Genomic DNA, 144,179 nt, shown 5'->3' on the forward strand with positions numbered 1-144,179 from the left:
AATATTAACACCGTTAATTATTGTCCTTAATTGTACCATTTTTAAAAGTACAGAGAACTAATTGAACAAATTAAAATAAAGATATAAGAATTAAATTGAACAAAATGATATAGTACATGCACCTCGTAGGTAATTTTACCCATTAGAGAGGTGGATAGTTTCATCGTGATTAAAAATTGTTATCAATTAATCTATCAATTTTATAAGAATAAATTTGACCCAAAAATGAAGTACAAAAATTGAAATTGAACAAAATATGTAGGTAAGGATCTCCTTAGTATTCTGATCATAAACAAACCAATATGTTCTTAATATAATGCACTTTATTATAATTTATTATCCAAATTCTTCACGAATTGATCAAATTACAATAACATGAATACCATTCAAAACACCATAGTAAGGAATTATGTGAATTTAATTAATATAGCACATATATATATAGTATCTTGGTCATATGTATTGGCTAATGCAGACTAATATATATAATAACATTTTGTAAAGGGATTTTTTTTTCTTTTTTTACAAATGAAAGGCCAAAAGTGAAAGCAACGTGCGGAAGCAATAAATTCTTGTACGGATTATTTTGTCCATTATTGGTTTTTGTTGATATCTAGCTAGAGTGAGCCTTATTTAATTTAAACTTTTGTAAACTTACCATTAGGATAAATTGCTTACCACTTAGCCAAAAGCTATAACTAGTAATCAAAGATGTAACTTTATTTTCTTATAGACCGTCATCACATTTTCAAGACATTAAGTGCTGGACTTGGCCTTTAACGTTTACCAGCTTCCGCCCAACAATCCCTCCGTCATCGAGTGCTAGACTTGGCTTTTACTGCATCCACCCAATACTTTCTTTGACTTACGAGAAAGCTTGTAGTAACTACCCAAAAGTGTGTGCAAACTTGTTTTGTGGGCCTACTCAGCAAAGGACCACAATGAAAGATAAATCAGCCTACGTTGTCTATAACCGACCGACTCAAATCAAGAAGTACATACAATAAACAACTCTTAGGAAGAGTCGGTCAAAGTACATATGAGGTCCCTGTACTATAGTCTTTTGTTCAATTTAGTCCTTCTACCTTAATTTTGTTTAATTTAGTCCCTGTACTTTAAAAAGTGAAACAATTAAGGACAATAGCTGATATGGCGTTGACATCTTATCTGTCACGTTATCATACTTACATGCCAACTCATATATTATTTTATAAATATTTAAAATTACTTATTTTTACCACCAATATATTACATAATATGTCCAAAATAAATACATAAATATCAATTATTGTCCTTAATTGTTTCACTTTTTAAAGTACAAGGACTAAATTGAACAAAATTAAGGTAAAAGGACTAAATTGAACAAAATTAAGGTAAAATGATTAAATTGAACAAAACGCTATAGTACAGGGATCTCATAGGTACTTTGACCGGAAAAGTCAAATTACAAATTCTGTATTACCAAGTCAATTGTTTGATAAACATGGATGAGGGTTGCCCCAAACTTTCATCTTCTTGTTTGTTTTGTTTCTTGCATTAAAAAAGAAGTGAAAGAAATAAGCAGTAAAAAGGTAAGCACGAACATATATACAGGTTCACAATTATTTACCATTTAGCCCCCAAATTATAGGCTTTTTAAACTAGCTAGGGCCATAGAATATACTTGATGGCTTCGCAAAATCCTCTTTTCAGTTTTCACCCAATCTGTTCTATGGAGTTTTGGCCTATATATGAATGGCATATATGAATTCACATGATACATTAATACCAAAGTGTACTTATTAACACTGAGTTTTGGCCATACAATATACTCGTTGATGGCCTAAAATGGTTCAGTTCATACGTAAAAAGAAAGTTTAGAATAATCATCTTTCTTTTAAATATTTCAATTTAAAGGTTCCCACATCTCAATAATTAACTTACTCTATTAGCCAGTTTTGTTCCAATGACTTTTTTGAATTCACATACAAGCCAAATGGGACTAGAAAATGTGCAATAGTAACATGTGTGGTATGATAACACATCATACGCGACTAGATTTTCATTATCAATAATATTTAAATGATACTTTACGACTTGAAGTGTTAGTGTTTTCATAAGCAATGCCTTCCAAAATTTTAAAACACAAAATGAAGTCAAAAGTAGTGTTAAGTTAGAGACATAAGAGCCCACTTCTTGTGATTTCTAAATAGAACCGCACCATATATAATGACTTTTAGGGTAGCCTTCCTTTTCTAGGGTAGCCTTCCTAGTTCCGACTAAATAGTGTAAAGTGGCCAACTATTCTCTTGCGATAAGAAGGGTAAACAAATGAGGTCTATTACTACATTCTAAACAAGTGTATATATATAGGAGCATTGAGAATTTTAAAAGAATAGGGAATGCATATGCATGGTGTATTCTTTAACTTACAATTTTTGTTTATAAGTAGTAAACCGGCCTATAATTAACTATATTAATTAATTATTTGGTTTAAGTAATGTAAATTATTAGTTATTCTCATCTTACCTTATTAAAATAGCATGCAATTCTATTATTATTATAGCATGTTTTATTCTATTGGTTCATACAAATCATAAAGGAATTTATTTAGGGGGTGTATTCAATCATGACTTTTGTAGAGTTTCAAAAACTTTTAAAATGATATATTTTAATAAACTTTGATTGACTTTCATAGAGTCGTTCAAAACTTTTTAAAATTTTATAAGACTCTATAAAAGTCTATATAAAAAACATTCATAGACTTTTATCAATTAACTTTTTATTTTAAAAAGTCTACAAAAGTCATTGAAATTCTAATTGAATACATTATTACAAACTTTCAAATAATTTTGATTCTTATCATTTACAATTTTCTTACAAAACATTTATAATATATCATAAAATTCTTCTTATTATATAGTTCTTCACCCAATCAACATTCTCAACATTATTATTTTTATCCATAGTATGCTGAGACTTATATGCTGATTACTTATATATATTATTAATAAACATCAACAAAAAAAAAAAAAAAAAAAAACTATTTCATTAGAAATTCATAACAATATTGAACAATAAAAGTTATAATAAAAGACTTGATCAAATAAAATATTTAAAAATATAATTACAAGTTGCATAAAATAAAAAAATAAAAATCTAATATTAATAATATATATAAAATTATCCTTGATATATTGCTAGGCATCACGCAAAGAACTATTATTTGCAATAGCAATTTGAGACTGCAAACAACAACAAGGTGCTACTGTTTGCACCTCCAAATTGTTGTTACGAACAGTAATTCGCTATTCGTAGTAACCTGTTGTTTAAAAAAAAAATATATATATATATTACGAATATAAACATAAAAATAATAAAAATCAAAATATATAAGTATTCATATGAATATTATGAAACATATACTAAAATTTGACGATAAAAAATTTGCTTTATTCATGTATTTAGGGAGAATTAGAGAAGGTTAGGGATAAAAAAAATTCATAGAAAAAAAAATAAAAACCAATATAAACAAACAATAATGAAGTAAAAATAATATTATTTCGAATTTTTAGATGAAGATTCTAAAGTTTATGAGAGAGAAAATTGGTAGAGTTTAGGTATGAGGAAAATATAGGATAATGAAGAAAAAAATAATTTTATTGAATTTATGTAGGTTTATAGAGTTTAAATAGGGAGAAAAATAGAGTTTAAATAGAGAGAGAAAACATTCAAAGTTGTTATAAAGAAAATTTGAAATCTTGGGGTTGATGGTTGGATTTCAACTATTTATATTTGAGAAGGAAAAGTCTACAAAAGTCTTAAAATTAAAAAGTCTACAAAAGTTCATAACTTTTTGAATAACACATGACTTTTAAAGACTCTTTAAAAGTCTTAATCGAATACCACATGACTTTTAAAGACTTTTTAAAAATCTTGATTGAATACCGCTTGACTTTTAAAGACTCTCTAAAAGTTTGAATTGAATACCTCCAAAATTTTAAAGTTCATAAAAGTTTTTAAAACTCTACAAAAGTCATGATTGAATACACCCCCTTTAATTTGGACTCAATTAACTTTTGATTTATGAAAAAGTTCGTAGTCACTACCCATTAATCTAAAGTATATACTTCATTAACATAAAATACAAAATCAGTTAATATAGTGCGCTCATATGTAAAGTATTTAAGAATGCCTAAAATGGTTCATATGTAAATGCATGAATGCGTTATTTAAGCCTGGTTTGAAATCTTTTTGAGGACTTTTGAACCCTTGACATCAAGAAACGTTTTAAGACACTTTTGGGGGTTTCAACTACTCTTGGAAGACAACTTTACATCTTTGGGGAAGCATAGAATCGGGATTTCTTCACCGATTAAAGGGGTTTTCCTATGTTCTTCGTTTCTTTAATTTCGTTTGTGTTTGCCTCCATGTTTAGATGCTAAATGCTTTAGTACGTACTTGGATTTATGATAAACCCTAGATTAAGAGCATGTTCTTAATTGTTCTTGATAATTTATGATTGTTTATCCTTAGATTCAATTGTGTTTCTTGATTGTTGTTGAATCAATAAATGCATGCTTATTAGATTCTTGATGGGTAAATGATATTTGAGATAGAGATATCCTTAGGTCATCATGTAGATCCCACACAATTGGAATGAGTGAAATGCAACCCTAGAGATAAGATGACATCAATCTTCTATGTTCGAGTCAAATTGTTCAGTAGAACTCACAAATCTTGAATGTAATCCTTAGAAAGGTTTTGATCAAAAGGGACTCTGTTAACCTGCAACCTACGATAAGTTGTTAATACTCTTGTGAAAGATATTAACATAAATTAGGAGCTCTCGTTGTCTCAGGTATAAACAATTGTTATTAGCATGTTTATTTATGGTCAATGATATCCTAGGGAATCCATAGATCCAAGTACCCCTTTTCTCGATTGATTTTCTCAAACCTGCTTGACTTTGTTTCCCTATACTAGGTTTTCATATATGACTTTATTTATTTATTTTTTCATTTTCCCAAGCTTTATTACACATTTTATCAAAGGCTACATAAAAAAACAACATTTGTAGTACTAGTACTTATAATCCTTGTGGGATAGGACACTCGTTACTCAATCCTCTATACTAAAAAACGATAGGTGCATTTCCCTAATTGAATTTATATAGTTGCAATTCAAGTATCAATCGCGGACAGTCCTCGGCCATCACCCCACAGCATGCACTCTTCCTTTTTCTAAAATAATAATAATAATAATAATAATAATAATAATAATAATAATAATAATAATAATAATAATAATAATAATAATAATAATAATATTATTATTATTATTATTATTATTATTATTATTATTATTATTATTATTATTATTATTATTATTATTATTATTATTATTAGAATTAATTCTATTTATTTTCTATTATTTTTTTATTGTAATATAGATCAAGATTCGAGTAGACCGAGCCCATGACTTGGACAAATTTCCAACCCCGCTCTCCTTCCTTACTCACTGTTTCTTTTTTATAACCCGCTCCTTCCTTATTGTTTTTTTTTATAACCCGCTCCATGGTTCACGCCAAGACAAATCATACAATTCTAACTCAAATTGTCATGATTTTGGACTTGGATACATGTACGCCAAGGATGTCATTGAGCAAATCTCAAAGTATTTCTCAATGAAATCCACTACTCGCTGGGTGCCGTAGAGGTCGATCAGACCACATGGTCCCGTTAGAGTTGTGCGCAATAGTGAGCCCCTAACCGATACTTTCAGTGCTTTCATAGATAAGGGAGCACTACATCCATTTGAATGGGTGAGGTCTGACCTCCCACACCTTTTAGGGCATGATGATTTTTTGTTTGTTTCATTTTTTGTCATGGATGAGAATGGTCGAGACAAAGAATCGGTCATTGTAAATTGTTAAAGACTTGAAAATTGGCTCAAAATGAGCCCCAACCATGAATTAAAATAGAAATGGCGTATTTTATTTCTAGATGAAAAGATTAATCTGGGTGGGCCATGATGAATAGTGTTGGTCCTGATTGGTGGTGAAAATTCTAGATGGGGGAGGGTGAATATTTTGTTTTTTTGAAAACCAAGCAAATTAAAATTTATTACACTTTAACAAAAATAACTCCAAGTAAAGTACATTAATGAAAATCTAACTTAGAGTACACAAAGGAATAAATGTACGTAAAGTGCTAATTTAAAAAATGAAGTATTAGTAAAGTATTCAACACATGCAATAGGATAGAAATGTATTTAAGATGCTTGTGAGAACATATATCATGCATGCAAAGCGAAGTGTATGTAAAAGTAGTAAGTAAATAAGAGAGGAAGTATTTTATAGTGGTTCGAAGGTGGTGTAATCTTTCTAGTACACTCTACTCCTATCTCTAGGAGGAATTCACTATTTTCAATCACCCCGATACAATAGTGAAAAAACAAGTGCTAGTTCACCAACTCAGCACTTCTACAACACGAGTTATTCTTACAAAGCCTGCACTCATCGGGGTTTTCATAAGCTTCTCTTGTTACTCTTCCCTCTATCTACACCAGTAGAGAATTTGTTTACAAGAAAATACAATTTTATTTTCTCTCCAACTCTTAGAGACTTTGAGATTAGTCTCTTTTTCTAGATATATTCTATGAAGAATTTTGAACCTGAAGATTTCTTGCTATGTTGCTCTCGTAAATATTGCATCGTGTATTTTCACCCGTGTTTTATTTTAAAAAATCTTCATGCCTTTTATAGATGATAAAATGTATCATTGGAGTAGGATAATTTGATTTTTGAAATCTTGGAAGTTATAGCCTAATATGATAAGTTGACAAATTAATTTCTCTTTTGACTTGATTTGCAACTTGATTCCAATAGATTGATCTTCTCCTTGCAATTTAGTCTATGTACTCAGGCTTTGTTGCCTTTGTAATCCTTTCCACATTTGGCATGTAGTCTTCTTGGAAACTTGCATGGAAATATTTTATTGCAATAGAGAATAATTTCGAATTATACCTCTTTACAATTTTCTTCAAATTAAAGTTGATTACTTTTTATCTTTGATGTGTTTTGATCCTTGAGTCCTTCTGTTGATCTTCAAGGCTTGTGACTCCATGCATGTGGTTAGATGTTAATTGATACTCATGTGTGTTTAATTTTGAATTTAAACATCACTTTGTTCCATGGGTGAGATTCAAACACTTGACCTTAAATTTTCCATGGAGGCTTCTATGCATAATGCATCCTTTGCTATAATAATCTCTTCTATTTGGAATTATTTGTTGGTTCTAGGTTTCGAACACCAAACCTCCACTTGTGCTACTCTTCTACCATCAAATCTTCTACTTGATTTAAATTTCTTTGGTGAGTTTCGAACATATATACAGGTTCACAATTATTTACCATTTAACCCCCAAATTATAGGCTTTTTAAACTAGCTAGGGCCATAGAATATACTTGTTGGCTTCGCAAAATCCTCTTTTCACCCAATCTGTTCTATGGAGTTTTGGCCTATGAATGGCATATATGAATTCACATGATACATTAATACCAAAGTGGACTTATTAACACTGAGTTTTGCCCATAAAATATACTCGTTGATAGCCTAAAATGGTTCAATTCATATGTAAAAAAAGAAAGTTTAGAACAATCATCTTTCTTTTAAATATTTCAATTCAAAAGATTCTCGACCACATCTTCAATAATTAACTTACTCTATTAGCCAATTTTGTTCCAATAGCCTTTCGGAATTCACATACAAGCCAAAGGGGATTAGAAAATGTGCAATAATAACATGTGTGATACAATAACACATCATACGCGACTAGATTTTCATTATCAATAATATTAAAATGATACTTTACGACTTGAAATGTTAGTGTTTTCACAAAGAATGCCTTTCAAAATTTTAAAACACAAAATGAAGCCAAAAGTAGTGTTAAGTTAGAGACATAAGAGCCCACTTCTTGTACGTGATTTCTAATTAGAACCGCACCATATATAATGACTTAGGGTACCCTTCATAGCTCCTACTAAATAGTGCAAAGTGGCCAACTATTCTTGCGATAAAAAGGGTAGACAAATGAGGTCCATTACTACCTTCTAAACAAGTGTATATAGGACCATTGAGAATTTTAAAAGACTAGGGAATGCATATACATGGTATATTCTTTAACTTACAATTTTTGTTTATAAGTAGTAAACCTATAATTAACTATATAAGAGAAATGAAAATTTTTACTAGAAATGAAAACTTGGGGTCAATTAGATATTGAAATTTGCTGAAGTCTTCATGCAACTGAGGGCGGTTTGATGTAAGAACAGAAAATTCCCCAAACTCATACGTTTCATAACAAAAAAGCCAAAAATACACAATTCTCGCTTTTCCGGCCAAATGGCCGATGGATAAGAGGGAGGTGCAGTCTGCACCACTGGCGGAGCTGCTGTCGGCTCCGCCGTCTGGCGGTGGTCCGGCGACGGTCACATCGCCGGAGACTGAAGAAAATGGGCGATCTACTCGCCCAAGCGAGGACTCCTCGAATCTGAAAGCTGGGCCTCAATCTGAAGATAGGTTGGAGAGAAATCAGATCTCCAAAAATCTGGAAACTGGCGAATCGTCGGGGAAGCTCAACGAAGACTCTCTGGATCCAAAATTGAAAGGGGATACTGGAGGCGAATCTTCACCAAACGCCAGAACTCTGAGTACTTGGAAGAAATTAATGGAGTGCTATGGTCTAAATTTAGATGTCGACACCAATCGGAAATCCCTCATGGCTCTCAATCGCCAAATGGAGGATATAATGCGCAGAGTTAATGCCGAAGGTCTTCCAAGTGAAAGCGAGAGCTCGGATGAATCAGTGAGCAAATCATCACAATCGGACAAAATTCTGATTAGAATTGGAAAAGTGGAGATGCAAATCAAAGAGAAAGAGATGGAGACACTACGGAAAAAATCTGGAAATGATCCACTTAAATTGGTGGAGGTGGTAGCAGATTATTTGGTGCAAGATGTAACTGAGGCCTTTGGTTTGGAAGGAAGGGTCGTAGATGTGGGAGAAAACCTCTGCTCGTTGGAGACTGTATTTTGTCAAAAGTTGAAGGGCAAATTAATGAACTGTGCTCCCATTCTAGGGAAATCGGTCTCGTTTGCAGAATCTCCAGAAGTCTTGATTGATAAGCCGGGGAGAAGGGAGGAGAGAACACGAAAGGAAGCTCAGATTCCGGTTATGGAGGCAGCTCAAAGGAGGACTGATGTCTCACCGGGCATTGAGGAATTCCCTGAGCTGGCTAAGAAGAAGAACAAAGAAGGGGACAGTAAGCAGAGCTTATCACAATCAGGTATGGAAGGTGTTTGTGAAAATGTCACAATGGCTGCCTTAAGGGATAGAGGTGTAGGATGCCTAAAACCTATTTGTGAAAATGCCCCAGTGGTATTGCAAAAAGGTTCAAAGGCACCCTATATCTCATCCCTTAATGGCCCAGAACCTGCTTGTCAAAATGCCACAAAGATGGCTCTGTTGCATAATCAGGAAAAGAAAGCAGCTGGGAACACTGCCTGGGTGGGAAATGCTAAAAACATCAACCAACCAAGCAGTGTTCCTGGCCCTAGTGCTGGGGATCAAGTGCAAAGTTATGCCTCCCTATTTGCCAAGGACATGAGCAAAGCAGGAGGCAACATTTTTCACAACTTGCCTCAGCCAAAGATAGGTGACTGGGAGGCAGAATCTCATAGAGGCCTTCCAGCCATAAGACTGGATGAAACTGAGGTTAATCAACTGAATGAAATTGAGAAACACCTCCTGATTGGAAAAAGCTCAAAGGGCAGGCCCCCTCTGGAAGAAATTAGAAGGTATTTTGCCTCTAAATTCATTCTAAAAGGGACCCTTATGGTGGGATGGATGGATTCTAGGCATGTGACTTTAGCTTTTTCACAAGAGGAGGATTGCATCAAAATTTTAATGCTGGATCAAATCTTCTTTAATGGGAAATTCCCAATGAGGTTATTTAGATGGGCTCTTGGATTTTCAACTGAAAAAGAAACAAGTTTAGCTCCAGTTTGGGTCAAGTTGCCTATGTTGAGTGCTAACTTGTTTAATGTAGATGTGCTTAGAAAAATTTGCAAACCAGTGGGGAAATTTCTGGCTGCAGATTATGCAACCTTAAACTTCACTAGACCAAGCTATGCAAGAGTCAAACTTGAAATAGATTTGTTAGAACCACTGGTTAGTGAATTTTTCATAGGCTTCTCCAGGAGCCCAGGGAAGAAGGATGTGGGGTATGTACAAAAGGTGGAATATGAAAGAGTACCACATTATTGCACTAACTGCTTCAAGCAGGGTCATCCTGCTGAAGTGTGTAGACTAGGGAAATCTTCTGTGAATGCAGGTCTTGCAGGGAATGATTCTAGGCTTTGGCCTAAGGAAAGGGGAAGAAGCATAACAAGAAAGGGCTCAGACATGGCTAGAAAAAGATCCTTCAGTAAGGATGAGAAGAGACAGCCTCCTCAAGCAAGGGGGAAAAGTGCAGATGCAGAAGCAAAACAGAAACAAAAGCAGGCAGAAAGGCCTGAGCAACCAGTAGAACAAGGCTCTAAAATTGATCAGCCGGAGTCAAGTATGCAAGCTGAAGAGAGGGGGTGGAGGAGGGATCGTGATAGGCAGAGGGAGGAAAGGCAAAAGCAAAAGTTAGAAGAGAAAGAAAGGCAGAAACAGAAACAAGATGAGAAGGAAAAAGCCTTAGAAAAAAAAGACAAAAGGCAGGAACAAGGGGAAAATGGAAAAAAAAAAGGATCTTTGAGAGGTGGGATGGGAAAACAAGGGTTAAAAGAGGGGGTGGAAACACACAATTCATTCCACACCCTCAGAAACAAAAATGGGAATAGTGACTTTGGTGAGGAGGAAGATAACCCAGGGCCAGAGAAAGACCCTGACTATGTGGCCTCTGAAGAGATAAGTGAGGAGCTAGAAACAGAGGAGGGGGAAATAAGGATGGAAGAAATTGAAATGGAAAATCAGAAAAGATTTAAAGAGATAAACTGGTCACCTGGAAGGAAATTGACCAAATCTGAGAAGAAAGCCTTGGCTAAGGGGCTGTTCGTCCCCAATATGACTGGGAAGAGTGACTGCTCCTCCCTCAAAAAAACACCATGAAGATCATTTGCTGGAATGTGAGGGGAGTGGCCTCCCAAGGCTCCCTTCACAGACTGAAAAACTTGGTGAGAATGCATAAGCCTAAGGTGGTTTGCATTTTGGAACCATTCAGAGAGGCTGGAAAAATAAAAGAGTTGGCCTTTAAGCTGGGGTGGGGAGGGAAAAACTTCATAGGAAATGAGAAAATTTGGATTTTGTGGGAAACCGGAACAGATGTGCAGGTGATAGATGTTTCTGAACAGATAATAACAATCAGAATGGAAATGAATGAAATTGGCGCAAAGGCCATGATATCCTTTGTCTATGCCAGTTGCAATAGGAGAATAAGGCAGGAGCTATGGAGAAAAATTGAAACCATTGCTGAAGATCATGAGGGAAACATGTGGGCAGTCATGGGAGATTTCAATTACATTTTAAAACCAGAAGAGAAAAGGGGTGGGAATGAATATGACATTAACAAGAGCAGAGAGTTTCAAAGCTGTCTGGACCAAGCTGAATTAAGAGAGGTGACCTTCTATGGCAACATCTTCACTTGGTGGAATGGAAGGGCTGCAGACCAAGCCATCTGGATGAGATTGGATAGATGTATAGTAAATGAGAAATGGGAGTCTGCCATACAAACACATGTGCACCACCTGTCGAAGACTACATCTGATCATTCTCCCTTATTGATCACCACTGAGCCACACATAAGGATAGGGAGAAAACCTTTCACTTTCTTGAATGTGTGGTGTGAGCATGAGCAATTTCTGGGCATTGTTAAAAAGGCTTGGGAGGAAGAGGTAGCTGGCAACTCCATGTACAGATTTGTAACAAAGTTGAAAAATGTGAGAAGAACTTTGAAAAGCTGGAATTGGGAGATCTTTGGCAACATATTTGAGAAGGTGAAAGCCTTGGAGGACAAGGTCAAAGATTGTGAGATTGAGTTGCAGAATTGCCCAAACAATGACACCTTAACTGCCTATAAGAAGGCACATGCTGAACTTCAAAAACAAACAAGAATGGAGGAAAGATTTTGGCAACAGAAGGCCCACTCTCACTGGGTGGTGGAAGGGGAAAAAAACTCTAAATACTTTCATGGCATTGTAAGGGAAAGGAGAAGGAGACAATTCATACACAAGATAAAAGGGGAGGGGGGGCAGTGGGTGATCAACCAGAATGAGATTGCTGAAATGGCAGTCCAATATTTTCAGAAACTGTACACTGAGGAGGAGATTCAAACTGACCCTCGAGTCTTTGAAGGGTTACAGAGCTTAGTGACTGATCAGGAGAATGCTAATCTCACTGCCATACCTTCAGAAGAAGAAATAAGGGGCAGTGTTTTTAGCATGAAAATCACAAGTGCAGCTGGGCCAGATGGGTTTGGTGGGGGATTCTATCAACATTGCTGGGACATCATCAAGGCAGACCTCTGTAAGTTGATCCAAGACTTTTTTAATGGCAAAACCTTGACTAAGGCTATAACTCACACTGCAATAATTCTCATCCCTAAGGTCTCTAATCCAGCATTCTTTGCAGAATTTAGACCAATTAGTTTGAGTAATTATTGCAGTAAGATCATCACAAAAATAATGGTGGTAAAAATGGCCAATGTGCTTGCAAAAGTCATATCTCCTTGGCAGGCAGGATTTGTAAAGGATAGAAGTATCACTGACAACATCCTACTTGCACAGGAGATATGCCATGGAATCTCAGCTAAAAACAATGATGTGGTGTTGAAACTTGACATGACAAAGGCCTATGACAGAATGTCATGGGCCTGTGTCATGTCTGTTCTTAGAAAGCTGGGATTCTGTGAGGCTTGGGTTAATTTGATTGAAAAAACCATCAACAACATTTGGTATTCTGTGGTAATTAATGGTGAGCAAAGAGGCTTTTTCCATGCCACAAGGGGGCTGAGGCAGGGTGACCCTTTGTCACCCAGCTTATTCATCATTGCAGCTGAGCTGCTATCTAAGCTTCTGGCTGCAAATGGGGTATCCTTTACTCAGCCAAAGGAGGGCCCTCAAATTCATCACTTGGCTTTTGCTGATGACATGGTTATTTTCACCAATGGAAGGAAAAATGTGTTAGAAAAAACCATGGAAGCAATTAAGACATATGAGGATCATTCTGGGCAGTTAGTTAGCAAGGAAAAAAGTGCTTTTTTTATGCACCCTAAGGCTACAATTGAAGCTGTGAATAGAGTGAGTGGGGTAACCAGTTTTCAAAAGAAGGAATTCCCCTTTATTTACCTTGGCTGCCCCATTTACATAGGAAGGAAGAGAGTTGACCTCTTTAACACCCTGATTTCTAAATTTTCTGCCAAATGTAAAGGGTGGCTAAACAGGCATTTGTCCCAAGGGGGCAAAGCTGTGCTAATCAAAACTGTCTTGCAGGCCATGCCTTCTCATGTGTTTTTTGCAGTAAATCCTCCAAAGACTGTGATTGCAAAGCTGGAATGGATCTTGGCTGACTTTTTTTGGGGAAGAATTGATGGAAAGGCAAAGTACCATTGGAGCTCCTGGGCTAAGCTAGCAAGACCAATAGAGGAAGGGGGAGTGGGGTTCACCAGTCTGGGGGAAATTGTAGAGGCTGCAGGGTTCAAACTCTGGTGGAGATTCAGATCCACCAAAACAATATGGGGGGATTTCTTGAAAGCCAAATACTGTGCAAAAGCACATCCAGTAGCCAAGGCCTGGCACTATGGGGACTCTCACCCATGGAGAAGAATGTTGGAGGCCAGGGACAAAGTGGAAAAAGAAATTGGTTGGCAGATTGGGAAAGGGTGTGTGAATCTATGGTGGGATAACTGGAGTGGGAAGGGGGCCATGGCAACCTTGTACAATATAAGGGGAAAGACTCAATCAAGGGATAAACTCAGTGATTTCTGGGAGAATGGAGCTTGGAACTTGGGAAACCTGGAGGTGCATGTGCAAAGAGAGCTGAGAAATCTGTCTTTAAGACCAGGAGAGAAGGATGTAGCAGTCTGGAATCCTGGGAGGGATAAGGTATTTTCCTTGGCCTCAGCAAAAAAACTCATCAGAGAGCAAAATGTAGGAGGGGATGGCAGGCAGTTCTGGCACAAAAAGATTTGGCTGAAGCATGTGCCATGGAAGGCTTCATTCCTGGCCTGGAGGGTGTTCAAGGGAAAGGTCCCAACAGATGATAGATTAGCCATTTTTGGATTCCAATTTGCATCTAGGTGCTCTTGTTGCATACAGCCTGGCAGAGGTGACTTGCAGCATGTGTTCTGTAAGGGAAACACTGCAAGCAGAATTTGGGCATACTTTGCTAAGTCCTTAGGCCTAGGGATCCAAATCAGAGGGGTGAGACAAGTTTGCTTTGACTGGTGGGGAAGAGGGCCTAGAAATAGGTTGTTGAAATTTATGGCTGATAGGCTCCCAGTCATTATCCTTTGGGAGCTATGGGTGCATATGAATCAGTGTAAGTATGGAGGTGAACAAGTGTCTGAGGCCAGAATAAGGTTTAGGGTGGCAAAGGGCATAGCTGATTGCATCATGAGAAGATGGCCAAATTGGGAGGCCTTCCCTCCAAATTGGGAATTCATGTTGAAAAGAGTAAAAGGGTTTGGCTGTACTAGAATAATAAGAAAGCTATGCTGGAACAAGCCCCCTTTGGGGTGGATTAAGATCAATTTTGCAGAAGATAGTGAGGGATGTGCCTTTTTTGTGAGGAATTCACAAGGTGAATTTATGCGTGCAGGAGTTTACTCAGGGCCTGAGTTGAAGGGCCAGATGCTAGAAGACTGCTGGGAATGGTGCAGAAGAGGGAGGATAACTCAGGTCCAAGTGGAGACTGATCAAAGCCTAGAGGGAAGAAGGCAGCCTGACCTGATAAAAGTGATGTGGTTGAAATGTAATAGAAAAGTGAACTGCATTGCCCATAGCCTATTGTACTGCTGCAGGGGACAGAATGTGGTCTTTATGAGGGCTAATGGTCTCCCAAGGGGTTTTGTGAGAATTTTGGCCTTAGAAGGCTTGCCCCACTTTATCATCCTCCCAGGTTTGGACATCATTGGGCCTCCAGCCAGAAGGATATGGGACCCTGGGATTGGGTAGGGATCCAGTATTGGATGGCTTGGCTAAGGAAATCTAAGGATGCTTTGGCTTGCAGAGGCTCAAGGATGCATAACATAAATCATAGTCCTTCTGACCTGTCAAGGGAAAGGGTTGGGAGGAAGAACAATGAAGCTAATCATCAGATTCACAAGGTCCACAACCTGATAGAGCTTGCAGAGGGCAAACCAGAAGAGCACATCAGAGCTGATGCTGGAGCTAAGGGCTGGATCTGTTCTGATCTACTGGGTAAGAATAACTTATCCTCTTTAGGATGTTTGGTTGTTTTACTTGGCTTGCAGGTTGATCACTTGGCTTATCTTGATATCTATTGCATAGTCTTGAAGACAAAATAGTCTCCTTATGCATGTACTCGTACTAGTAAGGGGTTCTATCTTCAAGGCTGTGAATAGTTCCTGGGAGGGTTGCTGGTGGGAAGATTGCGAACTGGAAATTCTTCAATGCCTTGGGATGTGATCTATGGAGGGAGACTGCCTGTCTAGGAAGAAAGGAAAACAGATAGAAAAGAAAGAGCAAAAACAAAAAATGAGAAAAAAGCAAAGTAGAAAAAGAGAAGATGAAGATGGTTTGAGGCCAAAGTGGCCCTGGCAGTAATAGAATATGAGGTTGGGGCTGGTTGGGCTCTTTTGTTGCTTGCCTCATGAGAGGAAATGGTCTCCCTATGCATGTACGTGGTACTAGTAGGGGGTACCATCTTGTGGGGCAAGAACAAAGACTCTAAGTTACCATTGCTTGACACATGAGGTACAATGATCTTTTTGTGCAAGTACTATGTACCAACAAGGAGTATCATCTTGTGTGTCCAAGGGTGGGTCTCATTGCCTTGAGTGGGGGCATATGTGGCTTCCCCGGTTAAAACACAGGGCTCTGTGCGGGGAAGTTGACCTCGCGCTCTAGGGGTGAGGGCTTAGGGTTCCTCCGTAGTGAACCATTCAAGGGCATTGGTGGGTTTTCGGTGAACATGAGGGCTTGATGGCAGAACGGGGGTTGGATTGTGATAAGCCAAGTGTGCGGCCATGCGAGCAAGTAGATGGCTTGAGGCAAGAAAGGGGAGTAAGGGGATGGCTATTCCTAAATGGTGGCTCAAGATAGATCAAATCCTTAGCTTGGGTACAGGTTTGGTGTGCTAGTCTGGTTTTGCAGCTGATTTGGCATCAAAGGGGTGTAGGCCGAGTGGTTTGATTTTCTTCTTTGTATAATGACTTCTGATTCTTTGTAAGGCCTTGTTGGCCCCTAGTTAGGTAGGCTTTCTGCCTTTATTGTGTAGGGCTTCTTTGGAGGACTTTAGTTGGTCCCTTGTGTTTAGATTGGTCACTTTTGGGCCAAGTGATTCTTTGTAAGACCGTTTGGGTTCTTTTGATGATATAAAGCATTCTCTTTTGAAAAAAAAAAAAAAAAAACTATATTAATGAATTATTTGGTTTAAGTAATGTAAATTACTTGTTAGTATTATTATTATTGCTATTATTATTTCCTTTATTATTCTAGTGGTTGTGGCTTAGTCTTGTGCCACTAGTCTATTAGTTAGGAGTCGTTTACGGGAGTTCTATCTCTTTGTATTGTAATCCTCTTCTGATGTAATTCGAATTGCTGAATCATAATCTCATCTGGTATCAGCTAGCCATCCGATCCTACCTCCTTCCTCGCCAAACCTTCCCGACAACATTGTCGACGAATTCTTCTGAACGGACGGTCACTGCCGCTCCTGTCACCACCGCATCTTCCACCCAAAATTCCCTTTCCTCAGCCCACCATTTCATCTCCATAAAATTAACCTCACGCAATTTCCTGTTTTGGCGCACTCAATTAATCCCGTTTCTCCGTGGACAAGGACAATTGGGTTATGTCGATGGTGCCACCCCATGTCTGCCCGCCACCGTCGAAACCGTGATCTCCGGTGAGTCTGCTTCCGCGACAACGACGGTGTCCGCTGCCAATCCTGCTCATGCTGCATGGGTGCAGCAAGATCAAAGTATTCTCTCACTACTCATCTCTTCTCTGTCGGACGAAGTGATGTACCTTGCAGTGGGGAGAACGATGTCCGGCAAGGTGTGGCAGTCGATCACGGCGGCTCTTGGTTCGTCTACCCGAGCGCGCTGTTTGAACCTCCTAGGACAGTTTCAGAATATTCGCCAAGGGAACAGCACGCCGGCGGAATTCCTCGGCCGTGCTCAGCTTCTTGTCGAAGCACTTGCGCTCGCCGGCCGACCTCTCTCATTGGACGAGCAGAACATGTATGTGTTCAGGGGGCTACGTCCAGAATTCTGAGCCCTCGCTGCTTCGCTCACCGTCACCGGCACACCCGTTTCCCTGCCGCAACTCTCTGATTATCTCCAAGCGCAAGAATTCATTCTTGCGGATGATTTTCCAGCGTCCGATGACAAAATTGCGCCCACTGCTATGTATGTGGGGCGTGGGCAGAATCGGAACCAGCAGAATGGCAACCAGCAGAATAGCGGCCGTGGTGGCTCTGGACGGGGACGCCATGGTCGCGGGCGAAATGGCGGAGGTTCTGGCCAGGGTGGTTCTGGTCGCGGAGGTGTTCCCCGTTGCCAGATTTGTCGCGCACAAGGCCATACGGCGGTGTAGTGCTTCAAGAGGTACACAACGCAGCCACCAGCGCAGGCTCAGGCGAATGTTGCGATGGCAGGTGATGAAACAGCTTCCTCAGCAGCTTCTGCGCAATCTGGGTTCCCGGATACGGGAGCATCGGCGCATGCAACACCAGACGCGTCTATGGTTCACCAAGCCGATGAGTATTCGGGTTCTGATGTCTTAAGAGTTGTTAATGGCTCAGGTTTGGCGATTTCACATGTTGGACATGCATCAATTCCATCCCAGTCAAAAACACTGTCTCTGTCTAATATTTTAATTGTCCCTAAACTCTCTGTTCCGTTGTTATCTGTACATCGTTTTACTAACGAAAACAACGTTTTTTTTTAATTTCACAAAAGTTGCTTTTTTGTGAAGGATTCCCTCACCAAGGCGACATTGCTTAAAGGGCCCGCCTCGGGTGGTCTTTACAAGCTCCCGGTGTCTGACTCGCATTTTGCCTTTCTTAGTTCTCGGGCTAGTCCAGGAGTGTGACATCGCAGGTTTGGTCACTCGCATCATCATGTCCAAAATCGTGTCCTCAAAAATGTTCCGGTCACAAGTAATAAGTCACAGGCGTCGGGCTCGTGTACGACGTGCCATCTCGGAAAATCTTCACGTTTTGCATTAGATAGGGTAGATTCATCTAGTCATAATGTGTTAGATTTGCTGTACACCGATATTTGGGGCCCGGCCCCCGTTATTTCGGTTTCTGGTTTTCGTTACTTTATATTGTTTGTTGATGACTATTCACGGTTCACCTGGTTTTATCCATTAAGGCTAAAATCAGATATGTATAAAATTTGGGAGTCTTTTCGTGTCATGGTAGAACGCCAATTTTCGCGATCTATCAAGTCGGTACAATCTGATTTAGGTGCTGAGTTTCAAAAATTACATAAAATATTCCAAACACTGGGCATTAACCACAGGCAGTCATGTGCCTATACACATGAACAAAATGGCAGAGTTGAACGCCGAAATCGGCACATCGTTGAAACTGGACTAGCCCTACTTGCAGAAGGCTTGGTTCCTATGCAATACTGGGACTACGTCTTTGAAACTGCCGTCTGTCTCATAAATTATTTACCCACACCCATATTACAATTTGAAAGTCCGTACTCACACCTATACAAAACTACTCCCCCATACACCTTTCTGCGTGTCTTTGGGTGTCGATGTTACCCCCATCTTCGGCCATACAATCGGCACAAGATGGAGTTCCGATCGGCCCCATGTGTCTTCTTAGGTTACCCACCGTCCTTTAGGGGATATAGGTGCATGGACCCAACTAGTGGAAAAGTCTTTATCTGCCGTCATGTCCAATTTGACGAGACTACTTTCCCTTTTGCAGACTTGTCTTTACAGGATAAGACACAAGATGATATAACACCGGCACCTTGGGCTTCTGGACCTATTGTGCCACATTCACACCTACCACCTCTGGACCATGTTCCAGTTCCGGCTCCCACTGCCCCGGCTCCACCTCCGAGTCCTGTGCCATTGGCTCAGGAACCTGCTCCGCTGGCTATTAAGGGACCCACACGACGCCGAGCGCGTGTGCGCCAACAACCTCAAGAAAGGGCTCATGTCATGCGCCTCCGACGCATGACCCATGGCACAGGCGAACCATTCCAGGCTCTCAGTGTTACCACAGACCCGACCTGCTACTCACAGGCTGTGGGCCATCCAGAGTGGCGAGAGGCCATGGATCAGGAGTTTAATGCACTCCTCCAAAACAGCACGTGGCGGTTAGTCCCAGCTGAACCGCGCATGGATGTTATTGGGTGCAAATGGGTCTTTCGCACCAAGCGCACTACAGATGGTAAGGTTGAGCGCTATAAGGCCAGGCTGGTTGCCAAGGGGTTTAACCAGGTAGCTGGTGAAGATTTTTTTGACAGGTTCAGTCCGGTGGTCAAACCCACGACTGTACGTCTACTGTTGTCTATTGTTGTTTCCCGGGGCTGGGTGTTACGACAGTTGGACGTTCACAATGCCTTTATCAATGGGCATTTGTCTGAAACTGTTTACATGAAACAACCACCAGGGTACGAGGACCCAACTCATCCCGAGCATGTATGTCATCTCCAGCGTTCGCTCTATGGGCTCAAACAAGCTCCACGAGCCTGGTTCAAAAGGTTGCATGACTATCTACTTAGTGTAGGTTTTGCGTCTTCCAAAACCGATGTCTCACTTTTTCACTACTCAGCTGGACAGGCATGGGTCTTTTTACTCGTGTATGTGGATGACATCATTATGATGGGCAATGACGCAGCACTGATCGACACTCTTCTTCATCAACTATCAGCTACTTTCAAAATTCGTGATCTAGGTTCCCCCAGCTTCTTCATTGGCATTGAGACGCTCAAAGATGATAACGGGATCCTACTCTCGCAACGCCGGTACATGAGGGATCTGTTGAATAGGGCTGGAATGTCTGATTGTAAGTCTCTAGCCACTCCAGCTGCCGTCAGTCAACCAGTTACGGCCTCCGACCAACCATATGACAACCCCACGCAGTACAGACGCCTAGTTGGGGCACTGCAGTATCTCACCATCACACGCCCGGATCTCTCTATTCCGTTAATCGGCTATGCCAGTTTATGCACTCTCCGACGGTTGATCACTGGGCATTATTGAAGCATGTGTTGCGGTATATCAAGGGCACGTTGGACTTTGGGCTCCATCTGACTGCCTCCGACTCTACTACGGTCCATGCCTTTTCAGACTCTGACTGGGCTGGTTGTCACGTCGACAGGAAGAGCACCAGTGGATACGCCGTCTTTTTGGGTTCCAACCTCATTTCTTGGCTCTCCAGGAAACAACGAATGGTGGCTCGCTCCTCTACTGAAGCAGAGTATAAGGCCTTAGCCGATGTCTCAGCTGAGGTTACTTGGGTTGTTTCTCTTCTGCGTGAACTGGGCTTACATTCTGGTGAACCAGCGACTCTATGGTGTGATAACTTGGGAGCTACCTATCTCTATGCCAATCCGGTTTTTCATGCCAGGACTAAGCACATTGAAATTGATTTTCAAATTGATTTTCACTTCGTTCGTGACAAGGTTGCCTTCGGCGAGTTCCGAGTTAACTTTGTGTCAACCAAGGATCAGGTTGCAAACATCCTCACTAAACCGTTGTCGGGCCCGAGGTTTGCTGCTCTTCGTGACAAGCTTAATGTTTTTTCGCACCCACCTTAAGCTTGAGGGGGTGTGTTAGTATTATTATTATTATTGCTATTATTATTTCCTTTATTATTCTAGTGGTTGTGGCTTAGTCTTGTGCCACTAGTCTATTAGTTAGGAGTTGTTTACGGGAGTTCTATCTCTTTGTATTGTAATCCTCTTCTGATGTAATTCGAATTGCTGAATCATAATCTCATCTTACTTACTTTGTCTCATTTTATCTGTCCTACTTATTATTTATTGGTCAAACCAACACTTTCTTCTTTGTTTATTTTCTTAGTATTTTTTTACATATTTTTAAATTTGATTTTTTGTTGTGTTTAATAGTACTTTTAGTGTAATTTTTAAATATATAAATTTTGTATATTAATACTAAACTTAATATTATAAAAAATTATATTAACTATATTTCAGTCAAACATCGTTAATCGAACCAGACACATAAAATGAGACGGAGGGAGTATTAGTTATTCTCATCTCACCTTATTAAAATAGCATGCAATTCTATTATTATTATTATTATTATTATTATTATTATTATTATTATTATTATTATAGCATGTTTTATTTTATTGGTTAATACAAATCATAAAGGAATTTATTTAATTTGGACTCGATTAACTTTTGATTTATGAAAAAGTTTGTAGCCACTATCGAACTGGATTAATCTAAATTAAAGTATATACTTTATTAACATAAAATACAAAATCAGTTAATAGTGTGCCCATAACTTGCAAGCTTTTCTATTGGCTTGTATATACAAGCTATACGGAGATATTGTACAAATTCGATTAATAGAGCATGTGCAGTATAATTTTCATGCTGCTGAAAATAATTATGTAAAAGCATATCTACATACTATATATCATATATATAACTTAATAAGAGCCAATAAAGTTAGGCCCTAACGAGAACTAAAAAATGTTATTATAATTATTTGTTGAAATGAATAATTCATATTATTTTGATTTTAGTATTTTTTTTATTATTATTATCTTTATTACTTTACCTTCTATTATATCATTTACTTTTTTAAATACCATTGTATTCCATCCGGGTAACTTTAGTAACGGAATATTTCATTAACTATTTATTATTCGCTTACTCACTGATTTTCATAAGGAATGTCTTAGGTTTGAACCTCATCCCGATCAAAATTGACATAATTGTTAAACATATACTATGAATATGTTTTTTCACCAAAAATAAATATACTATGAATATGTTAGAGTGTATTACAAAAAATACAATATAACAGTCAATGTGATTGTTCACTCTCTCGACAGAGCTTCTTGCTCGTATACTGATCGGGAGGTGTGAGACGTAGATGTTCCTCATTATATTCGTGATTATTTAATTTCGCAATAATAGTTCGCTTTGATGCTTGTTTTCAAAAAAAAAATATATATATATATATAATATAAAATGTAAAATAAACTTTGGTCAATTAATTAGAATCACGCATTCGACATGCATTGATGAAACGGTACACCTAATTTACAATACATATTCAACACATATGAGAAACTATGTCTATTATCATTGCCTTTTGGGGGAAGGAGATTTTGGTTCTGTTTTTGAAGGTACACTATGCTAAGGCACTAAAATTGTAGTAAGACACACCATAGGACTAGATTAAATCAATAATTCATTTTTGGCAGAAGTGACAACAAGAAGAAACATGAATCACGCCAATTTATAGGGCCTTGTGTTGCAAAAATTATGTTTGAATACTATCTAGTGAGGGTGTTTCCCTCTAAAACTGCTATTGCACCAATTAATTTAATTTATGAAAAATTATGCATGTCACATGTCATAGTGTTATGCATTCTTGAAATATTTACTTTTAAAAAAAAATTGATATCCTTGCATTGATATACGTCAAGATACCAAATGATACTTGGATAAATTATGAAACACTATTTTAAAAATACATATTAGACATTGGACTATTCGCACAATACGCGTATGGTAACTAGTTAATACAATATACTCGTAACTTAAATTATATAAGTATTTTCTTATTACTAGTTCCTGTACGACACTAAGACCAGATATAAACTCAGAGCATTGCATTCAAACAATCAAACCCCTAGGGAGGTTGTTAGCTAGGGGTATAGTTTAATTTGTACCCCTTCCCCAAGTACCCAACATTGTAGCTACAAAACATAATGATTACAACAACAACAACAATAACAACAACAACAACAACAACAATAAAGCTAGCCTCCTAATAAGTGTGGCGCTCTACTCCATAAGTGTGTTGGCCCTCAATAACTCGTGTTCTTTGATGAGGCAGTATACTAACAAGTACATTGGACTCTGCGTTAAGTGCATCGTTCCACCTACTCTCTGCTTTACTTCTGACTGTTACTATTTGACTATGTTAATTGCTTTGACTCCTTCATGCTAAACCAAAAGCGTTCCTAGTCGGGTCCAGTACCTTGTCCAATTATCCTGTCACCAGCGCCCTACTCCCGAGCTACGAACACAGCAGAGTCAGTTAGGAAATAATAATAGTGGTAGACTCATCTAGTTATCCAATCACCAGCCCCTCTACTCCCTAGCCGCGAGTACAATGAAGTCAGCTAGGGAGTAATAACAGCCTAGATCACCCTTCAGAGTTAATTTTTTTTAACCTCCTGCGATAATACCAACACCTCAAAATCAAAGGACTCGCGATTGGAGTAACCAAGAACAAACATTGAGACGGTCAAAGCCATGGGTAGACAAGGACATTGCCCGGCCGAGTGATCGTCCCCAGATAGTTACAAAAAAAAAAAAAAAAAAAAAAAAAAACAAAACAAAAAACAAAACAAAAAAAAAAACAAAACAAAACAAAACAAAAAAAAAAAACAAAACAAAACAAAACAAAACAAAAATTGTTTATATCATTCTCTAGGATGACTTTTTTAGACATAATCCTTGAAAATAACTAGGGACAGGAAATCGGTGGAAACTAAGCAATAACGAAAGAGTGAGGAAATAAGAGCAAACAAAATAATTACATGATCAAATAACTAAAATAGCGCTTGGAATGAGGAAACATTCGATTCAATGCTAACACTAAGAGTTAAGGGGAGCCAAACTCAATTTCGAGTTCCAAGATTGTCAACACCATTTCGGTGGACTAACACACCACTTTCGTTATCCAATGTTAGGTCAAATTGAAAGGCAGGGATTGTACCACTTTCATGACGCTACCAATCTCCTTGATAAAGTTCTAGCAATCTAGACCCCTAAAGTTCTCCACTTTCGTACAGAATCTAAGGGTAGTGAGATAAGTCTAGTGGAATCTTGACGGTTGTGAGACGGGTCAAGAAGAATATTGACCCCTTATCCATCCGTTGTCAAATCTCAAACTAAGAGTGTGTTGGCAATGTTATGCCTCACATCTCAACACAAGAACACAAGATAATCTCACAACAAAAAGAACCCTAGATTGGGTTTTACCCCTCTTATGCAATAGATATCAAATAGGCATTAAGAATCTCATGAAAACCTCAATCTAAACCCTAAACAAAACTACTCACACATAGGAAACATAAATAAATATAAGATAAGCACAAACAAATAGTATAAACATTGCACAATAAAGAGATAAAGAGAAATAAAGTTTATCTATTGAAATGGACGATAAAGTCTTGAATCCAAGTGTAGAACCATCAAAATACAAGCTTCAAATATGTTAAAAAAAAAAAAAAAAAAAAAAAAAAAAAAAAAAAAAAAAAAAAAAAAAAACTAACTAACTAAATCTAAGCCTAATCTAACCTAAAAAATATGAAATAAATGAAGGATAGCGGCAAGGGATCGTCTAGGGGTCATAATCGAATAGAAACTATAAAGGAGCTTAAATAGATGAGCAGGGGGTAGCGCATGGGTGTGTCGGTGCCAGTGCGTAAAATAGTGCGAATAATGCCTTTGGAGAACATTGGCGCACGGGCATGGAGGCCCCCATGCAGCGTTGACAAAACCGCTTCCTTGCTACTTTTGACCATTTTAACGTCAAAATTAGGCTTGATGATCTTCATGAAAGTTGTGCGAGCGATCTCTACTAATTGTCTATTTTTACGCTCAGCCACCCCATTTTACTATAACATACCACGGGATGCCATATAGGACTGAAAAGGATTAGAGAGATATTCCTTAGCATTGTCACTACGCAAAACACGAATGGGTTTACGAAATTGGGTTTGTATTTCATCACAAGAATTTTGAAAAATCTGAAATAATTGAGAACGATCTTTCATAAGGAAAAACCCAAGTGCACCTTGAATAATCATCAATAAAAGTTACAAAATAACGAAACCTAAAGTAGAGTTCACACAACATGGGCCCCAGGTATGAACTAAGTCAAAGAGGGACATAGCCCGGTTATTAACTCTTCTTGGAAAAGACTTACATGATTGCTTTCTAAGGTGACATGACTCACACTTAAACAACTCAATAGTAAGACCTAGGACCATTCGTCGAAGTTTGGAGAGACTAGGATGGCCCAAACGACTATGAATAAGCATAGGAGAATCTGTAGATGCACAGGCAAGATCGCCACCATGCATATAATAGTGGCTTTGTGACTCAAGCCCGGCGCCAATCACCCTCCCCATACTGGGATCCTGCACAACAACCGAATCAGCACAAAAGGTTATGGAACAATTGAGGGTACGGGTAATTTTAATCACAGAAATAATATTGAAAGGACTATTAGGGACATAAAAACATACTCTAAGGAAAAAGATAACATAGGAGAAGCCTAACCAACACCAATTGCTGGTGTTTGATGACCATTAGCTAAAGTAACCATGAGTAAAGTCTTAAACTTAGATACATTATTTATAAGGGATATATTACCATAAATATGATCTGAGGCACCTGAGTCCAATATCCAAGTACTTGGAGTACTGGTTTTGGAGAGACAAACCAAAGAAGATGTACCAGCATTTGGAGAATGTGTAGAAGGGTCAAGACATGATGCTTTAAACTGGAGGTACTCTTCATACTCGGTATGGGTCATCTCAACTGGAGTAGAACTCTAACCATGAGTCTGAATCTCAGATCCAGTAACCTGTACCACATTAACAGAGCATGGAGGTCTACCATGTAACTTGAAGCAACGATCTTTGGTATGGCCTACCTTGTGGCAGTAGTCACAACGAGGACGATTCGATGAGTTCCACCAACACCGGATGGTCCAGAAGAGCCTCTATTTGTAGCCCGAGATGCTAGTACTGATAAATCTCCAATAGGTTCAATTGAGGGAGGATAGGCAACTCGAAGCAATCTGGTAGCAGCTTCAGTCAAGGTGGGCACAGTAAGACTAGCTAGAATCTAATCTCGAACATAAACCAGATCAGGAAGAAAGGTAATCAAGGTGAACACTAAAAAAACTTATTACATTGCTTTACATGACCTTTTGCAGTCTTCAGCATCAGGTTATTATACTCATGTTGTAAAGCTTTGATTCGGCCCAAGAATTTTGGTATACCCATATCAACAATCCCACGAAAGTTAAGCATATTAGAGATTAGAGAATAAAGCCTTTAGACATCATTAGTGTAAAGGGACTTGGCTTTATTCCAGATGTCATAACACGTCTCATATGCCTTGTTGATGTTGTGGAGTTTAGGATCAATTAAATGTCACAACATATTGCATAATAATCCATCTACCTTTTCCAATTATCCTTTCTTTGTTTCTTGAACGTCCTCAACTTTTGTGTCTAGATGATCAAACATACCTTGGCCTTTGAACCAAAGTTTCATAGACGTAGCCTAAGATCCATAATTTTCACTCCCAACTAATTTGTCCATGGTAATAGCCGAAAAAGAGGTAAAAGTTGTTGAAGACGATTCCATAACAATAAACAACAAAAGAAATCACACTAACTGGTTAGCGGCAACAGCCAGCGACGATGGAGAAATTGAAAACACAATCAAATGCGTCTCCTCAGGATGAATCCAAAGATGGCAACGACGTCTAGATCGAGATTTGATCAGAAAACAATGGAAAATCTGGCAACGACTATGCGCGTGGCGACGCATGCAACGGCAAAAGGCACCCAAATTTAAGCCTTAGGCTCGCGACGAGGTTCCGAGTAGGTCTATGGTGTTGGTTTGGGAGAATAACCAAAAGGCAGAAGTTGGAACGAAAGAAACAATAACAGCATAGTGCGACACTCCAGTAGCGACGACGAGGAAAGAAAAAGTTATTTAAGGTAGGCTCTGATACCATGTTAAATCATGTAGAAAAATGAAAAGATTCATTAAATTGTGTGTAAAGAGTTGTACATGTATCAACTATTTATACAGGAATAAGCTATAACCTAATAAGCTTATTCCTAACAGGCTTAGGATTTCAACAAGGAGTGGAAGGGGGAGAGAGTAGAACAATTACATCACCTTCAAACCACTATAAAATTCTCTCTACTTTACTTATTAGTTTCACATATACTCTGCTTTGCATGCATAACACTTGCTCTCACACACAACTCAAATACATTTCAACAGTAATTCTCAATTTTTCATTATAGCACTTTACATACATTTATTCCGTTGTGTACTCTAAATTATATTTTCAAAAGTCTTAAATCTTTCTCCTTATTTTTCTAATACGAGTGGTTTCTTCCAATAAACTCACTTACACCCTATAGCCTTTTTGTTTTAAGAAAGCTGAACTAGCTACCAACTACAATTCTTATGTAAAGACCCCAATTTGACCTCATTTATCTTTCTCTTGACTAGAAACAACCTCTTGAAAGATAACGGGATCATTATTAATAACAAGAAGTGCAAAAAGAGACTATATCCTCAAACTCATACTTGCTAGGTGGTTTGACATTGGCGCATATCATGATCTATCTTTGACCAAACAATAATCTTGTAAATTCTCTGAAATCAAACTTGTTGCATGTGAAATCTACAACTTCTTAAGTCTCAACCGTAAGTGGATTATCTGTTCTTTAATTCAAAAGAACCCGACCTATATCCACTTCTATTGTGACTTTTATTGTGATAGAACCATCAACTAGTGAATCTCCTTTCTTCGATTGAAGCATGGAATATTCATCAAACATTACATCTTCGCTAACCACCACGCATTATTCCAAATTTTGTATAATTTTACACCTTTTTTTAAACTCAAAAAGATGCACTTATTTAACTCAAGTACGTGATTTTTCTGCTAATTTGGTTCTCAGCCTCAGCCTACCACAACTTGAATTTCTCAAAAACTTCATATGTCTACTTCAAGAATTACCATGGTTGAAAAAATCGCTAGCGCCTAGGTGACAATTAATTGTCACCTAATTGTCACCTAGGCTCCCGTGTATTTTTTATTTTATTTTACAATTTTTTTAGAGTTTAAACAATTTAAGGTTATTCAATTAAAACGATGTCGTTTTGAGTGAAATAATCTATTTAAAAAAGAATATAACAATAGTTAATCGGTTGACTAGGCGACCTAGTAGCCAAAGTGGCCTAGTTGGCGCCTAGGAAGCCTAGGCAGTCAACGATTAGGCGGCTTAATCGACCCCGTCTAGCCGGCCAGCAGCTAGACCACCGATTATGATGATACACTAGGAGTCCGGCCAGTGCCTAGGCGGGATTTTTACAACACTGAGAAACACACCTAAATTTTCCTAAAAAAATTATCAATAAATGTAACCTAATACCAAGAGCCACATATGATCCCAGATAAGTCCCTAAACATTAGAATGCACATGATCCAAAATTCTTTTAGTTTTATGCTTCCCAGTAGAAAAGCTAATGGAATGTTTCACAAATACACAGAACTCACATAAATCCATCCTTTAACATTCCTTTTGTATAACTCAGACAAATCACGTTCACCAAGCCAACCCGTTTTTAAATGTCACAACTTAATAATATAATCATTAGACACAATAGAATGTGATCCAACTACAACAGTACTACCGAACAACATATACATATTTCCCGTGGTCTTTTTCCCTTCCATCACAATCAGAGCACCCTTATTGGTTTTAATAATTCTTAATCACTTTCAAATCTATAAATAAAACCATTGGCATGCAAACTAACAAGAGAAGTCATGTTCTTCGTTAACTTTGATATATGTCTAATATCATGCAAAGTTCTAACAATACTATCATACATCTAGATGTGTTAATGTTGATTGGGTTAACCGAGTTCAGCCTCTGCTCAATTCGAGACATGACATGTTGGCTTACCATGGAAAGATGTGGTTAAATGAATGTCTACCTACTTATCACCAATTGTAACTTACAGCAACCACAAAATAGGTAACCCACTGGAAAGTAAGCATAGTCCAACATTGAGATCCATCAATTGGTAATAAAGAGGCAAAAGTATGTCCAATCTAGATGGGATGTAGGAGTAGGTCGGGCCAATTATGACTTACAACAGTTACAAGATGGGTGACCTACTGAGAAGTAAACATAATGCAGCGTTGAGATCCATCAAGATATTAACATCACCAATATCCACAATATTATGACACGTATCATTGTCTACAAAAATCTGACAACTAAAAATCGATGAAACTATTAGAACATCATCTTCACTATAATTCAAGTCATCAGTCTATACCACATTCGTAGCCTCTTACTGCTTATTCAACTTTGAATAGTCTCTTTTCAAGTGCCCAAACTCCTTACACTTGTAACATGGAACTTTCTTTTTGTTGATAGATTTAAATCCAGAGTATCTTACTATCCTAACTCCCTTAGCATACAAATTGTCTCCAATAGATTACAAGTCAACAGGGCTACAAAGATCCATTGAATATAATCGTGACTTTTCCATAGTAAGAATTGTTAGTGTTATTAATATTTATGTTTAATAATGTTTTATTATATGCTTTGTAATAGTGGTTCTCTTTCCTTTGGTTTAGTCTTACCTAGAGTTTAAGAGACTATAGTGGAAGTCTCTCTATAGATCTCTATCTGATGTATCTTGGTAAGATTAGATTTTGAAATTCAAAACTTCTGTTCTCATCTGGTATCAGATTGCGTAAGGTTCCTTACGATTCCCAAACACCCAACACCCACCCTCATCCAACGCGAAACGTTCCCGGCTATGTCGTCCAATTCCTCTGAACGGACGATCACCACCACCTCCCCAACCTCGCCGGCGACCAACTCCCTAACCTCAGCGCACCATTTCGTCTCGATGAAGCTCACCACCCACAACTTTTTGTTCTGGCGTACCCAGCTCGTACCGTTTCTACGAGGTCAGGGTTTACTCGGCTACATCGACGGAGAAATCCCCTGTCCACCGGCGATGCTCACCACTGCGCAGCAGTCCGGCGACTCCACGGCAGTTGCCACTGCCTCCGCCCCAGTTCCGAATCCGGCGTATGGCTCTTGGATTCAGCAAGATCAGACAATACTCTCACTGATCATCTCCTCCCTCTCCGACGAGGTAATGCACCTCGCCGTCGGCCGGAACACTTCGAGGGAGGTATGGCTGTCCATTACATCGGCGTTAGCTTCGTCAACCCGCGCACGATGTCTTAGCCTCTTAGGGCAGTTTCAAACCCTCAGACAAGGGAATGGAACGCCGGCCGAATACCTGGGGAAGGCACAGCTGCTCGTGGAAGCCCCGTCTCTCAACAGTCGCCCGTTGTCACTGGATGAGTAGATCCTTTATGTTCTCAGAGGACTCCGACCGAAGTACAGGGCGTTGGCCAGCAGCCTCACCGTGACTGGTACGCCGATCACACTGCCTCAGTTAGCCGATCTGCTCCAGGCGCAAGAGTTCATCATATCTGATGAATTTTCGGTGGCCGGTCACTCAGAACTCACTGGATCCCCAGCGGCCTTCTACGCAGGTCGCGGTCAACATCACGACGGGCATCCGAACTCCGGTGGGCGGCAGAATTCCGGTGGCCGTAAGGGCGGTCGAGGCGGCGGTCGCGGCAGAAATGGCAGAGGAGGTCGCGGAAATGGTCCAAAGTGTCAGATCTGCAAAGCCTTTGGTGATACTGCTTATTATTGTTACCAGCGATATAATGAACGTGCACCACCGAATGTCAATGTTGCCGTAGAAAATCAAAGCAGTACTCTCTTGGGTGATGCTTGGTTTCCAGATACAGGAGCGTCTACACACGCTACTCCTGATGAACAGATGATGAGCCATTCGGATCCGTACACCGGTGGAGATGTTTTGAAGGTCGGCAACGGCGCAGGTTTGGGGATTTCCCGTGTAGGACATGCCGTTATTCCTTCCGTGTCTAATAATTTACATATGTCTCGTATATTACACGTACCCAAATTATCAGTACCCCTTTTATCCGTTCACCAGTTTACTAATGAAAATAATGTATATTTCGAGTTTCATAAAAATCTTTTCTTTGTGAAGGACTGCACCACCAAGGCGGTTCTTCTTAAGGGTTTCACCTCGGGCGGCTTATACAAATTGTTGGTGCCACGGTCCCATTTTGCGTACATCTCCGCACGGGCTTCCTCCACAGTGTGGCATCAGCGGTTAGGTCACCCGCATCATCGAGTCCTACAGCGTGTCCTGAAAGATTGTCCAGTCACAACAAATAATACCAGTTCGTCTGAAGTGTGTACGGCGTGTCAACTCGACAAATCGGCACGTTTCAATTTAGATAGAGTACCCACTTCTAGTTTCAATGTATTAGATAGAGTACCCACTTCTAGTTTCAATGTATTAGATAGAGTACCCACTTCTAGTTTCAATGTATTAGATTTAATCTATACGGACATATGGGGTCCGTCACCTGTTATTTCTGATTCTGGTAGTCGCTACTTTGTGGTATTTGTAGACGATCACTCTCGCTTTACCTGGTTTTATCCCTTACGGATTAAAACCGATATATATAAAATTTTTGAGTTGTTCAGGGCAATGGTAGAACGACGATTTTCGCGTTCTATCAAAGCCATTCAGTCTGATCTGGGGGGCGAATATCGCCGCCTCCACAAAGTGTTTAAGTCTCTTGGTATTTCACACCGACAATCGTGTGCATATACTCATGAGCAAAACGGTCGAGTCGAACGCCGAAACCGGCACATAGTCGAAACTGGCCTAGCTTTAATGGCCGAGAGTTCAACCCCACTAAAATATTGGGACTATGCCTTCGAAACAGCCACATACCTAATAAATTGCCTCCCGTCTTCAGCTATACAATTCCAAAGCCCACACTATATGATATACAAAACCCAGCCTACATATATGTTTCTCCGTGTCTTCGGGTGCCGATGTTATCCTTATCTAAGGCCTTATAATCAGCACAAGATAGAATATCGCTCGGCACCCTGTATCTTCCTAGGTTACCCTGTTTCCTTTAGGGGATATCGGTGCATGGACCCCCGCACGGGGAAAATCTTTATCTGCCGTCACGTCCGACTTGACGAAACTGTTTTTCCGTTTGCTATGCAGTCTACGCAGGTTAACGCCCGCTCAACACCGCCTGTGCCATGGGGGGTTGGGCCAATAGTGGTGCACAATGACTATCAACCCATAAGTCATGCACCGCCGCTACCACAGGAACCGGAGCCCATCGCTCTACCTGCTCCCACCAGGCCGAAACCACGTGGCCGCAAGCCTCGGGCCACAACGGGTCCACCTCCGGACCCATCGCATACAATGCAGACTCGGCGCAAGACTCGGGGGTCGAATGAAGAGTTTCACGCTTTAACTGTTACTGCGGATCCCACTTGCTACTCCCAAGCCGTGGGTCACCCACATTGACGTGACGCCATGGATCAGGAGTTTAATGCCCTTTTACATAACAATACCTGGCAGTTAATTCCAGCTACTCCGACTATGAACATCATCGGCTGCAAGTGGGTATTTCGCACAAAGCGAAAAGTTGACGGTACAATTGAAAGATACAAGGCACGCTTAGCTGCAAAAGGGTTCAACCAAGTAGCGGGGGAGGACTTTTTTGACACGTTCAGTCCCGTAGTTAAACCAACTACGGTTCGTCTATTGTTCTCGCTGGCTGTCTCGAACCAATGGACACTACGACAGTTAGATGTTCACAACGCTTTTCTTAATGGGCACCTAGTCGAGACAGTCTATATGAAGCAGCCTCCGGGTTATGACGACCTAGCACATCCGGGTCACGTATGTCATCTGCAGCGCTCCCTATACGGTCTCAAACAAGCACCGCGGGCCTGGTTCAAGCGACTACACGAGTATCTTACATCAGCAGGGTTTTTGGCGTCCAAGACTGATGTCTCACTGTTCCATTACACTACTGGTGACTCACGGGTTTTCTTGTTGGTATACGATGACGACATTATCTGAATGGGCAATGACTCACCACTCATTGACACTGTGCTACAACGTCTGTCAACAGTCTTTAAAATTCGGGATTTGGGAACACCGAGTTTTTTCTTGGGCATTGAAACGCTTCCGGTTGACAATGGTCTTCTCTTATCTCAGCGCAGGTATATGAAGGACATTCTAGTCCGAGCCGGCATGTCAGAGTGTAAACCCTTGGCTACTCCCGCTGCTGTCACATAGTCTGCTACACCGTCAACGGATGAGTTTGAAAATCCAACGCAGTACCATCGACTAGTAAGGGCCCTGCAGTACCTGACTATCACCCGACCAGACCTGTCGTATGCGGTCAATAGGCTGTGTCAGTTCATGCACACGCCAACGGATGAACACTGGGGTTTGCTTAAGAGGGTTCTACGCTACGTCAAGGGGACACAAGGTTATGGCCTACGCATCACACCGTCATCTAGCACCGACATACATGCTTATTCAGATTCAGACTGGGCTGGGTGTCCGATCAACAGGAAGTCTACTAGTGACTATGCGGTCTATCTTGGCACCAATTTGGTGTCCTGGCTATCACGGAAGCAGCGCACCGTGGCACGGTCATCGACAGAGGCAGAGTACAAGGGCCTAGCAGATGTTTCGGCAGAGGTCACCTGGATCGTATCTCTTCTCCGGGAACTTGGGTTGCATTCCGGGAAGTCGGCTACTCTATGGTGTGATAACCTTGGCGCGACTTATCTGGGAGCCAACCCGGTTTTCCACGCAAGGACAAAGCACGTGGAAATCGACTATCACTTAGTTCGGGACAAGGTAGCTTCCGGAGATTTTGTTGTCAGTTTTGTGTGTACGAAAGATCAGATAGCAGACGTCTTCACCAAACCTTTACCTGCTCCACGGTTCCAGGCTCTTCGGGACAAGCTCAACGTCGTTTCACAACCCCCTTAAGCTTGAAGGGGTGTGTTAGTGTTATTAATATTTATGTTTAATAATGTTTTATTATATGCTTTGTAATAGTGGTTCTCTTTCCTTTGGCAAATTATGCCCTGGACCCGTGTCCACATTGAATTGTGGACACCGGCCCAAAACGACGTCGTTTTTTAAAAAAAACGCGTCATTTAGTTAAAAAAAAAAAAAAAAAAAAATCGCGCGCGTTTTGCCGTTAACGGCGTTATTTTTTTTTTTTGGATTATGAACGTACAGTTATGCCGTTATGAATGTACAGTTATTCCGTTATGAATATACAGTTATGCAATTATGAAATTATGAACACAGAGCTCTAACGTTATGAACTTACAATTATGAACATATATAGTGATAAAATTATGACCATGGAGCTTTAAAATTGTGAATATAGAGCTTCGAAGATTATGAATGTACAGTTATGGAGTTATGAATGTACAATTATAGAGTTATGAATCTACAGTTATGGAGTTATGAATCTACAGTTATGAGATTATGAATCTACAGTATGGAATTATGAATGTACAGTTATTGATCAAATTATGAACAAAGAGCTCTAACATTATAACTTACAATTATGAACATATAGTGATAAAATTATGAACATAGAGCTCTAAAATTGTGAACATAGAGCTTCGAAAATTATGAATGTACAATTATGGAGTTATGAATGTACAGTTATGGAGTTATGAATGTACAATTATAGAGTTATGAACGTACAGTTATAGAGTTATGAACGTATAGTTATTAACATATAGTAATAAAATTATGAACATATACTCTTACAATAAAGCGGTCTGAAATTTAAAAAAAAAAAAAAAAAAAAAAAAAAAAAAAAAAAAAAAAAGGAGATAACAGTGCCGTTGGCACTGTTACCCGTGTCCAGCAAGCATGCTGGACACGGGTCCAACGCATAACGATTGCTTTCCTTTGGTTTAGTCTTACCTAGAGTTTAGGAGACTATAGTGGAAGTCTCTCTATAGATCTCTATCTGATGTATCTTGGTAAGATTAGATTTTGAAATTCAAAACTTCTGTTCTCATCAGAATAACAAACAGATGTTGAAAGAAAAAAGACAGTGAACATAACAAGATCATCGTCTTGCCTTCTTCAATCTTTGACATCATGTCTAGTAAAACTTGTGATTATTTTACTAAAGACATTAATATGATATACCAAGTCTGAACCCTCCTACATCATAAGCCTAAAGCCTTAGATAGAGTTTGGTCATCAAAAATTTTTCATGAACTAACACTTCAATTTATCCAATTTTCTTTTGGGATTGCCAAGGTCAAAATACGATACATGATTTCATTTGCAACACATAAACCAAAGGATTCATGCGGCACGATCCTTCAGCTGATTGTTCTACCTACAAGTTTTTCAAAAAAAAAAACTTATTGTGCCACTCGAACTGACCATCTTACCCGTGCTTTAATACCAATTCGTTAAAATTAACTAGAACAAGAAACAATAACAATGACAAAAATTAAAGTATGTAAGATTTACATGGTTCGACAATGTATCCACGACTCTACGTCAACACTAGTTAATCTGTTCTTTAATAAATTGTGATGATGATAATCAATTATCCAAGGTTTCAAGCATCACATTATATGTAACCCTAAACATATACAAGTACAAATACAAATATACCTCTATACTATATGTTCAACCTAAATATGTGTTCCATTTATCCTTATATGACATATACTCAACACACCCCTTAGAGTTTATGATTTTGTTCCTTTAAAATAATTCGCTTTAAGTGAACAATTTTTTATTGTTTACGAATTAGTATTTATGATTTAAATATTATATTTAATATTTTCTATTTATGTTTAAGAAGTGGTAGAACTGAGTGAGGTGAAGAAAATATTATACTCGGAAGGAAAATATAAACAGCATATAATTATATAAAATATAGAATTTATATGTTAATAAAAAATGTTTTTATATAAATTCTGTATTAAAGAAATAAAATAAAATAAAATAAAATAAAAAATTAATATTATAAAGAATATATTAAGACAGAATTTACACAATACATACCCTCGAGTAGTAGCTATGAGTTTTCCTCATCACTCAAAGAACAAAAAATGCTAACACTCTTGGCTCATTTTTTGGTCCCGCATCATTATTGTTTAACGGACGGATTAATGACAAAGGGACAAATGTTGAGTAACTTTGTAAGGAATGAGAACATTGACCGGACAATTTTAATTATATTCAAAGCGGATAAAAAAAAATGACAAGAGTGAGGTGGATCATAATCAATTTATACTGCATTTGGGGATAGAAAATATAAAGAAAAGACATAGTAGTTCATGTCATTCTAATACCTGTTGATTGTACGCTTTGCAATCCCTCATGTTGAAATTGACTGTTCTGTACCCTTAACAATTCTTTCAGAGCTTTATGACATCTGGAAGTAAAGATAGTGTTAGATCCAGTATAGCTAAGTACTTTAGGGGAATACTAGCGTGTTCACATACCTCCAAGGTAGATGATCAAGAAAAATAGATGGAGATACTATAAAATCTCTGAAGGATTCTCGATTGGCAATATATGCCTTAAACGTGCAATTTGTCTCCCAACTTCTCCATCGCTTCCAGAAAGGCGTATCATGGCCATCGTTTTGTGGTATGATATGGACGAGAAGACCTGGTAGAAACATCTCCGGGAGATTCAAAGATGATCTGCTACCCGGACAAGGGACAGCTTCCATAAATTGAGTGAAAGCATCATCATACAGTATACCAGTGGATGGTGTAGCATAACTAGCCGATGCGTTGGTTGAGCATTCTGCTCTACCAACTTCTTGCCAAGTGGAATTCCGCCTGCTCTCTGGAGAGACAGATAAACCTTGTTAGAGAACACTTCTGTATCAATAGTGCTAGAACTGTTAGGGATGATGCCCAGTTTTGAGCAGCATCATAGTGCACACACCCAATGCAAATCAAAGTGTTAAACAATACGAGTACCATGGAGAGAGTCTGGAAGATTTGGGTCATCCTTGTTCTTTTGGCAAACGGTCAGAAACATGAATTGTCTAGAGAGTTTAGAAAGTGTGGTCAAGTCCATGATGCCATCTTGTGATAGTGCCTTAAGTGCAGCTGCTTGAAGCCTCATAATTGATCCAACAGAAAGGCGTGCTGAAAATTCATCGTTGTACACAACGCTGAGAGGATTTCCATAGATTTATGTCAGTCTCACTGGATAGAAGGAAAAATATATGCGCTTTTGAGCGTGCACTGCATAAGCTACTTAAAAGAAACATCAATGTATGTAAAGGATAGGCACAGTTAATAATTAAACCATCCTCTCTTTTTTTTATCTTTTATTCTTTGTTTCACGTTACCTGGTAATAAACTCTTTACATGCATCTGCTACCTCTAGATCCACACAGGGGAGAGGACCATATGCATAAACATGTAAGTTAGGAAACTGTCGGTGCAACTGTTTGAAGAAATACAAAGAAATGGAGAAAAAAAGTCACTGTTTCAGTGAAGTTCAACCTGGACAGTTCAAACATTTAAGAAGATATAAGCAAATGATGAATAATACAAAGTGTCTAGAATAACTTACTGCTTCACAACAACAGAAGTATTAATCATTTGAATCACAATTTCATATTGTAGCATAAAAATCAACCATTCCGTATTAATTTAACACCATCAAGAAATTTGTTTTTCCAATTTGACTGAATTGAGGGATGAGGCGATGAGGCATGTACTTTTATCTATATAGGCAGTTATAATCCTTTGTGTAGGATGTAAACTAGAGCTAGACACTGGTTGGTCACCCCCCCAAATGGGGACCCTGCACTGGCCCTAGGAGGTCTGGGCTAGGGCTGGTCCCGAACCTCCCCAAGCCAGTTACAGCTTAGTCAACAAAGTGAAGGTTCAAACCTTTTAATTAAACTTCGTAATTACAAACCACACACTCCAACTATCTGAGCTACCTCAACTTGAAGTAATAAACTAAATATCCGAACTTTCCACTATGTTAAAAAGTACAAATAATAAACAAAGAAATATATTAAATCTTTTGAGGAATACAACCACTAAAAGAAAGCTTACCCGGATGCCTAGCAAAGCAGCAATGGCTCCTCCAAGGGAATGCCCTACTATTCGGAGACTATATCCACTACACTCACATCCTGATCCCAATAATGAGGAGAGAAACCCACCTGTTTAGGTGAAAAGTATGTGTGCATGTGCAGTTTTATCATGATCATTAAAATAACCAATCAAAAATTTGATAGCAATATCCAAAGGCGAAAATAAAGCTTTTTAAAATAAAACCTTTGGTTATTCTATATATAACCAAATTAATAAGCTCACAAGCTTTTGGAATATATCACCATTTAGTGAAGTTCCAAATGAATTTATGCCGTAAATAGTACCATACATTGGAAAATTGAGTAAACACTCTGACCAAAGAAAGGGTGAGGCAAGTCAAGGAACAATTATGTCTAGGCACATAGTGTATGCACACACACAATCCACAAACATAAAAGAAAAGTGTGGTGTTGATTCTTAAGGAAGGAAAGAACATTATATCAATTCTTGAAGAAGGTGCAGTAAAAAGATCAGTATACACAGGTTCTTACACCCAAACATAAGTTAGAATAGTTCTTGCTAAAGTATGTCCTCAAGAAAGGTGCATTGTGAAGGAAAAAGGCTCAATGCCCCATTTCTGGATTGCACAACACCTTTTTTATGCGAACATTGGACCTAGTTGAACAATGTTAAGTATCACTTTTCATGCAAAGAGGTTATCCATGGTGAATTAGAAATCCTAGATGCTTGGATGCCAAGAAACAACACATCAATTACACGTGCAACTCTTAGGATCCATTGCTAAATCCAAAATCATTCTAGATAAGAACACTCTGGAACCACCTAATTTCCTAAGGAATGAGAAACTTAGTGTGTTTCTAAAGGTAGAGAGTTGAGACTTTTGTGCTTTTGAACAAAGTTAGCTATGCTACTAGTCGATTGTTCTAAACTACTAATAGTAGCACAGGGACATTAATTCTATCTTTTGAACTCATTTTCAATGTTAAATACTATGTAGGTTTGCATTAACAGAAATATAATATCCATAGCTCCATACCATCCACAGAATTTCCTTCAACTTGCATATACAGATCACGTGCAGCCTCAACTACTCCAGCATGGGCATAGTGCAATAGTGACGAAGCCTCTCTATCCATGATCCCCAACTGAACATTGTTGTCACTATAATAAAGACGGAAAAGTAAGCAAAACAGACACACATATTGATAGGTAAAAACTGAAAAACACAAAGTACACACTAATGCACATACATATATTGATAGGTGAAAATGCAAAGCACATAGTTTATTTATTTGTGTGTCTGCTAATGATGACTACATGCAAAGCTCAAATCACAGTTCCCACAGCCAAATTAAATTTCACCATTTTTGTGGCATGCCGCTATTCGTCGACCGCACCGATAGGTTTCAAGCCCCGTCCGACCAGCGCGTGAGCCCCACACACCGGCGCCGTCTTGAGTAGTCTAACATTTATTCTAGCAGTCTTATCATTCTTGGGAAAAGTATTAGGTTTCTTGGGCAGTCTAGAATTTATTTTGTGCTTTTTCAATGCTTTGGGTTTGCCTATATATTTGGTGTGTAATCTGAAACTTTGTACGTAATAAGATGAAAACTTTGTCCTATCTATTTATACGATTTCTCAACATGGCATCAGAGCTTACTTATTGGGTGCCTGAAATCTTTTTCAGATAAACACAGTACACACAGGTGTGTAAATCTTAACACTGCTACTACCTCTCTTTCATTTTTCCATCCTGGGGAATTTCTTTTCACAAACTGGTGTGTCAAACCATCTAGAGAACTGTCGGCGACCCTGTCTATCCTGTTCCTGTCACCAACAGCCTATACACGCACCACCACACAATTGAGGGTCTGGCTTCACGCGTCGGCGCCTGTATCACTTTTCTGGCAATTTTTTCCAGCCAATTTCTCCAGATCAGCTCGTCTCCTTTCTGCGACCCTACTATGTTTTTCCCACATTTTTTTGACAAATATGGCAAAAGGGGAAATTTTAAACAATGTCAAACTCCTAGAGAAGTATCGGCGCCCCTGGCCATCCTCTTGTGGTCACCAACAGCATACACAAGCGCCTCCACACAATCAAAGCTCCGGCTTCACATGCCTCCACGCGCCGGCGCGTGTACCACTTCTCCGACGATTTTTTCCAACCAAATTCTCCAGATCAGCTCGTCTCCTTTCTGCGACCCCAATGTGTTTTTCCCACATTTTTTGGACAAATATAGCAAAAGGAGAAATTTTAAACAGTGTCCAAAATCCTGCCCAACATAAAGTCTATGGCCCAAATCTCTCAAGAAACTTGATTATTACCACTGAAAAACTCATTGGGTCCCAAAATTATCAAGATTGGGCATCAGCAGTTGAAATATGATTTATGGGTCATGGTAAGAAATCCAACATGAAAGAGACGTTTGGCAGAAGGTCGATGCCCAATTGTGCAGCCTACTATGGCAATCCTTAGCCCCAGATTTGATTCCTATGTTTAGGTCATTCAAAACATGTTCATCAGTATGGAAACCATAGTTATCATGGCGTCGCCTAGGCGACGCCTTGGCGTCCTGTCGGTGGAGACAGGACGCCTGGGGGCTTGACTCGCCTGAAATGGGCGAGTCGAGAAATGGCGTCGACAAAGCGTCGCCATGACGTCCCATGCGACGCCATGGACGCAAATCCGACGCCGAACCCGCAAACCCGGCCCATTTTTGGTTTTTTTTTTTTGAAGTTGTTAGAGTACTGGGAGAGAAAAAGAATACCTCTTGAGAGTTCTCCTCTTTCTGTCTGTCTTTAGGGTTAGTCAACCTCCCCTTAAATACTAGCTTGATCTAGACTGATATGGTATGCTAATATTCTAGTTTCTTAAAATATAGGATACTCAATCACACAGAATATTCTATAACACTCCCCCTCAAGTTGGAGCAAAGACATTGATCATGCCCAACTTGTTACACAAATAACTGACTCGGGTTCCAGTAAGGGCCTTCGTGAATAAGTCCCCAAGTTGTTCTCCTGTCTTCACAAATCCTGTGGAGATTAACCCTTGTTGTATCTTCTCACGTACAAAATGACAGTCAATCTCTATGTGCTTAGTTCGTTCATGGAACACCGGGTTTGATGCAATATGAAGAGCAGCTTGGTTATCACACCATAACTTTGCAGGAATTGGAGCTTTGAAACCAGACTCATACAAAAGGTTGTGTATCCACATTACTTCACTCGTTGATTGTGCCATCGCTCTATATTCAGACTCTGCACTCGAACGAGAGACTACATTCTGCTTCTTACTCTTCCAGGAAACCAGATTACCTCCAAAGAAAACACAATATCCAGTTGTTGATCTACGATCCTCTTTGGAACCTGCCCAATCCGCATCAGTAAAACACTCAATCCGAGTGTGACCGTGATTCTTATACAAAATTCCGTGTCCCGGAGCTCCCTTTAAGTAACTCAAGATGTGCTCTACAGCTGCCCAGTGATCAATAGTTGGAGATGACATGTACTGACTCAAAACGCTAACTGGGTATGCAATATCTGGATGGGTTACGGTCAAGTAGTTTAGCTTCCCAACCAATCTCCTATACCTCTCAGGATTTTCAAACAATTCCCCTTCCTTTGACAATTGCAAGTTCGGTATCATGGGAGTATTGCATGGTTTAGTACCTAGTTTTCCTGTTTCAGAAAGTAAGTCAATAACATATTTTCGTTGGGAGAGTAATATACCTGTTTTGTTCCTCATAACTTCAATACCCAGGAAATACTTTAGTGGTCCCAAATCTTTCGTTTGGAATTGACTGTGATGAAATGACTTGAGAGACAAAATCCCTTCGGTGTCGCTCCCTGTAATGACAATGTCATCTACGTAAACCACCAACCAGATGATACCTGTTTTGGACCACTTGTAGAACATGGAATGATCCGATTTGCCTTTCACCATCCCAAACTTCTCAACAACTTGGCTAAATTTTCCAAACCATGCACGTGGACTTTGTTTCAGCGCGTACAACGATCGCCGAAGACGACATACTTTCCCAGACTCCCCCTGAGCAACAAACCCAGGAGGTTGCTCCATGTACACCTCTTCATGAAGATCCCCATGCAAAAAGGCGTTCTTGATATCAAGCTGATGCAAAGGCCAATCATGAATGGCAGCCATTGAGATGAGTAACCTGACAGAAGTAAGCTTAGCCACAGGAGAAAAAGTGTCAGAATAATCAACTCCATAAGTTTGGGCATATCCCTTAGCCACAAGACGAGCCTTCAATCGAGCCACAAACCCATCAGAATTAACTTTGACAGTAAACACCCATTTACAACCAATAGATCTTTTACCCGCAGGCATAGTGACCAACTCCCAAGTACCATTGTGATCCAAAGCGTTCATCTCCTCAATCATGGCATTTCGCCACCCAGGATGGGACAAGGCATCCCTAACAGTCTTAGGAATGGAAATAGACTCAAGGGAAGCAATAAAAGAACACGAGGCATGTGACAACCTATCATATGATGCAACAGAGGATATAGGATAAGTACAGGTACGTTTACCTTTCCGGGTGGCAATCGGACGGTCATCAATTAAGACTGGATCTGATGACATAGAGGTGGTGTCAGGGTACGGAGTCTGTACCGAGTCTGGAATGGGAGGCGGTGCCGGTACGAGTGTGTCAGGTCGAGGTCGACGAGAATACACTTGCAAGACAGGAGGGGTAGGAACAGGGGAAGGAACAGACGACGTTACCGTATACATCAATATATCATCCTCCTCCCCCTTACGAACAGCATCTGGGGATGAAGGAAAGAAAGGGACGTCCTCATGAAAGGCAACATCAATGGAAACAAGGTACCTACCAAGCTCAGGAGAGTAACACCGATACCCTTTCTGCACACGTGAATATCCAAGAAACACACACTTCAAAGACTTGGGATCTAACTTGGTGACATGGGGACGGACATCTCGAACAAAGCACACGCAGCCAAATATACGCGGGTCAACATGGAACATAGGCTTTGAAGGATACAGAGTATGGAAAGGTGTTTTCCCACCCAAGACCGCAGAGGGCATCCGATTAATCAAGAAACAGGCTGTGGAAACGGCATCACTCCAAAACTGCTTGGGAACCCCCATTTGAAACATCAAGGCCCTTGCAGTTTCAAGCAGATGCCGATTTTTGCGTTCAGCGACCCCATTTTGGGAAGGTGTATCAACACAAGAGGACTGATGTAACATACCCTTCTTACGCATATAAGAGACAAAGGGAAAAGAAAAATATTCTTTTGCATTGTCACTACGTAAAACTTTGACAGGAACACCAAATTGAGTCTCAATTTCAACACACAATCCACAAAACACCTCAAAAAGTTCAGAACGAGACTTCATTAGATATAACCATGTTATTCGGGAAAAATCATCAACAAACGTAACAAAATATTTAAAACCAAGTTTAGAGGTCACAGAACATGGACCCCAAATATCAGAATGTACTAACTCAAAAGGAGCAGACGCTCGTTTGTAAACTCTAGGACTCAAAGGCACACGATGGTGCTTGGACAACTGACACGACTCACAATGTAAAGAAGACAAACTAGAAAACTGCGGACACAATTTCTTCAACAAGGGAAGGGAAGGATGCCCCAAACGACAATGAGCTTCTACTGGAGTGACAGCACCTGAACAAGCAATAAGCTCTCGCCTCGTGGTGTCAAGAACGTAGAGGCCCCCAGACTCGCGCCCCTTACCAATAACCCTCTTCGTCAAAAGATCCTGAAACAGACAATAATCAGGGAAAAACGTAACAGAACAGTTTAAAGTACGGGTAAGCTGGCTGACTGAAATTAAGTTGAACGAAAAGTTAGGTAGATGCAAGACAGAAGACAAGGGGAGCGAGGGGATGGGCGTAATGGTACCGGACCCAAGAACATGGGAGGTAGAACCATCTGCTAAGGTGACGGGGGAACTATGTGGGCGAGAAGAAAGTGTGGAAAACAAACTAGAGTTACCTGTCATATGATCCGTGGCACCCGAGTCTATAACCCACTTGGAGGAGGATGAGAGAAGGCACGTAGTTGCATTACCTGAGACAGCAATAGCAGTGACTGAAGAGGAGGATGAACGCTTTAAAGATTCTCGATACTGAGAGAACTCAGCAAACTCATCAGCAGAGACAGTGACCGTCTTGGAAGACGCCTCAGCGGTGGATGCAACATTAACAGTCGGATTTCCTCGTTCCCTCAACCATCTCCGACAATCCCTTTTTATGTGGCCAGGCTTATGGCAATAATGACACACAATACCACCAGAAGTGTATCCCTGAGAATTTTTACCATTCCCACTGCGAGGATGACGGCCAACAAGAGCATTGTTTGACGGGATAGTAGCCTCAAGCACATTTGGTTGCGATTGCACCGATCGACTTAGACGTGGGAAAACATCAGCAAGAGAAGGGATTGCAGAGCTACTAAGAATTGCAGACCTCGCCGTGTCATACTCAGAAGGGAGACTTGCCAAAAAACTCAGAACACCCAACTGTTCACGTTGGGTTTGCTGCTCTTTAATGTCAGCAGTGAATGGCATAAGCTGATTAAGTGCCTCAAAAGTCTTCTTAAATTCCATAAAGTATGCAGGGAGAGACAAATCACGTTTTTCAGCACGGAAAAAAGACTTGCAAACATCATAAACTCGAGTGACATTCCCCTTTCCAGCATACAAGTATTCCAAATACTCCATTAACTCCTAAACAGAGGCACAATGACTAATGAACCCAACAACACCCTCATCAATAGAATTACGGATTTGTAGGAACAAACGGGCATCATCTCGAACCCAAGAAGCATCTTGGTCAGCCAAAGGTTTGGACAAGTGGTCACTCTTATCCAAACTAGTAAGATAAAGTTTAACGACATGAATCCATTCCAAGTAATTAGAGTCATTAAGCTTACAATCCGTGATTTTAGAACTAACAGGAACTATATCAGTAACAACCACAGACTTATTCTCAGCCATACCCACAAATATTTGAGCCCAAACAGACCAGAATTTATGCCTAAAAGTGAGCCTGGAGGGGTACGAAACAACCTAACCTTAGAACCGGAGCGGCGATGGTCCAAACTAAGTCCAGAACTGAGAAGAGGGGACTTAGGCGACCCAGAAACTGTCGTCGGAAAATTTTTCCAGTGGCCGGAGACGGCCCACGCGCCGGCGCGTGGAGGGGGTGGCGGCGGCGAAGGTGGCGCATGAGGCCCACGCGCAGGGCAGTTCGTCGGGAAACTTCTGCAGCTGTGGTCGCCGGACTCCGGCGGACCCTTCTGAACCGGCGGTGACGACAGGATATCGACGGAAAAAAAAAATTTATTGAAGTGGCTCTAATACCATGTTAGAGTACTGGGAGAGAAAAAGAATACCTCTTGAGAGTTCTCCTCTTTCTGTCTGTCTTTAGGGTTAGTCAACCTCCCCTTAAATACTAGCTTGATCTAGACTGATATGGTATGCTAATATTCTAGTTTCCTAAAATATAGGATACTCAATCACACAGAATATTCTATAACAAAAGTTAAGTAACAACTAATAAGGAAAAAACCCTAAGATAAGAAATAGAAAGTGCGAGACTTTCAGACTTAGTCAAAAACGAAGAAATTGCTGCGACTCTGCGACCTTCAGTGCGATTCTGCGACCTTCGGTGCGACTCCGACGCCGACCCTCCCTCCCTCCACTGCCGTCGCCCACGGACCACCGCCATCACCGGACCACCGCCGTCGCCGGACCACCGTTTCCCTGTGAGTAGCTTCCTGATTTCTTCTTTCTTCTTCGTTAGGGATGGCAATGTGCCCCGTCCCCGTCGGGGATCCCCGTCCCCGTAGGGGATGGGGACGGGGACGGGGAAAAATTTCGGGGATCGGGGACGGGGACGGGGAATTTTTTAAATTCCCCGCCGGGGACGGGGACGGGGACGGGGATACCCCTCCCCGCCCCGCCCCGTCCCCGTCCCCGAAAATTAAAAAATATATATTATATATTATATTAGGAATTAGGAATTAGATTATTAGTTATTTAGTTAATTAGGTTTATTAGATTTTAAAATTAAAATTTAAAACACACTCAATACTATTCAACTATTCAAACACTGTGTATATCTTGGATGAATTGAAATTTGGAATATATTGAATATTGATTGATTACATTGCATGCACTGTGAATATTGAATGTGTATATATTGGATTAATTAGATTATTAGAATATATTGACTATGGATTTCAATTTTTTTTGTTTTTTTATTTTTAAAAATTGTATTACTTTCACACATTGAGTATGGGTTGACTGGGGATGGGGATTCCCCGTCCCCGCCAAATTCCCCGCGGGGACGGGGACGGGGAATTTTTTCAATTCCCCGCCGGGGATGGGGACGGGGACGGGGATAGGGTCGGGGTCGCAGGGACGGGGATAGGGTCGTGGTCGCGGGGACGGGGACGGGGAGTATACTCCCCGCCCACGCCCCGCCCCGTTGCCATCCCTATTCTTCGTTGTTCGTCACTGACTCACTTCGTCGATTTTTTTTCTTCTTTTTTTTGTTTGTTTTCTCTTTGTTTTGCACTTGTAGTGGCTTTATATACCAAACAAATGAGTCAAATGACTTTGTTTGGTATTTAAGCCTTATGGCCACGTGGGGGCAGTGAGCAGAGGCAGTGCTCATTGCCTGCCACTTGGTCATTACTTTTTTTTTTTTTTAATTTTTTTTTTTTAAATTGTACATTGTTTCATGATTGGACAGTAGGATTACACTCAATTATGGCTGCAAATTCGGAAAATGAAAGCTATGATCCATCTACCGACCCTAAGAGGAAAGCTAAATCAAATGATCCGGGATGGAAGTATGGTTTTTGGCCGGACTTGGCAAACAAAGATTTAGTCGAATGTTCACTTTGCCACAAACAAATGCATTCGGGAATCAAAAGACTAAAACAACACTTGGCGACGGGTTACGGAGATGTTGCTAAATGCCCCAAAACAACTACGGAGATTATGAGGGAAATGCAACAATATATGCAAGGCACATCAAGAATGAAGATATCAAGGGCGGTCTTGGATGATAATGTGGATGATGATGTGCAAGAATCGGCAAGGGAAGAAACACAACCATCATCTAACGATTCCGTTACTTATCCAAGTTCCGGGACGGCTAGTAAGAGAAAACAAACCATGTTGAGATTTGCCGAACCGCAACCGAGAGTAGGAAAACAAACTCAATCCGTTGCATCACTACTTAGAAAGACCCCTGAAGAAGTAGTTGATGAGAGGCATTCCAAGGGTCCTACTCAAAGAACAATTGAGGCTTGTACGAAGAGTAAGGAAGAAACAAAGAGGACAATGCTACATATAGCAGATTTTTTTTATGAGAATGGCATACCATTTAATGCGGCTAATTCAAGAAGCTTTGAAGTAATGGTTGAATCAATTGGACAATGGGGGCCGGGATTGAAGCCTCTTAGCTTTCATGAGTTACGAGTACCCCTCCTTTTGGACTCAAAGCAAGCGACTGATAAGTTGAAAGAAAGACATAGACTTGCTTGGAAGCAATACGGGTGCACACTCATATCTGATGGGTGGACCGATAGGAGAGGTAGACATTTGATTAATTTTCTTGTGAATAGTCCGATAGTCCCAAGGGGACTTTTTTCTTGGAGTCGGTTGATGCATCGAGTGAGTCACACGATGCAAGAATGTTAGCTGGATTGTTGGAGCAAAAAGTTGTAGAAGTTGGGAAAGAAAATGTCGTTCAAATAGTGACCGACAATGGAGCAAACTATAAAGCCGCGGGCAAACTTTTGGAGGAAAAGATTCGGACATTATTTTGGACTCCTTGTGCAGCACATTGTCTTGACCTCATGCTAGAGGACATTGGGAAGATGACGGAGTTCAAGTCCAAGATTGCAAGTGGTAGAAATATTACCACTTTTATTTATAGACATGGGCGAATCCTTAGTGCCATGAGAGAGCATACGGGTGGGCAAGATCTTGTAAGAGCTGGAGCTACTCGATTCGCCACAGCATTCCTCACTTTACAGAGTTTGTACAAGCACAAAAATGCTTTGAGAGCTCTATTTGTTAGTGAGGATTGGGTTCGCTCAAAATTATCCAACACCGAAGCAGGTAAAAAGGTGTGTGAGATCGTGTTGTCGTATAGATTTTGGACTGCGGTTGAGGATTGCTTGAGGGCATCACATCCCATTCTGATTGTGTTGAGGATCGTTATTGCTGATAGTACTCCAGCTATGCCCGAGCTTACGATGGCTATGTTGACTGCTAAGAAAAAGCTCAATGAATCATTTGCAAGCAAGCCAAGGCTATTGGGAAAGTTGATGGCTATTGTAGAACGAAGATGGGATGATCAGATGGGAGTGGATTTGTATGGAGCCGCCTTATTTTTAAATCCCTCTAAATACTTTGACCTTAAGGCGACGGATACTACATGTGCTCGTAAGCAACGAGCCATGTTCAATGCAATCCTTCATAAGATGATTGACGATGATGACTTGCAAGTGAAGATCAGCAATCAAGCAGATAACTTCGATAATATGAGGAATGACTTTGGAATGCCATTAGCAGTCAAGCAACAAAAAGCAAAGACTCCTCGTAAGTAATACTATCATACTAAGTAAATAACTACTAAGACACTAAGTACAAAGTATATTAAATATTATAAATCTTAAACTTATTTTGTAGTTGATTGGTGGAATGCTTTTGGTGGACTTAGCATTGAGCTTCAAACACTAGCAATGCGCATCACAAGCCTTTGTTGTTCATCTTCCGGTTGTGAGCGCAATTGGAGCACATTTGAATTTGTGAGTATAGTTTTCCTAATTAGTAAAACAGTAAATAGTATTGTAGAAATTATAATTTATCTCAAATTTTAATACAAGAATTTTAAACTTGTTTTTGTTTCTACTTTTACTTTTTTAGATCCATACAAAGAAAAGAAACCGCTTAGAGCATAAAAGATTGAACGACTTGGTCTATGTTCAATACAATCGCAAAATTGCAAGTAGGTTTCAAAAGATGCGTGAACAAGGCTCTAACTTTAATCCATTGGTCTTAGAAGAGTTCCAATGGGACAATGAATGGATTAATGGTGGTGAATCTAGTGATGATGTTCATCCCGGGGGTGATCTTTCATGGAGGCTTGTTGATGAAGCAAGTGGTGCATCATACAATCTTGAGGGCTCTCATCTTTCTACAAGAGCTCACGCGGGGGAAGGTTCACGTGCACAAATGTTGAGCTATTCACGACGCCGCAATGCTTCTACTAGTACTCCTTCTAGTTCTAGGATAGATGAGGAAGAACAAAATGAAGAAGAGCATTTTCCTAATGATGATGAAGACATTGAAAATGAGGATGATGTTCAAGATGATGATGAAGTGGGAAATGAAGATAGTAATGATGGCAATGGGAGAGAAACAAATATTGATGACTTCTTGATGGACCTTTGAGACTTTGAACTTGGATATTGTTGTCTTGTTGATTATTCTAGTATTCTGCTTGTGTAGTTGTGTTACTTGTGTGTTATGTAGTTGGTAACTTGGTACCTTAATATGTTGAATGCTTGAATACTTGAATATCTTTAACTGTTTAGAGTTTAGACTTTAGCATGTTTAAACTTTAGAATTTTAGATATATATTAATATATATATAATTATATATAATATATATAATTATATATATATTTTTCTTCCTAACTTGTCGCCTAGGCGACAAGTCGGTCGGGGGGCGCCGCGACTTAACAGGGCGCCGTGATAACTATGATGGAAACATGTCGTCTCTCTACACAAATGAAATCTCCCGCTTTTACTCCATTGTTAATGAGATACTAAATGTCAAGAAGTCAGAGATGTCAATGGAAAAATTTCTAGGGAAAGTACAAGGGCTTATGGCTGAATTCAACAAGCTCATGCCTCTTGGAGGATCACCAAAAGAGCAGCTTGCCCAACGTAACAAATTCTTTGTTGTCCTTACTCTTGCCAAGCTTGAACCTGAATTTGAGCAAGTTCAAAACACTATACTTGGGGATGGAACTATTCCAAACACCAAAGAAATGTTCAAAAGACTCCTTCAAGTTTCTTCTGTTTACAAAGAAAATACACCATCCTCTACCATAGTTGATCACTCTGCCCTTACTAATCAAGGTCATGATGGTTACAACAGAGGAAGAGGTCGAGGAAGTAATCGAGGTAGAGGACGAAATACATCCCTCGTTTTTGTGATTTTTGTAACAAGCAAGGACACACTCGTGAGGTTTGTTGGAAGCTCCATGGGAAATCAACTGTGATTAATGTAGCTAAGTCTACATCTGAAAGCCCAAGTACAGAGGACTCAAATACTCATGTGCTCTCTAATGTCAAGTATGCTGAATTTTTACAGTTGAAGGCTACCAGAACCAACATTTCTCCTAACATATCCCACACTGTTCTTGCTTCACAATTAGACTCGGTTTGGGTCTTAGACTCTGGAGCCACTGATAACATATCTGGTAACCCTTCTTTTTTCTCTCATTGATTTTATGGACACGCTTCCTGCTGTTACCTTTGGTGATGGATCAAAACGAAAGGCTAAAGGAATTGGGAAAGTCAATACTCATTCCTTGTCTTTATCTAATGTCCTTTACATTCCTAGTGTCCTTCCAATCTTATTTCGATTCATCAACTTACACACTCCCTTAATTGTTGTGTTACCTTTTCTTCTGATTCTGAGGTGATCTAGGAACGACAGAAGAGGAAGACGATTGTCCTTTATCTAATGTCCTATACATTCCTAGTTGTCCTTTCAATCTTATTTTAATTCATCAACTTACACACTCCCTTAATTGTTGTGCTACCTTTTCTTCTGATTCTGAGGTGATCCAGGACCGACAGACGAGGAAGACGATCGGTAAGGGATATGTGAATCACGAGGACTCTACCATCTTCATTGCTCCACCTAGGACAACACAGCCTGCACTATTACTATTTCACCCTTTCTGAATCATTGTCGTTTGGGACACCCTAATCTCAATAAATTAAGACAACTTGTTCCTGGTTTGTCAAACTTAAAAACCATAAAATGTGAATCGTGTCAACTTGGGAAACAATCAAGAGCCTCGTACCCTTGTAGGATCAATAGGAGAGCCAATGCCCCATTCTTCTTAGTCCACTCTGATGTTTGGGGACCATGTCGTGTCTCAACAACCTAAGGATTCTCATATTTTGTTGTCTTCATTGATGATTGATTATTCTCAGTGCACTTGGGTCTTTTTAATTAAAAAAAAAAAAAATCATTTTGAATTATTCAATGTGTTTCAAAAATTCTACAATGAGATTGTGAATCAATTTGGGGCATCTCTCAAAATCCTACGGTGATAATGCAAGAGAATACTTTTTCTGACCCTTTCACTTCTTTATTCTCTTCACATGGAATTCTTCATGAACCTTCATGTGCTAGAACTCCACAACAAAATGGAGTTGCTGAATGAAAGATTCGACATCTTGTTGGCACGGTCCGTACTTTGCTAATTCACAAGGTTCCTAAAAAATCCTCTTCATATCTTACTCCCACAAGAACCCCTCCATAAGCTTCCACTACGAATTTTTGGGTGTACCTACTTCGTTCATGATTCTTCCCCGGGGCATGACAAATAAATCAACTTAATAAGTACTTTCTTGGGAAATTGAAGTACTTTCTTGGTATTGAAGTTGCTCAGTCTAAAAAGGGTATTTACGTGTCCCCGACGAAAATATGCATTGGATATTCTTGAAGAAACAAATATGACAGATTGCAAACCAGTTGACACATGGACCCAAATGTCAAACTTCTTCCTGGATACCGAAGATTAGTCGACAAGCTCCTATACTTGACATCACCCTTCCAGATGTCCCTTTTGCTTTTAGTGTGGTTAGCCAATTTCTACAGGAGCCATGTCAAAGTCATCGGGTGCAGCCATCAGAATTTTAAGATATGTGAAAAGGTCACCAGGTACACGATTGCTTTAGAAATATCATGGACATACAGAAATTATTGGTTATACAGACGTAGATTGGGCTGGATGTCCATGGGATAGGAGATCAACATCAGGATATGGTATCCTATTTGGAGGTAATCTTGTGTCTTGGAAAAGCAAGAAACAAGACGTAGTTGCACGATCAAGTGCAAAAGCTGAATATTGAGCAATGGCCCTTGGGATATGTGGGTTAATTTGGGTTAAGCAACTTCTCACTTCTCACAGAACTCAATGTCTATAAACTTGGTTCTATGAAGTTAATTTGCCACAATCAGGCAACTCTACATATTGCATCAAATCTTGTTTATCATGAAATAACCAAGCATATTGAGGTCGATTGCCACTTTATTATTCAAAAAAAAAAAGTTGTATCCGAAGAAATCATTACTAACATTTGTTGGGTCAAATGATCAACTTGTTGATGTTCTCACCAAATCCCTTCGATGACCTAAGATTGAGTACATTTGTAGCAAGCTTGGAGCATTTGATTTATATGCTCCAGTTTGAGGGGGAGAGTGTTGGAAAATAGGAAATACTTATCTTGATCACTCTAACATTTATTCTAGTTGTCTTATCTATTCTTGAGAAAACTATTAGGTTTCTTAGGCAGTCAAGAATTTATTGTGTGCTTTTATAAATGCTTTTGGTTTGCCTATATATTTGGTGTGTAATCTAAAACTTTGTATGTAATAAGATGAAAACTTTGTTCTATCCTTTTCTACTATTTCTCAACACCGTCCACCGCCCTTCTCTCACGCGTCAGCGCGTGCGGCGTCTCCGGTGACCAAAAAAGTTTCCGCTTGGCAGTTCCTAGGTCACCTGAGTCCCCTCTTCTCGGTTCTGGACTTAGTTTGGACCATTGCCTTCTGTTCTACGTGTAAATGTGTTGCTGTTGTGCCTCGGACGAAGAGGGTTATTGGTGAAGGGCTTGCTTCAGAGGGTCTCTACAATCTTGACCTCTAGAAGGATGGAGTTTGATCCTTGTTTTAGTGTTGTCCCTCATTTTTGTTGCTCATTGTCGTTTGGGGCATGTTTCCCTTTCGTTGGTAAAGAATTTGTGTCCTCCGGTTCGGAGTTGGTAAAGAATTTATGTCCAAGCTTGTTCGGTTCACTTTGAGGTCACCCGGTTTTCCGTGGTATAGGTGGCATCCAAAGTTTTTGTTTCAAGGGAGTGTCCTAAATGGATTTGAGTTATTTCGTTATTTCATTATTTTGGGTTAGTTATATCTGGGTTATCAGTTATTTGTGTAACTTAAAGGGGAGTGTTATGGAATATATATATTTGAAATCTTTATAGACTAGACTGTCTTAGGGATTTAGGTAGGTAGACATATAGAAACTTGTTTTCTATTCGAAGTCTTCTAGCATGTATTTATAGGGCTGTGTATTCTCTTTTCTATAAGACAACATATTCAGAAATCTTCTATTTACATTCGTAACAAGGACAAAGGCAAATTCACCATCAACGATGTTGCTGCTGTTGGAACTTCATCTATTGATCAGATCTGATAATACTATGGTTTCCTTTGCTTATTTCTATGATTTGAACTAAAACGTAATCCCTATGTTTCTCGAGTAACTGGGTATTTTTAAAAAATATTTTATCAAAGTGAACCTGTTTCTAGTGCCTTTTGAAGCTTAGGACATTGTGGACCCATGATCACTAAAATATTTTCCTTAAAAAAAATTTTAACCTCTAGAGTTCAAACAAGGTAAGGAAGCAACCACACAAGACAGTAAAAAGGAAAAACTGTGTTCATGAGAGAGAAAGAGAGAGAGATACTTTACTAAACCATCTAAATCCCCTTCAGAAAGGCTGCATTCCCTGCATAACCCATCAGTTATGAGGTCTTCAGGGGTCTCAGTCCCACGCACAGCAATCACAACAGTTTTCAAATGGTGCAAAACAACAATGAAGTATGCTGCTTTACACTTATCCTGAGAAAAAAGAACGTGAAACAGAAATTTAGTTACATTTATGAGGATGTGTACGTCTGAACTCTAAAAGTTTCTTCAGATGAGAAAAGAGATCAAATAAGTAACACTAAGGAATCTGAGTAAGTATAATTTAGTTTAGTCTACAAAAAATACTATAATATTCAAAAGAAAGTACCCAATTCCTTTTATGTTTCAATTACTCCAATTAGTTTAAACAAATAATCCCTAGAAATTAAAATAGATCATGAAAATTAGAGTACTTTGTATTATAGCATATAACCAACACTTCATATTCTAATATCTGCTATATTTGCCAATAATATTAAACCCAAAGCAGAGAGAATGGAAATGTAGTTTTGCACCATTTGCCATGAACCCATGCTATATAGAACCCTACTTGAATGCGCATGAAGTTTTCTTATTCCAGTACAAATAAATCTCAATAGACATTTTTTTGAACATGCTAGAGGAGGAGGATGGAACTGCGAAATTTAGGAAGCCACTCCTTTTGCCACTTGAACTAGACACATACATTGTCCCACTTTGTATGTCTGGTTCAAATAATGATAGTCAACATGTTTTCAGTTCAAATTTTGTACTGTTTAATTTAATGTTAGTAAATAAAAGTTATAGTTTTAGAAACTACACGTTCAGAGCTATTAAACAAGAAGGCAAAAAATTAAATTTGTAAAATAAAAATTAAAAAATAGCAAAAGAAAAGATAAAAGTTAACTAGACCCTCAAATAATAAACAAGACAAATAAAATGAAAGAGAAGGTACTTAACTAACTGTTTGTTTTTGTTTTGAGTTTTGAAAACAAAAATTTTCTTGTACTCTATATGTGCTATTCTAAACTTCAAACTGTATTTTTGCAGAGACAATTTAAATAAAGCAAGCTAAATAATTTATAAAGAAAACTAAAATACACAAATAGTTAGTAATAACCAGGGCAAAGCACTAGCGCATCTAAAATGAGATCAATGTGTAATTTATTAGGGACCAAATTAATTAAGGGACATTGAAGAGATTAATTACTCCTACTGCACTCTGTCTACGCATCAGCAATTTTTGTTACACAATGGGATTTCACATATTTTAAGTGGGAGAATTTAAATAATTGCTACATTAAGGCACATCTTTCATTTTGTTAAGAACTTCTTTTACCTAGAATCAGTATTATATACTAAGAGAAAATACAGAAAAGATCTAGAGATGGTAATTAACAATATTAGAGCCCATATTTAAACTATGACTTACTTGGTTAACACGTCCCTTTCTAAGTACATCATCTGTCAATTTGACATATTTCAAGAAAGCTGCTGCATGACCTCGCCACCAATTATCACCTTCAAGTAAAGGTCGACTGTAATAAACAGGTAAACGCTGGCATATTAACTGCTCAAAACAAAATGTTGCACCACAGTTTACAGATAGAGAAAATTCAAATACCACTATACCAGTGCACATGAATGTTCTGAAGTAATCCAAACTAATATTGTTCCCAATATATATGGGAACATTCTTTAAGTATTCTAAAATAAACAAACTAGTGTAAAAATCAAGGGAAATGGGAACAAGATAATAGCCATGAATTTTGGCCTTCAAAAAGCTTATGATTGGCTAAAAACTGCATAGGAAAAAGGGTGCAAGGGTTGTAGGAACCATTTGTTGAATTCCATAGACACACCCTAGGAAGAGAATAACAATGTACCACTAGAGAATGAGGTTGAAAACTCATAATTACATGAAGACTACAATATTTGGAGAGCCATAAAGGTTATCTTTTAGACCTTTCTCAATTCAAAAAAATACTCCAACACTAATTAGGATATTAACAATCGCCACACCCAACAAGACAATTTACTAAACAAAATTCAAACTCAAAGTCACCAAGTCTGGAGACTACAACCCCAAAACTAAAAATTCCCAAAATGCAAATAAAAACAGAACAAAGAATGAAAAGTACTCAATCTAAGAATTTAAACTAATGATGCAAGCTCACGAATAGCTTCTACTTCATCCAATAAACCCAAAGTAATGCCCCAAACTGCAAAACACCTGTTAGTAGGTTGTTAGAGGAAGTCTCCTAACTACCCATTTGAATTTTGAAATAAGTGGTTAGGAGTTTCCCTTTAGCTTGTATATAAGCATAGGCTTCCTGTACTCTATTGATTGAATTCATTATCGCACTACATATATGCACTTCCTTCTTTAGAGTTCAACATGGTATCAGAGCAGTAGATGTGGGTGGTGGGCTTTGGTCGGAACGAGGAGGCGCCGCCGCCGGGAGGATCGGAGCAGTCATCGGAAGGTCCACGCGCCGCCGCACTCCCGGAGCTCCGACACCACGCGCCGGCGCGTGCGGTGTTCTCCGACCTCGGCTCCGGTCGCCGCCGACGCGGCTGGGATCGTCTCCGTGCGCCCGACAGTCCTATATGAATATCTCCGTCTGGTGTTGAGGGGATTTTGAGTGGGCTGTTTTCCAGATCTGCGTTGCTGCCAGAGAAGTTGAAGCTGTTTTTCCAGGTCTGCTTTGCTGCGTGAGATGTGAAGCTGGGTTGTGTCTTGTCATCTGCATAGAAGTAAAGCTGCGTTTCCAGGTTGGTCTTGTGTGTGTTTATTATGGCAGAAAATAGGACTATTACAGTGGTGTCAACACAATCTAAATTGGTTGATTTGGTGTTGGCACCTGATGGGTCCAATTTTGGGGAATGGAAGTTCCTAGTTGAAGTGAACTTGAAGGGTATGGGTAAAACTGGACATTTAATTGAGACATGTCCGGATGACCCTACCGAAGCCCAAGCGTGGCAGAAAGATGATGACGCATTGTTTTCACGTATAATAAATTGTATTGATAGGAAGATAATCCTATCTTTACAGCACTGTAAGAGTGCGAAGGAAGTGTGGGAGTTAGTGAATCAGTGGTTTAGCGGGGCAAATAATTTAAGGAAGTTATATCAGTTATCCCAGGATGTTCATCGACCGTCTCAAAAAGGGCGGGACATTAGGGATTACTATTATGACTTCAAGAATGTGAGTGAGGCATTATGTGCTGCTATGCCAATTACTGATAAAGTGGATAAAATGAAGAAACAACGTGATCAATTGCATATTTTTAGTTGGATTTCTTGATTGGATAAGGAGTATGATGTTTTGAAATCACAATTATTGGGGAATAAGGAATTAGACTCGCTCGACCAGGTTTTTTCTATGGTTCAAAATGCGTCAGTGAATCTTGGTACTGATAGTACGTTGGAGAAACAAGCCTTTTTCTCACAGGGAGATAGTGGGACTGATAGTCGAGGAGGTCGGTCCAGGGGACGAGGTAGAGGGCGCGGAGGAGGTCGTGGGCAAAGGGCTTGCTATAATTGTGGTGATCCCGGTCACCTGCGTAACCAATGCCCACAACTCTCCGACCATAGGAGGTTTGCTAATTCTGCCTCTAAACCAGAAGGGACGGTTATGATAACTGAGGAAGAGATGGCTTTGTTTAATCAGTTAAAGTTGTCTTCCTCGCAGTCTCCCGCTAGTCCAGGGTCATTGCCGTCTCCGTCAGCTACCTTTGTTCAAACAGGTAATCCTATTGCTTGTGTTTCCTCCTCGTCTCGACAGTGGGGTCATTGATTCTGGAGCCAGTGACCACATGTCAGGTAATCTAAGTATGTTTTCCGAATATTGTTCCCTTAAATGTGGTCCTACCGTTACCTTGGCAGATGGTTCATCCACCTCTGTTTTAGGTAAAGGTAGTGTGAGTGTTAGTTCGTCGTTACCTCTCACTTCTGTGTTATATCTCCCAAAATTCCCGTTCAATTTATTGTCAATTGGTCAAATTACCCGGGACCTAAATTGTTGTGTCATGTTCTTCCCTGGATATTGTCTGTTTCAGGATCTGTTGACGAAGACGATTATCGGTAAAGGGAAGGAGGTCGGTGGGCTGTACGTGTTAGAGCGGCTGTCCAAAGGTTCTGGAGGTGTTCCGGTTGGTTTATTGGGAAATATGTCCCCGTTGCAGTTGCACTCCCGGTATGGTCATCCGCCTTTGTCTGTCTTAAAGAAGTTGTGTCCGGGGTTAGAATCTCTATCTAGCTTGCAATGTGAGTCATGCGAGCTTGCTAAGCATTGTCGGGTGCCATACCCTCCTAGAGTCAATAATAGAGTCGAGTCTTTATTTCAGTTGGTTCACTCAGATATATGGGGGCCATGTCGAGTAGTATCAAAATTTTGTAACTTTTGTAGACGATTTCTCTAGACACACTTGGCTATACCTCATGAAATCTAGAGATGAGTTGTTTGGGATCTTTTGTAATTTCTGTGCAATGGTCAAAACTCAGTTCAATAAAATGATACAGGTGTTGCGGAGTGATAACGGGACTGAGTATTTTTCTCGTTCCTTCTCAAGTTATATGAGTCAGAATGGGATTGTACATCAGTCGTCTTGTGTCAGCACTCCCCAACAGAATGGTGTGGCAGAACGCAAGAACCGCCATCTGTTGGAGGTTTCTAGGGCGTTGTTGTTTCAAATGAAAGTCCCTAGGGTTTACTGGGCAGATGCTGTTCATACAGCGTGTTTCTTAATAAACCGCCTACCTACAAGGATCCTTGGGGGTCAAAGTCCTTGTCATTTCGTCTATCCATCCAAACCATTGTTCTGCCTCCCTCCTAAAGTGTTTGGGTGTACGTGTTTTGTCCAGGATGTTCGTCCTCAAAGAGGGAAACTCGATCCTAAGTCATTAAAATGTATTTTCCTGGGATATTCAAGTACTCAAAAAGGGTATCGGTGTTACTCCCCGGATTTGGGGCGATACTTGGTTTCTGCAGATGTCTCATTCTTCGAGAATACTCTATTCACAGAGGAGTTCTCCAGTTCGTCTGGTTGTAGTTCCGAGACAAATGATTTTCTGACATATACTGTTACCATTCCTGACTCCGTAGGAGTGGATTCTAGGCCTCCTGTTACGCAGGTCTATCACAGGCGGCCCAGAGAAGGTGATACGCGTGCAACCCCACCGGTTCCACGAGTAAATCCTCCCTTACCAGAATCTTCGTCGACAGACCAGGATGTTCCTATCGCTGTTCGGAAAGGTACGCGTCGTTGTGTTCGTCCCGTTCCGTCCTTTATGTCATATACCAATTTATCGGCATCTTCACGTGCTTTTGTGTCCCAGTTAGAGTCTGTTCCTGTTCCGAAATCTTTGAGTCAGGCAATGTCCCATGATGGTTGGAGGCGTACGATGGTAGAGGAGGTAGACGCCCTTGAGGAGAACCAGACCTGGGATCTAGTACAACTTCCCCCTGGTAAGGTTGCTATTGGGTGTAAATGGGTGTATGTGGTGAAAATGAACCCGGATGGTTCTGTGGCTAGACTCAAAGCGCGCTTGGTGGCAAAGGGGTACGCCCAGACGTATGGTATAGATTATACCGAGACGTTCTCTCCAGTGGCCAAGTTAACTTCTGTGCGGATATTCATCTCTTTGGCAGCTTCGAGTCATTGGCCCTTGCATCAGCTTGATGTGAAGAACGCTTTCCTACATGGCTACTTGCGTGAGGAGGTTTATATGGAGCAACCACCGGGGTTTGTTGCTCAGGGGGAGTCTGGGAAAGTGTGCAAGCTGAAGAGGTCTTTATATGGGCTGAAGCAGTCTCCGCGTGCGTGGTTTGGGCGGTTTAGCAATGCAGTCGTTGAGTTTGGAATGCAGAGAAGTGCATATGATCATACTGTCTTTTACAAACATACTAACTATGGGTGTGTTTTGTTGATAGTATATGTAGATGATATTGTTATTACAGGCAGTGATGCAAGTGGGATTGAGGCACTCAAGTCCTTTCTCGGATCTGAGTTTCATACTAAGGATCTGGGAGTATTGAAGTACTTTCTGGGAATTGAAGTTGCACGCTCTAAGAAAGGCATATTCCTCTCACAGAGGAGATATGTGTTGGACTTGCTCGGGGACACGGGGCTGCTTGGGTCAAAACCGTGTGATACGCCCATGGATCAAGGCGTGAAGTTACTGGCAGGAGAAGGGGAGCCGTTTGAAGATCCGGAGAGGTACAGGAGGTTAGTGGGAAAACCAAATTATCTCACAATTACCCGTACAGATATTGCATTTCCAGTGAGTGTGGTTAGTCAATTCATGAGTGCACCGACACAGACTCACTGGGAAGCGGCGGTTCGGATTGTGAAATACTTGAAAGGTGCTCCTGGAAAAGGGATCCTTTATGCTGATCACGGGTATATACGTGTTGAGGCGTTCTCCGATGCAGACTGGGCTGGTTCACCGGGTGATAGGAAGTCTATGACAGGCTATTGTGTGTTTGTAGGAGGCAATTTGGTCTCGTGGAAGAGTAAGAAGCAGAATGTGGTGTCACGCTCAAGTGCTGAATCGGAATACCGAGCTATGGCTCATGTGGCGAGCGAAATAGTCTGGGTGCGTAACATTCTAAAAGAAGTGGGTGTTGAAGTGAAGTTACCGATAGATTTGTGGTGTGATAACTGTGCTGCCATACACATCGCGAATAATCCGGTCTTTCACGAGCGGACGAAGCATATTGAAGTTGACTGCCATTTTGTACGGGAAAAAGTGGAGCAAGGACTCATATCACTTACACACGTTCGGAGCGGTGATCAACTGGCTGACATATTCACGAAAGGGTTGTGTAAAAATCGGGTTTCATATATATCTAACAAGTTGGGCATGTTTGATATCTATGCTTCAACTTGAGGGGGAGTGTTAGTAGGTTGTTAGAGGAAGTCTCCTAACTACCCATTTGAATTTTGAAATAAGTGGTTAGGAGTTTCCCTTTAGCTTGTATATAAGCATAGGCTTCCTGTACTCTATTGATTGAATTCATTATCGCACTACATATATACACTTCCTTCTTTAGAGTTCAACAACACCAAAGCTCTTCAAGGTCTCAAATTGTTGCTGTCAATTATTTCCATAAAAGGTGTATTTAACATCACAAAGCATGTAGAAACAAATACATTTCTCACCTTTTACGAGCCCAAGGAGAGAAGACGCCTTGCCTACATAGCCATGACAATGGAAAAAGTATTGGATTTCTTCCAACATCAAGTAACAGACCCTGTATTATACCCTTTCCACATTAAAACACACTACAATAGGTTGAGATATTTTATATAAATTGATAACTAAAGTCAGCATACAGTATAGGCAGCTTCAGCAAACGGATGAAAGAGAGCAGCCTCATGGATCCTTTCCTCAGGTACTGGTAGTGCCTCTTCACATAATTTAGAGGATGAACTATACCTATGCAATAAAGCTAGTCCTGAATATCAAAAAAAGATCATTTTGTTTACTTAACATAGTTAAGGAAAACTTGAAGAGTAAAACAGTGTAGAACTTAAACACTCATCACTCTTCTGTGAGTTCTAACACAAGAAGAAAACTATGCCAAACAAAAGGATTAAACACAATAATGCAACAAGTAATTATGAAAGTATATCATGAAATGTCTATGCAAAAGAGATTTTGAAATCCAGTCATTCATTATTCATCAACTACTCTATCACTTCCGCATTCCATGTCTACTGCAGTACTGCACTACTGGTACACTATTTTCAGCTTATAACATACATGGCAACACAGGTGGGCATTCAAATTGGAGGCAATAACTTGAAATATCTGTAATATTCAACGTCAACCATTTAAATTTCAAGAAATTGCATATTGACCTAAAGCACAGGAAGGAGTGAAGAACAATACAGCTATCTACACCTAACATTTTGACAGTAAATGCTGTATTAGAATGGAATTTTTCTAAACAAAGATGGGAAATTTTCAGTTGGTATGGGAATTCTAGATGTTACACACTTGAGTGCAATGCAGCAACCAATTGACTCATTATGACTAACAGTAGGGAGTGTTCATTTCCTATTTTCCACAAACTGAAGGCATGACATTTTCTGGTGAAATACCATACTTCATGTAAAGTCAAACCACCACAATACTTTTATTTAAGTTTAACTTAACTATAGGAAAAATATACAAATACTATGCAAGAGAAAGAGAATCACTTTGACCAATCATCATAACATAAGAGAAAAACGAATTACTCAACCAGGTCACGACTTGCCAAAAACATATTTCAGAGATAATTAGAATATTACTTTAGTAACACAAACCTGCCAAGAATTCCAAATGCCCAGTTCCCGAAACACGATAACTAACAAGATCACCCAAAAACTCGGCTACTGAGTAAACTTCATCTTCATCCATTGCAGTCCTAAGCTCATAAGAGAACAAAACAAATGAGAAAAGAGGGAACAATCTAAACATCAATCAAAACTGTGAAAACAGATGCAGAGACACCTACAAGTAATTGAACCGTCCTAGACAGCACAATGCTTCACGAATGCCATGATCAAATACTTCCCTATAGTGTGCCTTCCATGCATAGTCCTCTGTGGCATAGAAGGACCTCCATTTCAAAACATCTGATCCTGTGAAACATTGGACTGGGGCTACATAAATTACCATGGTAATGAAAAGGAGAACCATGTTTCGCTGCCACTTTTGACCAGTTAAGAAAAGCTCTGCAAGATGGAGTTGAAAATATTGTTATCTTTGGTGCTACAAGGATCAACATAAAATTTTCAGTAAAATAATTGGCAAATAACCTTCCACATGAGTTACAGTTGAGCAACATCTTGTAAGCATTAATACATTTATAAATTTAAAATAAAATTAAAAAAATTAAAAAAATAAATTAAAAAAAAAAAAAAAAAACACACACACACACACACACACATCAAAAATACTATATTCTTTCAAAAGTCCATGCAGGACCAGGTTTCATTCTCCTCAATAATAAATACTCAGAAAATAAGAACAAAATACACATGAAGCAATTCAAAACTAAGATTACCTAGAACACAACTAGTCGGTGGACCATCTTGATATATAAATTTCATGAGAATAAACAGAAAATAAGCTGCCCCGAGGAATTGCAGTGCGGTAATTACTGCAGCAAACCGACTCCACCATAACCATCTCCGGTATCTCCTCTTTAGTGTAACGTAATAATCAATCAGGAAACACAATTTAAAAGTCAAAATGATGATGATCAATGAATTCACTGAAAAATATTTGTTATATTAAGCCTTGCATCGAATCGATTGAAATGAAAAATTAATATTAAAGAGGGAAAAGTACCCGGCGTTCCTGGCGTATATTGGGATCGGAATTGGCATTCGGAGAGAGGATGGTGAGAGCGGAAGCCTTCTGGTTGACTCCAGTGCGAATCATTTGTAGAATTCTAGCGCAAGAGACCAACGCGATGGCGGAGATGGCCGCAATGTCGGCCCTCCCGCATGACGGAAGACTGGCCTCCGCCGCCATGACGACGGAGATTCCCAGGACAATGATCAGACCGTTGGATGCTCCAAGAAACCACGCCGACCATCGCACTCTCCTGATTTGAATTTGGATTTGAGCCATTTTACATTCAGATGTTTCTCTCTCCGTTGAAATATATAATAGCTTCCATTTTCTCTGGCTATCGTCTATCTCACCTTTTTTAAATATCTTTTTATTTGTTTACAATCTCACCCCTCCTCGAAATTACCGTTGTGGGGCTTTTTGAAATGGACAAATTTCACTTGGAAAAAAAAAACACATTTTACAAATTAGACAAAAATAATCAAAATTTATTTAGGAAAATCATTCTGATCAGACATCTCCTAAATAAGTTTTACTTCACTCTAAAATCAATTTTTAAAATTTTCATGAAAATTAAATGTCAAAAGTATTTCTCAAACACATTTAATAATATTATTTTTAATTACGTCGTATATAAAAATGTACTTTTCTTGTTCTACATGAAATGGATTTCAGAAATGTGTTTGTTATATTATATAGATTATTCATGCGAGAAGCTTTTTATAAATAAAAAAAAAATTAAAAATAGAAAATGTGTTTATTGTATTATATTAGTTACCCATAAAAGAAGCTTCTCATAAAAAATATTTTATCATGTAAATAGTTTCATTTTAAAACCAAACACATTTAGTATATGTATTTGGTTAAAATTTACAATATACTCTTTCACAATATTACTTTAGCAAAACAATTTCCGCAAATGCATCCAATCATGAAATAATTAAGGTGATGAAGGGAATGAGTTTACCCCTAAAATTCACAAAATTTATGTATCATGTAGAAATAATTATATGAGATTCAAGTGAATTTTGAAATATGTTTGAGCTCAAACTAAGACGTGCATTATTTTTTAAATTAATTTTGAAATCATTTTAATTTTTTTTCTTAAACACAAATAGTAATATAGATTAGGCACTGAAACTAGTACACTAGTTACTGACACGATACAAATTATATCCAACTTTAGTACTAGTTAATGTGATGGCATGGAAAGCTAATACATATCATTAATGATATAATTCGATCTCTTTTGTAAACAATGGCAACATCTAATGTCGTAATTAATTTGTTTCGTGAAAGTGCTTTACACATGTGGTCTCCAAGGTTCATCTTATTTTGAAAATTGGAGTATTTGAAAAATACTTTATCAGTCAAAGTTTAGCTTGTTTGACTGGTCAAACAGCTAATATAACCATGTAATTTCGTTTAACTTATTAATGTTAATAAGTTAAAAATGAAAAAAACTAATTTAAGTAGCTTATTGATATCATATTTTTGGCTTACATTAACTAGTTGATGCATTGTCTAGTCTCATGGCATAGACAACATGGACATCATACATTGTGTCTACAAACAATTGTTGTGTACTTCATAGTCTCTCATTTACATATCTTATCCATTATTTTGTGTGGCTACAAGAGGCTAGCTTGTTGTATCAGTAGTTTATTTGTACACATGTAAATATGACAACTATGTTTTCATGTCATCTTGACTAAGGTGTGTTACTAAAAGACTTTGAACTCCTTAAAAAAAAAAAAAAAACAAAAACAAAAACAAAACAAAAAAAAAAAAAAAAACAAAAAAAAAACTTTGAATTATTTGTGGTAAGTATCATAATAGAGTGTATATCTAATTAATCTAATCTAATCTAAAAACATAATAAGTCTCAATCTAAATTATATCATTGGTTTATATTAGTTTTTACCATTTACTTTTATACATTATGCTATAAGAGTTATATTATACAATTTTTTGGACAAAAAAAAAAAAAACCCTACTGTTATAACTTATTTTATCTTTTCCCATCTATTATGAGAAATAAGTTTTTTTTTTTGAAAGCTACTGACTCTATTACATTGTAGTATCTGTTCAAACATACTTTCTCAACCTATTGAAGCACAAAGAGTCAACAACGCCTCCACTGAGACTCGATCTCATGACTTCCCATATGGAAGAAGTCACTACATGCCATCTGAGCACAAGGTGCTTGGCAAATAAGTTTAATTTCATTATATTTTAATTAAATATTATCATAATTATATTTAATAATTTATCATATATAAAATTATATATTACATTAATAGTATTAATCATATCATAATTATTACTCAAATTATCAACTATATTTTTAGTACAATATGAATATGAATTCTACAACTATAAATTAAATAAATTAAATAAAAGAAAAAAAAATATATATATATACTAAATACTAGTATACATATATATTGTGAAATGTTTCATAAGGTAATTGTTGTCAATAACATTTATCATCCTCATACCTCATTACAAATGAAACAGTTTCATTGTACTATTGACTTGGCATCAACCTCAATAGTCTTTATTTTTTTGTGATTTTTAAAGTGCCAATTAAGATAAAGAAGAGGGAAAAAAAAAGGAGAAAAAAAGAAAAAGAAAAAAAATTGACAAAATTTTTAAAAAATAAAAGGGAGCCACCAACAGTCATTTCTCCAGAGTGGCCAACACACGTGCCCGTTGGGGCGCGCAATGCACTTCAAATACGTCTTCTGACATTTTTTTCTCCTGCAAAAATCAAGATCTTTGCACCAAAAAAGGTCTAATAAAAAATCAAACTTCCTATTTGTCAAAAAATCTCAACATCAGTTTTTACTTTTTACTACTACAAAAACTTGACCAAAAACACTAATGAAGATGCTTAAAGACTTCAACTTCTTAGTCTTGTACTTTGCCGTTAAATTGGAGTACATGTGAAAAAGACGAATTTAGATAGCTTACAAAAATCTTGTAGCTTTTAAAAGTTACCATTTGAATTTTTACTATATGTACTCTCAAATTCTACTCCCTCATTTTTACTCCCTGATGTGACAAACAATAATAGACTATTTCATCATGTAGATCCCAAGCAAAATGTCTACATTAAAAATTTGAGAATGGAAGTAAAATTTGAGAATGAAACTTGAGAGTCCACATAATAATTTTCTCATTTCTATTTTAGTAATTTAAATGAGCATAACCAAATACAGAAAGACAGCTCTTCAAATGTCAATTTAAGTAACAAAACCATATAATTTGAGATCAATATCATGAGTTATAATATAAATAAAGAACGCTACATAGGCAATACAAAATCAAATTTTTAACCCAAACTAAGTTAGAAGAACTACTAGGCCTGAAGGGATGGAAAGTTCACAACCTCATAGCTGACAAGGTGAAGAGAAGTTACAACCGTGTATAGCTGACAAGGTGAAATCTAATTTAAGCATATCTAACATGAAAGCCTATAAAACAGTTTATAAGATTCTACATAAATCTCACAAGTCAAAAGATAATAAACAATTGACCAAGACAATCAAGAGTCGCCAATCAAGAAGAGCTCCCTCGCAGACGATCCAGAAGCTGAAAATGAAATGAAATGAAACTAGTTACACAAGCTAAAAGAATATCACAACGGAAACCCCTTTGGTACCTTGACATAGCTATATCAGTACACAATCACAAAATGTTTTTAACTTTTCGCCGACTACAGCTCATATTTCAAAATATAGATCTTGTAGAAAATATCAGTTTACAATAATAACCTAACCCATTAAAACCGATAGAGAGAATAGCTCGCTTTGTACCTCAATAATAGCAAATTAGTTACTGTATTTGAGTCCCTAATTAGTAACACCAAGTACAACACAAAATGTGGTCCTTAGTAATCACCTAATGATGCAAATTCTATGTCCAGCCTACGGGAGTTATTAACTTGTAAAGGAAAACATGAAAACCCCAATGCGAGGGGTAATTCTGGGAAACAACATATAATATACTCTTCATCTCAGACCTGAGAAGAGAGGGGTAATCACTTTTCAGATCTCTTCTTCAAGATATGCCAGACACCACTGAAGCACATAGCTGACACACTCATCTCCATTCTTGTACATCATCAAGGTCCATGACCATGAGCTAAGAACAGAAATGTCTGTGGAGAAGGAGATCAAAAACATCTGATTGAACCTCAAGAAAATCAGAGAGGTATTGGATGATACAGAGAAGAGAAGCTTGAAGGAAAATGGCATCAAGGTCTGAGTCGAAATGCTCCAAGACTTCTACAACATGGACATTGTTCTCAACATCTGCCACACAAGAACTCAAAGAACGGCTGGAAAGGTCTGAGATCACAGCTTCAGAAATTCATAGAAAGGCAAGCTATAACTCTTTTTTTCCCTTATTTGTAATAAAAAGAATAAAATTAAATTTAACAGAATGAACAAGAGTCCACCAATATCAACATCAGATGCTTTATTGATTCCCGTGTGAAACTTCAGTGTGTTCCAGTTTCAATGAGTCTCGGCTGTTATGCTAAAGGAGACTTATAGTTCCCAGAAACTGCCCTAGTCCTATAAAATATATATCATCCAGTACATTTCCTAGAGCCTCATTACTTTAGTATTCAGAAATTATGCCCAATGGGTGGAGCATCCCCATCCTTAGCTGCCTCTTTTGCTTTAAATTTTATAGAATTATCTGCCAAAGGACCAAAAATAGTAGAACAGTAGAACCAATTCCAGATTTGAAGTTACAAGAAGTCAAGAGGAAGCTTTGGAACTAGTAAAACAGGGACCTGCACTCGGAACTTTTGCAATTGAAGGTTGGAATCCACTGGTTTGTTGTTGGAGGAAAGAAAACAAGTCATAACATTGGAATTTCCAATATTTTCAAGAAATAACGAAGTAACAACACTATGAAGAATGGTGTTGTGTATATAAGCAAAAAGGAAAAAGGAGGGCCAAATGGGCAATATTTGCTAATTACTAAGGACCACAATGCTGCATGACCAATTAGGTACTCAAATAACTATTTTGCTATACTCAAATAACCAATGAGGGATGAAAAATACTATTCTCCCAAACAATAACTAGGTTTGCTGACCATAATGAGGGCAAAAGTTAATCCAAATGGAGAGAATTATATTGCCACAATCGACTCTCCCTACAACCCCAAAACCTCATAATCAACCAGCCCCATTAACAAGAAAATGCCAACTACAATGAGTTTAATGTTTAAAGCATGGCATGAGGACAGGCTGAAAATTACACTAGTGGTCCTTCAACTTCATCTGTACATGCAGAAGAGAAAACAAAAACAGTACACAAAGCTCCCACAGCAAGCAAGATTTGTGTAAAGAATAAACTTTTTAAAATTATATATTTAAGTATTTTACTGAAAACACCAATAGAGCATGAAACAAGTACAAACGTTCACCAACTAAAAGAAGATATACTATTCATAAATCATAACTCAATTTTTTAAGGTAATGGCATAACAGGATTAGTGCTTGTTTTGTCCCTTGGAAGTTCTCTCAAGTGCTTTTCAGAGAAAGAAATAGGACACTATTTCATTTTCTAAAGAAGATAGATCTTTCTTTTGCTTGGTTATTAATTCATTTTTTGAAAATAAATAAGCAATTTCATTAACCTTCAAGCAAGGTTATCTAGGCGGACAAGCCGCCGACCGCCTAGTAGACTAGGCGATGAGTAATATATAATATATATAGTTATATACACTAAATTGTCTAAATATGCAATAATTTAAACATTCAAATCAAAGTCAAGAACCAACATCACACAATACTATGATACTAAATATCCAATGTCTCAATTCTCAAACTCCCAAGTCTTAAACATCCATTAATTCAATCCCGTGCCCTTCCCCACCATCGTCATCACTCTCAATTCCCTCATCTTCTTTATCATCATTTGGGAAAGAATCTTCATCATCTACTTCATCCCTCAAACCTCCCACTGATGAAGTATTGCGACACCTGGAATATTGTATAGGTGCACTCGTGCCTTCACCTGCATGAGCTCTTGTAGGAAGATTCTTCCCTCTAAATTGGCTGAAGCACCAAGCACTTCATCAACAAGACTCCAAGTAAGGTCACCGACATGAACATTATCATTATGATTACCATCCACCCATTCATTTTCCCATTGAAATTCTTCAAGAACTAATGGATTGAAGTTGGTTCCTTCTTCACACCGCTTTTGAAACCGACTAACAATCTTCCGGTTATACTTCACATAAACCAAATCATCAACCGTTTATGTTCTAATCGGTTTCTTCTCTTTGTGTGAATCGAAATCATAGAGAATAAAAAATAATTGGCAGTGTTGGTTACTTGGCACACTGCCAAGCATATAGAAAAAAGAAAAAAAAAAAAAGCAATTGTCAGTGTGGCACACTGCCACACTGCCAAGTAACCAACACTGCCAAGTAACCAAAAGAGAAGAAACCGATTAGAACATAAACGGTTGAATGAATTGGTTTATGTGAAGTATAACCGGAAGATTGTTAGTCGATTTCAAAAGCGGCGTGAAGAAGGAGCCAACTTCAATCCATTAGTTCTTGAAGAATTTCAATGGGAAAATGAATGGGTGGATGGTAATCATAATGATAATGTTCATGTCGGTGATGACCTTACTTGGAGTCTTGTTGATGAAGTGCTTGGTGCTTCAGCCAATTTGGAGGGAAGAAATCTTCCTACAAGAGCTCATGCAGGTAATGCAGGTGAAGGCACGAGTGCACCTATACAATATTCCCAGCATCGCAATACTTCATCAGTGGGAGGTTTGAGGGATGAAGTAGATGATGAAGATTCTTTCCCAAATGATGATGAAGATATTGATGATGATGATGAAGATGAGGGAATTGAGAGTGATGACGATGGTGGTGAAGGGCACGAGATTGAATTAATGGATGTTTAAGACTTGGGAGTTTGAGAATTGAGACATTGGATATTTAGTATCATAGTATTGTGTGATGTTGGTTCTTGACTTTGATTTGAATGTTTAAATTATTGCATATTTAGACAATTTAGTGTATATAACTATATATAACTACATACATACATACATATATATATATATATATATATATATATATATATATATATATTACTCATTGCCTAGTTGTTGCCTAGGCGGCCGCCTAGTCTAGGCGATCGGCGGCTTGTCGCCTAGAAAGTCCGCCTAGATAACCTTGAGATGAACAATTATGGAGACAAAGGATCACCTTGTTTGATCCCCCTACATAGGAAATAAGACCTATTTCATCTATCCTTTAAACAAAACATGATATTCCACAGTAGAAATAAGCTCCATACAAGAGAGAACCATTTGTCACAAAAACCCATCTTCAATAAGAGACTTCTAAGATAGTTCCACTCAACTCTATCATACACCTTGCTCATATCCAACTTGATGTCTCCATATCCCACCTTGCCTTTTTTTCCTATTCAGATAATGCTTAACCTCATATGCTATCATTATATCATTTGTAACTCGGCAGTCTAGAACAAATGCACTTTGGGCTTCTGAAATCAAATCATCCAGGTGAGGCTTTAATCTATTAGCTAGAACCTTAGCTGCTATTTTATGAGCTATCCAGCTTAGTATTTTCTGGAATCAAAACCAATTGAGTATGATTTACTCCCTCAAGCAAAGAACCATTTTGAATATGAGCCCACAATGTCCCAAAAGTGATGATAGAATCCTGGGTTTATCCCATCCCAATATGGAGATTTGTCAATATTCATATCGAAAAGAGCATTCCTAACTTCTTCCCTATCAACCCTTCTAAGAACTGAATTTTTCCCAGCCGTGATGGAGTTTTCGACACAGTCCAGAACATAAGAAAAATCGCCACAATTCAAATTGTAGATTTGTTGAAAATACTGCAGCATCAACGCACCCAGACCACTTTTATCAGTAACCCCAATTCCCATCAGTGTTCTTTAATTTCTCAATTTCATTGTTTCTTCTTCTACGATTCACAACGTTATGAAAGTACTTGGTATTTGAGTCTCCATTCCTTAGCCAGAATTCTTTTGCCCTGTCTCCACACGTATTTTGTTGTTCAAGCAGGTGAAGATAATCCTTCTGGGCTCCTCCGAAACAATGTACCCCATGAGAATCAGCTCTATTTTGAAAGCAGGTCATTCTATACTTACAAGTTTTGATTTTAGTCTGGAACTTTCTCATGAACTCCTTCCCCCATTGACCAATATCCTTGCCACACCAGTCAATGTGCGACCGTGCGTCAAGTACCTTTACCTCTAGACAAGTTCCAACTATGATGAACAATCTCTCAGCATTATTCTTCTTGAAGCTAATACTTCTCAAACTTGAACCTTTTTCAAACATTTATCCAAGTCAAAAGGAACTGGCCAGAGGACCAATGGTAAATGATTGCTGCATACAGCACACTTTACATACTTTTATACAGGGTGATTAAAATCATGTAAACAGAAAATTACTCAGCAGATAACCTGAAGTAGCATTGGCTTCTATTTCTTTTTGTCACTTCTGTACATTACAGACATAGTTATCACGGCGTTGCCTAGGCGACGCCTGGGGGGCTCGACTCGCCTGAAAGGGGCGAGTCGAGAAATGGCGTCGCCATGGCGTCCCATGCGACGCCATGGACGCAAATCCGACGCCGAACCCGCAAACCCGGCCCATTTTTGGTTTTTTATTTTTTTATTTTTTTTTTTAAGTTAAGTAACAAAAGGAAAAAACCCTAAATAAGAAATAGAAAGTGAGAGACTTCAGACTTAGTCAAAATTCAAAAACGAAGAAACTGCTGCGCTGCGACTCTGCGTCTCTGCGACCTTCACTGCGACTCCAACGCCGGACCTCCCTCCCTCCACTGCCGTCGCCCACTGCCGTTGCTTGACTTGCTTCCTGATTTCTTCTTTCTTCTTCGACAGTCGACTGACTCACTTCGTCGAGCATTTTTCTTCTTTTTTTTTGTTTGTTTTCTCTTTGTTTTGCATTTGTAGTGGCTTTATATGGCTTTATATACCAAACAAATGAGTCAAATGACTTTGTTTGGTATTTAAGCCTTATGGCCACGTGGGGGCAGTGAGCAGAGGCAGTGCTCACTGCCTGCCACTTGGTCACTACTTTATTTTTTTTTTTTAATTTTTTTTTAAAAATTGTACATTGTTTCATGATTGGACAGTAGGATTACACTCAATTATGGATGCAAATTCGGAAAATGAAAGCTATGATCCATCTACCGACCCTAAGAGGAAAGCTAAATCAAATGATCCGGGATGGAAGTATGGTTTTTGGCCGGACTTGGCAAACAAAGATTTAGTCGAATGTTCACTTTGCCACAAACAAATGCATTTGGGAATCAAAAGACTAAAACAACACTTGGCGGCGGGTTACGGAGATGTTGCTAAATGCCCCAAAACAACTACGGAGATTATGAGGGAAATGCAACAATATATGCAAGGCACATCAAGAATGAAGAGATCAAGGGTGGTCTTGGATGATAATGTGGATGATGATGTGCAAGAATTGGCAAGGGAAGAAACACAACCATCTTCTAACGATTCCGTTACTTATCCAAGTTCCGGGACGGCTAGTAAGAGAAAACAAACCATGTTGAGATTTGCCGAACCGCAACCGAGAGTAGGAAAACAAACTCAATCCGTTGCATCACTACTTAGAAAGACCCCTGAAGAAGTAGTTGATGAGAGGCATTCTAAGGGTCCTACTCAAAGAACAATGGAGGCTTGTACGAAGAGTAAGGAAGAAACAAAGAGGACAATGCTACATATAGCAGATTTTTTTTATGAGAATGGCATACCATTTAATGCGGCTAATTCAAGAAGCTTTGAAGTAATGGTTGAATCAATTGGACAATGGGGGCCGGGATTGAAGCCTCCTAGCTTTCATGAGTTACGAGTACCCCTCCTTTTGGACTCAAAGGAAGCGACTGATAAGTTGAAAGAAAGACATAGAGTTTCTTGGAAGCAATACGGGTGCACACTCATGTCTGATGGGTGGACCGATAGGAGAGGTAGACATTTGATTAATTTTCTTGTGAATAGTCCCGAGGGGACTTTTTTCTTGGAGTCGGTTGATGCATCGAGTGAATCACACGATGCAAGAATGTTAGCTGGATTGTTGGAGCAAAAAGTTGTAGAGGTTGGGAAAGAAAATGTCGTTCAAATAGTGACCGACAATGGAGCAAACTATAAAGCCGCGGGCAAACTGTTGGAGGAGAGGATTCGGACATTATTTTGGACTCCTTGTGCAGCACACTGTCTTGACCTCATGCTAGAGGACATTGGGAAGATGACGGAGTTCAAGTCCAAGATTGCAAGTGGTAGAAATATTACCACTTTTATTTATAGACATGGGCGAATCCTTAGTGCCATGAGAGAGCATACGGGTGGGCAAGATCTTGTAAGAGCTGGAGCTACTCGATTCGCCATAGCATTCCTCACTTTACAGAGTTTGTACAAGCACAGAAATGCATTGAGAGCTCTATTTGTTAGTGAGGATTGGGTTCGCTCAAAATTATCCAACACCGAAGCGGGTAAAAAGGTGTGTGAGATCGTGTTGTCGACGAGATTTTGGACTGCGGTTGAGGATTGCTTGAGGGCATCACATCCCATTCTGATTGTGTTGAGGATCGTTGATGCTGATAGTACTCCAGCTATGCCCGAGCTTACGATGGCTATGTTGACTGCTAAGAAAAAGCTCAATGAATCATTTGCAAGCAAGCCAAGGCTATTGGGAAAGTTGATGGCTATTGTAGAACGAAGATGGGATGATCAGATGGGAGTGGATTTGTATGGAGCCGCCTTATTTTTAAATCCCTCTAAATACTTTGACCTTAAGGCGACGGATACTACATGTGCTCGTAAGCAACGAGCCATGTTCAATGCAATCCTTCATAAGATGATTGACGATGATGACTTGCAAGTGAAGATCAGCAATCAAGCAGATAACTTCGATAATATGAGGAATGACTTTGGAATGCCATTAGCAGTCAAGCAACAAAAAGCAAAGACTCCTCGTAAGTAATACTATCATACTAAGTAAATAACTACTAAGACACTAAGTACAAAGTATATTAAATATTATAAATCTTAAACTTATTTTGTAGTTGATTGGTGGAATGCTTTTGGTGGACTTAGCATTGAGCTTCAAACACTAGCAATGCGCATCACAAGCCTTTGTTGTTCATCTTCCGGTTGTGAGCGCAATTGGAGCACATTTGAATTTGTGAGTATAGTTTTCCTAATTAGTAAAACAGTAAATAGTATTGTAGAAATTATAATTTATCTCAAATTTTAATACAAGAATTTTAAACTTGTTTTTGTTTCTACTTTTACTTTTTTAGATCCATACAAAGAAAAGAAACCGCTTAGAGCATAAAAGATTGAACGACTTGGTCTATGTTCAATACAATCGCAAAATTGCAAGTAGGTTTCAAAAGATGCGTGAACAAGGCTCTAACTTTAATCCATTGGTCTTAGAAGAGTTCCAATGGGACAATGAATGGATTAATGGTGGTGAATCTAGTGATGATGTTCATCCCGGGGGTGATCTTTCATGGAGGCTTGTTGATGAAGCAAGTGGTGCATCATACAATCTTGAGGGCTCTCATCTTTCTACAAGAGCTCACGCGGGGGAAGGTTCACGTGCACAAATGTTGAGCTATTCACGACGCCGCAATGCTTCTACTAGTACTCCTTCTAGTTCTAGGATAGATGAGGAAGAACAAAATGAAGAAGAGCATTTTCCTAATGATGATGAAGACATTGAAGATGAGGATGATGTTCAAGATGATGATGAAGTGGGAAATGAAGATAATAATGATGGCAATGGGAGAGAAACAAATATTGATGACTTCTTGATGTACCTTTGAGACTTTGAACTTGGATATTGTTGTCTTGTTGATTATTCTAGTATTCTACTTGTGTAGTTGTGTTACTTGTGTGTTATGTAGTTGGTAACTTGGTACCTTAATATGTTGAATGCTTGAATACTTGAATATGTTTAATTGTTTAGAGTTTAGACTTTAGCATGTTTAAACTTTAGAATTTTAGATATATATTAATATATATATAATTATATATAATATATATAATTATATATATATTGTTCTTCCTAACTTGTCGCCTAGGCGTCGCCTAGTCGCCTAGGCGACAAGTCGGTCGGGAGGCGCCGCGACTTAACAGGGCGCCGTGATAACTATGATTACAGATTTGGCAATTTGAGTTTTTAGCAGGTAGGGTTTGTAGAAAATCTATTTCTTGTAAGACCTGAAATTGGAACTTTAGCAGGTCAGTCTTGAAGTAAACCTGCTTTACTTTTCCAGTTCATATCATCACTTACATCATAGATAATGTAATTTTGAATTTAGCATGTCAGGCTTAAACCGATTCACCAATCTTGATCTGACATGGTAAGGCATCCAATGAGACCTAAATGGTCTTCACTTTAATGGAGACCAAATAACATTCCTTCCATTTCACACTCCCATTATACAAACACCAAAAGAAATCTCACTCACTCTAGCTTTTCCCATTCACTACCTTGATTTGGATAAAATTGACTACTACTTCATAAAACTTTTCTTTCTGCCTTCCAATAATCTGTCATGTTTGGGAAGTAAACACTCTCTTAAAAACATCTTTTCCAGTAATTTTCCACATATGCAGTTAGTATCCAAACCTTATCTGATAAAAGTAGTGTCCAATACAGTGACTAGAAAATTAGAACTTACATTAACAGTTTAGAAAACCTTTCAACTAACAGAGGTTAGGGAAAAAAAAATCTTCAGCTTATAAATCTAAATCAATGATGTAGTTAATTGGAGTCCATGGATTTGAAAGAGAAAGATGGACATGGCTTGTTTATATCGATCATTCTTAAAGAAATGAGTTCTTGCAGATAAATTTAGGGCAACATGGAAAAGCAATAGCTTAGAAATTGCAAAAGGTAACATAGATCACTGCAATTAAACTGGACCTGTTTTGCAAATGGAAATATGTACCTAATGCCCTGGGTATGCTTTCACTGGTTGAGACTGCCTTAAATGATCCAAGATATACTATAGCACATTTACTGATCAAATGTAGGAAGATAAAAGCACACTTACCAGGGTAGGGTATCTTAGTATCCATCCAATGACAGGAATCTGATAAAGAAAAACCTTGACAGATGGCCAAAAACCACTGCATGAAACATATCAAAGAAACAAGAATTTAGTAACATCACATGGGAAAAGGAATTAAAGGATAAAATGAAAAGGGGACATCATAGATCATTTGTAAATGTATAAAATCAGGAGCTCACCCAAAGAGAACAATGCAGCCATATATTTCCATAATTATACCCAAGATTGGCCAACGAACAAATATTAAGAAGATTCCAAGAAGAATTGAAGCTGAGCCCTATATTGATGCGGACAATTAAATATTTAGCACCATTTACTGGAAACTGCTTAACACTCCAAACCTTACACAGGAATCAATTTACAAATGATAATAATACCAACACAATATGGAGGAATAAGCCATAAACAAAGAGTCAACAAAGAAAGAAGGACATAAACTGAGGACTAGAAAATTGTGAAGATTAGGACAGAAGACCCCGGGATGACATGCATCAATGCTAATAAGTCAACGAAGTATACTCAGACACAATACTGGAGGAATAGATCATAAGCAGAGAGTCTAAGAAAGTAGGGCATAAACTGAGAGCTAGAAAAATTGTGAAGATTAGTAAGCCAGAAGATTCAGGGATGACAAGCATCCAAGATTCAGCCACAAGATAGCCAACAAAGATTGAACTTAGGAGTCTTGAAGGTAAGAGATTTTGCAGAAGCAGGAATCAGGAACTAGTAGTTCACAATTGTGTATCAGCCTTAAAGAGGAAAGACATTTAGAGTTTCCATCAAAGAAAAGTATACAAGATATGTCATTTCAGCTGCAGTGTGCCAGGAATATTAGCCATAAGAAACTTCCAGCAGTATATAATATTTGCCAGTAAGTTCCCAATTGCTATAATAAAGCATTTGCCCACTACTGCAAAAATCCTACAATCTAGTACATGACCTTTTTTCAGGATCTTATATGTTTCAACCCCTTTGTACCTTGTAGTTCATTCTATTAGTGAAAATTTGCAGAGTAGACCTCCAACCCAATAAAAGGGATACACCAGCCAACCATAATATCTAATGACAAAGGCGGGAAGTAAACATTAGTTCTGCTAAAGTCAAAAGATAATTATAAACAGAAAGATCATTGAAATTCTTACATTACCCAGAGCAAGCAAACCTCTGTCAAAAAAGAGAATGATGGCAAGGAATGTGAACAGGATACCAAAACCAATAAGACCTAACCCAATCTCTGCAAGGATCAATTCAATTTGGTCAATATCAAATGCTCAAAAAGGATAAATGGACATTATGTAGAAAAGTGTAGTAAGTAACACATGGATTAGAAAATGATGGTTTTAACTCCACAAGAAATAGAATAATAGATAACCTTCCATAAGTATCTCTTCCAATTTCCCAGCTATTGTGAGAATCATAACTGATGATTTTACATTTTGAGCATTCTGAAGGAGAGATACATATCATGAAAGAAAAAAAGCAATGATAACCCCCTGTGGCCATCCCCAAAAAAGAAAACCATGAACCTTTTCCATTTCAACAGTTTAGTGCAAGTGCATCTGTTGATTAATGTTAGAGAGTACTGGAGATAATGTTAGATCAGAAAAGTTCTTATGTTTGTTGTTCAACATCCTTGATAGGATACGTTTTTATGCTGAATGGAAATAGATGCAATGTGAGAATAGCATGGACATTACGGGAAGGCATACCCTGGTTGCTGAATAGCAACATTTGGAAAGGGCCCAGTTTTTCCCTTTTAGATCTTTATAGTGCTTTTTCTCTGGAAAAATACGGTAACATGGATTTGGGTAGAATTTTACAGCATGGGAAGGGGAAGCAATAGGAAGTGATAGTTCTGATGTGCAAGTTTCAGTTAAGATTTGCAACTGAATTTCCATGGAAGAAGCAGACTGCTGAAGAAAATAATATTGCTACAAGCACATTGAAGTGAACTGTCATTTTGTATGAGAGAAGATTCAGCAAGGATACTTTCTACTTCACACATATGGAGTGGAGAGCAACTAGCAAATTTGTTTACAATTGAACAGGTTTGTGTCTATTTGTAACAGCTACATATGATCAATATCTATGCTCTAGTTTGAGGGGAATGTTAGAGATACTCAAAGGAGGTCAAGTTGTTACCTCTTTATCCTCACTTCCATTCAAAATTTTGTTGTTTTGTCTTTTAAATGTATATATGTGTGTAAATAGCCTTAGTGAAATCATTAGAAATACAAGTTTTCCCTTTCAAATGTAAGAAATAAGTTGCAAACATGACTTGCAATGCAAATATGTGATAGTGTTAAATATAGTACACTGTAGTCTGTACTTACTTTTTTGCTCATCTATTTCATATGCCATGTTGTTGATCCTGCAGGTCCACGGTTAAAACCAGCCAAGCAACACCTCCCTACAAACTGCAAGAACTACTTAGCATAAAATGAGTAGCATTTAAGAAGTTATGTATAATAAAGTGTCATCCATTGAATTGTAATATATGACCTGTATGTGCATCCTTAGAAGAATGTTATACATTCCTCACAAAGTTGAATATCGGAATATATACATTCTTAGAGGAAAATAAAATTCCCATTGAAAAAAAAAAAAAAAAAAAAAAAAAAAAAAAAAAAAAACCAACAACAACAACAACAAGAGGAATTGAAGCCATTTTCCCATTGTTGAAAAGACCATTTCATGTGAAAAGTAGTGTAATTATGCCAAATTTATAGAACTTACACTGTTGTTCTGCATACTATGTTTAAAATAATACAATAAGTTCTTCCAGAAACAGGTAAATTTTTGAAGTATTGCTCAGTAACGATTAGGCATTTTTCATCAAAAGAAAAAGAAACTCAATTATTAATAACTACCAAAAACCTCACATTCTCATTCTCGGGAGCAACTCGCTAAAGCAAGGTTAGTGACATTTTTAACTTTTGCGAAAATAGAAATAATACATTTAGCGCGAGCATTAAAGGAAATTACCAGTCTGACGCCGGTGGAATGATCCGATTTTCGCTAGAATTCTGGAAGGCAATCTTCAAATCACAATCGAAGAAGTTTCACGCGGCGGGGAGTGGGGGTTGATGGCGAGCAGATGAGAGGAAGACGCTAGTGAGGGTATAAGGCTGTGGTCAAGTGGCGGTGCTCGCCAGGGTCAACCTGGACAGATAAAACAACCGCTCAGGATGTGCATCGGTCGTCGGGCAATGGCATGACCAGCGCATGTGGTGTCAATGACCGCACTAGGAGTTTAGGGAACATTTACTTCTTTTTTTTTTTTTTTGAGAAGCATAATATATTAAATACGATCCAAAGACAAGATATTAAAGATAAAAGGAAGGAGGATTCAAGAACCACTCCGAACAATTAGGTGGACTGCTTAGCTACCGCGTGAGTTGCCTGATTTGCTGATCGTTTAGCAAAAATAGCAAATGCATGATAAAAAGTACTCAAATGGTGTTTAATGTCATTGACAATTAAATGGAAAGAAGAATCTCCGTTCGCATGTTTCAAACTTTGTACCACCTTTAGAGGGTCAGTTTCAATTTTTATGTTGTCCATATTCATGCTCTTGATCCAACTTAAAGCTTCACGGATTGCAACAGCCTTTGCTTCAATTGGCGTAAAGTTTCCTCTCCATTGGACGCCTCTAGCAGCAACAAAGTCACCTTCTGCATCTCTAATTATACTGCCGAACCCCATGGTATTATTGTTATTGTCGATCGTTGCGTCAACATTCATCTTGAGGGTGTTTTGCCGTGGTTTCTCCCATATGATAAAAGCCTACTGTTGAATCTTCTCTGTGCTCGGAAATGATGCATTGAGCCATTCATTTAGAAAAGTTATAGTCTTAGTCAGCATCGCTACAACAAACATAGGATTCCTTGCATTCCAAACCTTTTCGTGCTTCCACAATTCCCAGCAGGTTGTGACAAATATTTTGGTTTATTTATTTTGGTACAATCCGCAGGCTGCAGTGGAGGGAAGTATCCACGTTGCACAGCTTGACAGATGGATCCTTCATTCTCATAAAAGAGATCAATATAAAAGCTACGTAAGTGGTTTATAATCTCAGATTCATCGGGAATCCATTCCCTAGAGGTGGATCTAATCCCTCTGATTGTGGAAGCTAGTTTCCTCAAAGTAGTAGCCGCATGGTAATAATGTGTGTTGCAGTCGCCAGATACAAGCCACTCCTCTCGTGACCTTTGAAACCAGATGAACTCTTCTTGATAGAGAATGTCTTTGAGCTCACGACGTAATTTGCGATCAAGTTTTATAAGATCCGGCCTGTAATAGTTCGCTAGACTACGTTGAACGCCGCTGGTCCTAGCCAAGACACGCCTTTTCCTATGAAATATATTGCCAAATGTGTGCTTGTTCCATACATCCAACTCCTCTACTAGGTGAGTAATGTTGGCTTCTAAATCATCGTCAGGCCTCCAATTCCGATGAATGCATGCCTGGAAGTCAGGATGGGTACACCAAGCTGCATTGAATCTAAATCATTTGCTAAAGTTACCTTGCGCAGGTTTCGTCAGTCGCACAAGTAAGGGAATGTGGTCTGAATTCACCATGAGAAGGTGTAGTACTTCTGCCTCCAGGAAATTTATCCTCTAATCGGGTTGCAAAGTGCCCGATCGAGCCTTGCACCTTTGAATGGGGTGGTCAGTCCTTGCATCCATGTAAATTTGGGGTCGGAGTAACCAATATCCATCATTCTTTCTCGAAATACCCATTCCTATAAATATGCACAAAAGGAAAAGAAAATATATCAGTGCTGCTAGTTTCTTCCTGGCATAAAACAGAGTTGTAATCCCCATAGATAACTATGGTTCGGGGACTTGGAATTTCTGTTGGGAGAGGTCTAAGAACAAATTTCTCCTAAGTGCATGGTTGGGGCTCCCATACACAATAGACAAAACCCAAGGTTCATTATCTTCCATGCTAACTTTCAAAACTACAAATGCGGATGTGTATGGATGACCTCAATCTGAATTGAGTCTTTCCATAACACCCAAATTCCCCCTGAAAAGCCTACTGCCTCCACTCTCAACCATTCATCAAAGCTAATTTTAGCACAAATTTTGTCTGCATGATCTCCTAAAACCTTAGGTTCCAAAAGGCACACAATCAAAGGGTTATGTTCACTAATGAGAAGCTTCAAGGAGCGGTAGAATGATCTAGATGCCGCTCATTGACAGTTCCAAACAAAGCAATTCATAGATAAAGATTGCAAGCACAATCTCAAGAGAGCGTGTGGTTATCCACTTCGGGGCCATAAAGGCCAGTATCACAGTCATCCATCATAATGTTGTCGTTTGGAGGGTCAACCATTTCCAGAAAGCCATTGTCATCATTCAGGGTTCGTAGTTGTCCCTAAACTCGAGTGGTTGTCCTGGTAAATCCTCACGGTGGTGCACAGTTCTTCTAGTGATCACTCTGCCTTTAGAAGAACCGCGGACTACTATGTGCTATGTTTCATCTGCAACCCTCCTAGGTGGGTTTCTTCTTCCCCCTCGTCCTCTATAATTGCCTCGTAAAGCGCCTTGCGTTTTCCTAGTCTGGTCGTCATTGGTGTTTCTCAAGATAGGTCTCGCCTGAGGCAGCTGAACGTCTATTTACACATTGAGCCCTCTCTACTCTTCCTGTGGATCCATGCTGGTATGGATTACTCTAGGCGTCACGTTGGGACGGGGCAAGATTTCCTCTGGATTGGAAACATCCTCCAGGATTTGTTGGGGATAAACTAGATGTTGTGACCAATCTCTGCTGCGTATGCACTGTAATCGAGTCATGTTGCCTGCCTTTAACAATTGGCGTGAGATTGGTTGTTGTGATCAGCCTGTCTCTTCTGGGTTCTCTTTCCTTGCGCGTAACTAGTATCTAAGAACCATACTTATTACTCCCCCAGTCCCGAATTAACTGTCATACTTTGCTTTTACACGAATTTTTAGGGAGCAATAAAAAGAATACAGGTTTTCCTATTTTACCCCTAACATGCCATGTGCTGATTTGACTATTCTATCACTTTAGACTCAACCACTAGTGCTTTTATTAAATGAAATAAGGCATTTGTATTTTTATTAAAACAAACAACCCAGGCCATCTGTATTTTTGCTTTCTCTCTGACCTCTACAATCTACGCATCTGAGATTTCAAGATCATCATTCTTTCTCCTCTTTCACTTCTTCTTCCTCACCTCTACAAAAATGGAGTCCACCACAAATCTAGCAAAATCTCTATAGTTTTTCTTCTTTACAAAATTGATGGACGACGATGTTTTCCTCTAACTAGCATTAGGAGCTTTCAACCATTGATTGGAACCATGAGCAATGGCAATCATCGATTCAATTGAAGAAAAGTTAGTCTTTTTAACATCATCTAAGGTTTAGTTTTTGCAAAAAAAAAAAAAAAAAAAAAAATCTAATTTTGAAGATAATTTATACTCCACAATAGTTGATTTTTTTGGATCTATAATCTGGAGTAGTTGATTTTTTATTTTACTTTTACGGAGCGTTTGTTTGTTTTTTTTTTGTTTTTTTTTTTTTTTTTGGATTCTAGAGAGAATATTTTCTTAGGTAAATTTGGATTATCACCTTGATCTTTGTTTTCACTCTCTATTTATATAGATATAGAAGAAGAATCAGATTTGGTGAAAAAATCGCGGTAATTTTTTTGCGCCAAAAATTGATTTGACATTTTAAGGATTAAAATATGGAGCATCAATAAAATGACAGTATACTCTGTATTTACCTTTGCAAAAATACTCGTAGCTTCTTTTACTCTTTATAAAACTCTTCCATACATCTTTAGTTTTTTCCTTTTCTTAATTAGTGCTGTCAATACGAGCTGGCGGGGCGGGGCGGGCTGCAGGCCTAAGCGGGGCGGGCTAAAAAGGCCCGCTCCTAAATGGGCTTGGGTTTGGCAGGTCCGAACCGCCCCGTCAGTAACCCGCGGGCTAGGCGGGCCCCCGCCCAAACCCCATCTTTTTAAAAAAAAATGTTCATCAAACTAATTAAAATAAATTGATACATAAGTCATAACTCACATAAAACATAATAATCAAACATTAAATATTAGTTCAAAGTTCATAATTCATCAAACATCAAACTAGTCACAACTTCAAAGTTCAATATCTAAAAACATTACACATAACAATAATTTTAAAGTGCATAATCTAAAATTATAAAGTTCACAAATCACAAGTTCATAAATTAATCAACCATTAGACATCCCATCATTCAATCAATTCATTCTCATTCATATCATCTCATTCATCTACTTCATCTCCTTCATCTGCTCCATCTCCTTCATCTCCTTCATTTACTTGCTCAACTTTATCAACATCATCACAATCTATATATAAAATACATAAAAAATATTTAAAATTAAATTACTAATTTTTATATATAAAAAATCAATTCAATATAACATAAGACTTTATAAATTTACTTACCTGGTTCGAAACCATGCAACCAATTACGAGTGCAAATAAGAGTTTGCATTTTTTCTGGCAACAAAGAACTTCTATACTTTGTGAGAACACGTGCACCAATAGAAAATGCGGACTCCGATGCAACAATAGTTATAGGAATTGCCAGAAGATCACGCGCCATGCGTGAAAGTATGGGATATCCTTGAACAAGACCCCGTCAATGACTTAACACGTTCAAATCTTGATAAAATTTCATCTCATAACATGGCTGGTCCAAGTAACGATCCAATTCAGAAATTTCAACAGGTGTAACAACTTCATCAGTGACATCTAGAATATCCTGCATTAGTTCAAACACAATAACTATACAAGATAACAAACAAGTAGCAACTAAGATAATATAATAAAAATATTAGAATAAAGTGTTAGCAAGTAGCAACTAAGATAATATAATAAAAATATTAGAATAAAGTGTTAGAATACTTACATCAAACCATCTTTTTTCCCAACGTTGTCACTACTTTTTGACTTTCCACTTTTGAGTGCGTGACATTTGAAGAACGTAATTGTGATGAACTTGATCCAATAACACTCGCATATTGATCATAAAGCTTGTGAAGCTTTGTTTTCAACAACTCAATCTTTTCTTTGCATTTAGTAGGATCTGTCTCAATCTTAGCATAGAGTTTCTCCAATACTTTTAACTTAAACCGTGGATCAAGAATATCACCAAAAGCAAGCACTACACTATATTCACTCCAATACTTGTCAAATTTTTCTAACATCTTTTTACACATTCCACTCATCAATGTGTCTTCATCACTTAAACCGGCTTTCAACAACCTTTCAATTTTCCAAACTTGCAAAAAATACACATTTGATGTAGGATAAGAAGAACCAGAAATCAAGTTCGTGATTTCATAAAATGGCTCAAAGAAAGCACACAATCTTTCACCTAACATCCATTCTTCATTTGAAGGACAAGCCTTAAAATTCTTATCTCTCAATTGAAGAAGACTAAAAACTTTTTTGTATTGAATGACACTATCCAACATTAAATACGTAGAATTCCAATGGATTGGCATATCCAACCGTAAGCCAATTGAGGTATCAACGCCAGCAACTTCAGCCACACACTCTTGAAATTTTGCATCCTACTTTCAGTACTTTTGACATACTTCACAGATTCTCTAATTTTATGCATACTTTGGTTGGCAACTTTTAAACCTTCTTGGACAATCAAATTCAAAATATGAGTTGAACAGCGAATATGGAAAAACTCCCCCTCACACAACAAACTATCATGCATAGTCAATTGATCCTTCAATTTATCTTGCATACTATCATTATTACTTGCATTGTCCAAAGTCAAAGAAAACACCTTCTTTTCAATCCCCCAATCCTTCAAGATTTCATATATTTTTTGTGTCAATTCAAAACCAGTGTGTGGAGGAGGCATCTTTTCAAACGCAAGTATTTTACTCTTTAATTTCCATTTCTCATCAACAAAATGACCAATCAAACATAGGTATCCTTCAGTAGTACAAGAAGTACATAAATCAGAAGTCAAGCAAATCCTATTTGGAATACTAGTCATCACTTGTCGAAGTTTATATTTCTCCTTCACATATAACTTGTTAATGTCAGAAACCATAGTATTTCTAGAAAGAACTGAAGCATCAGGATTGAGAAGTTTATGGTACTTCCTAAAACCAGAATATTCAGCAAATGCAAAAGGACAATCATGTTCAACAATCGCAGAAGCAAACACCTCACGGGCTAGCTCTATATCTAATTTTTTAGACCTAATTTTTCCATCAACATCAAAAATCATTTGACCTATATCGTGAAAGTGAATTTTCAACAATTGGCATGATTTCATATATCGTCTCAGTGTTGATGTTCCATGTGTTTTATCCCCTGATTTAAAAATCTTTTTGCACCCTATACATTGAGCTCTTTGTATGCAATCTTCAGCCAGCCCCATATCTTTAAAATAATTCCAAACATATGAGGTTTTACACTTACTTTTTGATGCAGTACTAGCTTGAGTAGCTTCCATATCAACCCCCGCATTATCTTGATTTGGTTCAATTTTTTTTTTTAATTTTACACTGCAATAAAATAATACACCAATGAACACACTGAAAAAATTACTTTTACACTCCAAAAAAAACAATACACTGGCTCAGACGCACAAAAATAATAAAAATAAAATTAATAAAAAAATACACTGCTTAAACAAAAATAATAAAAATAAAACTATTACCTATTGTTATCAATGAAATAATACACTAATAAAATTATTACCTATTGTGGCGGAAGGCCGGACTGGCGGTGGAGGAAGGCAGGACTGGCGGTTGAGGAAGGCCGGACTGGTGGTGGCGGAATAACTGGAGGCGGACTGGCGGAGGCAGACTGGCGGTGGTGGAAGAAGGCCGGACTGGTGGTGGCGAAACTACTGGAGGCGGACTGGCGGTGGCCAGACTCTGCGGAGTGGAAGAGAATTCTAGGAAGTAGATGTAGATCTAGGGTTTGCGCCTTTGCGGTTTGTGGAATTGTGGGCGGACAGCGGACTGCGCGTCTGACTTAAGAAATAGACTAATAGTATCTCTATTCTCTAAAATATCTCTAGAATATTTTATATTAAAAAATAAATAAAATGGCGGGCAGCCCGCCAGGCCCGCCCCGCCACACCCGCGGGCCTAAGCGCGACGGGCCAAAAAGGCCCGCTCCTAAATGGTCCTGTATTTTCGAAACCCGCCCCCTACCTAAGTAGTGGCGGGGCGAGGCGGCCTGACTGGCTAAGCTTGTTTTGACGGCTCTATTCTTAATGGAGGTTTTAGAAGAAGAAAATCCTAATGATGTTCAAATATCCAAATCTGTTAAGAGAGTGACTAATGATAAAAGAAAGGTTATATTTGAAGCTTTATTGAATTACAATGTTGAAGGAAAAGTAAGACATGAAGCAATTAGAGATGTTGTAAGTATACACTCTGTTTCTTTAAGGACTGTTAGTCGAATATGGAGGAAGGGGATTGATTGTGTTAAAAATGGTGTGCCTGTTGATACTTCTATGAACTTGGCAGGAAATGTTGGCAGAAAAAAGATTCAGATTAGTCCTGATGAAGTTTCCAGAATTCCTTTGAATCGTCGTATAATAATCCGCTCAATGGCTACTGCTCTAAATATGTCAAAGACAAGTCTGCATAGAAGAGTTAAAGAAGGATCCTTGAAGTCACACTCAAATGCTATAAAGCCATTATTAACCGAGGAAAATTGAAAGGTTAGATTACAATTTTGCATATATATGATAGATTCGAATTCACCTCCACATAATCCATCTTTCATAGATATATATGATCCTGTTCATATAGATGAAAAATGGTTCTTCCTCTCTAAAGCTTCTCAAAAATATTACCCATTGCCCGATGAAGACGAACCATAACGTACTTGTAAAAGTAAAAAGTTTATAGCCAAAGTGATGTTCCTATGTGCTATTGCTCGCCCCCGATTTGATTCAGGGAGAAATGAAATGTTTGATGGAAAAATTGGAATATTTCCATTTATTTATAAGGAAGCAGCTAAGCGTAGAAGTAAAAATCGAGAAGCCGGAACACTGGTAACTAAGCCAATTGAATCAGTAAATAAAGAAGTTACTAGGAAATGGTTGATTGATTATGTATTGCCTGCAATACGGGAAAATGAACCTTAGTAGTTCAAAGTCTATATATATATATATATATATATATATATATATATATATATATATATATATTCAACAAGATAATGCAATGCCACATATTGGTGTAAATGATGGTGAATTTCTTGAAGCTGCCCAAAAAGATAGCTTTGACATTCGCTTAACATGTCAACCTCCAAATAGCCTGGACATGAATGTGCTAGATCTTGATTTTTTTTAGAGCTATTCAGTCTTTGCAATATCAAGAAGCCCCACATAATGTTGATGAACTTGTTGTTGCTACTCAAAAAGCTTTTGATGATATATCAACGAAAAGTCTTAGTAATGTTTTTTTGACTCTACAACTATGCATGGTTAAAGTCATGAAAATTTTTGGAGGGAACAATTACAAGATTCCGCATATAAATAAGCAAAAGTTGGAACGAGAAGGTCGACTACCTAGCGGACTACAGGAAATCTTTCATTTCCCGACGAAAATTTTAACGACGCTCTAGAAAACGTTGCTAAATATTACAATTTGTGACGTTATATTGAATAACGTCACTATATATTTTGATAGAGACAATAATTTATTTTCGTAATATTTGCTGACGAAATATAATATTTTTGTCAGTAAAGATATAGAATCAATGACATTTTTTAATAAACGTCCCTAAATGTTTTGTTTTAAAAATTAATTTTAGCATAAAACGTCAGGAAAAAATAAAAATATTGTGCGGAAAATTTTTATCATTTACCGCCATGAAAAAACGCTCTTCAGAAATAAAACAATCTGCAAAAATCCAATTAAAGTGTTCGGACCCAAGCTTACAAAGAAAACATCGCCACACTCTCCCTTCTCACTCTCTCAGATCCACCGCGAACCGTCACAGCCGCCGACTCTCTCAGATTTTTCTTCTCCACCGGTCGGTGGCGCCCCAGCCACGCTCCACCACCATGCCCTTGTATTCTCCGATCTGTCTTTCCTCCTCTCAAGCTTCTTCTTCTTTTTCAGATCTATAGTTTTCTTTCTGCAACCCTTTTTTTTATAAATGTTCTCACCGGCGACGACTGTTTGTGAGGCGAGAGCAGCGACAGTGAGTTTCGGCTTCGACTTCGACTTCGACACCAGCGGCGAGGACTTCAACAACAGGTCGGTCGTTTTGTTTTTTCCATTCATACTAGGGGTTTTTTTTTTCTCAGATTTGAACATACTTGATGGGGAGGGATTCACAAATTCACGGATGAGGTTGGAAGGCTTGGCTAGATCTCTTTCTAATCCCATTTTTTGAGGTAATCAGGTCTTTATGCTTTCAGAAATATGGAATCCAAGGTGATGTTCCAACACTTGAAACTTGGAGTACTTGAATTAGTGAACTGGTTGTATCAGAAAACGAATGCCAACAAACATATTAAACACGCAATGGCTGCACAATTTTATCACCAAATTATCAATCTTGTTATTCAGTTCAATCATAACCATGCTACTCTTGTAATCCACATTTTAGGAACAAATTAGTCTAAGCATTAAACACTTGGAATATCTCTCCTTTCTTGTCCACAGGAATGTGGTGTGAGTTCCAGAACAGTAAATAACACTATAGAAAAGTTGACTATGTCAATAAAATGACAATGCTCATAGAGTTCATGGGGCAATGAGCATTTACCTTGTTTGATACTCTAGGACACCTTACAAGTAAAATTATTCATTAATATAGCACATTACATAATGAACAATGCTAGATGCCCCTACATCTACCACTCACAAAATAGCCACTCCCTCATGTGGCAAGTTTTAATCCACATTTTAGGAACTCACAAAGTGTTGGGAATATCGCTAATTCAAGTACTCCAAGGCTTGGCTGCATTTTTCAAGATTTAGATTATGTAGTATCATTTTTAAAGTTAGGGAGATGGTGAGTGAATTTAGTTCCTAATGACTTTCTATTTTTCTTAGTGGAATCCATTTAGGTATACGATCTGATTATTTATGTCATCAACTAACCATTATCAGAAAGTCATTGCACCACTACTTTAAGTGGCCTTTTAGATACAGAGAGCTATTAGCTTATACAGAGTAGTTTTGACTATGCAGGGGATTATGAAATTATATAACTCAGGGAAGCCATCTTTAAACCTGTGCCACAGTTCTGTACATGCTTGTAGATCAAGTTAGTTGATGACTTGATATGATTTGGATGCTGGCACGAATTGTTTAGACGTATTTCACTGGATAGTTGTGTAGCAGCATTCCTTTCTAGTATTTTTTGGCATACTTAATTCATTGAAACTACAACATTTTTGAGTCATTGCCCCAACTTCTGGCACATTAAGTCATTAAGGGAGTTGGAAACCTGATGGAATTTCTTGAATTAAAATATGCTGTGTAATAAAACATCAGAAAATGTATTTCGATTTGCAAAATATTTTTTTGAACTGGTGATCATATTTGTCCAACGTGCATCTTTTTTTTTTTTTTTTTTTTGGGTATATTCTTACTAGTAAATGGTAGAAGTATATATGTAGTGCTTCACATGCTCTCTGTATTAAGTTTCTTAAATCAAGATTAAGAAGCAGTTATGTTACACTCTGTCATTTGATATTATCTAAAATTAACAATTTTACCAATATACACAGTGACTAGGAATCTAGGATATGTTTGGTGGGTGTTTTGCCTATGTTACAAGGGAAAGAGTTCTCATATGTTTTCCTAGTTTCATGAGCAATTGTTCTTGGTTAAGACTTAACTATGATTGAACTAAAGGTGAAAATACTTCTGCAATAAATTCAATAATGTGATACTATTGAATTTAAATTGAAAATTATATTATAAAATGAAAAATGACTTCATCTTGGGGATGGATAAAATTTCTGCAGATGGTCCCCCTAATTTGTATTTTTAATTTGCTGCCTTCTCTTCATAGGTGATTTATATGCAGATTCATGGCTGACAAGGAAAGCATGCTTTGCCTGCTATGAAGTTATAACATTTTGAGTTGTATATATTATCTTTTACATTAAATGATTGATGTTACCCATAATTTGCAGCAACCGAGAGCTCTCTATGATTCTTGATACACTCTTGAAGATTTGTATTCATCAGACAGAATATTACAACGTTAGAACTTAGAACTTTCCCATATCCAGGCTGCATTTTATCTTCTCACCCTTCTTCTTGATCTCTAGACCCAACTGTGCATTCTACTATGGTTAAAAGATCTTCGTTTCATTTCGTACAATCTGACTTATAACTTATCTTTCAATTTAAGGTTTTGGAGCAGATACTATGAGTGCTAATCAAGCTTGCCAAAGATATAAAGTTGAAACATCAGCATAAATTATGTGAGTTTAGTACTGCATTTTGTTTTCGTTAGAAAGTATCTTAAGTTATCTGTAAGAACACTGTCTTGAAGGTATATATTGCGTGTGGTTCCTGGTCTTTTACCATTTTCTAGCAGATTTTTTATTCTTTTTTTATGTATTTACTAATAGGATGAGCTGCAAAAGACTTGGCTAAGCAAAAGATGTCATACCAAAATTGAGATATGACTTACCCATTGATAATTCTTGTTGCTTTTTATTTAGCTAATGGGTGTGTTCTGTTGATTTTATTTTTTGATTTCGTGGTACACTTATGCTACATGTATGAGAAATTTTTTGGAATAGTAATTACAATTAAAAGGGTTTGTTTCTTTAGGTCAACTGCTTCTTGGGAATAATCTTCTCTAAATTTCAGCATAAGCATCTACTGAGCTAAGTTTTTTGTTGTGCACCAGACTGAATTTCCAAATCTTAACCTAACAACAACAAAGTAAATATAGTGAATTAATAAAGATTACTATGATTTGGATATGTCTTGTCTCTTTTTGTGTTGAATAATATTTTTACATAGGTCGATGATAGATTTATCAGTGTTGTTTCATATGATTAGATAAATAACAAATGTTTAGCTGCTTCTACATGTTCCATGATTGTTTTTAACAACTTTGAGTTCAAGCTAGCCGGTTTTTCAGGTCTGAATTTCTCTTTATTTCTTATTTTGTGTTTTATTTCCATATGTGCAATTATGATGCATTTGTTGCTCATAGTTTCCATCTTGTATAGGTGATCTGTCTTTGAATATATAGTTTTGAATATGTTGGAAATTAAATGTAAATTAACTATCTGATTGGGTTGAATATATAGTTTTGAATAATTTATTACTCATGCTTGAAAAACATTTATGTTTTTTGGTGGCAGGGAATTATTGCATAACTAGATGTACTCATCAAATCAGACCTTCTCCCCAAGACAAACGACTTCCAAAGTGCTGGCCTGACCTTATTTATGTGCATAAAATTGTATATATTTTCGTGAGATGAACATGGGAATTATTATCCATATTTATGTGCATTGATGAACATGAGAATTATTATCCATATAATTATTATGTCCATAAAATAATATTGATGAACATGAGAATTATTATCCATATTTATGTGCATAAAATTGTATATATTTTCGTGTCTAGTCTGATCTTATTTAAGAATCATTTGTATCACATTACATCCTTGTAATTTAATATTATATTATGAAAAATATTCTTCTATTTTGAACATTTAATTGATGTTAACATATTTTATTTTCAATTACATGAAACTGTTGTGTAAACCATTCTATATACAAGTATATGTAAATTATCACCAGTCAAGGGTCAAAAATTGCAAAAATCTCCAAATATAAAATTTTGCGATGAAAAACAAATATGGAAAAAACGTCAGTAAATGTCTTTTTATTGAAAGCATAATAATGTATACAATCGTCAATAAATGTTATTTTATTGATGCATTTCAGTTTTTGTCACCAATTAAATTTATTAATGACAAGCATTATTGTATGGAAAACGTCACTAAAGACACATTTGCTGACGAAATCTTTTACTTCGTCACAAACTATTACCAACGTTTTGTTAATATTTTGTTGCAAAAAGTATGTATTCAAGGACATTATCAAGACCATGCAAAAACGCCAGTAAATGTAATATTCTGTGACGAAATATTAACTTCGTCAGTAATACCTTTCCATACGCCGCTAACCCGACGGTCTGGGTGACGTTTTTATTTCGTCAGTAAAGACATTTGGCGACGTATTTTTGTTTTTAGCAACGTTTAAAAAGCGTCGCTAAATATTAATATTCTTGTAGTATCTCCTGTGATCCGGAAGTTTTAAATGAAGCAATTTCAAGCCTTCAACATTAATGGTTGATGTACATTTTGTATTTTGTGGTTATCATTGCAAAAGTAAGGATTAGTATAGTTTGATGTACATTCTGTAGTCAATGCTTTATTTTGTGTTTATGTAGTATGGACTATGGACCAATTGTAACATGAAACTATGGTGATTAATGACTTAGTACTGTATTTTGTGCTTTTTCCTAAGCCAATGGAATAACAGAATGTAGTGGTCATAGAACTATGGTTGCTTTGAAGAAGTTAGTACTGTATGACTTGCAGGTTGTAGATCTTTGAAGAAGTTGCTTTGATTAATGACTTAGTAGTGTATTTGACACTATTACTGTATATTGCAGGTTGTAGACTTTGAAGAAATTACAAGTCTTATCCATTTCTTTGTGTTTTTTTTATCTTACATTTATGACAGATCACTAAGGGGATGTGGTTATCAAAGTGCTGCCTATATCCACAAGAGATACTCCATTTTTAAATCTTCATAATTAATCAAAAATCGGAATTTGGTTTTCGGTCGGTTATGTTGATTTCGAAAAATTGAATGTCATAACCCATTTAAAATCGATTTGTTGAACAATCAAAATTTTGAATGTCCATAACAGATTTATGAAATAACGAAAAATTTTTGAACGCAAATTTCCCAAGTGAATCGGGAGTTATATTTATGGAGTATTTAGCTTACGGGTGAGCACCGATAAGTTACGATCAATAACCGATAACTATTTTTAAATCTTCATAATTAATCAAAAATCGAAGTTTGGTTTTCGATCGGTTATGTCGATTATCGAATGTCATAACCATTTTAAATCGATTCATTGAATAATCGAAAATTTGAATGTCCATAACTGATTTATCAAAGTACGGAAAATTTTTGAACGCAAATTTCTCAAGTAAACCAGGAGTCATATTTATGGAGTATTTAGCTTACGGGTGAGCACCGGTCAGTTACGATCAATGATCGATAACTATTTTTAAATCTTCATAATTAATCAAAAATCGAAGTTTTGTTTTTGGTCAGTTATGTCGAATCTCATAACCCATTTAAAAGTGATTCATCGAATAATCGAAATTTTGAATATCCATAACTGATTTTTCAAATAACGAAAAATTTGTAACGCAAATTTATCAATTAAAACTAATAATCGATAATTAACCGAAAATACAAAAATTTTGATTGATTCGATATCGATTATTGATTTCGTCATTTTTTTCGGTAAGTATACTCACCACCAATTTAGTTCATCAATAATGGAAAATTAAAATTTAAGAACAAAATTATATTGGTTGTTTAAATAAAGAGTAGACAAGTAGGTAAAATGAATAAAAATAGTCTTATCATTTTGACTACAATAAGTACTACATAGTATAAAGTACAATAAATTAACTCAAAAGTATTAAATACACATAAGGGCAAATTTTGAAAAATAGAATGATAGTGGTGTTTAGTTTAGGAAAGTGGACAACATTATGAAACAAACAAAAAAGGAAAGTAAGACAGGTAAAATGGGACGGAGGGAGTTAGTATACTGGGGAGCAGCTGCAAATTCAGGTCTTTGAAGAGGCCCAAAGGTATTGGGATCCTGGCCTCCTTCTTCCCCATTATTGGTGGTTTGTCGCAAGTCCGGATTGTTGGGCAAGTTAGTAGTTAACCCACATTGTTCTTGTCGATGTCCATACAAGCCACATTTGAAACAAATGAGATGGATTCCTTCATATTTAATAGGGCAAGTCTTTCGGCAGAGTCTAAACTTGGCTAGCAAAGGCCTTGTTACGTCAACTTCCACACAAATCCGGGTGAATCTTCCTCTGGAAACCAGACTTGTTGCGTCGTCTATCTTAATCGAGCGACCTATTTTCCTCCTGATCTTCATTAAGAACTCTTTGTCAAAGTACTCAATAGGGAGTGAAGACAGCCTCACACAAACTAGGAGCTTCTCCGTCTTGTTCGTCATGGGGTCAAAGTTCGGTGCTCATTCTTGAACCACAAGATAGTGATCCAAGATCACTCAAGGGCCCTCAAATCTGGAAAAAATCATAGACACGCTGAGAATCAAACTTGACCAAGTATATTCATGATATAAGGCAATTGGCTCCATATGGCTTTTTGGCTTCTGAAGATTTTGCACTTTGCGCTGCAAGTAGGGGTATCCCACATTTCGTCCAAGAACTATGATAATAAGGGATCTGCCGCCACGGTTTCCTCAGTCTCGTTTTCTCTTACTATTCATTGGCCAAACCAACTCTTTCTTATTTGTTTATTTTTTTTAGTATTTTTTACTTATTTTTAAATATGATTTTTAGTGTTTAATAGTACTTTTAGTATAGTTTCTAAATATATAAATTTTGTATACTTATACTAAACGTAATATTATGAAAAATCTATCTATACTATATATAAAAAAAACAAAATCCTCCATTTTAACTTCCCGCCCAAAACAGTCCTATACTATTAAGATTTGCGTAATATTGTAAAATAGTGTAATACAATTCATAATAAAATATATTGTTTCCTACTTTCCTATTCGTACTACAATTCTGCATTAAAATTCCTATTCTAATATTATAAAATAGTGTAATACAATTCCTAATAGAAGGCGAGCTTGGCAGGCCCCGTCGTCGAAACGTTATGTTGTGCAACCGTGTGCACCATGCAAGGTGCACACGGTTCCAATTCATCATTTCTATATTATAGATTCATAATTTCTATACTATAGATTCATAATTTCTATACTGTAGATTCATAAAATCTATATTGTAGATTAATAATTTCTAAACCGTAGATTCATAATTTAAATACAATAGATTCATAATTTCTATATAGTAGATTCATAATTTCTATACTGCAGATTCATAATTTCTGTACTGTAGATTCATAATTTCTAAACTGTATAGTTATCAAATTATGAACATATAGTTTTGTGATTTGTGAATACAGAGTTCAACAATTGGGAATATAAACATCGAAAATTATGAACATAGTGTTCTGTAATTGTGAATATAGAGTTCAATAATTATGAATATGAAGTTCAAAAATTATAAATATGTAACTTTATAATTATGAACGTATAGTTTAGTAATTATGAACATAGAACAGGGTTGCACAACATAATTTGCCCCGTTGTTCTGCCAAGCCTACCATTTTGGCAGGACGGGCTAAAATGTTTATATTATTTCTCTACATTTCTCTACAGATAATAAAAGCAGTTGTGTACTTGTGTTGTCAAAAAGAAAAAAAAAGGTTCAATGGGCAGTATTTGGGAGAAGAGATCAATGTTCGAACCTCGGCAGCGGCAGTGTGGGAATTATGTCCAAAGTGGGTAGATCGGCAAATTATATCGTGCACTGCGACGTTGTTTTATTTAATGAAAAGAAACAGAATCCGTTTTACGCCGTTGCGCAAAAAATAACTCTGTTCTTCATTTTCATTTTGTATACACTGCAGTTTCAGTTCAACACAACTACAGTTTCATTTCGATATAACTACACACTCAAATATGTGAAAATGTTATTTAATTTTATTTTATATACACTATAGTTTCATTAAAACATAACTACATGATCATTTCGATTTAATTACGACTTCATTGTACAATATATACTCAAATATGTGAAATGTTATTCAGTTTCATTTTATATATACTGCAATTTCATTTCACTACAACTATAATATCATTTTGATATAACTGCAGTTTCATTTTATTTTGATAATATAAAAATAATACGTGAGGCAGTGTCGGTTTAGATACACTATAGGGTGTCACTCCGTTAACACTAACAGCGCGTCGTTTCTTTACGTTAAGAAACGGCGCCGTTTTAATACGCGGTGCATAATCAATTATGCACCGCGGTCCATGATATAACAATTGGGGCAGATTCCTTTTCCACTGAACCATTGAGTCACGGTGATTTACATCTTTTATATTCTTCCAAATATTTTATTGGGCCGGAGTGTGGGGGACCCCTAGGTTGAGATTCAACCTTTTGGAAGAAGAAAAAGAGAGAAAAAAAAAAAGCAGGTGTTTGTATTCCACATGAGCCCATTAGTCAAAGTCTAAAATACAGAGTACTCCGTATTTTTTTTTTTTTTTTTATTTTTTTTTTTGAATGCTACTAGCTCTATGACATTGTAGTATCTGTTCATATACTTTCTCAACCTACTGAAACACAAAGAGCTAATAATACCTCCACTGAGGCTCGAACTCACAACCTTCCAAATGGAAGTCCAACCCGGGTACCATTGGACCACATAGTCCTAGTCGGAGTACTCCGTATAATTTATCTTACAATATATTTATTAGTATAACCGAAGATATAATAAAAATAAAATTAAAAAAAATTCGCTGTCTCTAAATTTCCTGCGTGGAAGGTGCGCTGTCTTTTGCTCCTTCTCGCTTTCTCTCTCATAAATTTTCATTTTAAAGATCAACAAAAGACAGCTCTCAATTGTTTGCAGCAAGGAATTTTTAAGACGCATTTCGCGTTTTGCGCTCTCTCCCTCTTTCGCATCAGATCAGATCTGATATCGGAGGGTAGGGTTCGACGCCCGATCAGGTTTGATCTTGCATTGGATCAGTTGGATCTTATTTTTCTACTGTTTTTTCCCGATTCAGTTTCATTGTTTTTGCTCTGTCGTGGCATTTTCGATCTGTTTTCTTACAATTTATTGCTTGAATTTCAAGTTATCCTTGTTTTTATATAATACATATTCTAGATTCAGCTTTCTTATTGTTTAATTTTCGGTCCTGATCCTCAATTCAAATGGTTATATTATTTTTCACATTACCATGGCTTAGGCATATTTGACGCATATGAACTTGATCTAGTCTTTTATTCTGCCTTGTGAATGTTTTCCCCATTTTTATAAGGTTGCAATGCTAATTAATGAAAATCTGTTCGATATTTTGATTACTTTATTGGGTTCACATGAAAGAGCATGATGATATTTTTATCACCATCATTTTGGATTTAATTAGGAATAGAGGATGGTAGAGGAAATATTTTGTTGACAGTGGATTTGCTGAAATGTTTTCTCCACTATAATGACAACTTTGAATTGGCTTTTGCATTTATGGTTTGCCATATTGCTACTCTTCTTTGAATGCACCAACACAATCAAATTAGTAGCTAACTTGCTAAGGTGGGTTCTCCTATACCCAAATTAGCAAGTTCAGAAACCCCATCCTCCACAAAAAAAATCATAAGCATAGAATTAGATGCCTTTATATTTGTCTGTTTTCGTCACTAAGCCTTGCAGTGTGGCTGATACTTTGCAAGTTTTTCACTGATGTTATAATTTCTCATGATGCAAAGTCTGAACAAAAAATTGGTATAATGTGTTTTCAGTACAAATGATTTAAAGTAATATATACTTTTCTTTTCTTTTGTTTTTCAGTAGCACATTATTTAAAGGGATCTTCTTTGGGAGTGACCACTGACCAGATAATATAAGGTCAGAATGAAGAAGGTCTTTGATCAAACTGTGCGAGACTTGTAAGTTTGATTCACTTCTAAAATGATCTTCTTGAAGTATGCAGTAGCAAATAAGGTTTCACTAGGATGTATTTCATTTTAAAGTTATTTCAACTTTGGAAAGCTATATTATATATATATATATATATATATATATATATATATATATATATATATATATTCTGAGCATGTGTCTATATTCTTTTTATTTTGTCCTGAAAATATTGTGAAAACCTTGGTCTTTCACTCAATTTCATTCTATTGAATGTTGAGCTAGCTTAACGGGTGACACTTTGCATTTCCTATCTCTTGCAGAAAGCGGGGTGTTAACAAGAAAGTTCTTAAAGTCCCTTCAGTAGAACAAAAAGTAAGACTTCTTTTTATTTTTTTAATGTTATGAACTAGCAGCTGCTATTTTCACTGTTGAATGAGCTGCCACTTGCCAAAATCGTGTATTTATGTAACATACCATGTATGCATATATATATATATATATATATATATATATATATGAAATATGTGCTATTGTAGCCATGGGTGATTATTTGTTTTCTTTCTAGCTCTCTATGACAAGTTGTAGGTAATACATATTTCAATATTTTGATTTGGGTCATTTTTTAGATATATGCTTAGACTGTGCCTTTCCAATGATATGCTTTTTATTTGTTCATTTGTAAGATACTAACCCTACATTGATGAAGCATTAAGTAGGGAAAATAACTTAAATTTTAGAGTTTTTGTCCATGGCTTCCTCTTCAATTGTTATTTCTATTAATTTGAAAAGAAGAAAATTATGAACCACTAGATTCTTTTGAGACTTGTTGAATACATTTGGCAATGTTTTTTATGAATGAAAGCTTAAAATTCTTCCCTTGACCTTGTTACACTTTTCATTAAGTGTCTTCCTGCATTTACATAAGTGAAACCTTGTAAAAGCACTTCTTGTATCATCTGTTGTTTAGTAGGGTTGTGGTTTGACACCCTTCTACAACTAATGGTGTTCTCTTCCTTCTCTGGCTGTCTATGGTGCTATATTTAGGTGCTTGATGCTACTAGCAATGAGCCATGGGGTCCTCATGGATCACATCTTGCTGATATTGCACAAGCTTCAAGAAACTAGTAAGTTAAAAGTCACTCTTTGATAATTTTCATTCATTCAATTTTTCTTCCTTCTTGGTTTTTACTGTTTGAGAGCTTTTAATTTTTCTCAGCAATGAATACCAAATGATTATGACTGTAATTTGGAAGCGCCTCAATGACACTGGGAAAAATTGGCGGCATGTTTACAAGGTTGGGCTATATATCTTTTGTTCATCCTTCAGGAGTACATTGTGCTAACTGCTAATGCATTTTCTAGAGTATTTATTATATGTCTGCACTCTCTTTCTCTATCACACACATGTGGACAAACACTTGAGTACCCTATTAAAGGTATCAGCATCTGGAAATATTTTTGACTACTCTTCATGGTGGTACTTCTTTATATGGTCTGTTTTAGATTCAATTGGTTTTATTGATATGTATATTGTGAGTTACATAAATAGTTTGCTTCCTGAATCTGGGTAATATTTTTGACAGGGTTGGGTAGAATGTGGATGGGCTTAGATTGGGCTATTACTCCTATTAGATTAGATATAGGGTTAAATATTCCTCATGATCTTTTAAACCTAACTGATATAGGTTGTTCGATGAAGACACGACAATGGAGACGTGTTTGAAAAAGGGAATAAACATTTCTTTGATGCGTTTTAAATACTTATTAAATTCTTGTAAACAACGGTGACTTAAGAAAAGCCAGTAAAACATATGCGATTTAAAATAGAAATAAAACAATAACAATTTATTGAATTTACACTTTGAAAGTAAAAGTAATATCAGAACCGGTTTAAAAGAAAAGGCTTTGGTACTGTCTGATGCCATCAAAGCAAAACCTTGGGTTTGATAAGTTTTTATCACTCCATGTGGCAATGAGGTTGTTGATTATGGACATATGAATCCCTTGCTTGTACTAAGTGTGTGAGCAACAATAAAATTTTAGAAACAGATTGAAATCTTGCTCATCATGTCTCGTGTAGTGTCCAACACGTGCATTTTATCAATTGTGTTGGACATGGATACAATTGTCAGAAGATTTGATCTCTGTCCAATGGAGCATTTGACCCACCAGGGATTGTGGTGATTGGGGAAAATAGAATAGGGGAAGGTCAGGAGAGGGTCATATGGAGTTGAGAACAGAAGAGCAAAGGAGGGTTAAAATCCATTTCTGTCTGTTTATTAATCTTTCTTTATATTCTTTTATTTTTTTTGGAGGTAGGTTTCTGGTTCTTGTAGCTGTCCCTTGAAATTGATTTTTATGTTCATACCCATGTATTTGTGTAGTGGTGTCATTGATTTTTGGTTTCTGATAACAGATGTACTACTTCAGTACTTCCAAAGCTAATATTTAGTGATATTATACTATACAGGCTTTAACTGTTTTGGAATACTTGGTTGCCCATGGATCAGAACGTGTCATTGATGAAATCAGGGAACACTCATACCAGATCACAGTAAGTTTCATTTCCATTTATTTCACAAGTTGAATGAATACATTATGTGTTGTGGAATATGCTAGACCACTTGGGGGGTCTCATGATTTCATTGCCCATGACAGACATTGTCTGAGTTTCAATATGTTGATTCAAGTGGAAGAGATCAGGGAAGCAATGTAAGAAAGAAATCTCAGAGTCTTGTCGCTTTAGTGAATGACAAGGAAAGAATACAAGAAGTTCGTCAAAAGGCTGCTGCAAACAGGGACAAGTAAGCTTCAGCTTGAGTGTTTATAATACCAATATGTCAAGATTTACATGTTTGGACCTAAGCTGAAGCAAGAATAAGATCTTAGAATTTAAGGAATACTTATGTAGTGAGAATACAAAGTTGATTCTGAAGAATGAGTATGCCTGGATAGCTAATCATTTCAAATGACCTAAATGACATTTTTGTTTTGTAACTCTTTTTCTAGTATTGAAACAAATAAATTAGACAGGATTAGGAAATTGAATGAACCATTCATCCATTAAACTACCTGAGAAGTGTCTGAGATTTTATAAAATACCATTTACATTATACTGAAATGTAACTTCTTGTTCTTGACTCCTTTATATTGACTTTAATGTAAGTTTCATGATAACTTGTAATTTCTTTTAGATATCGGAACACATCAACGGGCAGTATGTATCGGCCTGGTTCATATTCAAACACAGGGGGGTATGGTGACAGATATGATGAAGATCGTTATGGGGGCAGGGATGATGATAGAAATGGTTATGGGAGAGAGAGAGAATGGGGTGGTAATGAAGACAGATATGGCAGGGATTCATATGGCCGTGAAGGGGATCGCTATGGTAGAGAGTATGATGAGCGTTACACCCGTGATGGATATAGGGATGATGATTATAGTGGAAGAAATCGGAACATTGATGAATATAACTCTGGTTCAAGAAGTTCTGAGAAAGAGAGAGATCATGCTTATGATGATGATGGTCAATACTCCTCCAGGTTTATCTGTCTATTCTTGGCAATGAATTTGCAGTTTTTATTTTCTACACTTTCCATTAGAAAGGACTGGATAAATTGTACTCCGTAATAATTAAGGGATTTCACTAAGAAAGTATTACAGTATTTAAAATATGTACAGTTTTTGTGTTCCATCTTAATCTTAATCTTAATAATAATAATAAAAACAATAATATAATAATAATAATAACAACAACAACAACAATAACAATAATAGTTCTTTTTTTTTTTTTTTTTAAAAAATTCTTTTAATTGACATTCATACCTATAGTTCACCTGTGGCAGTGTGGCACGTGGCTGCTTTATTTGTTTAATAAACTTCTTTCTTTTTGTCCTTGTGTTGTTAAAGTGAACTACACCTTTTGGATAGCTTAATCTCTAAGTTGAATTGATTTATGACACTTCTCATGTTAAGGATATCTTGATCTGCATGTTAAATTGATTTATGAAACTTTTAATGGTTAACTTTTATCTTTGAATTACAGAGAAAGTGGTGGCAGGGCTGAGGATCAGTCACAAGGAAGGTAATACTTCTTTTTAATCCTGTTGTACATTATGTTGTTCTCTTATTATGCAATGCTTGTTTGATACAGAGGGAGTACAACTTTAATTCATAGGCTAACTTAATTTTCTATTTTAGTGCTTCTCATGGTAGGATTGATCAGAAATACTCTGAGCAAAATCTTGGTGCTCCTCCTAGTTATGAGGAGGCCGTTGGTGCTGCACAGAGTCCTACACATATTGAAAGGTATTGCATGCTTGTAATGCATCACCTTTCTTTTTATCTCTTTACCTGTTTTCTTACCTCTTGGAAAATATAGATTAAGCCCTATTTTTTAATGTTAAAAAGGGACGGGGAAATTTCATCAGCACAGGCTCCTAAATCATCATCTCCTCATTCAAGTGCTAGTCCAAGCCAAGAAACTGCTGTGCCTGTTCCAACTCCTTCTGCTGGCTCACCACCAGCTCTGGCACCTGAAAACAAGGATATTAATAGCTTTGATGAATTTGATCCCCGAGCTGCCTTTACAGGTAGACTGCATACATCTGAAATTGATGTTTAAAATTTGTTCTGTTTAGAACTCATTATAAATTTACTGCATTTTAACTTTTGTATCTGAATGTTGGTGGTTTTGTTGGTACTTGTCTGTTATTTTGCTTGAGTTTTTAAAGTTGGATGGGTTCTGTATTTAAATGGTATTGCCCATGTGGGTTGAAGATTGAGCTTGGAGTATTGGCCAATTACTCAGCTGTTATTATGTTATGGTCCAAACTCAGGAAACTGGAAAGAAGTTTGTTTACAGCTGCCTTACTCTGATCTTCAGCCCAGGAAATTTGCACATTGGTTTTGACATCCTCCTTTGCATTTTCTGTTAGTAAATTTTGTGCTACAATGGTTAGCCATCACTCATGTTTTTCAGATTGAGTTGTTCATTGCACATGCTAATATATGAGTCTGACTATTCAATAAACTTTGCTAATGTGATCTTCATCTTACCCTACATTTTCTGTTCTTTAAGTGCTGAGCCTTGATAGAGCATTTCTGGCTCCTTAGGTACATATTGGTAGTGAAGCAATTTGATGCATGCTTATGCGGTGTCTTAGCTGTAGACTTATTGATGACAATGTGCTTATTTGCATTAGATACTGAATTTTATTTGAATATTTTTTCAACAGCTGCTCCCTCTGCCCCCACTACATCCACTGGCATTGAAATGGATCTACTTGGCTCCCTATCTGAGTCATTCTCCTCCAATGCATTAGCCCTTGTGCCTGCTGAATCAACCAATGCAACATCCAATGGTAATCCTCCTAGGACAACCAGTTCTGAACCCACATTTGCTGTATCACCAGCTGCCAATCAGGTTGGTTTTGATTTAAAATATGCTCTTATCTGTGCATTTTCGATCCTAAGCATGCTAGTTAACTTTCCCCCTCACATTTTTGTTGTCTAGTGACTAATGTTAACTTATATTTGGTCTATGAGGTGATTTTTCTATCTGTGGAATTAGTTATTAATTATATAATAATAACTTAATAAGCCAATCTCACTTGTAAGAGTGAAAGCTGTAAAAGATGGATTAAAGGAAAAATAAATAAATCAGATGACAGCAGGCCAAGAGAGAACAAGTTAACTCACAGATTTTAGATGTCCTACAAGCTATACATGAACCTTACATCCAAAGTTGGGATCTCCTTTGACAGACATGCAAACATGAAATTAAAAAGAAGAGGGGAAATATAGGAAGAGGAAGAAGGAAATAACCCACAATAACTGATCCAGTTGTAAAAGATATTTCATTATGCGAATCTTATATCCAAAATTCCTACTCATGTATTATTTACCAAGTTAAAATAATATGCTTCCTCGTGTAGGCTTTTGACGACCCTTTTGGTGATGGACCTTTCAAGGCTGTCCTATCCTCCAATGACACAGCTGCTCAACCTCATGCACCTTTTCTTACTTCCTCAATTCAAAGTCCTGACATTCCTCCACCAGCTGCCCAGAAGGTAGAGATGGTAGGTAATTTCGGAGGACCTCTTCCTGTTGCATCTTATTCACCATCGGATGCTTCCAGTGTACCACTTCATTCAACCAATCAACAATATGCACAGCATGAGTTGTCTACTTCCAACCAAGAAATTGATATACTGGCCGATATTCTCCCACCCTCTGGACCATCTCCTACTGAGTATCAAGTCCCAACCAGCCAACTTGCACCAGAGACAGTTCCACTTCAAGCTGCTCAACATAATTCACAGTTGGGTTTTCCACCTCATGCTGCTCCTGCACTTCAGACAGGTTTTGGATCTCAAAATGGCCCGACATCTTTACAGGGTTATTCTGCTCAACCTGGTCAAGCTGCAGGTGTGACAAGTTTTTCTGCTCAGCCAGGACTTCAGGCACAGACAAGTTTTCAAACTGGTCAATCTGTTCCACAAATGGGCCTTTCTTCCCAAACCAGTCAGTCTCCATCTATGACTGGCCTGGCAGGCTTTCCAGCTCCACCTGCCCAGGCACCACAGACAGGATTTATGGCACAGAGTGGTCAACCTGCATCTGTTGCTGGTTTTCCACCTCAGGGGGGCTTTCTGTCACAGGCTGGGTTTCAAGCTTCCGGAGGCCAGTCCTTGCAACAACCAAATTCTAGTTTTTATGGGGGTTACAGTACAGGTCCAATTGCCTCCATGAATCCCCATGTTTCCACTGTAGGAGTCCAAGTACCTTCACAGATGACACCTCAATCATCACAAATCCAAATAAACACTACCCCTGCTGCCATGCAGCCTATTTCTTCTGCCTCTACTGGTTCTCTCACTACTAGTTCTCAGCCAGCTAAAGACAAGTTTGAGACAAAATCTACAATTTGGGCTGATACATTGAATCGAGGACTGGTTAACTTGAACATTTCTGGACGTAAGTTCTCATCTGACATCTATTTATGTCAAATTTGTTTCAATTTTCTCCCATGTTAACTAATTATATCTTACTGTGTTTTATGTGCACAGCTAAAACAAATCCATTAGCAGATATTGGGGTTGATTTTGATGCCATAAATCGCAAGGAGAAGAGGATGGAAAAGCCCACAACCACAACAGTGATGTCAACTGTTACCATGGGCAAAGCAATGGGTTCTGGTTCTGGAATTGGTCGTGCTGGTGCTGGTGCTTTTAGGCCTCAGCAAAATCCGATTGTAGGCCCAGGCATGGGCATGGGCATGGGTGGCCCTGGGTCTGGCATGGCAATGGGTGGTCCTGGAGTAGGCATGGGCATGGGAGGTTTCAGAGGAGTAAACCAGCCAATGGGAATGGGAATGGGGATGGGGATGGGGATGGGGATGGGGATGAATAGTCAAATGAACATGGGCATGGGAATGAATATGGGTATGACACCAGGAATGCAAATGCAACAGCCTACAGGATTTCCTCCGGGATCAAACGTACCTGGAGGTTACAATCCTATGTCTGGCACCAACAATTACTATGGCCAACAGCCCTATGGTGGTGGCTACCGATAAGGTCTACCCAACCCTTTATGAAGAAAATGGAAAGATTATTCATGCTATATTATCTGAGGATGCTTCCAGAGGATGGTGTATTGGGGTTGAGAGTTATTTGACTTGGAGATTTATACTTTTTGGTATACGGGTATGTAGTATTCTATCCTAATTCTCTTCTGAGGTGGTCTTACAGTTGCTTTATGTTGTCATTTCTTGGAGTTGTAAAAGTTCTCTAGACGACACGCTGTGTTGATTTATTCTGTTCAGTGTAGCATTGATGGCAACACTGCCTCAGGTTACTTCATCTTCCCATTTGGTCTATATACACTATACATGTGCGTGTAAAATTTTGTGGCACTGTTTATTACACTTGATGCTCCCCTGAACAATAAATGTCATGATTCCATTTTTTTTTATGTTCAATATAGTTTCTTGAGGTCTAAAGATTGAATTGTCATGGGTGTTTCTTTTCATATGTCTACATGAATGTACACATTTATATTACCTAACAGCTACCTTACCTTTATGTAGAATAATGTAAAGTGCTGCTCAAAATATTTACTTATGTAGCATTGAAGCTTTTTTGTTTTGTTTTGTTTTGAATTGTGATTGTTGCTAGTTCAGTTACGTAAACATTTCATTCATTACTACACAGTGAATATGTGTATTGTGTAATTATGTGAAAATTGTCTTTAGGAAATGTACACATGGTGGTAGCGATATTTTTGCCATTTAATCGTGGTTAATAAGCCATAAATTAAAGTGTAAGAGTATTATTATAGTGAAAGACTTGCATAATTCCATGTATCTTATTTTCTTCTTCTCCCAAATGGTTGAATTCCCACCCCAAGGGCCTTCCATACCTTGGCCGATAGAGCATTTGGGAGGATGTAAATCACGGTGACTCAATGACTCAACAGACATGACTAAATATCAGCGTGCACAAGAGATCTGCCACTAAGCATATCTTGTTTTCTTCCTAATCATGGTTAAATGATACTTTTTTTCTTCTTTTCTGAATTTAATTAATATAACCAAAATAACTTTACTCTTGTTATTTTTTGGAAGGAGACAAGACTCACATGAGAGTAAATATTTAACTTTGAATTTGACATTGTACATAAGTTTGCATATGAATTGTAGTTCCTTTTAAAATTATTTCTAGAAGTTAACATTGCGTATTTTAGGAATAAGGGTCAAATATGCCACTGAACTGCACACCAAAGTGCAATTAGGTCATCGAACTCAAAAATAATATAACTGGGTCCTTAAACTACACAAAATCATGTAATTAGGTCTAAAATGACCTGTTTGACCTGAAATTGTGCTGACGTGGCGGTTACCAATTTTAAAAATAAATTTTTAATATAACTTTAAATAAATTAATTAAATTAAAAAAAAAAAAAAAAACTAGAACTGCCGTAGACTTATCGTCTCCAGCAGGCTTCGTCTCCGGCCATGGAGACGAAGGTTCGTCTCCCTAGCCATGGAGACGAAGGTCTCTTCGTCTCCATGGCCGGAGACGAAAGCTTCGTCTCCGGCCATGGAAACGAAGCCTTCGTCTCCATGGCCAGGGAGATGAAGCTTCGTCTCCTGGCCATAGAGACGAAGCTCTTCGTCTCCATGGCCGGAGACGAACCTTTCTTCTCCGGCTATGGAGACGAAAGACTGCCGGAGACGATTCGTCTCCGGCAGTTTTAGTTTTTTTTTTTTTTTTTTTTTTTTAATTATATAATTTTAATTAATTATTTTATTTTAAAATATATTTAAAAATTATTTTTAAAATTGGTAGCCTGCATCTCAGGTAAACAAGTCATTTTGAACCTAATTGCATGGTTTTGTGTAGTTCAAGGACCCAATTGCATTGTTTTTGAGTTCGATGACCTAATTGCACTTTGGTGTGCAGTTCAGTGGCCTATTTGACCCTTATTCCCGTATTTTATTATTATATCAAAATAAGATACCAAATTTTAGCTTCATTTGATGATTCTTGCCTTTATGAATTTTCAGAGACAGCTTAACAGTATTCCTAAATGCGTGATATCGTGCCAGCAAAGCAATTAGTTGACTTAAAAATCATTGATTCATTTAAAAAAAAGAAGAAGAAAAGACTATAAGCAAAACTAGTTAAAAGTCTCAGTTTCGTGGTCTTCGTAATGATACACAAAGTGAGCAACATTAGAAAATAGTGATCAAGTGGGTTAAATGTCACTAGCACATTAGTTATAGTAATAAAACTATTACTAGAATTGCACCAAAACTGGCGCAGCCATTGGAACGTGAGTGTGAAAACGAAAATAGAGGCTGCCAAAATCACACACTATATCGTGCTTCATAAGGCTCTCAATAAATATTAGGTGGCGTTTAATTGGAGACTTTTGTACCATACTGTAGATTTCGATACTCATTACCATGTTTGTTTGCTTACTTTTGTAATCAAATCCTTTAGTAATTACAAAACTTATTACCCTTTTACTCTTCTATTTTTTAACAATAGAATAAAAAATAAGGGAGAAAAATAATAAAAATAGAAAATGTCGTTGTCCATATATATATATATATATATATATATATATATATATATATATATATATTGGTTCAAATGCGGACATGCCTTCACATGTGGTCATATACCATTAGATATACATAAGCGTGTTCAGAAATGCACCACGAAAATGTACCACACCATGGTGCATTTTTGAACACGTGGTGGTGCATTCCTGCATACCTGGTGGTAACATACTGACATGACCGCACCGGAACTAGACACACACACACACACACACACACACACATATGGTCCGGTTCTAGTGTGAACCACTGCCTGGGTGTGAACTCCTATCTACCGTTTAGATGAGAGATCAAACGACCGAGATGTTTGGAGTGGTGCAGTGATATATATTTACAATGTCAAAAAAATTATAAACCACAAGATCAAGCAAGATCAAAGGTGCACAATGGTACACAAGTTCACTTGTTAACAGAGATTCACATTTGAACCTAATTATATATATATATATATATATATATATATATATATATATATATATATATATATATACACACACACACACACACACACACACACATGTATGTATATATATATTTTTATGTATTTATTTATTTGAATTATTTATTTATTTATTTTAATTCTAATTCATATTTATTATCAAACAAAGTGACTCTTCTGCTTAAACCATTACCATTATGAAGTATTTAATTCTCAGTACCATTTCGATTACAATGTTTGAACCAAATACACCCTTAATTCTTCATAATTATGCATATATAAGCAATTTAATTGTTTGATTAATATTAATGCTAAAGTGCTAAACATGATCACGTTATTGCTTTTCAAGTGAACATTCATTGCTAAATCTTACATATATAATTTTTTTAATGAAAACTATGCTAAACCCCTTTATTTACTGTCTACTAACAAATTATAATTACTTAACTTACAAGTATAAATCATATGAAGTAATAACTATATATTTAGAGTACCTTTAAATAAACGAGGATCTAATATTCTCTATTAAAAATAAAAACGTATAATTTCTATCCATTTTCAGTGTAAAATGTTATATCGTGATTTTTTCAAAAAATATGAAATAATATAAAATTGACAATTTCAAAATAGATCCTATTATAAAATCACAAGCTCAGTAACACGCATTTATAATTCAAAAACACCATTTGTGTTGATTTTGATGGAATGGCTAAGATCATAATTTTAACCACCAAAAAAATAATATATATATATATATATATATATATATATATATATATATATATATATATATAGAATATTCTGTTTGTGAAAAATTGAATTAGAGTTTAAAATTCTTTACTTTCACAATATTTGTTAATATTGTGTCAAAAGTCTACTTGTACGTGTGTACTGTGTATGTATTAATATTAAATTTCATAATTGCAACTAAGTATATTACTCAAGCTTAACGCCGACGATAACTGTACTACTGCTTCAACCTACTATTTTCTAAGTCCAAAAAAAATACAATTAAAGCTAAGAGACGTGTTTTAGTCTTGAAGTGATTGTTGAATAATTGCAAGAGGGAAAGGGTATTATGAAAATATGCAAATCTTGAAGTGATTTAGGTTGATTTGTGCATTTATTGGAATGCCTTCTCAAAGACTCTTAAACACAGTGCAATCTTTATAAGAGTCAAATTTTAATTCCGACTTTTAATTTCTTCTTCCAAAGAATCTCCAACTAAAGGCCCCCCACACTCCGACCCGACAAAGTATGTGGGAGGATGTAAATCACGATGACTCAATGGTTCAACAGTAATTCCAACTTTACAATTACATTATATTGCTGATCAATTGTTGGAAAATATGAAGTATAACTATTTCGAATCAACACACCTTTGAATTGGTGGAAAAAAAAAATCGCCTATTTAATCGATTGTTATTCATTCATATTGTGGAGTAGAGGGAAACAATGTCCGCATGAACTTAGCTTAATGGTTCAATAGGTAATATTTGGGAGAAGAGACCAATGTTTGAACCTCAACGGAATAGTGAGATTATGTTTAAAGTGGACAGATTCCTTATGCGTATTGGTATTTGACCTTGCCCGCTGAACTATTGAGTTACCGTGATTTACATCCTCCCAAATGCTATGTCGGATCAGGTGTGAGGATTCCTTAAAAGTGGGATGTTAATGTGGAATGTGTCGGAGAGTTATTGGAACTCCAAATGAATCAAATTGGTAGAATTCAAATATCTATATATCATGTTTGTACATAACTAACAACCTTTTCCTTTGCTTGCTTCCAATTTCAAAAAAAATTATTACTTCATTCATAAAACTTTTTAACTATTTAAATTTTATCATTACAAGTCTAATAACCGTTTATTCAATGCATTAATAATTGGGATTTTACTCTTCATAACAAACATTTCTCACAAAAAGTGAAATTCATCGTTGCGCTCTAGAGACCTTTACATTTCTAATATGACAAAATTTGTGAAAATGATGAATCATGATGACTTAGTAGCCTTTCCATACTGGACTGTTAAGCCTTACGTCCTTGTTCATAATTTACCATGCAAAAATTAATTGAGCTATTCGTAAGTTCTCAGGTAACAAATTAGACCTAGCAAATCTGGAATGCTGAAACATGATTGATTAGATGAAGGGGATGAAGAATTGTCGCCAACTTGTACTACACCACTACATCACCTTAATCATTGTACGATTATTTCAATTAATATATAAATATAAAGTTCAATAATTTATTTAAGATGACTATTGGTGCATGTTGCCAAGTATTCGACCCGATGCTTCCTGCAGCAACATTACCCACACGTTTTTATTTAGTATTCTTTAATTTGGTCAAACTGAGGCAGAGAAAAAAGAAAATAGGAAAACGCTGGATAGGATAAGATCGCACATATCTCCGCCATCCAATCAAGAAGAAGAAGAAGAAGTAAATATATATTGTTCTTCTTTACCAATTTAGACAACACTTTGCTCCTTAATTGGATCGATCCGATGTGAACAAGGATTAGTATGAGTATGGTACGAACTTAAAGATGTCTCCTACATTTAAGGCCCGCTCAGGATACCTCTTGGTCTCACAAAAAGAATATTGTTCTTCTTTTGTTTAGAGTTTAATATTCTCGACTTTACTATTCACGGGTTACATCAATTTTTTTTTCTTCACTTATTTTCTTTAATGTTTTTTAATGAATTATAAATATGTATTTTTTTTTTTTGGGTGAGTTTAATTGTACTTCTAATATAGTTCTAAATATATAAATTTTATTCCATATATATGTCTCATATTACCCAAGGACGGAGCCAGGAATTCTGTTGAGCGGGGGCGATGAAGCAGAGACGGATCTATAAATTTTTTCGAGTGAAGGCGAAACATGAAAACAAAAGAGATAATTTGAAGAAAAAAATAAATTACCGAAGAAAGGTATAAATATTGTTGGATATGGATGAAAAATAAAACACATCAAAATTTTATAAAAATATTCATAACAAAATATTTGAAACATAATTAATTTGATAAAATAATTTGAGTAGAGAATACATTATAAATTACACGTCTCATTATTAATTAATATAAAAAATGTTATGTGTGTGTGTGTGTTAACTAAATATTATAAAAGCCTAAGAGAAACTATAAAACTACCAACAAAGGATTCAAAACCTGGACTTTCATTGTAATAAAACATGTGTTTTGCCAACTAATCTAACTCACTTCTTGTTAAGATTCATCTCTTTTATTATACTAACACTAAAACTTGTACTATATATACATATATACATACAAAGGTTATATATGTGGTCGGGGAGGGGGAGGGGGAAGCTGCCCCCCTGCCTCCCTTTGGCTCCGTCCCTGATTTTACCTGTCATGTTTACTATTTATTAGTCAAACTAACTTTTTTTTTGATTATTTTCTTTAATTAGTATTTTTATATAATTTTTAAAATTAAAATTTTGTGCATAATAATATATGTAATCTCTAAAATTATATATTTTATATACTAATATTAACCTTAATATTATAAAAAATGAAATAGTAAATATCTTCAGTCAAGTCTTGTTAACCGAATCAGACACAAAATGAGATAGATCATAAAATGTATTGTAGAAAAATCTTATAATAATATCTTAAATAAATAAATAGAAGCCAAGCATCTTGTACTCAGATGACACCTCTTTGGCTCTCCTTTAGCGAATGTCAGGATTGAACCTCGATGGTGGGGTATTGACACTTGGGCTGCAACATATAGAGCAAGTATAAAACAAATATTAACAAAGGTCTTGTGGTCAAGCGGCATAATTGTGATAATTTCAAATAGGATGTCATAGGTTCAAACCCCACCTTAGAGTTAATAGTACTCAACAGAAAAAGATACTACCTTGCAATAGAGTCAATAGTACTCAAACAAAAAAAAAATGACATTATAATTGTATACAATAAGCTATTTTTAGGGGGTCTTTACAAGATTTGAAACTACATCACTCATTACTAAGATGAAATATAAGTACAAGAATTGTTGAGTAAGATTTCCAAAAATACACATTGCGTGATGTGATGAGGAAAGTGCATTATGCATGGTAAATGATTAGGGACACAAACCTTTTGACCGTTAGATAAGAAAATTATATTATCCCAAGTAGTAGTACGTAGCTAGCTAGTATATATTTTAGCAGCCACTAGGAAACAAGAATAGGGAGGTTAGTGAAAGTCGCAATCGTGTTGTGTAATAATCATATCCCTTTAATTTTGTCCTAAGCTACGAGGAGGACATTAAGAAAAGTCCGATGTAGATGAGGTTTAATTATAGTAACGTAGGAGTGGCTGAGGGGAGGAAAGGAGAGAGGAGAGGCTGCTGCTACTTAGACTTTATTAGGTGAGTAATGGCCAAGGGGGAAGGTTACAGCTCATATAATGTGACGGATAGAGAGAGTATTATTGTCACAAGTCAAGGTCTTTGAGGAAATAGAAAGCTCATTGTATGTAGGAATATACTATTGAGTTATTATCGTTACGTAGCTAGGTATCGTTATAAACAATTAGAAAGGAAATACTGGAATAAAAAAGTGGACTATTTTCAAAACTGATGATTAGTTAACATGTTAGAAAGTGATGAATAAAGATGAGAAGAGCAAGTTTCACATTTAGTTATTGACTATTGTGATATTATTTTATTTAGTCGTAGCGTGTTTTAATTTTACTACATTACATCTTTGACTTTCATTTACTTGTCACAATTAGTCTTCTATTTTATTTTTTTATTTTTTTATTTTTGTTTTTGAAAAGGAAGTAAGAGCTTTTATTAAATTAAACATTCAATACAAGGCGGAATTGAAGAAATCCAAACGAAGGGACCAGATTGCGAAAAGGCCGCTCTAGCTATAGCGTGAATACACCTATTCTCTGATCTAGGAACATAATTAAACGACACTACTTCAACATTTAATAAATAATAAGACAACCCCAAGAGCGGAGTTCTTTCCTTAGATTTTTTAGTCAATATGAGAGAGAATAATGAGAAAAAGGAGGGAAGGAAAAAAAAAAAAAACAAAAACAAAAAAGGCATCCAAAGAGCATGGCCTACTAGGTGTGTCCGGTGCGCCGAGCGCACACCATCCAGAAGTTTTTTTTTTTTTTTTTTTTTTTTTTTGTTTTTTTTTTGTTTTTTGTTTTTGTTTTTATAATCTTTGTGGGACCCACAAAAAACCTTCACTCTTGCAAATCAAAATTTTTTTTCTCTGATCTGGTCTCTTTTCTTCCCTCAACCTCACTCTCTTCCAAACTAGCAAAAGAATTCTTAAAAAATTACCGTTACGTTGGAGATGCTCTAAAGAGGGCTCTAATATTGAATTTCATCATTCAAGTCTCTTTTTCTAATATGTAGTTTCTCTCTTTCGTAAACTCTTTTATTTATTGAAGGATAAAATTATTACATGTTAGCCATTTTTATTAAACTGTTAATGACAAAAATTTAAATGGATGACTAATTGCATCAAATCAATGGAAACTAAGGATATAATGAAACAAAATTAAAATAATAGAATGAAGTGTGATAATGTTAGGATAATTGATAATTAAAATTTGAATTTGCTCAAATGAGAATATGTGTGGTACAATTTCACATCATAATAGTGATACATTAGGGTAGCATATATTCCGTTTATGTAAAATATTATCAAAGGTAGTTATTGACTTATTGTAATTATAATTGAAATTTTAGTGAAAATGATAATTTTTGTTTTGTTTTGTTTTTTTTTTTTTTTGTTTTTTTTTTTTTTTTGTTTTTCGTTTTTTAAGTGACGAGGAAAACATGCATTCACTATTCGAGGGTGTATACTAGGTAAACTAATAAACCAGCCTAGGTTGCCTATAGGCCATAGTTAACCGACTCAAACAAAGAAGATCAATAGACCACCACATAGAGTCGAACTTGAAATCGTGTGATTACTATGTCAATAAATTGATCAACTTGCTAGGTTGCCCCTTGAAATATATGCTACCCTAATGTATCACTATTATGATGTGAAATTTTACCACATATTCTTTAGTTATATTTCTTGTAAGTATATTAGACTAAATTAGTTTTTGAGGACACTTAAGTGATATTTATGGCCTCTAACTCTCTGAGTATTAAAGAAGTAACAGTGAACAATTATAATTTGAAGCAAAGTGAAAAATTATAATTTGAAACTTTCTTGAGTCCCAAAACTGTTATATAGCTATTAATGTTGTTTCTTCATAGTAATTCTATTGTAAATTACCAAATTGGTTCATTGAACTCGGGACTTATGTGTCAATCTTGGGACTAAAAATGAAAATACCAATAATTAATAATTGAGAGACTATGAATGTTATTTTCAAATTTTAATAATTATATTTATTGAGCATTTATCATTTAAATAAAATACTTGTAATTATAATTAAGTTATTTTTTTTAAAATGAAGTTATTTTTTCATTGTAAAGAAAAAAACTCACATTACATTTTTTTTTTGAATACTACTGACTCTGTTACAATGCAGTATCTATTCATAACTACTTTTCTCAACCTACTGAAACACAAAGAGTCAATATCGCCCATACTGAGACTCGAATCCATGACCTCTCATATGGAAGGCTCTAACTAACACTCATTTAAATAATTGAGAGAGCTATTATTGGATGTTATTTAAAAATTTTCATTAACTTAAATTAAAGTTGAATGATTGTTTAAAAAGAACAAAAGTTAAATATTCGCCTAAGGCATAGGTTAATATTTGCTATGCACTTATTAATGTATCGATAAAGATTATTGTTGAAGATTTTTTATTTAAAAATAATTAAAAGAGAAAAAAAAAATTAATTGTAAAGAAGTCTAAAACAATAGATTCTGTTGTCCTGCAACGGTGTAAACACTGGTTCAGTTCCGGCATACGCCAAATTACAAAATCTGAGTTTCAAGTGCATGTCTCATGTCTGGCCCATTGCTCCCAACTAACCACTAACCCCCAACCCCACCCCTCCTTATACTATGGACCAGGGTTCACATTTAACCCAGATACATGTGTATATATCTTATATTGTGAGCTTTTGTATATGTGTTATGAAATTCTGTTACCTTAAAAGTATGAATTCTGTATATGAAATAAATTAGTAATTGTGTCTTATGTTATGAATTTACGTGTTTTGTGTTGGAAAATTCTGTGCTTATGAACACAAATTATGTACCTAAATAAGATTTGAAAAATAAGTATATATATAATATGTGTATGTGTCTTTTGTCGTGATTTTTTTGTCTTTGTGTTATAAAATTCTGACCTTACGAGTATGAACTCTGTACCTCATCGTTTTGATCCAGAGTCTATAATTCTATGTGAACCCTAGTCCATGTTTAAAATGAAAATATCTATTTTTTTCTCCTAATTTCCCCTTCTAACATACACTAGTTAATTGGATTATTTATTATTTGATTACAAGTAGGTTGGGACCATTGGGTCAACCACACTCGATGTGATTAAGGAATATTAACAACATTTGCTCGCACGGATTTAGCTTATTGGTTCAGTAGATAATATTTGGGAGAAGAGATCAAAGTTTAAAATTTGACAACGACAGTCACTGCTGAAAATTATTGAATTTCCGACCACCTGAAAGTGATCTTAAATCAAGTTAAAAGCAAAAAGTGGTCGAAAATAACAACAAAGGTTTTTCCGGATACTAAAAGTGGTCGGAACAAGCTAGGATTGGAATGGAAACCAGAAGCACGACTGGGGTCTTCGTTCGACTTGATTTAAGATCACTTTCAGGTGGTCGAAAATTTCATAATTTCCAGTAGTGAGTGTCAGGATTTACATCCTCCCAAATGTTCAGTCGAGCCCGCGCACCCTTAGAGTTGGGAATTCAACCTTTGGGAGAATAATATAAACCACATTAGGAGGAATTACTCAATTATGTAAGTTTGTTACGTTGTTTTACTCCATATATTTTTTACTGTTTTAGAATAAACCTCTATTGTTACCAAAAATGAAAATAATAATAATAAAGAAAAGAGTTTGTCATTTTTACCCCTCGAACAATGGAACTGTAAGCCTGTATTATATTGCAATTTGCCTCATATTCCATGTCTAATTGCTAATTATTTTTGGGAGTAAGAATCACATGTCAATGTATTATTGGTGTCGTTGTTGCTAATAGAGGTTTATTGTTTTATATTAGGGAAAATGGCACTTCTTCCCCTTAAGTTATATACTTATAGCACTTTTTCCCCCTGAATTATTCAAGTGGCTGTTTTTCCCCTGAAATGTTAAATAGACATATTTACCCTTAAAATAAATATTTTATTTATTTTCCTTCTCCAACAAATTATGACCATAATTTGGTTCAAACCAAACAAACACTATAGCAACCAAACCGAAATATTCCAATTACAATTTAGAATCGAAACTCGATATTTAGAGTTTATTAAAATCGCGAACCGGAATGGACGGTTCATGTTCCGAACTGAAAAAATAAAATTCATTTATTTTTGAATTTAGAATATTTAAAATAAAAAATAAAATTTTAAAATAAAGACGGTTCAAAATCGCGAACCTGATCCAGAACCGCCGATTCACGGTTCAAGATCCAATTTTTTTGATTCATAATTTTAATAAATTGAAATCCAAATATTAGGTTCTAGATCTGAATCATAACCGGAAACTTTTAATTCAATTGCTATAGTGTTCGGTTCAGTTTGATCCGAACCGTGGTCATCCCTACGTATACGCGATAATTTGTTGGAGAAGTAAAATAAATAAAATGTTTACTTTAAGGGTAGAAATGTCAATTTAATATATCAGGGAGAAAAACCACCACTTTTAGAATAATTGAGGGGGCTAATGTGCTTACCTAAATAATTGAGGGGGAAAAAGGGCTATAAGTATATAACTCAGGGGGAAAATGTGCCATTTTCCCTTTATATTATATTGTTCAATGAATAAAAATAATGACTTTTATTTAATAATTAATAAATTAAAGTAAAGTGTATTTTGTAACAGTTTGAAGATATAAATTAATAAGATTATAGTTACATAATTAAGAATTTAAAAGTACATCTTCTCCCTTTCTAAAAAAAAAAAAAAAAAAAGAGTACATCTTCTCCCTTTCTAAAAAATATAATTATTTTAGCTGTCTCCTTTATTTATAAACCACGATTTGATCTTAACATAGAGAAGAAAATGGCAATTTTTTTTTTTAAAAAAATATATATATTTTCGATGGTGATTGTCACCTGCTCCATCCATATTGTTATACTAATTTGGAAGAAGGGTTTCTCCTACCCATCACATGTCTTCAACTACTCTTTCTTCAATAACAATTTCCACTTGTTCACAATCAAACAATCCCCAAACAAATAATCTTATCGATCTCATCTTTATGTCTTTTTATTTTTTTTTATTAATTATTAATTATTAATTATTAATTATTATTATTATTAGATATATTGGAGATGGACCTGGAACAAACCGGCCCGCGGAGCAGAGTAAGACGGGTCCAGTTGAACCCGAGGCCCCGAGGTCGAATCCTGTGCTCGGCCTCGGCCTTAGCCTGGGCCTCGGTGTAGGGCTCAGTTTGGCCCCAGGCGGGGCCCGGCCACAAGACTGGGCGCGGTCCAAGTAGTTGCAACTAACTCATTCTTTTTAGGGGTGCGGTTAGGAGACTCTTGACCTCTTGTGTATAAATACAAGTGTAGTTGTCTTGTTAAGACATATCATCATCATCATCTTTGTTGTCCAAAGACATATTCGGTTGTAATCATCTTACAACATTCGTTAATACAAGATTTGTCCCTGTGACACACATTCATTGTCTTTTCATATTATTGTTCGTTTACTTGTCCTATTCTTTAATTATCGAGTTTGTTAATTCATCGGGCCACCTAGATTAATTAAATCTATCAATTATTATTATTATTATTATTATTATTATTATTATTATTATTATTATTATTATTATTATTATTATTATTATTATTATTATTATTATTATCCATGTGGCATTGTTTTGGAATCTTTGAATTGTAACGTTCACATTTATTAATTTATTATAATAATTAATTTACTTTAGCGATTTGTTTAAGTTTTTTATACGACTCTCACCGCCGTATGATGATGACATTTTGTTGTGTCTTTTAGTTTCCATGACTCCATGAGATGCATTTGATTGTCTTTATTAATCAGACAAATTTTTTAATTTTCTTAAAAAAATTAAAAAATGCATTTATTTTTAAATCACTCTAATTTTAAAATTGGGAATATGAAGAATGAAAAATTGAAGAAATTAACATAATAGAAAGGAAATTGGAAGATTGAAGTAAGCTCAACTAAAATATTTCACGTGATTCTAAAAAGGTATTAGTGTATTACGTCCAACACATTTCATTGGAGATAAAAGTTTTTTTTTTTTTTTTTTTTGAGTGAGAAGGAAGACCCCAAACACATTCCGAAGGTGTGCACTAAGTAAATTCCGCCCATAACTAACTTAGGTTGTCCATAACTGACCAACTGAAACCAATAAAGTCAATGGCCACTTCCGTTAAGAGTCAAATTTGTAACCTTATGACTACTACTAAGTCAACACTCTGACCAACTAGATTGAGGTTGCCATTAATAAAAGTGTTTTAGTAGAATTTCACAAGAAAGAAATTATATGCTATACAATTTTAATTAACTTAATTTCTTTTTAGAAGATGAATTGATGTGTGTTATGTTAGTAAATAATAAAAAGGAGAAGTAAATAATAGAAAGTAATAAAGGTAAACCTACGTAGTCGAGAATAAGTGATTGAGGTTGACAACATTGTCTCTTAAGATAATTTTGGGAATAATTTAAATTCAAAGGAAATTATGGTTTTTGGAAATGTTTGTCTACTTTTGAACAAGGTTTGAAGTTTAGACAACTCTACCATATATATTCATCGTCGTGCTATCAGCTTGCGTAGGCCTAGAGTGATGGGATCCGCAATTGAATAGAGATATGATATATCTACCAAAGACAAGCAATATCACATCTGAAATTTTAGTTTGTGTTTTCATATCTCAAGGGGCCTACATTTGATTTTTTTCTTTAAAATATTATAAGCTTATCCTTCTCCAAAGAAAATATAACATGTAAATATTTAGTTTGAAGACAATGAATGTCTAATTTGGAATTAATTCTTGGTGTGCCCTGGCGACGTGTGCACTCATGCACAATATCATGTGCACTACTGTAGAATGCCATCAAAATTGTGTGCACACACGCCACACGCAATACTCATATATTACACTATGCACACATTTACATGGAAATGCACACATACATATCATGTACCACTACAAGCAAATATATGTACTGTAGTGCACAATTTACAATGCACGCGCGCGCACACACACACATATAGACTAGTCTTTTCTTTACGTGATGCGCAAAAATATATGCTTAATGTTTATATTTTAAAAAATAAATAACAAATTTTTACTAATTAAAATATAAATGAAATAAAATTATTTATTATATTAATTGAATATATAATGTCTACAAATATTATTATCATTAAAAAATATAAGAAAAGATATGGTGGATGCATGTGCATGGTAAAAGTAATGAAAAAGATAACGGAAGTTATAATAGTAAGGGTATTTTTGTCAAAAATATTATATAGTACAACTCTAAAAGCACCATGTTCAAAATGGTTAGCACTAAAAACATGGACATAAATTAGGGATATAACTTTGATTGAGACTTATTATGTTTTTAGATAAATGATCAAGTGAAAAAGAAGCTGGAAAATAGGATGTAATCTCATCCATTGATTCAGATCATATCAACGTCCAGAATGAAGCAATTTAAAAAAAAAACGTTGTGGCATTATGGTAATTTTGTGTAAGTTAGTTATTTTTGCTTCTTCCAGACCTTCCAGTGTACATTGTTGTGCCTTAGTTCGTAGGTTATATGTGTTTTTTTTTTTTTTGAATGCTACTGGCTGCCTTAGTTCGTAGGTTATATATATATATATATATATATATATATATATATATATATATATATATATATATATATATATATATATATATATATATATATATACTAGTTTTTTACGCGCATTGCGCGATTGGGATAATGCCCAATGTTTTTTTTTTTTTTTTTTTTTTTTTTTTTTTTTTTTTTTTTAATAAGTACTTTAAAGTATATCAAGACAAGATTATATTGAAATTATTCATGCACAGATAATTGACTGTTAAATTTGCGTATTTAAATAGGCAATTCTAAGTTTACAAATGCAAGATAATATAGTCAACATTGATTATAATTGTCAATAAAATAATTGTATAGGTATGGTTGAAACTAAATACGGGATATAAGGGAGAGCAAATAAAAATTAGGGCATAAAATATTAAATATATACTAATATTGAAGAGCTAAATGGTGGTTATCAAATAAGGACATTGCGAGATAGTTTCCCACTTTAATTTGTTGTGTGATTTGAATATCTTTGTGTCAATAAATCTCTGAAGTAGTTAATATGATTGGCTTAATTATATATATATTTTTATTTTTTAAAAACAATTATTATTATTATTATTATTATTATTATTATTATTATTATTATTATTATTATTATTATTATTATTATTATTATTATTATTATTATTATTATTATTATTATTATTATTATTATTATTATTATTATACCATTAAGTCATTTTACATGTTAATCTAAACAACTAATTTTTACATTAGAGAAATATAAAGACAATATAACTAATAAAATTATTTCTCTTAATTAATTTATTGATAATGAATAATTTTTTTTTTTAATAAAGACATTGTAGGGACAATTTAACGAATATAAGAAATTGATGAAATTGAATGTAAAAAATTTTTATATTGGAGAAAAATAAATACAATATAACTAATAAAATTATTTTTCTTATTTAATTTATTGATAATGAATAATTTTTTTTTTTTTGAATAAAGACATTGTAGACACATAATTCTAAATTAAAGAAATGCATATGTATTTTTTTTTTGTTGTAGCTACTAAATTATTATTTATAATTTAATATGAGTAAATTAGAGTACTAATTATGCCAACTTTGATTGGGATGGGGTTCGAACCTAAGACCTTTCTTATTAAAATCAATGAGTAAGTTAACAGTGAACTAACAGAAATTAATGGAAAAGATAATATTTAACGGAAAAGTTAACGGATAATCATATTCATTAAGGATAAATTAGGAAATCTTAAAGAAAAAATTAAAATCTGATCAATCTGAGCCATTCATTTGAATAAAAAATTTGACCGCCATTTTTTCTACCCATTATAGACCTAACTCTCTTGGGCTCTTATTAGTATAGTAGATGTAGTATCTGTTCCAACTGAAACACAAAGAACCAATAATGCCTCCACTAAGGCTCGAACTCACAACCTTCCAAATGAAAGTCCAACCCGGGTCCCATTAGACCACATAATCTTGGTATATATATAAATACCAGCAAGTGCATCCACTTATACACAACCATGCACCCATCAAATCCATTACTTTATAACACAACTTTGCAAGAAACTGTGACCTACACTTGAACATACGATTGCCGCTCAATAAAACTGTGTACACATAAATCTCAGCACATGCACCCATTTATTCACAAAGCATGCACACAAAAAACTCATTACTTTATACCGCAACCTTGCAACTAACCAATTCTTGGATTCACACTACAAATGCCACTTACTAAACTTGTGCACACATAAATTCCAGCAAATGCATCCACTTACCAACAACAATAAAAATAGGAATAAAATGACCACATCAAACCCATTACTTTACGCACACATCAAATGTCATTCGACTTAAATTCGAAAATAAGAAATGGACTTAATATGCAAAAAAAAAAAAAGAAAAAAAAAGGACACTATGCCAACTCCAGAAAATTCCTTTAATTTCAATCCATACTCTTGAAAGATTAGAACAATGTCCAGCAATGATACTTTATACCATGGTCTGATGTTCAACATTTAAACAGAACAATTTTAGCTATTGAGAATTAGTCTTTACCATCATAACAAAGGATTTGTCTTAGGACATCACAAAATAGTATACATTTTACAAGAAAAAAATAAAATTCAAGTACTCAAGAAGTCTCATATATGCTACTGAATATCAGAACCATAATTAAAAGCCCCCAAAATGGAAACTCAAACATGAAAATCTGCAAAAGAAAAACTGTGGTTTAGACCCAAGCTATTTTATTATTGTGCTTTGTCCAATTTCAGCATTCTACATCTAAATTCAGCATTCTACATCCACGAGGGAAGTGATAAAACAAGCTGTTAGTATACTCATACTAGAACCACAATCTATAAACCCCTTCTATTTCCGCCTCACCCGCTCCCCGTGAACCACCGTACGCAACCCCCAATTAATCGCAGGAAATCGAACCACCGTGTACCACCGCCCCAGCCCCGCGCAACACACCGTACACAAAAAATGAGCAAAAAATTGCAAGGTAGAGAAAGGGGGAAAAATAGCTGGACCTACAGCTCTAGAAGGTGGACCCCGACGCTTTGCTCCACCGCGAACCCCGCCAGCGACCATCGTCCGTGCAGTTGATGACGAACCCTTTCGATGGCGTGGAAAGCGTTGGAAGACGCAAGGTCACGACAGAGAGAGAGACCGTCCGTGAAACTCTTCTTCCAAACAGTCCGTGAAATTCGAAATTACGGATGGTAATAGAATTACAGTAGGATTAGAACTGATTAACCCAAAACACAAAACCCCCAAAATACACCCTTAACATAAAACAGGCAACCGGTTTAATAAAACACGCATCAAAGCAGAGATTAAATCCTGGCCATCCAATCTTAAAATCCAACGATCCCAACAAATTCATACGTTTGTATTTTAAGGACTGTTTTTATTTGAATCTAATCCTATATATATATATATATATATATATATATATATATATATATATATATATATATATATATATATATATATATATATATATATATATATATAAATTTTAAAAAACATTTGATCTTGATTGAATCACTAATTACTAATTTTAGTTGAATATTGTGATCATTTATGATTGGGAAAATAGCACTTTCTCTCCCTGAGTTATATACTTATAGCACTTTTCCCCCCTGAATTATTCAAGTGGCTGTTTTCCCCCCCTGAAATGTTAAATTGACATATTTACCCTTAAAATAAATAGAGCAAATTACACTTTTTGTCCTATGACTATAGGAGGCGTGTTAATTTTGGTACGTGACTTTTAAAACTAACAATTTAGTCCTTTAACTATGATTTTTTTAGCAGATTTGATCCTTCTGGCCAAATTACCGGTAAAAATTGGCCGGAAAAATGTAAACTTTTTAAAAAATTTTATTTATGGGGGCAAAACGGTCATTTTAAGTTGTAAAAAAAGAAAAATTATTTGTTATCACTGTTACACTCTGTGTTACGCCAGCCGACGGATAGGAAGTCCAGTTCGACAGCTCGAACTTGAGACAAGCAATGATGAGTCGCGCCATGTCACCAGTTTCTAGAAACACAGAGCGTAACAGCAATCGCGATGGCTCGTGGAAATCATCTCACAATTTTGAATATAGAAACTCGTCGACGTCGGTGAAAATCATCCATGTACACGAGCTATTAGCGTAAAATGATCGGTTTTCCCCCAAGAATAAAAACTTTAAAAGGTTTACATTTTCCGGCCAATTTTCACCGGTGATTTGGCCGGAAGGACCAAATCTGCTAAAAAAATCATAGTTAAAGGACTAAATTGTTAATTTTAAAAGTCACGTACCAAAACTAACACGCTCCCTATAGTCATAGGACCAAAAGTGTAATTTGCTCAAATAAATATTTCATTTATTTTTCTTTTCCAACAAATTATGACCACGATTTGGTTCATATTGAACAGACACTATAGCAACCAAACAAAATATTCTAATTACAATTTAGAATCAAAACCCGATATTTAGAGTTTATTAAAATCGCAAAGCAGAACAGTCAGTTCATGTTCTGAACTGAAAAAAATAAAATACATTTATTGTTGAATTTAGATTACTTTAAAATAAAGACGGTTCAAAATCGCAAACCGGATCCAGAACCGCCGGTTCACGGTTCAGGATCCAGTTTTTTCGATTCATAATTTTAATAAACTGAAATCTAAATATTGGGTTCTAGATCTGAATCGTAACCGGAAACATTCAATTCGATTGCTATAGTGTCCGGTTCATCCCTACGTATAGGCAATAATTTGTTGAAGATGAAAAATAAATAAAATGTTTACTTTAAGGGTAGAAGTGTCAATTTAATATATCAAGGGGGAAAACAATCACTTTTAGAATAATTGAGGGGGCTAATGTGCTTACATGAATAATTGAGGGGAAAATTGTGCTATTAACATATAATTCAGGGGGAAAAAGTGTCATTTTCCCTTTATGATTTATGTTGAAGATCGTGCATTAAATTTAGTCTTTTCAATAATTATTTCGTATTTTCTACCTTACCATGTACATTTCTGCCTATCTAGAGTTCCAGTGCACATTGTTCATTCTTCTAGAGCACATTGTTGTGCCTTCAACTATTAAACCTTACCATACACATTTTTGTCTTTCTAGAGTTCCACTGCATATTTTCCTTTCTTCCAGAGCACATTGTTGTGCCTTCAACCTTTAAGATCGTATGTGTTATATATATATATATATATATATATATATATATATATATATATATATATATATATATATATATATACATATATATATATATATATATATATATATATATGAAGAGCATTTGATCTTGAATGAATCACTAATTAATAATTTTAGTTGAATATTGTGATCTTTTTTTATTCGTGTTAAAAATCATGTATTAAATTTAGTCTTTTCAATAGTTGTATATTTTGGTGCTTTACAGTGCACATTTTTGTCTTCCAGTGCACATTGTTATGTCTTCCGGAGCACATTGTTGTGCCTTCCAGTGCACATTGTTGTGGATCGCGTGTGGCGATTTTTTTTTTTTTTTTTTAAATGAGCTTGTGAATGGCTGAGATGAAACCGTACATTTCACCTGTGGTTTCTTTTGCACTTGAACCCTTTCATATATTGGGTATTGGGGCATGATCTTGTGTAGGCCTAGAGTTGTCAATGCGGGCTGGCGGGGCGGGCTAAAAAGCCCGCCAAGAATACGGGCCTAGGTAGGGGCAGCCCGCCCCGCCCCCCTTAGGCCCGCGGGCCCCCGCCAAAGCCCGCCTGTTTTTTTTTTTTTTTTTTTTTATCATGTGTCCCTAAATTCTAAACTCTAATGTGACTATGTTAACAACTTAATTGCTATCTACTTAAAACACTTATTCATAAAAAAAAAAAACATAAATTCGTTCATCACGTCACGACAACAATGACACCAATAGGGGTAAGTATAATTACCGAAAAACCGATAACCAATAATCGAACCAATCGATAATTTCAGTTATCGATTATAAGGCAAAAAAAAATTTGATTATTCGGCTATTCGGTTATGAAGGTGTAATAACCGCGATCACCGAATAACCGACACTATTATTTATATTATTATATATATATATATATATATATATATATATATATATATATATATATATATATATATATATATATATATATATATATATATATAACTAAAAAAATGGCGGGCTAGCCCGCCAACCCGTCAGCCCGCCCCGCCAAGCCCGCGGGCTAGGCGGGGCGGGCAAAAATGTCCGTTTTTAAAACGGGCTTCAAAAACACGAGCCCACCCCGTCTTTTTGGCGGGCGGGGCGAGAAAGCCTGGCGGGCTAAGCCCATTTTGATGGCTCTGTGTGCAGTTATTGCTTCCCGTGCGGTCGTGCCGACATGCCAGAGCCGTATGATGATCTGAGCTCAAACGAATGGAAATCAATGAAGAGGAGAAAATAAATTGTGGTTATTTTGTAATTTCATGTAACATGTATATTTCGGTGGTGCAGTACGTGTTAACGAATGGAAATCAATGAAGAGGAGAAAATAAGTTGTGGCAATTTCATAATTTCACGCAACATGTATATTTTGGCGGTGCAATACATGTTAGTGTGCAGTATGAATGGAAATCAATGAAGAGGAGAAAATAAGTTGTGGCAATTTCGTAATTTCATGCAACATGTATTTTTGGCGGTGCAATACATGTTAGTGTGTGGTACGAATGGAAATCAATGAAGAGGAGAAAATAAATTGTGGCAATTTCGTAATTTCATGCAACATGTATATTTCGGTGGTGCAATACATATTAGTGTGTGGTACGAATGGAAATCAATGAAGAGGAGAAAATAAATTGTGGCAATTTCGTAATTTCATGCAACATGTATATTTCGGTGGTGCAATACGTGTTAACGAATGGGAATCAATGAAGAGGAGAAAATAAATTGTGGCAATTTCGTAATTTCATGCAACATGTATATTTCGGTGGTGCAATACGTGTTAACGAATGAGAATCAATGAAGAGGAGAAAATAAGTTGTGGCAATTTCATAATTTGACATGTTAGTATGTGGTGCACTTGATCTGTAATAGAGAGTAGTGCAACACGACTCTTACAAAGGAATAAGGGGATACCCCAAATCTACGCTTACACCAATGCTCAAACCCTAAACCTCCTAGGTAAGAAAACAATCGGATACCAATGGACCACAAAGACCTTAGTACCCAACTAGTCTATATATATATATATATATATATATATATATATATATAAACAAGTGAACAACAGAGCACTCTAAAAAATAAAAAAGAATTGTTCGAAATGTCGAATGTTGTTGGCAAAACTGACCGGAAACCCGGCGACTGGCAGACAGCAGTCCCGGCCCCATATGTATGATTGTACAAACAATGAATGTATCCTCCATTAGTGGGGAATTTATGAATTTCAGATAACGGGTGAGTGTCACATCCAACTTATAATAATTTTGATTTTAGTACACACAGATATGCAAAAATTTCAATGCTCGTGACCCGTCGTGTGTTATAAATATGTGTACTGTCCAGGAAAAAGTATTTAAATATTTGTCCATATATCTCAATCAGCCACATAAAATAGTAAATAATCCAACCAAACATTTCACGACATTAATTACTGTAATAAGGTAACTAATGGAAATATAGTTTCTAAACTTAATTAGGTCCTACAGCAATCAAAGATAAGTTCAAGACTAATTAAAGTATGACACGGCAGTGCGTGAGCAATCTCTCAAAGTGAGGGGCTCCTTGTGCTCAGTAAGCACATGTTTAGTTTTTGTGTTCATCTGAGTTATCATGATTTACATCATCTTAGATGCTCTGTTGAATCGGTGCCTGAGGGGCCATTGGGGTTGGGGATTAAACCTTTTGGAAACAACAAGAATAATTAAAGTATGTGAATCACTGCCAATTACTATGTAGTATAATAACACTTTATTACTATTCCAAATGAGTAATCACTATGTAGTATGTATTGTGATGACACTTTATCACTATTCCAAATAAATGATTACATGATAAAAAAAGCATGGAAATCACTATAAGCTCAACAAATTTTACTTTTGGAAGATGTTTAATTCTTGTTATCTAACATATTTTTTTTAAAGTAATGTAACATTAGAATATATATATATATATATATATATATATATATATATATATAGAATAAAGTTCAAATGCGGCGGGGTCTTCCCGTGCGGCGGTGCGACGAAATTTCAGAATACACCAACAGTGTTAACAATATGCACCAACAATGTAATAAAAGCACACCACAATGAAATGCAATAAAACATCACAAAATACACAACAGACTCAAAAAAAAATACACCATATAACTCACCACCCCCAATGGTGTATGTCCGAACAGTGTATGGTGTTTTTACTCACACCTAATGGTGTGTGTTTGGTGATGCAGGGCTCTGTTTACTCTGTTTTGTGCTCTGTATTTTCCTAACGTTGATAGTGCATATTTGTTGAACTATTGGTGTTGCCGCACCGTAAGAAATCGCCGCAAGACACTGCCACACCTGAACTCGCCTATATATATATATATATATATATATATATATATATATATATAATAGGCGTTCAATTACCTTTATGTTACATTTCAAAGGAATATTACTTGTGTACGTGTCACATTAATATGCTATCTTCACTTCTCTAAAGTTTTGCAAGAGTATAAAAACTATATTATACTCTCATGCCTCATTTTATCTGTCATACTTACTATTTATTGGTCAAACTAATTTCTTCTTTGTTTATTTTCTTTAGTATTTTTTACTCATTTTTAAATTTAATTTTTTGTGTTTGATAGTACTTTTAGTGTAATTTTTAAATATATAAATTGTGTATACTAACATTAAACTTAATACTATGAAAATTTAAATTAAAAATAACTCAAGACAAACCTCGGTAATCGAACCAGACACATATAATGGGACGGAGGGAGTAACATTGTTTTTTCTACTTTGCCCTTCAAAAAGATCCTACTAAAAGAAGAGAAGCATGATACTGGGATAACCCTAGCAAAGATGACTAATGATACAAACTTGTAATTGTAAGATCACAAGTTCAAATTCTAGCTTTCTTGATTTGAGTCGGTCAACTATAGGTCTAAACTGGTAACAGAATTTACTTAATACATATCCTCAGATAGTAACTATGACTCTCTGAGTTTCCTTCGTCACCCGATACGGAAAGCATGGTATAAGATTCCTCGAAACAAGCGCTTCACAGAAAACATCATCACACATTTAATGACAAGTAGTACACATTTTTCTCAATAAAGTTTCGTAAAATGTGAGTACATACTACTTCTTTTTTTTTTTTTTTTTTTTTTTTTTTTTTTTTTTTTTTTGAGGATAGTACATAATATATTTTGTGTTTTAACCATAACACTTAAAAAATTAATTAATCAATCAACAAATGTTTATTACACTAATAATTGAAACGATAGAAACGTACATGTAACACGAGAGAAGTTTATTTGAAATATAATTAATTATTTTTTGCCTATGAACTTTCAAGTAAAGTTCAGTAGACTAATAATTGGATGGTGATGAAGTATGATGAGTATCTTTTGCTTAATTAGTCACGACAATTGAAACGTTTATTAATTAATTAGGTAGTGTAATTGTGGAATGGATTGAAAAAAAACATATCATCTTTGACGTTTTTTTCTTAAATTAAATTTTTAAAGAAAAAATTGAAATTGAATTGCGTAAGGCATGTGGGAGTGAAGAAAAGCAGGTTGCGTATGTAGACTAAAAAACAATTCAAAGTCCAAAGAAGAGAATACATATATTAGCTAAGCATTTTCCAACAAAGTGTGTCCTCACTCCTCACATGGTATAAAGTTAAAAAAATAAAAAATAAAAAAACAACTTTTGGGAAAAATAAAGTTAACTTTTACTTTGAGAAGGTATGCAATTATTAAAGCAATCGATTATTCTGTGTATTGTCATCAAAAGTAAAAATTTACATTGTTACAAGGTTGAATCCCAACTCGAAGCTAAGGGCCCCACGTCTCAGTCTGACAGAGCATCTGAGAGAATATAAATAATGGTAACTTGGTTGAACACAGAGACTAAACCTTTACTTTGAGAGATTGCTCCACACTGTCGCTGGTGAGACTCGATCCCGAATCATTGTTTAAAGTAAAAGTTAACATGTAGTAAGTATTGAGAGAGCTTTTGAAAATAAATAATTTCTTTTAAATTCAATTTAGAAAAATATGTGCCAACATTATGTCTCGATTGCATGATGCCCAATAATTCACGTACCCTAATACTAATTGTCGGGATCAAACCCCACATACTAGCAGTCAGCGTTACGTTAGGTTTTAATTAATAGCAAAATGTTGGATTCCTCCAAACCTCTACTTAATAATATATATACAATGGGTCATAGAGGTGAAAGTTTGGAAGAATGACCAGGGATCGAGTCTCACCCGCGGCAGTGTGGGAGCAACCTCTCAAAGTGAGGGGGGTTCCTTGGACGCAGTGAGCAAAGGTCTAGCCTCTGTGGTTCATGTTCAGTTGAGTTACCATGATTTACATCCTCCCAAATGTTCTGTCGGGTCGGGGTTGAGGTTCTTCCTTTTGGAAGAATAATATATATACAATGGGAACAATAATATATATACAAGAACTCGATCTGATTTGGAGTTTGAAAAAAATTATTTATATACAGTTTTTTTTTTTTAAAGGGAAAAAGTAACTTTATATACATAGTATTATGAATTCTGCTTTAAAAAATTATGTGGGGTACGGTTTGTATGAATACTTTTCATAAAAGTGATGAATATTGAGTTTAAATGTGTTATGAACATTGTACTAGTTAACATTTACTATTAAAAATTTTGTACCATTTAATGTGACTCCCCTTTGCTCATAATGGGGCGTTAAAATGTTTAATTACATTCTTAATTAGTCGTTTTGATTGTTAAGGTAGGTCTGAAGAAAGTACGATGAAAAATAAATTTAAAAGAAAGAAATTAAATTGCAAATAGAAACACATTATGTATAATTATTGTAGTGTATAGTTTTGATGGCACAAAGCACGAAAGAGTACAAAAGAAATATCTGACCATATATTATAACAAATTCAAATTGAATCAAACAAGCACATCCCTATACAGGAGAGGAATAAATTATGCTAATTATTTGGAATTGCTATTAAATAAGAAATTCAACAAACCACTCCCACGTGATGACACAAGAAACAAAACGTGCAAGAAAGCCACTAGAGAAGAAGAAGCCAACTGGTCCAATGTGTAGGGCAATGAGCTTTGAAGTTCAATATTCAAGACCTTATTATTGAATAAATTAAATGCCTCATCTGATTGTTCTTTGATTCTTCGCCTCTTGAAGCCTCCACTTATTGCTGCCACTAAACCGAAATCTGCAGAATTGAGAAGAATGCAAATGTAATTAGAGAACTATTGGAATGTTGATAATCTGAATTACAGTAATATAGTGTAATAAGAGTAATTAATATATATAAGTGTGTAACTTACATGACTGATCATGGAGAGTGGTTGAGGTTTGGTTGTTTAGTAGTGTGTTGGTGGTGGTGGAGAAGCATAAATGTACACAGGTGGAGGAGGAGACTTCACCGGTGGTGGAGGTGAAGTGTAGTGGTATGGTGGAGGAGGAGACTTCACCGGTGGGGGAGGTGAAGTGTAGTGGTATGGTGGGGGAGGTGATGGTGATGGTGGAGGAGGGGAGTGGTAATAGTAGGGAGGAGGAGGAGATGGAGATGGTGGTGGTGGAGATTTGTAGTAATAAGGTGGTGGAGGAGACGGCGAAGGTGGAGGAGGGGACTTGTAGTAGTAAGGTGGTGGAGGAGACGGCGAAGGTGGAGGTGGTGATTTGTAGTAGTATGGTGGTGGAGGTGATGGGGATGGTGGAGGTGGAGACTTGTAGTAATAGGGTGGTGGAGGTGAAGGTGATGGTGGAGGTGGTGACTTGTAGTAGTAAGGTGGTGGAGGTGATGGGGATGGTGGAGGTGGAGACTTGTAGTAGTAGGGTGGAGGAGGAGAAGGTGACGGTGGAGGTGGGGACTTGTAGTAGTAAGGTGGGGGAGGTGATGGAGATGGTGGTGGTGGGGACTTGTAATAGTAGGGTGGAGGAGGTGATGGGGATGGTGGTGGTGGGGACTTGTAGTAGTAGGGAGGAGGAGGTGATGGGGATGGTGGAGGTGGAGACTTGTAGTAGTATGGTGGAGGAGGTGATGGGGATGGTGGTGGTGGAGATTTGTAGTAGTAGGGTGGAGGAGGGGATGGTGATGGTGGAGGTGGTGACTTGTAGTAGTAAGGTGGGGGAGGTGATGGGGATGGTGGAGGTGGAGACTTGTAGTAGTAAGGTGGTGGTGGTGATGGAGATGGTGGAGGTGGAGACTTGTAGTAGTAGGGTGGAGGAGGTGATGGTGATGGTGGAGGTGGGGACTTGTAGTAGTATGGAGGAGGCGGTGATGGTGATGGTGGAGGAGGGGACTTGTAGTAGTAAGGTGGTGGAGGTGATGGGGATGGTGGTGGTGGAGATTTGTAATAGTAAGGTGGTGGGGGAGATGGTGAGGGTGGTGGTGGAGATTTATAATAGTAGGGAGGATGGGGTTTTGGTGATGGTGGTGGAGGAGACTTGTAATAATAGTGTGGTGCAGGTGTGGGTGAAGGTGGTGGTGGAGACTTATAGTAGTAAACCGGTGCAGGTTTAGGTGATGGAGGTGGGGGTGACTTGTAGTAGTAAACTGGTGCAGGTTTTGGTGATGGGGGTGGGGGTGATTTGTAGTAGTAAACCGGTGCAGGTTTAGGTGATGGGGGTGGCGGTGACTTGTAGTAGTAAACCGGTGCAGGTTTAGGTGATGGGGGTGGCGGTGACTTGTAGTAGTAAACCGGTGCAGGTTTAGGTGATGGGGGTGGCGGTGACTTGTAGTAGTAAACCGGTGGAGGTTTTGGTGATGGGGGTGGCGGTGACTTGTAAACGTAAGGTGGGTGAGGATGAGTTGGTGTTGGCGGGGGTGGAGACTTGTAATAATAAGCAGGTGGTGGCGGGGATTTGTAAACATAAGTGGGAGATGGTGGGGGAGGAGACTTGTAGTAGTAAGGCGTAGGGGTTGGCTTAGGCTTTGGCTTCTCACACTCTTCATAAGGAGTCTTTGGGGCATAAGCAAACGGTTTCGCATAAAGAACAACTTCATTTTCGGTCTTTGACTTCACTTTGAGCTTAGCACCCTTAATACCCCAATGAAGATTTGTGGGGATGCTGCATTTAGAGTGCTTTGGTGGTGCATGAAGCTTGGCCTTGCATGCATTTGCTCCATATTTTCCATACTCAAAACCTTCAACAGTCACACTAAATTTGCCATTAATTTTGGTTGTTCCATATGCCTTAATTTTCTTCTCACCAGCCTGGCAAGTTACCTCAACAACAGCACCTGCTCCATATATATTTTAACAAAATTATTAATCCATATAACCAAATGAGGGAAAATAAAAATCACTATAAATACTCAAATTCTAGGTATTTTATTTATTTAATTTAATTATTAATTTAGAAGAATATTCCTGCCATCTCATCAGAATGTCACCATCCAATACGATTAATTTAATGTGGTTAGTGGTTACATTAACTAATCTTGTACTGGTCAGTTTATGTTCATTTACAGCAATTAAGGATTAAGCTAACACAAGTCTTATGTTTAATTATTAGCTTTGAAAATCGTAAAGCTTATTTCTTTGCCAGCGAAGACCGTTTGTACATATTATAAAATTTGTTTTCATCAATAATTAACTAAATAATTGCATTCAAAAAAAAAAAAAAAACTAAATAATTAATCTTTAATCAGTCGAATCTTAACTTTAAAAAAAATAAATTTCAGATGTTTAAAACAAATACTAATAATATATTAACACTTAATCTAATTAATCTTCCACGTTTTTTTTTTTTTTTGTTTTTGTCTTTTCTCTCTTTTATTAAGTCTGTATATATGTATTTGGTGGAGGGTATTTTTGTAAAAACCAGAAACCATAAGCTAAATTGAGGGACATGCATGATTAGAAAGAAACAGAGAAATACTGTTAAGGAATTATGAATTGTTTTTACCTTTGAGATGTTTCTTGTCGTGGGATTTCTCTGGCTTTTCCCAATCATAGCACCTGAAGCAGTAAACTTTTCCGACAACCTTGACAATGAGGTGGTGATGGGGAGGATAGTAATGGGTAGGTGGTGGTGGGGAGGTGTAGTAATATGGTGGAGGAGGAGATTTAACCGGCGGTGGTGGAGAGTTGTAGTAGTATGGTGGAGGGGGAGATTTAACTGGTGGTGGGGGAGAGTGGTAGTAGTATGGTGGAGGAGGTGACTTCTTTGGTGGTGGTGGAGAGTTGTAGTAGTATGGAGGAGGAGGAGATTTCACCGGTGGTGGTGGGGAGTGGTAGTAGTACGGTGGTGGAGGAGATTTAACTGGTGGTGGTGGAGAATGGTAGTAGTATGGTGGAGGAGGAGACTTCTTTGGCGGTGGTGGAGAATTGTAGTAGTATGGTGGAGGAGGAGACTTCTTTGGTGGTGGTGGAGAATTGTAGTAGTATGGAGGGGGAGGAGATTTAACTGGTGGTGGTGGAGAGTTGTAGTAGTATGGGGGAGGAGGAGATTTGACTGGTGGTGGTGGAGAGTGGTAGTAGTATGGTGGAGGAGGAGATTTAACTGGTGGTGGTGGAGAATGGTAGTAGTATGGTGGTGGTGGAGATTTCTTGGGAGGAGGTGGAGAATTGTAGTAGTACGGAGGAGGAGGAGATTTCACTGGTGGTGGTGGAGAATGGTAGTAGTATGGAGGAGGAGGAGACTTCTTAGGTGGTGGTGGAGAATTGTAGTAGTATGGTGGAGGAGGAGACTTCTTTGGTGGTGGTGGAGAGTGGTAGTAGTATGGTGGAGGAGGAGAAGGAGAGGGTGGTGGAGGAGACTTGTAGTAATAAGGTGGTGGGGGAGAGGGTGAAGGGGGAGGGGGAGATTTGTAATAATAAGGCGGTGGAGGTGATGGAGACGGTGGAGGAGGAGATTTATAGTAGTAAGGTGGAGGTGGAGATGGGGAAGGTGGGGGAGGAGACTTATACTCATAAGGCGGAGGTGGTGAAGGTGACGGTGGTGGTGGAGACTTGTAGTAATACGGCGGTGGCGGAGAGGGAGAAGGTGGCGGGGGAGATTTGTACTCGTAAGGTGGCGGAGGTGAAGGAGATGGTGGCGGGGGAGACTTATACTCATAAGGCGGGGGCGGTGAAGGTGACGGAGGGGGAGGAGACTTATACTCGTAAGGCGGAGGAGGTGAAGAGTAAACATAAGGATCATTGCCGGAGACCACACTCGCAGCAGCCAATACAACCAATGCCACTAACATTTGTGGCAAAAGACGACCCCTCCGGGGGCCGCCGCCGTGACCAACCATTTTCACCGGCCGGAAAAGGCTCCACCAATGCCGGCTGTACCAATGAGACCAAATATATATAAAACTTTGAATACCAAAATTATCTACAGACCTATAAAAGTTTGTGTTCTCTCAGTTGAGAGGTGATGAAGAGGCAATGAATCCCCAAACCATTTATAGTGCAAATTTTGTTCCAATAGTCGTTGGAGTGGAGCTGTCAATTTGGGACCAATTCAATTAATCAAACTAGTACTATAATATTTTCTTTTTCTTTTTAAGAAAACAATACAAAGACAATTCGAACATATAAATTCATATAATTCTAAATAACAGCTGGACAAGCCCAATATTTAAACACCATATCTGGGTCACTTTGAAATTTTCTTTGTATTTTTTTGTACCAGCTAATTACCTGCTCCTTTAATTAAATATAATTAAATAAACTTAATACCATCAACTAGATGCATGACACAACATGGGTGCATGCTACGTAATACCTAGCTTGCAATTTCTTCAATTTTATATATAACTAATTAACCTACCAATCATAGTTAGTGAGATTATGCAACATTTTTTGTTAAAAAAAAAAAAAAAAACCCTATTCGGACCAATAGTGACAAATATAACAACCATTTGTATTTAGTGGCTATATATTCATGAACTAGTTCACTGATTGAGTCTATCACGAATTGATCGGAAAAGAGTTAATATCATCTGGTGTCCTTCGAGTATAATAGTTTTACCATGGTTTTTTGACTTTCAATTTGTTATTATTTGTGGTCTAAATTAATCATCTATGGTCTTTCAACTATCAAATTTTAACCACTCATGGTCCTTCCCGGAGGACCACGGCTGGTTAAATTTTGAAAGTTGAAGGACCACGGGTGGTTAACTTGGACCACGGAGGGTAACAATTTGAATGTCAAAGGACCACATGTGGTCAATTTGAAAGTTTAGGACTAAACGTGGCAAAACCACTATACTCGGAGGACCACATATGGTATTAACTCGATTAGAAAAATTACGCCAAATTATACAAATATTTAGCATAAATAATTTATGGTGTATGTGTTTGGTCGAACATGAGAATCAGAATCGGAAAGCGAATCAAATACTTGGTAATTGGAAGGGTTCTAGTAAAAATATTTTGAATGTTTGGTAGTAGGCTAAAATTTGAATGATTACTAATATTGTTGTTTGGTTATATATGACCCTATAATTGGATTAAAGATTTTAAAAACAAAAATAAAAAATCAAGGTAATTGATCCAATATGATGACATCCAAAGCACCAATATGAATAAAAAATCAAAACAAAAATCTAAAAGCTATAATCCTATGTAGTAAGGAGACGATGAAATGAGGAGGGATAAGGCTGAATCAATGGAATGATATATACTTGATTTAAATTAGGTAACGAGTTCTTTTAATTCCTATACATTTTTTTTAAAAAAGTTGTCAACCAAATAATATGCATGACTTCATTCTTATATTTTGTGTCTAGCCCCATGAACCAAACACCCCCTTAGCCTATGTAAAATGACATTACTTGATCACTTTTTTTTTTTTTAATTTAAATATTTTGATTCCTACTCTAATAGCTTGAAAGAAACTAGGTAACAACTTTGTTGCTTTTTTGATTTGTATGAATGGGTGCAATTCAATACAAAGTACGACTAAATGAACATACATATAGTTGGCAATGAAGAATACTGGAAACTGGGTAGGCTGCTTAAATAGCTTGTAATTCTGGAAATAAATGGGTGCCCTTTCACATACACATCTTTGTCAAGGTACACAAACCAAAATATGACAAAAATTACATGTGTTTATTATTATATATTATATAGCCATAGGGATTAGAGAGAGAATACAATATTGGGGTTTGAATTTTGTTCCGTAATAGATATGTATATACTAACTTAACTTGTTTTTGTACAGCTGGGAGGGGAAAATCCAGATAATGCATTCTAATTGTTCATTTTATTAGTTTTCACAACTCAAGAATCAAGATGATGCTATCCAAGAGTTATTTATATGATTAATTTGCAAAATTTTTTTTTTAAGACGTGCGTATAGAGATGCTCGTTTGGATAGTTTAATTTTGAGTTAATTTCATTTTATCAGTCCATTTTTAATCTTTTTTTTTTCTTTTCAAAATATTCTCGTTTGATTCTAGTATTATTGTGATATGACCATTTTTTGTCATCTGATAACAAAATCATTTAAATGATATTAAATACAACGGCATTTTGATCTATTCAGTTCTAAGTGTTAAGTCCTTTCCCCCCTTTTTAGTCCTAGATTTATGTGTCATTCTATTTTTAGTCCTTTATTTTTTTTTTTTTCAAAACATCTCTGTTGGTCTTAACATTATTGCGGCATAACCATTTTTGGTTCTCTGTCAACAAATATATTTAAATGACATTAAAAATGACGTTATTAACCACTCAAATTAAAATCTTATTTTTTCTTCTTGGTAATAGAACCACAAGTCTTGTGAATTTTTATGAATTAGACTTATGCACGTACTAGACTTAAGGTTTGTCATGGAGTAAACTTGTGGTTTTTTCAATTGCACTATTTTAGATTTTACAATAGACTTATGTATCGATAATAGTTTTATTACAGGAAGAAAAAACAATGAGAATTTTGAGTGGTTAATAATGTCATTTAAACATATTTGTTGACGGAAAACAAAAAATGTCATACCACAGTAATGCTAGGACATATATATATATATATATATATATATATATATATATATATATATATATATATATATATATATATATATATATATAGAAATGATCATTTTCACGCTATTTTTCGTGTCACAGAAACTATATTCTATAAATAGGAAAGGTGCCCCCAGTGGGGCGTGGGAGCATACATGCAAAGATAATGGGTGGTGAGTGGGTGACTTGCCAGGATAACTAACATATATTCAATCAGTATATTGTCAAAATGAAGTACAAATTATACAACTAATTTTTTTTGATTTTATTTTTTTTAGAAAAAATAGTAATTTTTGATAGATATTTATGTAAAATAGCAATTTCAATAACCCCTCAATTGTTAATATGTTGCATTATTGATTTTCTAATTTTTCATCATAATGTGATTATTTTCGTCCCTCTTTTTATAAGGTGACAATTTTGATATATTATTTTTGTTAATCAACATGTTAATTAGAAAATATCACGGTTTAATTCGAACCGAACTGAACAAAGTAGAGTTGCACTCTAAATGAGAACTATATAGGCGATCCTAGTTTTACGTTCTTAAATATACTCCATCTGTCCCATTTTATCTGCCTTGTTTACTATTAATTGGTAAAACTAAATTTTTTTTCTTCACTTATTTTTTTAGTATTTTTTAATTATTTTTAAATTTAAATTTTTATTTTTAATAGTACTTTTAATGTGGTTTCTAAATATATTAATTTTATATATTAATAATACTAAATTTAATATTATAAAAATTAAATTAAAAATAACTTCAGTCAAACATTATTAACTGAACGAGAAACAAAAAGAAAAAAGGACAGGAGGAGTATGATTAAGAACTGTAGGTTCTAATTAAAAACTGGAAAAAAATAAAAATAATCTTTTTTACTTAACTTAATCATGGTAAAATTAAGTGTTTGTCGTCATCATCATCATCAACAACAACAACAACAACAACAACAACAACAACAACAACAACAACAACAACAACAACAACAACAATAATAATAATAATAATAATAATAATAATAATAATAATAATAATTATTATTATTATTATTATTATTATTATTATTATTATTTGTTTAACTTATATTCTAAATATTTGATCTAAAGTTGTTTTATAATTTTTTAAAAAAAAAAACTCTTGAAATATTGAACGTGTATAATTTAGAAATAGAAATTGAAAAAATAAAAAATTTGAGGTTCAAACTAGAAGTGAACCTTTTATAAAAGATTCCAATTTTGGTTCTTTGAAACGTTAAATTTTGAATTGGCTGTTTGGAACTAAAACCGAACTACCGTAAACTCTAATGTTAACAGAGATTTGGCAATTATTTAAGAATACAAATTATAATTTTGTTCCTATATTGACTAAACGGCTTTATATGTACAATGCAAAGATAGATGACACATTTTAACTGTTTCTAGTGGCGAGGAAACAAAATTGCTACCTTATAATAAAAAAAAATTGAAAGATCAATAATTACTCACAACAATAATTAAGGGAATATAACCATTATGTCATATATGTATATATGAAAAATATAGTTTCACTTTTTGTTTTGTGATTTTCATGTTTTAATTTTAATGAGAAATGGAGGCCGGTGCTTATTTTACGAATGTCAACCGTAGGTAGTCAACTAATGAATTTTTATATATTTCAATGTATAAGTGGGCACATGCATTGGCCTGCTACAGATTATGGATGATACCCAATCTCTGGTCTACTCCATGATTAACTAGGAATATTTTATGGGTTGTTTCATAAATTTTTGTACTAATTGAAACATGCTTTTTACCCTGGTTCAAAAAATATTAAATTGCCTTAAAAAATGTTTTATTGTTAGAAATGTTAGATTATTACTGAGAATGTTCGCAAATTATGCTGTGCAACCGAATGCACCATGCACATGGTGCATATGATGCAAAACGACGTCGTTTTGGTTAAAAAACGCGCGTCCCACTTAAAAAAGAAATCAGGTTCGATTCCCGGCAATAGCATTTTTATATATCCATAAATTCATAACTATATATCTATAAATTCATAACTATATATCCACAAAGTCATAACTATATATCCACAGTGAATGAATGAAGTAAAAATCCACAATGAAGGAACTAAATATCCACAATGATTGAACTAAATATCCACAATGAATGAACTAAATATCCATAAATTCATAACTATATATCCAGAAATTCATAACTATATATCCATAAATTCATAAATCATAACTATATATCCACAGTGAATGAATGAAGTAAATATCTACAATGAATGAACTAAATATCCACAATGAATGAACTAATTATCCATAAATTCATAACTATATATCCAGAAATTCATAACTATATATCCAGAAATTCATAACTATATATCCACAATAATGCTATTGCCGAGAATCGAACCTGAATTTTTTTTTTTAAGTGGGACGCGCGTTTTTAGTCAAAACGATGTCGTTTTGCATCGTATGCACCATGCGCATGGTGCATTCGGTTGCATAGCATAACTATTAGAGAATGTTAGACTCTTGTGTTTGATTAAAATTGAGATATGTAATATTAACATATTTGGTTTAGGGATTATCTTTTATGTTATAATTTTTTAACTTTAGTACTCTTAACATATTTTCATGTATTTCAATAAATTTTAAAATTAAAATAAATATATAAGAAAATTGTATCATATATAAGTACATTTTTTTTTTGGAAAGCTATCATATATAAGTACATGATTTAAAAAGAATTAACTAAGAATTTGAACTTGATAAACAAAATTACTTTATAAGCTAACATAACACAATTAAAAAATAAAATAAAATATATAATTACAAAAATAATTAAATATGATACATATAATAAGCTAACATAAAAATATATATATTTTATAATAATTAGAACTAAAAGGGCAAAATTTGTAAATATGAATGGTAATTTTAGATAAATAATCCAATGTGGAGGGTATGGTGTATTCCTTAGGAATATTATATTCCTTTAGGAAAGTAAGATACCTTGGACAAAACATGAAAATGTAAGTTTTGAGATGCTACATTATCTTAATTAGTTATGTTGTATAACTTGAACCAAACAACCCCTTAAAGTTTTTGTCTCCTAATGTGGTTAGAATATTGGGTAAGTGTTCATGAATTGATTGACCTCACAAACTTATAATGAAAGATTGATGTATTCAATCAAATAGTGTCATGTCAGGAGAAGAAGAAATTATTAGCGAAAAATTAATTAATTTTGAAAAGGTGAATAGTATTATTAATATTAATTTATTTAGGGAGAAGTGTCAAATAGGCCCATCTACTACGGTCAAAGTGCTCAATTCTCACCACGAACTAAACTAAAGGCTAATTAACCCTACTTACCTGCTAAATTTGTTCAATTAATTTTTTTTGCAGGTTGCTAACAGGTTACCAATCTAATTATTAAAAAACTAATTTAAAAATAATTTAAAAATTAAAAAAAAAAAGGAATTTCATAGCCAATGCAAGTCCGCTGCCATGGCCGAAGAACGCTCCTGATCTCTCTTTTTTTGTTCGTAATTGTTGTTGACTACAGAGGGGAAAACAATTAATTGTGGCTAAAAAGTCATTAGGCTTAATGGACTAGTTAAATAATATTAACTTAGGATAAAACAAAAAAAAAACTAAAAATAATAATAAAAGTCATTAGGCTTGTGATAATTGGATTGGTAACCTGTTAGCAACCTGCAAAAAAAGTCAATTGAACAAATTTAGCAGGTAAGTGTCGTTAATTAGCCTTTAATTTAATTCGTGGTGGGAATTGAGCACTTAGCAATAGTAGATGGGTCAATTTGACACTTCTCCCTTTTTTACAATAAGTTTTTGTTTTTGTTTGGTTAAAGTACCTGTTAGGTCCCTGTACTATAGCATTTTGTTCATTTTAGTCCCTGTATCTTTATTTTGTTCAATCCAATCCTTGTACTTTAAAATTTAGAATAATTAAGGACAAAATTTAACACCATTTAGTTTGCCCACATGGCGTTCGATTTGCCATGTCAGATTTTGTCCAAAAATAATATTGTTTTATGCCACACCACAAAAGTTGACATGGCAATACCATATCACAAAATTTGACATGGCAAATCGAACGCCACGTGAGCAAACTTAACGGAAAAAATAAACGGTGTTAACTTTTGTCCTTAATTGTTCTAAATTTTAAAGTACAGGGATTGAATTGAACAAAATTAAGATACAAGGACTAAAATGAACAAAACGCTACAATACAAGGACCTAGCAAGTACTTTGACTTTTTTTTTTTTTTTTTTTTTTTTTTTGGTTGATTTGATAGAATCGATGATTTGCCTTTTACTAGTCATCATTTACCACTCTTAGATAAAAAAGACTTTTCTTACCTTTGGTTTTGTAAGTTTTTAAAAGGGTAAAAAGAAAAATGAAAACGTCTTTTACATCACTTGGGTATGTAATGATGATGATTATAGAAAGTGATCAAACAGACAACAAACAATCAAGCAACTCAAATGAATGTATTGATACCAATGAGATATTTATGAAAAAGCTCGTAAAGAGAATTCAGTTCTCAAGTGGTAGATTATAAGTAATGATACATAATTAAATTTTGACAATCACAATATAAGAGTTACACTAATTAAGTACATGTCCTTTCACTTTAGAGATGCATGGGTCTATCTGATTTACTCTATTAAGGATATATGAGGCTCACATTTGTTATCTATGTTTTTGTTATATTTTAGCTCTTGTTGAATAGTTGTATGATATATTAGTAGTTATAACTTCCTTCTATCTTTCATTCTCTGTACACTATTTATAGCTGCCTGAGTTTGCAGTAGTTAATTCATTCAGTTCTATAAACTCTATATGGTATCAAGATCCTGAAATCTCCTTCCTAATCAATGGCTTCCACCAACACTAATAAGATCATCCAGCTGAATGCTCCCACTCACTTTCCTATCAAACTCACCACCACCAACTTCCCAGTTTGGCGCCGGCAGGTTCATGCCACCCTTGTTGGCCTCAATCTCCTGGGCTACGTTAAAGGTTCCACCAACGAACCGGCTAAATTCTCAGACGATGCTCAATCCGTCCCCAATCCTGATCACTTAATTTGGTACCGTCAAGACCAAATTATTGTTAGTGCACTTCTAGGAAGCTGTACTGATACAATCCAGCCGCTCATCTCGTCGGCCACGACGGCTCATGATGCGTGGCAACGCTCGTTGCAGGTTATGCTAGTGCCTCCCGATGACGGATTATCTCCCTCAAGGCAAAGCTAACCAGAAACCCGAGAGGCTCTCGGTCTATTTCAACATATCTTAATGACATGCGAGCCATAGCTGACGATCTTGCCTTGGCTCAGTGTCCGGTGTCTGATGAAGATTTGCTCGTGTACATCCTGACTCAGCTAGGAGAGGAGTACAACTCCATTATTTCTGCGGTTCGTGTTCGTGAGAAACCCCTTTCATTGGGTGAGTTAGCCGATGTCCTAACTG

The 144,179-nt window shown here is 36.6% G+C and overlaps 6 protein-coding genes and 3 long non-coding RNA genes across 20 annotated transcripts in view; 5 read left to right on the top strand and 4 right to left on the bottom strand.

The window, feature by feature from the left end:
- Positions 1-23,445: 23,445 nt before the first annotated feature.
- LOC109167911 (sn1-specific diacylglycerol lipase beta) lies at positions 23,446-63,797 on the bottom strand. 3 transcript variants are annotated; one of them, XM_019316978.1, is made up of 15 exons: positions 63,434-63,797; positions 63,147-63,285; positions 62,595-62,814; positions 62,404-62,504; positions 61,426-61,547; positions 61,252-61,343; positions 55,518-55,623; positions 54,105-54,259; positions 39,328-39,452; positions 38,289-38,398; positions 37,568-37,665; positions 37,191-37,387; positions 36,702-37,053; positions 36,549-36,631; positions 23,446-23,471 (listed from the first exon to the last, which is right to left on the bottom strand). In XM_019316978.1, the coding sequence occupies exons 1-15, from the start codon at positions 63,716-63,718 to the stop codon at positions 23,461-23,463; spliced, it is 2,196 nt and encodes a 731-aa protein (XP_019172523.1). In that variant the 5' UTR covers positions 63,719-63,797; the 3' UTR covers positions 23,446-23,460. The 3 variants fall into 3 exon arrangements, with proteins under 3 accessions (XP_019172523.1, XP_019172522.1, XP_019172521.1); XM_019316977.1 differs by lacking the exon at positions 23,446-23,471 and adding an exon at positions 35,271-35,578; XM_019316976.1 differs by lacking the exon at positions 23,446-23,471 and adding an exon at positions 35,583-35,664.
- LOC109167914 lies at positions 48,907-49,358 on the top strand. The gene is made up of 3 exons (XR_002051939.1): positions 48,907-48,926; positions 49,017-49,135; positions 49,254-49,358. It is a non-coding gene; the product is annotated as an uncharacterized LOC109167914 (long non-coding RNA).
- On the top strand, positions 60,364-77,586 carry LOC109167916. Its single transcript, XR_002051940.1, has 3 exons — positions 60,364-60,374; positions 73,595-73,601; positions 77,507-77,586. It is a non-coding gene; the product is annotated as an uncharacterized LOC109167916 (long non-coding RNA).
- LOC109167912 (vesicle transport protein GOT1) lies at positions 66,757-79,855 on the bottom strand. Of its 7 annotated transcripts, none has more exons than XM_019316985.1 (7): positions 79,595-79,854; positions 78,939-79,019; positions 77,752-77,843; positions 77,588-77,668; positions 76,789-76,886; positions 76,592-76,667; positions 66,757-67,036 (listed from the first exon to the last, which is right to left on the bottom strand). In XM_019316985.1, the coding sequence occupies exons 2-7, from the start codon at positions 78,952-78,954 to the stop codon at positions 67,004-67,006; spliced, it is 396 nt and encodes a 131-aa protein (XP_019172530.1). In that variant the 5' UTR covers positions 78,955-79,019; positions 79,595-79,854; the 3' UTR covers positions 66,757-67,003. The 7 variants fall into 7 exon arrangements, with proteins under 7 accessions (XP_019172530.1, XP_019172529.1, XP_019172526.1 ...); XM_019316984.1 differs by having other exon boundaries at positions 78,939-79,026; XM_019316981.1 differs by having other exon boundaries at positions 78,943-79,019; positions 79,595-79,853.
- Positions 74,481-74,932, top strand: LOC109167913. The gene is made up of 3 exons (XR_002051938.1): positions 74,481-74,500; positions 74,591-74,709; positions 74,828-74,932. It is a non-coding gene; the product is annotated as an uncharacterized LOC109167913 (long non-coding RNA).
- A 4,030-nt stretch (positions 79,856-83,885) lies between the features above and the next one.
- LOC109167848 (zinc finger BED domain-containing protein RICESLEEPER 2-like) lies at positions 83,886-86,037 on the bottom strand. Its single transcript, XM_019316918.1, has 5 exons — positions 85,143-86,037; positions 84,545-84,909; positions 84,333-84,390; positions 84,072-84,251; positions 83,886-83,971 (listed from the first exon to the last, which is right to left on the bottom strand). Exons 1-5 carry the CDS (start codon positions 86,035-86,037, stop codon positions 83,886-83,888), a joined length of 1,584 nt encoding a protein of 527 aa, XP_019172463.1.
- Positions 86,038-97,318: 11,281 nt separating this feature from the next.
- LOC109167909 (clathrin interactor EPSIN 2-like) lies at positions 97,319-106,429 on the top strand. Of its 3 annotated transcripts, XM_019316975.1 has the most exons (15): positions 97,319-97,508; positions 98,350-98,447; positions 98,742-98,793; positions 99,466-99,545; positions 99,638-99,716; positions 100,892-100,975; positions 101,080-101,225; positions 101,616-101,966; positions 102,470-102,508; positions 102,625-102,635; positions 102,672-102,732; positions 102,835-103,016; positions 103,662-103,849; positions 104,361-105,402; positions 105,495-106,429. In XM_019316975.1, the coding sequence occupies exons 2-15, from the start codon at positions 98,413-98,415 to the stop codon at positions 106,001-106,003; spliced, it is 2,859 nt and encodes a 952-aa protein (XP_019172520.1). In that variant the 5' UTR covers positions 97,319-97,508; positions 98,350-98,412; the 3' UTR covers positions 106,004-106,429. The 3 variants fall into 3 exon arrangements, with proteins under 3 accessions (XP_019172520.1, XP_019172518.1, XP_019172519.1); XM_019316973.1 differs by having other exon boundaries at positions 102,625-102,732; positions 102,832-103,016; XM_019316974.1 differs by having other exon boundaries at positions 97,320-97,508; positions 102,625-102,732.
- Positions 106,430-131,549: 25,120 nt separating this feature from the next.
- LOC109167927 (extensin-2-like) lies at positions 131,550-136,106 on the bottom strand. 2 transcript variants are annotated; one of them, XM_019317003.1, is made up of 4 exons: positions 134,637-136,106; positions 133,560-133,968; positions 132,050-133,460; positions 131,550-131,934 (listed from the first exon to the last, which is right to left on the bottom strand). In XM_019317003.1, exons 1-3 carry the CDS (start codon positions 135,967-135,969, stop codon positions 132,086-132,088), a joined length of 3,117 nt encoding a protein of 1,038 aa, XP_019172548.1. In that variant the 5' UTR covers positions 135,970-136,106; the 3' UTR covers positions 131,550-131,934; positions 132,050-132,085. The 2 variants fall into 2 exon arrangements, with proteins under 2 accessions (XP_019172548.1, XP_019172547.1); XM_019317002.1 differs by having other exon boundaries at positions 132,050-133,968.
- A 7,904-nt stretch (positions 136,107-144,010) lies between these two features.
- LOC109167849 overlaps positions 144,011-144,179 on the top strand; it is an 812-nt gene continuing 643 nt past the window's right edge. Inside the window, exon 1 of the mRNA XM_019316919.1 lies at positions 144,011-144,179. This exon is cut by the window's right edge and continues 114 nt beyond it. Within this exon, the coding sequence (XP_019172464.1) occupies positions 144,011-144,179 (169 nt within the window).

This window comes from Ipomoea nil, unplaced genomic scaffold (assembly GCF_001879475.1).
Source record: "Ipomoea nil cultivar Tokyo-kokei standard unplaced genomic scaffold, Asagao_1.1 scaffold3170, whole genome shotgun sequence".
Classification (NCBI taxonomy): domain Eukaryota; kingdom Viridiplantae; phylum Streptophyta; class Magnoliopsida; order Solanales; family Convolvulaceae; genus Ipomoea; species Ipomoea nil.

What these genes read in the sequence shown, in the direction of transcription:
- LOC109167911 (XM_019316976.1), bottom strand. Translation starts at nt 63,718, where the DNA reads ATGGCTCAAATCCAAATTCAAATCAGGAGAGTGCGATGGTCGGCGTGG. An exon ending in CTAGGACGGTTCAATTACTT is followed by an intron (nt 62,505 to 62,594) that starts GTAGGTGTCTCT and finishes TTATGAGCTTAG; the next exon opens with GACTGCAATGGATGAAGATG. An exon ending in GCATTTGGAATTCTTGGCAG is followed by an intron (nt 61,548 to 62,403) that starts GTTTGTGTTACT and finishes TTTGATATTCAG; the next exon opens with GACTAGCTTTATTGCATAGG.
- LOC109167912 (XM_019316981.1), bottom strand. Translation starts at nt 78,970, where the DNA reads ATGGCATATGAAATAGATGAGCAAAAAA. An exon ending in CTAATAGAATGAACTACAAG is followed by an intron (nt 76,887 to 77,587) that starts GTACAAAGGGGT and finishes GCATCAATATAG; the next exon opens with GGCTCAGCTTCAATTCTTCT. An exon ending in TACTAAGATACCCTACCCTG is followed by an intron (nt 67,037 to 76,591) that starts GTAAGTGTGCTT and finishes TTTCATTTTCAG; the next exon opens with CTTCTGGATCGTCTGCGAGG.
- LOC109167848 (XM_019316918.1), bottom strand. Translation starts at nt 86,037, where the DNA reads ATGGGGCTGGCTGAAGATTGCATACAAAGAGCTCAATGTATAGGGTGC. An exon ending in GATACCTCAATTGGCTTACG is followed by an intron (nt 84,910 to 85,142) that starts GTTGGATATGCC and finishes ATTTTTTGCAAG; the next exon opens with TTTGGAAAATTGAAAGGTTG. An exon ending in TGAAATTTCTGAATTGGATC is followed by an intron (nt 84,252 to 84,332) that starts GTTACTTGGACC and finishes GTCTTGTTCAAG; the next exon opens with GATATCCCATACTTTCACGC.
- LOC109167909 (XM_019316973.1), top strand. Translation starts at nt 98,413, where the DNA reads ATGAAGAAGGTCTTTGATCAAACTGTGCGAGACTT. An exon ending in AACACTCATACCAGATCACA is followed by an intron (nt 100,976 to 101,079) that starts GTAAGTTTCATT and finishes TGCCCATGACAG; the next exon opens with ACATTGTCTGAGTTTCAATA. An exon ending in TCCCCGAGCTGCCTTTACAG is followed by an intron (nt 103,017 to 103,661) that starts GTAGACTGCATA and finishes TTTTTTCAACAG; the next exon opens with CTGCTCCCTCTGCCCCCACT.
- LOC109167927 (XM_019317002.1), bottom strand. Translation starts at nt 135,969, where the DNA reads ATGGTTGGTCACGGCGGCGGCCCCCGGAGGGGTCGTCTTTTGCCACAA. An exon ending in CGACAAGAAACATCTCAAAG is followed by an intron (nt 133,969 to 134,636) that starts GTAAAAACAATT and finishes TATATGGAGCAG; the next exon opens with GTGCTGTTGTTGAGGTAACT.